This window comes from Desmodus rotundus, chromosome 7, assembly GCF_022682495.2.
Source record: "Desmodus rotundus isolate HL8 chromosome 7, HLdesRot8A.1, whole genome shotgun sequence".
NCBI classification, from domain to species: Eukaryota; Metazoa; Chordata; class Mammalia; order Chiroptera; family Phyllostomidae; genus Desmodus; species Desmodus rotundus.
Window position 1 is genome coordinate 113,331,724 of NC_071393.1, and position 114,062 is coordinate 113,445,785.

Below are 114,062 nucleotides of genomic sequence, written 5' to 3' on the forward strand. Positions count from 1 at the left end.
CACACACACACACACACACACACCCCACCTTGCTGGGCCCTGACACAGGTTCCCTACATGATTGGCTGGTGTGATTGTGGGGGCGTTAATTCTGTGCTTCCCGCAGAGGGCTTTGTGAGGTTCAAAGTCACTACCAGGAAGGGGATGAAGAATGCCTTTTCTGAATAAGTATCTCTGTCTTCAGAATCAACAATCAGAATACGAATTTCAGTAAGTACCTGAACTTAGAAAGAGGGTAGGACAGGGTACTTGAGATCAAGGCATGGAAGCCATGCAGGACGCGGTCACCTTAAACAAGCGCATGTGCTTCATCCTGAAGATTAGCAGGTCTTTTACCTTCATCCGCCCGTGAAACTCCTTCACTGACCTGGGGGAGGGGACACTGGGACTCTAAAATCCTCCGTTTGCTGCAGTAGCAGCAAGGTCCCCATGGGCACAGTGCAGGGTGGGTGGGCCCAGAGGCCTGGAGATCTGGTCCTGACTTCTGGTCATTCTTGGGAACCACTGAGGACCTTCATCTGCTTCCCAGCCCCATCTCCCCACCTCTGAGGGTCCTGCCAGGAAGGATCAAAGAGAACCTCTTAAGAGGGCCGGCTCCTGTTCCAGATAATTGCCAGGTAAACACACAGTGTCTCCATGATGTAATGGGCCTGTGCTGGCAGAGCAGAGGAAATTGCTCACTTTGGGGAGGGGCAGGAGCTCTTCCAGGCCATTAGGGTTCACTGAGGGAGTTGCCTCTGCCGAGGTGAAATGATTCCCCTGTGACTTGAAAAGTGAACTATCCTCTACTTTCATAAAGCACTTCAGTTACCTGGGCTATGGCATTCCTCTTCTCTGTCCACAAAACCTCTGCAGCAGAGTCCCCAGGCTTCTGGCAAAGAGACTGGGAAAACAGCACGTATTCCAGGAAGAATGGGAATTCATATTGAAGGCAGGGTGGGTGGAGAAGAGACGGCTCCATAGCCGCCTGGGGGCCTCCGGGTTATACCAGAGGGCACCCGGGCCCAGGTTCCAGGCCTGGTCATTTCCTGATACCACCCACCAGCTGAGCGGCCTCGAGCAACTCAGTCCCTGACTCAGGCTCTCAGATTTCTCACATATACAACAGGAAGGTTCTTGTGAAAGTCATATACAGCTCTAAAATTCTGTGATTTTAAACAGAAGAGAACCTCTTAATTGCAGGGTGGGGGGGCATTTGTAAGGACTGGGATGGCTCACAATTGGGCTGAATGATCCATCTTTGTTTTAGGCCCAGAAGCCCCTTCAACTGGATGCTATTGCTGGAGGCCAGACTGAGGCCTGGACGGGGATTTTCACACAGGGAGCAAAAAAAAAAAAAAATTAAGGGGGGATGGCAGGGGCTAGTTATTTTCACTTGGAGCTCGGAGGCCCAGAAGAAAAACACACAAATGGGGCGAGGGACACACACACGCTCAGCCCCTGAATTTTAATATCAGAAGATCACTCTCATAAGCTGCATCAACAACTTGGTATCCCAGTTGGTGCCAACTAAGCCCTCCTAGGCCCTCTTGCTTAATTACATGCCTAGAGCACTGTAATTTAAAATCCTGGCAACCGTGTTCTATGCAATTAAAAACAAACTAACAAACAGGCCTTCCTTGAGCCCCTAATATTTTATTAGAGGTGGAACCTGCTGTTCTCCCACTCCCCTGGTAACATGTAATGCTCTTCACCACACAGCCTCAGTCCCCTGTTCCCTAAGGCCTGCTGGTCCCTCTTCAACCTCAGTCAAGAGGCCCAAGGTCAGGCTCCATTCAAACCAATATTTTTGCTCGGCCCCGGCCTGATTTCCAGGTCACTGTGCTTCCATTTTTCCCAGCTGGGGACGCTGAGTGGATTTTTGCATCATCTGAGTCTTTGAAAGCTAAGACTTCAGCATTGAGCCTCAATTAGCCTTCACTCATTAATCAGCTCCACATTTTCTGCCTTTTCAGGTGTATGAGCAGACATTGGGGTCTAGGAGACGCTGTCAGCCAGAATCCCAAGGGACTCACTTCTGTATCTCATCCCAGACAAACATTAGCCCCAATAACATATTCTTATGAGAGCTACGCTGGCAGGCGGTTATGTGAGCAGGCTTAAAGTTTACCCACACCACCCCCTTCTCCCAGCAAATGCTACCCTAGACCAGGGAGCAAAGAGGGCACCATCGGATATGCTTAGGGATGGAATCTCCACATCAAATCCATCAGCAAAACCTGGGTGTTCGAGTTCAGAAAATGGTGACCATTTATCTCCTCTTCACCCCAGTCCCGGCCACCGTCACATCCTGGTGTCGGGCAGACCTCTGCCTCCTTTGACAGCCCTGACTTTCTCTACTACTCCCGGCGGTCCATTCTCCACTCCACAGCCCGAATGATCTTTTCAAAATTCAAAGTCAATCCTGTCACCCATGATGACAATCATTGATTTCTTTCAATCTAGAAGATCCAGTCTCCTTCCTGTGCCCTAAGGACCCCCAGGGCACTTCTGTTCTCTCTGGATGGACTCCTCATCTTTCAGGTCTCAGCTTGAACAGGTGGTTCTCAATCAGGAGCGATTTTGGCCCCCGAGGGACATTCGACAATATCCAGAGACATTGTTGGTTGTCACAGGGGGGAAGGAGGGTGCTACTGGCATCTAGTGGGCAGAGGCCAGGGATGCTGCTGGACATTGGACAATGTGCAGGACAGTCCTCACTACAAAAGAACTGTCTGGCCCAAAATGTCAATAGTGCCACAGGTGACGAATCTTGGCTTAAATTCGTTGTCTCAGAAAGGTCTTCCCTGAGCATCTTCATCGAAAGTTGGTTCCCATGTCCCTCATCCCTCACCTTGCTAACCACAGTCTGTACATGTGTTTTTGTTCTTTTTCACACACTTGCATGTTCCACCAGGTTAGAGACCAAGTATGTCTTGTTCAGCTTTGTTGCTTTAGCGCCTGACACTCAATAGGTGATCAGTAAATATTTGTGGACCATATGATCTCACTCATGTGGGGAATCTAGTGAACAAACTGAACTAACAAGGAAAATGGGGCAGACTCAGAAGGAGAGCAGGATGGCAGCTGGTGGGAGGGGTAGGTTAGGGGGTGGAGGGATTGAGCAAAAATGGAAAAGGACTCATGGACAATAGTGTGGTGATTGCGGGGGGAGGGGGACTAAAAGGTAATGTAAAGAAAATACAATAAAGGTTTTTTAATGAAAAATAAATAAATATTCATGGAAATAAGAAGAGCAGGAGGGAAGGGAAATAGGGAAAGAAAGGGCAGTCAAGGGCAAAGAGCATCCCTGCCTACTCTTTCGAGCCTCTGCTGGTATCGTTCCCACCTTCATCTTCATGTAGAAAATTTGCCCTTCAACTTGGCCAGTTGCACTGGTAGTTTTACTAGAGAATAAGCTCAGTGGACTTTGAAACATTTTTAAAAGTCTATGGCAATGGGGCGGCCTGAAGATGTCTAGATTTCTTCAGTACAGACTGCTTTTTTCAAATAAGCCCCCCTGAGAGTAGGAAGCAGGCCTATTTCAGTCCCCAGTGCAGACCCAGCACCCTGCACAGCACACAGACAGCAGGTTCCAACAATGTGTATGAGTGAGTGAATGAATGAATGAATAAATCTCAGAGGGGGACACACACAAGCCCCCAGCCTCATTACACCCACTTCCCTAGCATCTCCTAAATCCATTCAGAGACCTGGCTGCCTCACCCCCACCTTTTTAGGATCTAGCTCCTTTTACTGCTGACCCTTCAAAAAAGCATTGCCAATAAAAACTTCACTTCTGGAAAAGATTTCTCTCCTTTGTCAGCTATTGCAGAATGCCATTGAAGAAAAAATAAGTTTGGGCTTCCAGTGTTCCCAACGCACATTTCTAGATCCTCACACAAAACGCAGACATGAACACTGTTCTGTCATCCAGTGGCCGGCTCTCTGGAAGGTAGCCTCCTCTCCACCCCCACCCAACAACTTCCACCCCAGCTTTCTCCTCCCCCACTCGGGGCTTCCAGGGGCCTGAGGGAGTGAATGTGAGGTTTCCACAATGCACTCCTTACCGGAATAAATCTGCCTAAATTTCACTCCTAAACCCCAGAGATTAATGTTATCTTATTAGCAACACAAAATGGAAAAGACTGAGCTCTTTCAGTGTAATCTGCTTAGTTGCCGAGGCTGCAGGGAGCTTCTCCAAGGAATGTGCTTGGCTTTTGTTCGAGGAAGAGGGGAAAAAAGTCCAACATTTTATTCGGCATAAATCTGCCTATCTAATTTAGATTGTGAAAACCCAATTGATTAAGCCCTGGGCCTATCATTTTTTTCCTATGGAGTCTACAAATAGCATCGCTGTTAGGAAATCTCATACCATAAAACTCACTACTGCAAATTCTACTTTTATTCTCTCTCTAGATATCACACACCTCCCACATCAGTTCTTTATTCTCCCCAGCGCCATCTGGTGGTGACTCAAGTCCTCTCAAATAGCATCTTCAATATTCTGCCTTTTCTCCTTCACTTCTTCCAACTTCCTTCCTGTCCATCTTACTTTCATGAATATTTATTAATGATCTACTAAGTGACAAGTGCTGAGGCAACAAAGCTGAAGATGACAACAAGAGATACTTGGTCTCTAACCTGGTGGAAGATACAAGTGTGTAAACAAGAAAAACACATTTACAGACTGTGTAAGTATGCATATTGTATCTATTGTACTTATCATATTCAAAAATAAAACTCAGGAATTTAAAAAAATTATTGGTTCATTTAATGATGATAATAATAATCCCATTAAATGTTTAACTAACATTTTAATGAAAAATAACTATATGTTCCAAAACAAAAAGTATATATGAAAAAAGTGTCATTATTTTACATTTTTGTACATCCCTTTAATGTCTGTACTGGTAGAAGATGGTGTAATTCTCATATCTGTGTCTGCACTGAATCCGTTTCAATATCTTGTTCTTGGTTGAGACGTGTGAAGAAAATGTGGCCTCACGCAATTTTGCAGTCGGGAAATGGAGGAGCATTTAATAGCCTTTTCGGATAATCATGGGCTTTCTCCTTACATACTGTACCAAAACTCAACAAGCTACAGCTTCTTAAAGGTTACTTGGAATGTGGAATCTGACATCATAGTCATGAACTTTTTGTACTACGGGACATTAAAATTCACTGGACTATGTGGGACTTTAAATGGATGGGTTTTTTAAAAATAATGTATTTTATTGATTATACTACTACAGTTGTCCCATTTCCCCCCCTTATTCCCCTCCACCCTGCACACCCCCTCCCACCCACATTCCCCTCCCTTTAGTTCATGTCCATGGGTCGTACATATAAGTTCTTTGGCTTCTACATTTCCTATACTATTCTTACCCTCCCCCTGTCTATTTTCTACCTACCATTTATGCTACTTATTCTCTATACCTTTTCCCCCTCTCTCCCAGTCCCACTCCTCCACTGACAACCCTCCGTGTGATCTCCATTTCTGTGATTCTATTCCTCTTCTACTTGTTTGCTTAGTTTGTTTTTGTTTTTTTTAGGTTCGGTTGTTAATAGCTGTGAGTTTGTTGTCATTTTAGTGTTCATATTTTTTATCTTCTTTTTCTTAGGTAACTCCCTTTAACATTTCATATAATAAGGGCTTGGTGATAATGAACTCCTTTAACTTGACCTTATCTGGGAAGCACTTTTATCTGCCCTTTCATTCTAAATGATAGCTTTGCTGGATAGAGCAATCTTGGATGTAGGTCCTTGCTTTTCATGGCTTCAAATAGTTCTTTCCAGCCCCTTCTTGCCTGTAAGGTTTCTTTTGAGAAATCAGCTGACAGTCTTAATGGGAACTCCTTTGTAGGTAACTGTGTCCTTTTCTCTTGCTGCTTTTAAGATTCTTTCCTTATCTTTAATCTTGGCTAATGTAATTATGATATGCCTTGGTGTGTTCCTCCTTGGGTCCAACTTCTTTGGGACTCTCTGAGCTTCCTGGACTTCCTGAAAGTCTATTTTCTTTGCCAGATGGGGAAGTTCTCCTTCATTATTTGTTCAGATAAGTTTTCAATTTCTTGCTCTTCCTCTTCTCCTTCTGGTACCCCTATGATTTGGATGTTGGAACATTTAAAGCTGTCCTGGAGGTTCCTAAGCCTCTCCTCATTTTTTTGAACTCTTGTTTCTTCATTCTGTTCTGTTTGAATGTTTCTTTCTTCCTTCTGGTCCACACCATTGATTTGGGTCCCAGTTTCCTTCCTGCCACTGTTGGTTCCCTGTACATTTTCCTTTATTTCACTCAGCACTTCATTTTTTCATCTAATTTGTGACCATATTCAGCCAATTCTGTGAGCATCCTGATTACCAGTGTTTTGAATTGTGCATCTGATAGGTTGGCTATATCTTCGTCACTTAGTTGTATTTTTTCTGGAGCTTTGATCTGTTCTTTCATTTGGGCCATTTTTTTTTTCTTGGCGCACCTGTTATGTAAAGGGGTGGAGCCTTAGGTGCTCACCAGGATGGGGCAACCCAGGTGGCTGTGCTGTGACACTATATGTAGGGGAGGGTCCAATAGGGAGCAATGGCGTTTGTTCCACTCTCTGCGAGCTTTCAGTCACTCCCTCTGCCACCCACAATCAAATTGGGTCCTTCTGGTACTGATTCCTGAGTGGGTGGGCTTGTGTGCACTCTAGGCCCCTGTGGGTGTCTCCAACAAACTCTCCTGTGAGGCTGGGAGTTTCTCCCGCTGCTGCCTCAACTCCCACAGGTGTTTTCAGTCAGAGGTTTGAGGCTTTATTTTCCATGGGCTGGAGCCCTGGGTTGTGTGGTCTGTTTCGCTCCCTAGTGGTTCCTCCTGGCTTATCTGCGTGCGAATGTGGCACCATCAGCTCCACTAGCCACTGCCTTGCTGGGTCCGCCAGCCTCTGCCTTGCCACGAGTTCTCTCCACCTGGCTGCCCACCTCCACCCCTCCTGTAACAGGGTGCAGCCAAGAGGGGGGCCCCAAACAGGGATTTGTAATGGGGGTCCAGAACTCAAGGTGTCCAGGAAATACTAGAAAAATATATATAGGATGTCCTCACCCCCATAAGCCTGAGCTGGGGGAAGGGACACATGGAGCAGGGACATTCAGAGCTGTTTTGTATAGCAGCAGCTATGCAGCTAGCCTCTGGCATGGTCATTTAACATGTCTATAACCTTTAACTGGTTTCATAGGTATGTTAGATAGCTGTGGCCATGCTTTGAGCCAGGGACATGCGAGTGACTTCCACTCAAGATGTAGCCTGGAAGCAGCTCCCCCTGGTTGCAGCGCCTGCGTGAGAGCTTGGAGAAGACCTGCCCAGACTTACTGTGGCAGCCCAGTAAAACTGGAAGAATAGGGAATGCTGGCAGGTGTAACTGATTGTAGGAGGAGTCAGAAATGGGGCTGCAGAGGAAGATTGGTACGGGAATTTAAACCCAGGTGCAGCAGCCTTAAGAGAGAGGACCACGCGGTTTTGGGGGAGAAGGGAGAGAGGACCACGTGGCTTTGGCAAGTGGGGACCCCGTGGCAGCAACACAGCTGATGGTGCCAGGAGCCTGAATCAAGGACTTCTACTTCTTTTCCTGAGATAGAGTACCCCAGATTGGGCAGAGGGAGAAGGAAGGACTGTGTGAGTTTGTGGGTATTCTGAAGAATTTTAGTATTTTAATGAGGACATTAAGTCATTACTCTAAGTCTGTATAACTTTTAAATAAATAATTTCTTTCCTTTTCACCAGTCTCTGGCATCAAGAGACATCTTTCCTTTGGCAGCGGGCAAAGTGAACCTAGTAGGTGGGGGGGAACCCCCAGAGAGAAAAGGGGGGTACCTTTCTGTAGTAGTATATTGTCCCCCCACCCCCACCCCAGGTCTGCTCTGTAACACTCCTACCAGTCTGGATGAATGTTTCTTCTTTAACTCCCTGGTTGTGGGACTTCATACAGTTCGATTTTCTGTCAGTTCTGGTTGTTTTCTTTGTTTTAAATTGTTGTTGTCCTTCTTTTGGTTGTGTGAGGAGGCACAGTGTGTCTACCTACACCTCCATCTTGGCTGGAAGTCTAAATGGATGGATTTTTGAACGCATGATTTTGTAACTTCATTCGCAGTCATATGGAAAATACTGGTTCACTGAATTATGCAAAATTTCCAAATGTTGTCACATTTCATTCTACAACATCCAAAAAATCATGTTCATTAAGTCCACTACCAATCTTATCAGAAAAAGCCAATCAAAAAAGTATTGAAAAGCTGTTGAGCTCCTGACAGACTCACATTTTCCAAAATCCTAATTTTCCCTTCAAAGCTCCAATTTCATCCTTGGGAACAAATACTGTCAGTTGATTTTTCTCAAAGCAACAGCCTTACTTTATCTACTTTCGAGAAAACATCTGCCAAATACGCAAGCCCGAATCAGCACAGCTTGTTTGACAATCGTCTCGAGTAAAAATGATGAGCCATGAAAAGCAGCAGCTAGTTCGGCGGCAACTCAATTTATCTGCGCCTTTCCTCACAACAACCCTCACGCTAACCTAAGCCGCAGAAGTGCCTTATGCGGGCTTCACATCTCATCACACAGCATGTTACAAACCTGTGCTCGTGGGTCCATGTGTAATGCGAGTGCGTGCTGGTGGTGAGTGCAAGGGGCACTGTCCAGGTTACACTGCCCTGACACGTGCGACAGTGCCAGGAGTTTTACCCACCGTAGCTTTCTTGTCCCCCTGGGGCAGATATCAACACAGTGAACAAGCAAACAACTAGTTAATACTATTGGAAAAATAGAGTTTCAACCTCGCAGACCCCTAGGGGCCTATGGACCACACTTTGAAAACCATCGCCCTACTGGGACAAACCTCCTACTGTGGCTGCAAAAGGAGGGTGGGAGGGACTGTTATATTGTCATTAATATCATTTGCTCAGAGGGGGGAGTCAAAAAGATCTCCATCCCCAGAACCCATCTCCTAAACCCTCACCCCACAGGTTCGTTTCCATTGCCCAGTACCCTCTCCGGACCCGCATGGAAAGTCTCCTGACAGACACATTGCCTCTCTCAGCCCAGCACCCATGAAACAGCAGGTGTGGAACCCAGTTGGAAGCACCCACTCCACCCCCCCACCCCTCCAGGCTAAAACCTATCCTCTCTTTTTCTCTCCCAGTTATCACCTAACCCTAGCACTTCAGATAAAGAAAAGGCTTCAAGAACAAAGCATCCTGTGAGGCCAGGAATGCAAGATAAGCAATCTGGCAGAGGATAAAAATCCCCTTTATATGGGCTGCTTGCAATGCTTGGAATCCTCACAACCATTGACACGCAGTGACTGTTTCCGTCTTGTCTTCTTTCAGGTCTCAACTTTGATGTCTGTTTCTCTCTCTCTCTCTCCAGATTTGTAGATATAGACGGTGCTGCAATGGTGGCAAGTCACCTGCAGGCTATAGATGTAGCTACACAGATACATAGACAAGATCTCTGGTGCCTCAGTTGTCTGTTGCCTTACCTGATTCTCCCCACTAGATGGTAAACTTCAAAAAGGTACTAGGCATTTTCTGTCTTGATCACTCCCAGGTGTTTTTAAATGAGGGAGGTGGGGGAGGAGGGTGGTTTATGCCTTACCACATTTTTATGCATTTTTGTAAGCACCTGCCTCTGGATGGGGTATGTTCTCCATTCGCCACTGGCCCCCACCACACCTTACTGTTATAAGAAGGCATCGCTCATTGACCTGCCTGGCCATGAATAAACTAGAATTTGCCTGGGATATTTATGCATCCCAGACCCGAGCAGGCCCTCCAGAAGTGTTTATCAGAGGGAGGATTCTTTTCTTTTCAGGTTGAGTAAAGCATGACACGATGGGAGTCCGTGCTTCTCTGACCAGCCACTCATCACCAGCCTGTATTTGCAGGAGTCCCTTTGCTCATGGTCAACTGCTCCCGTGCCTTCCCAGGAGGTTCATCTCACTAGGGCACCTGTGGCCTTCCAGAGGGCAGAACCCAAGTCTCTCTGCCTCTCTTCTCTTTCCCTCTTTCTCCTGCCTAATTCTCCTTTGCCTCCTCCTACCCCAATTCAACCAACCACTTAATGTGCCAACCCTTTAACCAGGTTACAATCAGCCTAGACAGCTAGGTAGGTAGCAGAGTGTCTGTTCATAAAAAAAGAAATGTTCTCTCAAGAAGGAGGCCTCTGTTCCCGAAAGATCAAGTCTTACAGGAAACGGGGAAGTAATTGTGCAGTCTTATGAAAAGGAAGGGCAGGGAAATTGTGGCAGGAGCTGGGGAAGGGACCTGACCATGATGGGCCCTCAAGGCCAGGCTAAAGGACGCAGGTCTTTTCCTTCAGACACTGGGCATAACAGGAACATACCTGTGTTCCAGGAAGGGCTGATCTTCTACCCCAACCCTCCTCTTTCCCCTTTATCACAAAGAAGTCACTGGGCCTGCACAAGCGGCCTTCCTGATAGGGCGGCTGCAGCGTGACCAGAGTCTGAGAGGAGGGGCAGGGCAGAGCAGCAGACACCCACCCTTTGCCACCACCCCACTCCTATGTGCCAAAACACGTTCTCCAACCTGAGCTGGTCGGACCAGATTGGGTGGGGACAGAGGGCTCAGAGGATTAGCACAGCAGTCCAGGCCTGAATGGAGCGCATTCCTCAGTGGAGTAAACAGGGTGTGGCGTGCGTAGTCCCAGCCCAGCTCAGAGGAGTGTGTGTGTGTGTTGCCCTCTAGGAGACCTCCTGGGTACTTCCTCTCTTAGAACTCTGTCCCTGCGCCCTCACTAGTTTCTGCTTGCATTCTGCAGGTGACTCACCATTCCAGCAGCATCTATCAGTCGGGAGGAAGAGATGAAGAGGGGGGGAGGGGGAGATTCCACCCCCCTAGGACTGGAAGCGGGACCCAGATCGGGCCCCAATGCTACCTTCTAAGAGCAGGGCTTCAGCAGTCTCTTGCTATATTGCTCAGGGCAGGAGCAGCCTTGAAGTCAGTGGCCTGGGCTTTTGGAACATCTGCAGAGGAACCTGGTATCATTGGGAAGTAACCCCAAACTACTGCACTCACTTTTGTTTTGCCAAAGGCAAAAGTAACATACATTTATTCTTTGTAAAGGCATAAAAATTCCAATAGCAAAAAAATGTTAGATCATCCATAATACTATTCCATAACAATAACAATTACTGACTCTTTCTTTCTTTATGCCTGTCAAGTGTATTTATATATTTTTAATTGATTTTGAAAGGGAGGGAAATAGAGGGGAAGAGGGAGAGAGAGAAATCAATTTGTTGTTCCACTTATTTATGCATTCATTGCTTGACCCCTGTATGTGGCCTGACGGGGAATTGAACCCACAACCTTGGTGCATCAGGATGATGCTCCAACCAACCGAACTACTCGGCCAGGGCAAATGTATATTTTTTAAAAGTTGGAAAGAAATGGAAATGTATTTTCTGCATATAATTAGAATAGCATTGTTTTTGAAGTTTTCGTTATCCTGCCTTTTAACTTATGAACATTTCCCTATTTCCGTAATTATTCTTGAATCATCCAACGTTTTTGGCTACATAACACCATATACAGTTGTATCACAAAATCAGAAATAGGAACCTAGCATGAGGTATCACAAATAGTCACTTCCAAACGAGTGACAGAGTGCTGCTTGCGCTGAGGGCCTGTGCGCCCCTGTCCTACCCTTAGGACTCGGCCCAGGTGGTGTGGCCTCTGGGAAGCCTGTGGATCTGCAGCTCAGGCTACACCAGTCCACGACGCTCGCCAGGCAATGCCATGGCACTGACCACATTATGTTAAACAGATTTCCTTATGTCTCCATCTCTCCCATCACACCGTAGGGTCTCTGAGAACTGGGCTCCATCCGAACCAACTGTGACTCTCCTGGGTCCAGCTGGCACCTGACCCTAGAAGATAACAAATGCCCTGCAAAGAAGCAGAGTGTAAGCAGCCTCCTGTGGCTAGGCATTTAGGCCAGCAATTTTCAACCTTTTTCATCTCGTGGCACACAGAAACTAATAACTAAAATGCTGCGGCACACCAAAAAATATACTTTTTTGCCGATCTGACCAAAAAATAGGCATAATTTTGATTCATCCGTGCTGGATGGCTATAGTTGTGTTGGCTGTTGTCATCTGTTTTTAATTTGACAGTCTAAGGGAAAAGAGGTCAGTGCCCCTGACGGGATTGTCAGGTGCCACGTTTTAGGAATTCTTGCCGCATGCTGTTGTGCCTCTTGCCACTGTACCGTGGCACACTGGTTGAAAATCACTGGTTTAGACAGTTCTAACTTGTAAAGAGCCTTCCTGCTCTCAATTTATCAGATTCTCTGTTGAGTGAGGAAGAGGGTGGAGGAAGCCCCCCAAAATCTTGTTTGGGTCATCTGTATTCACTGGAACCCTCCTGTAAATGACGCTGGGATGCCCTGGAAATGGGTCTTTGTCTGAATCCGACTCATTTAGAGGATGCAAGTGCACATGCTAGAGGCAGACAAATCCCAGCCCCGCTATGTGACAGTGTGGCCTTGGGCATGTCACTCGACTCTCATCCCCATTTTCCTCGATATGAAACGGAGATAATACTGAAATCTACTCTTAAGGATGTTAAGATGTTGTAAATGAGATAATGTGGGTCAGGTCCTGTAGTTTTAATACTGAATGGAGTTTCTGGGCCCATGTTATAAAGTTAATGTCACGTGACCGTACTGCTTCCCCAAAACATGGAACAACTTGTGTACGGTACATGCACACAGCACGGGGCACCTTTCGTCTTTCTCAGTGAGGAGTTTGGTCCCTTTATCACCATTACTCAATCTGCTTCACAAAGGGTATGTGGGCCTGGACAAACCTATCCTGAAATTCAGCAGAATGTCATCTTTCTGTTCACAATCTGAGCATCCAGCAGAGAACCCCACCTCACTGTCACCCCACCCCAGGGTTGCAGAGGACAAGCATGGAGGGAAATGAAAGGTCACGGCATTAGGGCATGAAGGTGTCAACATAGAAGAACAAAAGCCATTGTCCCACATGCACCTAAATGATAAAATAGGGGACTGCAGAGGCACAGAATGGCCCCAAGCCAGGTTCTTCCTGTCTGCTTTTACCCTCATCCCCACCCAACACACAGTCATTCAAAGTAAGGGCACAACACTGTGCTATGATCAGCTTGCTGTAAAGTGGCCCAGAGAGGTGAAGTGTCTTGCCCCAGGTCACACAGCTAACAAGTGCTATTAGGAGTGTGGAGACCACGAGGAATTCGAGACACACAGCCAACAAGCCTGGTCTACAAGGACAAAACTCCACCTGTGTTTGTGCTCTTGCCCCCGTTTGCAACGTCACCAGCAGTGTCCGGGTGGATAATGACAGGGAGCGTGAGACAACACACGTTTGCCAGGGGCTCTGAAGCCAAAACCCGTAACGTGTGCCAAAGTCAGCTGGGTGAAGACTGGATCATCTGGACAGGTGTCATTCAGCACCATGCTTCAGAAGGCCGCTGTGGTCCAGGTGAGGGCGCTAGGAGCTTCACGCAGGCTCCTCACCCCTCTTTCCTGCACCATATCCATCTCTCTCTGGTCACTTTTTCCTACATAAAGAAATTCCCCAGAAACAGCCAGTTCCTTGGACATCTAATTTAATTAAAAAGAAAAGAGGGGAAAGGGCAAGTTTATAAAGCACTGCAGTGGACCCGAAGTCATTGTTATAACGGTTTTATTCAAGTTTGTGTGTGCTCTGGTGGCGAGACCAGGCTGAGATCAGCGTCACACTGTAATACGATAAGAGGTTTAGCCATTGAACCAAGCCTGCTTGGCGTCCCTAGTCAACAGTTTACAGTACCTTGGAAAAAAAAAAAAGCCAAAGAACCTGAAAAATTTCCTTCAGGACTTTTCTATTTTTAAATATCCTTGACAAATTACAATAACTTATATCCCACAGCAGAATGGGAATTCAAGGACACGCGGACAGGACAGTGGAGCAGGGAAGGCCTAGGGATGAAAAGTGGAGCTAATTACAGAGGAGCAAAATGAACACAGGTGTGAACTCGTGAACTTTCTTGTTACCGAGACTCAAAGGCTTGAACAGGGAGGAAAATCCCAAAGACAGCATTTTTTGTGAACTAGATAAAACCCATCTCCAACTCCTTTTCTTTGTCCTCTCCGAGCTACCGATAGTCTTAGACTAAATGTTTGTGTGAGCACGTGTGGACGGGTGATGAGAAAGTTGGCAAGTTCAACTCCCTTCTTTGCGACAACTGGGTACAACGGGCACATGGCTCAACACAGCAAAATGGCAAAAGCCTGACTTCAAGCTCCCAAGGAGCTGCAATAAGGCTTCCAAACTCGAAAGACTGGGAGGGGCGTGGGTGGCAGCTGAGACAGGGAGCAGTACCGAGCCGCTGGGGCTGGACACAGAGGAGGGAGGCCCATGGGCCTTCAGGGGAGCTGGGAGAGGAGCTGCGGAATTGATACGTTAGATCCCTGTGTGGAACGAATCCCTGAACAGTTATGGAAACGGGGGCAGAGGAAGCAGCCAGGAGCAGAGAGGACATCGGCCCAGCGCTGGGAGTTGCAGGTCGTGCCGGGTGAATCCAGTGACAGAGGCAGGTGGGTTAGCCATGGGACACACTGCTTCATGAACAAAGAGCCACCTCTAAGCTGAGGTGGGCCCAGGCCAGGCTGATTTTATCCTGGGGCTTCTAAACAGTAACCTACAATGTGCTCAGAGGAAAATGAGACAAGTTCAGGGCCAAGCAGATCAGTAATGTTGCGTCCTAGCTGTGTGACCTTGGCATGTTTTATCATTATCTGAGCCTGTTTCCACATCCTCGCATGGGGGTCATACATTCCCTCCCAGGGTCATTGTGAGTCAAAATAATAAAAATTAATAGCAATAATAAACCTCTAGGACAGCACCTTCCACACAGAGGAAATGTAGTGGTTTCTTACAGCTTCTCGTTAGTCCACTTGCCCAGGCCCGGGTTTTAAACCCGCGCCTCACTCTGACAGTGATGAAGAGCCACAGCCAGCATGGCCTCTGGGGCTGGAGGTAGAGATAAAGGACAAGTGAAACAAAGATGAGACAACAGTGACGGCAGTGAAAGGGACTGGATGGCTGACAGCACGAAGACTCACAGGGCCGGCACAGTGCTGTGGAACAGCCCCCGCCCACTTCAGTCCTCTCTGAAACCTGAGAGGGAGAATGAGTCCAATTTACTCACATCTCCTGGGGTTCAAAGACGTCCCGAAGCAGCTTAAGATGAGAATCAAAAAGGTCCTCTCTAATCACTTACTTTTCACCCTAAACCACGCACATACCTCTAAGCGGCCTCCAAGTGGTTTCGAGGAGGCTGAAAGGAAGCTAGAGAACTTCAAGGAAAAGTCACCCCAATTACAGGTCCAAAGATGAAACCTGTCCTAAGGTGCTTCACTGTTGTAAGTCGACACATTCCTATTTAAACACAAACACTCCCAGAAAATGACCCCCTCCCTCGGGACTTGTGGGCAAGGGCAATCAGACAAAAACACCTAAAACCCACTTCCCAGTTCTGCCTGAGCACCACCCCAGATTCAGGTGAGGGGCAGGCAGGACCCTGGCTAGGATGAGGTGGGTGAAGGGCTCACCTCGGATAAAAAATTTAAGGGGGCACCAAAAAAAGACTTAGTCATCAAGAGGAATCGTATTTCAATGCAGTGTTTAAAAAAATTAAAATGAATGCAAAAATCCACACTGAACACAGTATTAGAATTTGAAATACAGTCAGGATCTGCCAACGCAGGTATCTGGGTGTGAAGTTCAACAACGTGGGCAACACATTACTTCTGCAGCACGGTCCTGCCCTGCAGTAAGTGCAAACAAGCAGCACCGTAGCGCAGGCCGGCACTCCCCCGGACTCCTGGGGGAACCCATCTGGCCTCTGCAATTGTTTCCAGTGTCCTGTCCTGAGACACCCATCTAGTTGCCAGGCCCCCGCCTGCCAATCAGTCTAGTTAAAACTAGGTTGTGGGTGTTTGCAGGGAGGGTGGGTCAGACCAGTCAGGAGGGAAAAGGCAGGTGTGTTTCTGAGAAAAACAAAGAGAGGTGTGGAAAATTCCTGGTAACCCCCTGGGCCCTTCTCAATTGATTCTCTATTTCTAGCTGCAGTTGTGAGATGAAGACCCAAAGCAAGGCTGCAGCAGGGGTGCAGGGGTGCAGGGAACCGCAGACAGTAAGAATCAGGAAGGACCAGTCCTACCGGCTCTGCATTAAGGAAGGGAGCCCAACCTTTGGAAGAACAAATGCCAGGGCTCCCTCAGAAGCCTAGTGAGGCCAGGGTGCTTCCAGGGACCAAGACTGGAAATGGATGAAGGAGAGGGTGGGGCCTGTCAGTATCTCAACACAACGAATGGAAAATCCTCAGTCAACAGTCTGAGAGGTCTAGGAGATGCTCACCTGGCCTGCACAGCCAACCAGAAGCCCAGGGCGGGGTCAGGTTAATTAGGCACCTAAGCCCTGTTAATTAGCCTTAATCAGCCAGGACTCCAGTTTCTGCCTTCCAACATGCCTGAGGTGGGGAGTGTGCAGGCAGCCAGGCCAGGAAAAAGCCAGGGACTGAGGACCCCCAGAAGCAGCAGTGGGTTTTCCTTTCTGAGGTGGATCTTTATTAATTTGAATTAATCGCCTGATCTAAGGAAACAATGATTTGTCAGAAGGGGGAGGGGTACATTTGGGAATGTGTTCCTACAATAACTGGCTTAACAGGAAGCCGTTCTCAGGCCTGAAGCCAAGGAGAGAGGCCCGTGGTCTAGCAGGCTGAACCAGATGAAATTGCCTTTTTCCTAGTGGTTTTGACCCACAACCCCTTGCCCCACCCCACACATATACATGATTTTTCTCCACAAAGAGAAGTGATCTAGCAAGATGAGGCTTGACCAGGAAGGAGCTCAAGGACCACACATTTTAAAGTTAGAAGGACTTCCTGCTTCCGGTAGGGAAGGCAGCATAATCCTCAGTTCATGGTTGGGCTGAGGTCCACAGACAGGAAGAGACATGGGCAGCTCAGATCAGCACATTCCTGAGTCAAAGGCACAGGCTTAACGAAAGGAAAAGGCCAGGTTCTGCATTCAGAGGGGCCTGTCGCACGGATACTTCACCCCTGAAGCGCACCATTCACAGCCACCCAGTCTTCGGTACCCGCTGCTCTGTGCCTTGTTAAAAGCGAGCTTGAAGAGTTAGGAATGCTCAGGAGGTGTCTCCCTCCTTGTGGGGGGCGAGGGGCGGAGGTTCCAATGTGGGGATTGGAGAGCAGGAGTGTTGACAAGGTCAGGCCTAACTGCCCTTGGGGTGTCTCACCATGCCCCTGAGCAAGCGTGGTCTGAGGGAAAAGGGCTTTTTGAGGATGCCGTACCATGACCCATATCCCCAGGGCCAGGAGACCCCTTCCCAAAGATCCTTCCAGGAACTGGGTGGATTCCTGTCTCTAAAGAAATAAGACTCTGGGAACACTTCCAAGAAATCAGAGACCCCAAACTGCCATTCTGATGCCACTCCAACCACTTGCTGCTCTGTAAGACACGAGTGACAGGGATGATCCGCCTGACAAGTGGGGGGATTTGGAAGGCTGCTCGTAAACATCAGGTGCTACATACATGCGGAACATGCTGGACCAGTCAGTGCCTGACAAAATGATAAGACGTAGAAAATGAGCAAGGGAAAAGCCCCTGGCTAGTCATGCAAAGCCAACTAACTCCCAATCACTCCTTTTCCAGAAGACAAAGGAAGACACAGCAGGCGAGTCCTCTAGAAACAAAGGAGGTGAGAACCACACTGTCAACTTGGGCAGTTCGTCCCAGTCACCCTGCAGGTGAGCCGCATGCCTCTGCGACCTGCTGACACTTACTCTCAGTGCCCTTGTGAGGGAAGCAGCTTTTACAGGAAGGAAATCTGAGACGGGCGAAGAGACAAGCCCGAGGTCAGACAGCAAAAGCAGAACAGGGAGCAGAGCCAACTTGCTCAGGTCTCACAGCCTGGTGCCCGACTCAGCCATCAGTCTAAGCAGCTTTTTAATTTCTCTTCACTTGGATCTTTGTCTTTCAGCATTTCCCCTTCTCTGTCAGCAAGGACATCAAATGTAGAAGGAAAATGCTGTAATTTTGTAGAGGTCAGGAGGAAAGGTTAGCATTATTCTGAGTCATGCGAATGTAAGATACCATCACCATCACCACTACCAGACCCTTGGGATACTGAAGGAAGCAAAGTTAAGAGCATCCACCAAAGCCTCTTAGAAATAACATGAGATATCTGGGACATCTACTCAGCCCTGGAAGGGCCAGATGCCCAAAGTGGTAAACAAAGGACAATCCCGTTCAGCATCAGAAGAAGGCGCCCACAGATCCAGGGAGAAGGGGCAGCGTGCAGGATCTGCTTCCTATCACCACCTTCCACGTAGCAAGCACCTGCCAAGAGCGAGGGAAAGTCTCAGAGGAAAGTAAAGAAGAGGGAAAAGGGAGGCTGCTATTGCTACGGCAGGCGCTTGAGCCCCAGGTTCAAGGCCCGATCCCGACCATGACCACAGACACAAGGGAACCTGAGTAGGCAGAAAGCAACTCAAACCTGTTACTATACAGGATCCTTATCCCAGCCTTGCCCTACAGGGCAGGCAGGGGCTCATCAGAGAGGGACGGTAAATCCTTCATCTTCATGGGAACTCACAGAAGCGTTTTCAGAAAAACTGCCTCTGCCTCTGGCAGGTCCAATTCTTCCCTTAGCAGAGACCCCACCTTCCCGGCTTCCCCTGGATGGAGGAGTAAGAACTGGGTTCAAGCTGTCACTCAATGGCAAGTAGCTGCCATTCAGTTTATGCTACATCAGTTACACTACCACTTCCAAGAAAGATGGCTGCAACCTAACAAAATGGTAAGAAGTAGAAAATGAGCACGGGAAAAGCCCCTGCCTCGTACCACAGAGCACTGCCCACAGCCAGCATGGTTTGGATTAAGCTGTAAGCTGTACCCCACTAGAGGGCCGTTTAGTGGTTTACAGATGTGTTCGTGGCTTAGAGACTGGGGTGATGGAGAGTCCGGGGGAAGGGCACAGAACAGACCACCTGTGTCCCTCTCCCCACCAAGAATGAAGAAGGATCACTTGGTTGGCTGAACTGTTGACAGGACTCACATTTTATCCCTCCTATCAGAGGAGTGGGGAATCGGGGCACAAATGATGTCTTACATGTGGGCTTCACTGAACAAACAGAAGTAGGGGGGTGAGAGGCGACAGCAGACCCTGGGACACAAAGCCAATAGCGACTCTCCACCGAAGACGAGGTGGGTCCTGAACCAAAGAGCCAACTGGGCTCATAAACAAGGGACGATTTGAAAACCAAGGTCACCCCTTACAATCAGCAAGGCACGATGTCCATCACAGTTGCAGAGAGAGAGCAGTGACCGTATTTACCACATGGACCTGCTTCCCTGCTGTCCCCACTCTGGCACTCAGGCAGCGAGAGCAGGTTGGCCTCCAGTGTCTCCAGAGGAGTATTCCATGAGAGAACAGTGGAGCAACATTTAGAGTCTTGAGTGGGGAGGAGCAGCACCTAAGGACTCTACTCCCAATCAAGTAGTTATTCCCCCACAAAGGCAACTGTTCACACTCGACACAGGTCTCAGAGTGGGCAGCATAGTGAAGATACGCATGAGAAAGCTCCAGAAGCAGCTCAACATTCAAGTCAAGGAAATAAATTCCAGAAAAGTCAGGGTTGGCCACTGTTGTCCTTTCTATCCAGCTCGTGGTCCAGAGCCCAGCATTACGGGCCGTGGTCAGGCTCCGGGTTGGGACTTGAAGGTAGCTGTACGTCGGTGGCTCACCAAGCACCTTACAGACATCATCACTTCACTACATCCATTTACGGAAGGTACTACTCACGGCTCCGTTTACTTCAAGGGATTGCAGAATGGACAGCCTGGCTGAGGAATACCCCCACCCAGTTCCAATTCCCAGGGTCCAGGACCCCCACCCCTGACAGAGATGTCTACCAACCAATTACACAATCCGAAGCCCACTATTTCCAGGGACTGGAGGGAAGATCAAGGGGAGGAAAGAACACACGAAGATCAGACAACAGAAGGGACAGGTGGAGGAGCTTCGTCTCTGCCATCCCAAGAAACTTAATCATGGGACGAGCCTATGTTTGTATCAGAACTGGTCTGACCCTGCCTGGACCCCAGGTAGGAGATGGGTGCCGTCAACAGGTGCTGCTGGTTTCTTTCCTTCTTTGAGTTCTTCCAAAATGAACAAGGACAGACACTCTATGTGACCCTCTTGACTGCAGCTCGACTGTATTTTCCCTAACTCCCTCCCCTCCCACCAGTTCTCACTGAGGCAGCTCCCCCTACCACTTGCTGGGAGGCTCAAATAAATAAGCGGGGCAGCTGGGAAGTGCAGGTAGGTCGTACCGGGTCCAGCAAATCCCATGCCCCACACCGGGGCACCTTGCCTTCAGTCCTCCACTGGCATATAAGGGCTTAGGACACAGAAAAGCTCATATCTCACATCAGACAAGATTCTGATTCAAGGGTGTGAGGAAGAACGTGGCAGAGGAACAAAATCAATCACAGAACATCCAATACTGGTGTGTTTGGGAAGACTGGACTCAGGGCTGAGGGACCCTGGGACTAGCTCTGGGCATACCCAGGGGGCTGAGGAGAGGGAGCAGCAGACAGATTTGGCTGAGTGACACTGCAGGGTCACCCTAAAGGCGAGGAAGACTGTGGAGGACAGGGGACGTGCATGCACTCCTCCCTCCCCTACACAGCCAGAGCCAAGAGCCACAGCCCCTCCAGTGGACATGGGCCTGCAGGGCCCGAGACCCTCTGAAGTGGCCCTGCCTCCATCCCCTCCACCTTCAAAGTGCATTTTCAGTGCAAGAAGTAGGACTGGATCCCAGGGGGTCCAACTCTGAGAAAGGGCTGTGCCAGCCAGCTCCCCTATCTCCTTCTGCTCCCCCCAGCCCACCCCTGACGCTTTTCATGCTAAGACCAGAATTCTTGCTGGATCTCGTAAGAGGCAGGCCTGTGTGTGTTCAGTTCAGCTCGACACAGTGGCACAGTGCTGTCCTGACTCTGGCCCTCTGCGTCCAGGTCCAGGAGCGTCCGCTCAGCGGGGGGCAGCGGCCCTGCCTGGAACGGGAGCAAGGCGGGCAGCCCGGGCCGCTCCTCCACAGTGCTGCTGCTGCTGGCCAAGCAGGAGTCCAGGTTGCTGGGGGTCTCTGTGCTGGAGCTGTTAGCCGGGGAGGTGCTGCGGGCATGGCTGGGGGACACAAACCACCAAGGGTCCAGCCGCTGCCGGTTGGCAGAGGGCCGGGGCCGAGGCAGAAACTCCAGGGTCTTGGGTCTCTCCAAGGTCGAGTTCTGCTGTGTGTTCCAGCGCCTCGGGGTCGGGGGAAAGACGACATTGGGGTCAGGGAGACGGGGGAATTCACCGGGGTCTCGGCTGGGGCTAGGGGTTTTCAACATTCCTGGTCAAAAAGACAAAGAGAGAAGCATCGGATGAGGGCAGTTTGTTTCCGGGCCAGGTGTAAGCTTCTCCATCCCCACCCTGCCACAGCCCTACTCACTTGGGATAACATGATCAACAAGTATTCAATGAGTGCCTACTGTGTGCCATGCAGTGTGTTGGGAGGCACTGGAGATATCCCACAATAGTGAACTAGAAGACCATGATCACTATATCTGATAATCATAATGGGACGTATGGGAGTTATGTCTGTAATGAAATCACTTAACGCAGATGTTGGCAAACTACAACTCACAGGCCAGCCACCTGTGTTTATGAATACAGTTTATTGGCACACAGCCACACCCACTGCCTGCTTTCCCACTGCAGCAGCGGCACGGAGCACAGACAGCAGAAACCGTATGACCCGAAATATTTACTGTCTGACAATTTTCCAAAACTCTTCACTGACCCGTCACTTAAGGAAATGTCTGTTCATTCACATCTCATCCCTTTAATAAACATGTGATGGGAACAGAGCTAGGTATCAGAAATTTAAGACAGATGAGTGGTATAGGGGTCTCTATCTTCAAAGAGGCCACATATTTGCGTTTAACAACAACAAAAAAATCTAAAGAGGGGAGGGACGGCTGAATGGTCAAATACGATGATCATTTACAGGCAAATCTTGCTGGAAGGATATTGCCAACCCCTCTCCTACTAGATTAGAGGCGGTTTCCAAGTCAGACCCAGGTCTTCTAGGGAGGAAGGGACAGTGATGGGAAAAAACCTGGGATGGGCTTATGCACACCCAGGGGTCACATGGAGATGGCAGGCCTGTGTACAAGCACAGCAATTTACCGGGACATTCCTCCACTTCCGAAAAGTCAGCCATGAGTAAGGGGTGAGTGATGAAGGGCATGAGGCACGGGCAGAAGCTTGCCTTATGGGTGTGCCCGTGCTAATGCTATAATGACAGGAAAGAGCACAGCTACGTGGCACAAAATGCCCCTCCTAGGTTCAGGGCAGGATTCCTTCCAGTCACTTTGGCCTCCTCTGCTGGGAACAAGCAGAGCTAGACCCCTGCCCTTGCTGTACCCTGACTGGTCCTCTGCGCCCGGGGCCAGAGCACTGCACTGTGTGTTCCGAGACCCAGGGCCTGAATGTCCACAGGAGTCCTGGCTCTGATCCTTCCTAACACCTGCCAGTCGTCTTCTGCTCCTCAGGGAAGACCCCCTGATGCAGAGGACAGAGAGACGGTGGCCACCTCCTCCACCCCAGATCAGTCTGTTTTGATCGGCTGAGTCAGAGGGGCAATGGAGCTCACTCCAACAACTCTCCTCCTGGGGGAGGCACAGACACAGGAAAGAGGACAGAGGAGGAGGGCAGGACCCACCTGCTCCAGGGCTGGGGCTCAACCCGTTGGTAGAAGGGCTCCTGCTGGCTACGAGGGCCGCTGGCTTGAGGGCCCCATCAGAAGGAGTCCGCCGGTGACCACTGGGCTGCGTGGGGGCCGTAAGGGTGACATGGGTGGGAGTCAGGGATTGCTTAGGGTCTCGTTTGAAGCGCTCCACTCGGACATTGACCAAGGGGTTGTGGGTGCAGGGGGTCAGGGGCGGGGCCTCCACTGGGCTGACAGGCATCTCATAGACCACGATCTCGTCGCTGTCGGAACGCAGCAGGGAGCGGGTAGAGTTGCACTCGGAGATGGAGGAGAGAGACAGCAGTGTGAGGGAGGCAGAGGGGTCTCCAAGCAACAGCATGGGCTCTTCCTTCTTGAAGAGCTTCCGGGATGGGGGGCTGGTGCTCCGACGAGGACGGCTGGCCCTCTGAAAAAGACCTTCTCGCCTTTTCTTCTCCTCCCGGGCTGGTGGCTCAGACTCCTCTGGGAGAGGCAGCTGGCACTTGCCAGCTTCCAGCAGGTCAAACCCTAGGCCTGTGGCTGCGAGAACAGCCCCACAGCCAAGCAGAGCCACCTCACAGCGGCGGTGGTGGGTGCCGCCCCGCTTGAGGCTGTTGGTTGGCGTCAGCTGAGGGGTACTAGTAGCTGAGTTGACAGGGGTGGGCTCCTCGTGGGCTCCGTCACTGGAGGGGCCATCCCCATCCTCCCCACGAGGGAATGGGATACAGAGGTAGGACTGGTTGGGTGAATGCTGTAGACGGTTCTCCCCACTCCCTGGGCCTTCGCTGTCCTCATCCTCTGTAAAGATGAGATGAGCAGGTGGGAAATAAGAAGTGAGAATGTAGCAGCAAGAATAAGATTCTGGTCCTTTTCCCCAGATCCAGGCCTCCCGGCTTAGTGTCAGGGTCACTAAGTCCTATTGGTGGGACAAAGGCCTGGGCACTGAACCAACAGGGCTTTACCCCCAACACTCAACTGTGACCACGAGAGATCACTGTGCATGCCAGAGCGTGTTTTCCTACTGCAGAAGGGGGTTGCTGACTTGCTCCTTCTTTCACTGGGGCCCACGACACAAGAAGCACAGTGAGCTTTTCAGAGCACTGGATAGAACAGAAACATCCCGTTTTTTCTGCACCTTGAAATTGCAAGGGACCTTGGACTTGTAGAATGATAGCCTAGACATTTGTCTTAGGACTAGACTCCTGCAAAGGGCTGGAATCCCCTACATGAGTGAAAGCCAACTTACTCCATAGACTGACCTACTATGACCTTGGAAATCTGTAGAGAGAAATAAGAGGACTATCTGAGAGCGAGCCTGGGGAAGACCTTACCCGTTCAGTAATCAGGGGCAACACTACAAAGTTTCCTTCAGAGGAAGACTGTGGCATCTTCTACCACCATCTCTTGTTTTATGGACTCCCCACTAAAATTCCAGGAAACAGACCCAGAAAAGGGAAATGCCTAATTCAAGGCCTCACCCTTCTGCACTGCCCTAAGGAGACTATAACTGGCCCCTTGGGATAGAAAGTCAAGGGCAGGCTCCATGGCAACAGTAGTGATTTGGGAAGATTCAATGAAATGGGTATAGGACAAACTAAACGGGAGTAAGGTGGGGGGCGGAAATCTGAGTAAAAGAGGAGATGACCCCCGTGAAGTAACATGAGGGCCCTAAACAGTCCTAGATGCTTGGCCAACAACTCTCTGAGAGAACGGGGACAGAGTCAAGACAAGGGCAATGCTCACCCATCTCCATAAGGCTGGTGAACCCCGGCAGGGCTGGGCTACTCCTCGGGCCCTTCCCCAGGTTGGGGGCACTGGACGACCACTGTTTGTATCCATCTACCAGGGACTTGAGGCTAAATAAGGGGAAATGAGGAAACTGTTAATACTGGCTTACTTCCCTTACTCCACCCTCAGTTTTAGGAGCCTGTGGAAATGGGTCTACCTTAATTACATCAAAGCCTGAGAGCACTGGGGTATAGGCAACAAACCTTACTGAGCCCACCTGCTTCATTAACAAAAGTGCACATGCTGCAGAGAGAGAGAAGCAGCGGCAGGACCCACCCCCTTCACATGTTACTCCCCCTTCCCATGCTGCTCCGGGCTGTGGAAGGATCTGATGGGTGGGCGGGAAAGAGGACAGAAAGAGTAAGGAGCGCCCAGCACCTGCCGGGGTGGGGGTCGTGCCTGAGCCCACTGTAAGGGAGATACCATCAACACACAGACACCGAATACAGCACACTGGTGACATCAGAAACACTGCAATGCAGAAACTCGAGACACAAGCCAAGCACCATGCAGACGAGCTAGCAGAGGTGCACCAGGTCACTCCACTTATCATTTGTCGATTTCTCCTGCCAAGCTATGGCATGCTTAGGCAACTTCCAAAAACAAAAATCAGCCAACAAAGCCGCGCCCACCCGGTGCACTTTGGGACAGACCTATGTGGGGAGCACGCAAGGCTGCATTTGAGCCCTCGGTTTGCCTGGGGCTGGAGGGGGAAAGGACAGGAGCTCACTTTCAAATCCCTATAATCAGCTCACACTAGCAAGCCGGCAACTCCAGGACACAGACTTGGAACCCACTAACCCCCTTATAAACTGAGGGAATTGGGGGCCCAGAAGTACTGGTCTTTTCCCTTGAGAACAACGAGAGGAAGGACAGGAATCTATGCTATGGCTGCCTTAGAGGTATCAGGATTATAACCAGAGGTGGCTCTCATTTTAGGGCTAAGGAGAGCCATTCACCTAAAGTCCACTCTTCCCGCCGATCTTGAGGGACAGAGAAGGACCAACTTTTTCCTTGACTTCAGATCTCTGTTTCAAGTGCTATCACAAATACCAACGAATTAAAATACATTCCAACTTCGAGTGGTGTAAACCAAAATACACAGCTAGAGAGATAAGCATGCTGCTAAATCCCCAGCCTGGGACTTCTAACTGGTAATTTTATAACGTTGCCTCCAGCTCCGGGCCCAAGGAAATCTAGATTAGCAGTCAGAGCCAGCACTACAGACCAAAGGATAACTGTCTCCCTAAAACTAAGGGCACCAGGAGAACCCCAAGAACAGGAAGGGCCAGAGAGGTGAAGAACAAGGTAAAGTCAGACCAACACAGGAATTTTCCCAAGGTGCACAATGGTACTGCTAAAACAAAAAAAAAAAAAAAAAAAGAAAAGAAAAGAAAAAGGTTAGCACAGCCTGGCAATAACAAGGCTTGATTCTACAGCGTGCGCTGTGAGAACAAGGAAATGGAAGGGGGAGTATTGCCGATACATTTGAAAGGGTGGAAATTCGACTCACCCCAAGTGGAAATGTGGAGATTCTGATGGGGTACTTAAACCATTAGCTTTCTCACGTCTCTGGGGGGATCTTCAATGAATAAAAAGGATCAGCAGTAGCAGCAGTGGGGGCATCCAGCTCAGCCTTTCCCACATAAGACCCCCTCAGGGCTGGCCTCGAACCGCATGACCAGCTGCCCTCCCCTTGCCCAGTCAGCAAAGCTCACACCATGAAGGGACCGTTACCAGATGGCCCTGCTGGAGCTGCTACAGACCAGTCAGGGCCCCCCAGTCCCTGGGCAGCCACAGCATAATTCCAGGGGTCTGTGAACTCACAGATACCCGAGCTCTACAGACAAGTGCATGTTTCCTACAAATATGGACAATTTTTTTTAAAGTATGGAGAGCCAAATTCACTTAACATTACTAAATTCAACATAGCTTTATGTCTTTACATGTTTTATTTAGCCAATAGGGACTACATTTAGAAATATTGTCATATAGAGGCTCTCAAAAATTTCTGACATTAAAGGTCTTTCACTCGAGATTTGGTGGAATATATTTTATTTCTTCAAGAGGAAACTGAGAATCACGTCACATATTTTGAACTGCTTCAAAAGTTTGGAGGGCAAATCTATGTAAGCAGGAAGAAAATTCCAAAGTTCATATTTTATAAAGCAAAATAAACTTAAATTTATTAGCAAGACAAAAAATAATCTTTAAGTGAGGCTGAACCACAGAAACTATTGGGATCCATAGCCAACCTGATAAGTCTCGTCTGTAATCACACTAATGTCAGAAATATCAGGGATTCAGGGTGACGAGTTCCTTCTCAGCCCCGGCCCACCCCTACGGTAGCCTAGGGCTCCTGTAGAACTTAGCACAGCAGAGCAACCTGCCATCCCCAGAGGGCTCAATCACTGAACCCTTCCCCAGCTTAGGTAGTTTGCCCTATATATCTAAATTTCCTGTCCCAAAGTGTCTACTGATTTCCAAAGCCTGGCTTCAAACAGTCAATCCTTTAGGAAGCAAAGAGTTATTCTCACCTTCAGCTCACATCTGACATAGGGAAACAGATTTTGGACAGGAAATCTTAGTGTTCAGAGGAATGCCAAGGCCAATTATAGGTACAAGCCTATAACATTCAACTTAGCAGCTCTTCGGAAAGCCACTAGAAAGCAGCAGGATGCTGCTTATACTCACGCAAGGAAAAGTGAAAAAACATGGTTCTAGATTCTAACACCAAGAGTAAGAAGTATAAACTATTATGTTTGTTCTTCAGGCATGAAACTGAACTGCATTAGAAGCATGGAAGGAGCCTAGCAAATATTTACACATGCTTACTATGAGCCAGCTAATCTTCTCTGGCACTTCACAAAGATGAACTTATTTACTCCTCCAACTCCATGAGATGGGTATGGATATAATCTCCATTTATAAGAAAACATAAAGTCCCACAGCTAGGCATGGGGAGCCAGGATTGGAACCCAGGCAGGCCAGGGTCAGCATCCAAGCTTTTCACTACTGTACTACGAGTGACTGGCCTCTGAAGGTCAGAGACCAGGAGAATTTGAGTCCAAGGCTACAAGGCCACAGAGCGAACACAAGCACATCTAAGACGTTAAGATGTGTTCTGTGCTTCGCCCAGGGCTGCGCTCACACCTGTCAGTGTGGCCATGGGGTGGGGCCTAGAAGTTCCAGTGGCCCTGGAGTTCGAACCGCTTCACCAGGGCTGGATTATTCTGCCTGCCCCGGCTTCAGCAGGAGCTCCCAGTCAAGAGAGTCCCCTAATCCACTCTTCTTTCTCTTTCCTCCAAGCAGATGTTTTAAGGGGGAGAGCCAGATGTAAGTACAATACTCAGGCAGAACACCACACACCTGGGCCGTGCTTAGGGTACTTGCTACTCTGAGGAGGACACCTACAGGGGTCGGTAAACTCACTCGTGGGCTAGGCCCTGCCCACCACCTGTTCTTCTCTTGTATCTCGGTGTCCATGGTCTGAGGCTGCTTCTGCACTACCGCAGTGAAGTTGAGTAGGCCCACAAAGCCTACAGTATTTATTATGTGGCTCTTTATGGATGAAGCCTGCCGACCCCTGTCCTAGGAGGCTCCAGGGGAAAGGAGATTGGCAAACTCAGCTGTAAAGATCAAGAAACTTATAATCTCTCAGAAAGAAGTGAAACACAACAGAGAAAAAGGTATTTCACATCATAGGTTTAAAAGGGTGTCCCGTCTTTAAATGAGAACTTCCCATCATCTGGCTCTTACCCTTCGTCTCCTGAGCCGAGCTCCTTCTGACCGAGTGTGCCTGGCCCCCACGTCCGTCCCTTCTTCTTGGAAGCCCTTTTCTCCTCCTCCTCCCCTTCCTCCTTTGGGATGACTGAGCTCCGGCCCCAGGTTTTGCTGCTTTCACCTGGTGTCACTGTGAATAACAAAGGTTAGATGGGATCTGGAAACAGATAGCACTCTGTCCAGCACCCCATCCCCTACACACCCCCTCCCCAACCTCCCAAACTAGCCTCTACCCAAATACACACACACACACTCACACACACACACACGGAGCTCGTGGGAAGAAGTTAGGCTTCTTTAAAAACTCTGTGCCTAAGTGGAGCCTCCCAGCAAAATAATGGAGTTCTCAGCCACCAACCATTTAGCACTCTCCAAGTACCAAATGTGGAAACATGTCCTAGCTTCTCATAAATCTGATGTAAAGCTGGAGAGCTTGGGCCAGCCAGAGCTCAGAGCTCCAAACAGATCTGATTTAAAGAATTCATTTTGTTGGGTGGAACTGGATTGTGGGGTGGGTGGTAGAGAAAGAAGGTAAGAGTAAGGAAGATGAGGAAGTGCAGAAATTTTGGCAAGAAAAGTGTTGGAAAGGAAGAAAATGAGGGTTTCAAGACTACAGAGAAGGAAGTCAGGAATAGGAGGGCAGGGGGAAGGAACAGGCCTAGAGAAACATAGTACATACAAGGGGAAGAACATTCTTCTGAAACTGGTACTTTAGAGCATGGGCTGAAACCCAAATGCTTCAGGACTTGGCTTATACCATAAGTGAGTGAAGTGAGTCACTTACGAAAAAATACGGAGTTGAAGGAAATGAGGAAAAAATGGAGAATACATGCCACGGGTCCCAGCCAACTCAGGCCACATGCACAAGGGAATCCACTGATTTGGTTTTTCAAGGAAAGCCAGAAACCCAGGATTTTTTGATGAAATCTCTCTACCTTTAAATCAGGGAAACTGACTCATTCATAAACATACACATACATGTGTACATGTTTGTGTATGTATGAGTTCTTTTTAATAACTACCTCTGTAAAAATAAGATTGGTCCAGATCTGACCTATCGTAAAATACTTGGGAAGTTTTCTTAGAAGCTACACTTTGAAAATACCCTTCCCTGGGAAACATGAACAAAAGAAAAACAACGATGCCCCAAATATGGCAGAGCACACGAGGTGTCCAGGCTACAGTACCAAACTGTATCTACATCACACAGCAGTTTCTAAATTGCTTTGTACCCACAATACCTACAGACCCCTTTGCTGGTATCTGACTAGAGTAGGAGGTAGAGGAGGCAGCAGTAAGGCTAATGAAGGGAGACAAGGGGGAGGGCTAAGGTTTGCGTACATATGTGCATGTATATACACATTGTCCAGGAGAGGTGGCAGAAGTTATAGATGGCGCAAGCCTGGACCAGTCGGTGGCTGGACAGAGTAGGGGACAGGTGCCCCTGGTGTGTTCTGGCCCCAACTAATTTGGGAAACAGTCTCACACTGGATGGCTCGAAGGCGAGGGATGATGGTGGGGCTTGCAGGAGGACTGGAGCGACTGTTGATGAGACTCTTCCTTTTATCCATGGTCGGGGAGGCCTGGACTGTGAACTTGTGCTGGAAATCTGATTGGGGAAAGACAAACACATGCATTTACCAAGAATTTTTCCCACAATCAAATTCCTCCGAGAAAACTGACACTTCCTGGCAGGCTGGAGGGACAGGCCCTCGTTTCCTGAGCAATTCCTTGTTCACCCGGGGAAATGGTGTCTTTCAGAATCATCTCTTTCCTCCAAAAGATGGCAGGAGGTAAGATGACCATATAAGGAGAAGGGAAATTCCTTCTCCAAGTGAAAGTCATCAGGCAGTTTTCATAAATGCATACAGGTGTAGCGATTACATATTTAGAGTAGTCTTTTTTTAGATCATGAGCGTAGTTGATTATTCTAGGAAATCTAACTTTAAATCCTCCGCTTCATATAATCTATTAGTGCATGCCCCTCTTCTCAGGGACCAAAGCAGGCAGGCTAATGCTTCTCACTAAGTGCAGGCAGCAGGGTAATAAGAACTGGTGGTTGGTGGGAGCCTAGGAAGTAAGGGACATGGGGCTAACGGGCCAAATTCTGAGGCATTCCAGAGGCAGTTGTGGTGCGGCCCAAGCAATGCACAACTTACAGCTCTGAATGTCTGAGTATCATTCTCCTCACCTATCAGAGAGGTACAATAATTACAGCTGCATGTTGGCACCTAAGTCTCCCCCTAGACCAGGGGTGTCAAACTCATTTTCACCAGGGGCCACATCAGCCTTGACGTTACCTTCAAAGGGCCGAATGTAATTTTAGGACTGTATAAATGTAACTACTGCTTAACTAGGGACAAGGAGCTCGGCATTGCAGCCAGGTAGAAACAAGGTGCCGGGCTGGATAAAATAAGGTGGAGGGCCAGATTTGGCCCGTGGGCCTGGTGCTTGCCACCTGTGCCCTAGACTGGGATCTCCCTGAGGATGGGAACTATCACTTTCCCGGCGCGCAGCAGTATGCTGGCACATGCTGGATGCTCAAGAGGTGCTTAGAGACTCTGTTTCCTGAAAAGAAAAAAAAAAAGTGCAACAAGGACACCACTAAACGGGTCCCACAAACACATTCACTGACTTTCACTAAATGAATTCCCTTGCCTGTACTGAAGCCACTTTTAATTTTTAAAAATTGATTTGAGAGAGAGGAAAGGAGAGTGAGAGAAACATCGATTTGTTGCATCCGCTGACTGATGCACCCTTACTGGTTGATTTTTGTATGTGTCCTGACCAGGGATTGAACCTGTAACCTTGGAGTATGGGGATGATGCTCTAACCAACTGAGCTACCTGGCCAGGGCTGGTTCCTTAACTTCTACTTAGCTTGCTTCCTGGGGCCTTAAGAACTCTAATCTACATACACACTTGAGCACCCATCTCCTTTCATGGGTACACTGTACCCCACAAGATTCTAATTCACAGTTTCATTTTTTTTTGCATTTTCCCAAGAGTGTGCCTACCACAAATGTACTTGTATTCAGCTGATGTGTTTCTGAAAGGGTGTGTAAATCAAATTCTTATACATTAATCCTCCTTAAGATGAGTTATTTTGCAGAGACAAGAATTCTCTGGCTTCACACGCACATAGTCTGGAGTTTGTGCTGCCCCCAATTACATGCTTCCTTCTCTAGGTGTGCCTAGCTAGTGGCCATGCTTCTAGCAGTCTGGCCCATGCTTGCCTGTCAGGTCCCTCACCAGTCTGTCTTCCCTTCATATTCTGCGTTTAGTCTCAAAAATTCCCCTGGAGTGGGGTAGCTTCCACCGGGCCAGTCTTTCCACTGAAATAGAATGGCCCTTCCTAAACTGGCTCCCTGTTGAGTCTCAGGGTCCCTTTTTCCAAGCTCAGCCCCTGACTCCCAGCACCCCGCCAGGCCAGCCCCTGCCCTGCTCCCACCTCCCAGCAGCCCGTGGGCACCCACCGGAAGGGAGGCTGATGCGGTTTCCATCCTTGAGCTTCAGCCGGCTCTTCCGGAACTTGCCCTTGCGTTTCTTCACCCGGGGCTTCTCCTGGCACAGCTGGTGGATGATGATGTTGAGCTCCCGTTCTAGGATGTCGATCTCCCGCTCGGCCAGCTCCTGCTCGCGGCGCCGCAGCAGCTCCTCCTGCGTCTTCTGCTGCAGTGCGGCCCGCGTCAGTTCCTCCTCCCAGGTGCGGAGCTCCTGCGGCGGCAGGACCATCGGTCAGGGCCCAGGGGCGAGGTCCAGCCTGGAGAGGCTCCCACAGTGCCCATACATCAAGCCCCCACACAGACGGCTGCACAATAGTTAGCTGGTAAATGAACCCTTGACCACCTGGTTGGTGGGAAAGGCAGGCTCAGAACAGCCACACTGAGGATACAGCTGGAGTAGTAGCCACAGGCCACGTGGGACTGATAGTTCCCCGTTGCTCCTTGATTATTGATTAAAATCACCTGTGACTTAGGAAGGATGGGTTGGGTAGAAAATATAGTATGTAGTTAAATTTTATAGACTTGGTTCTATTTTAATTTTCTTCATCAAATAAGAAAATTATTTTTAAACCAGAGGTAACAATGTGATCTAGCTTAAAATGTGCCCACTGTAAACAAATCGCCCTCCAGACATCACCTAACATTTAAATAAAAGTGAACAGACTTCCAGCGTGGCTGTTCACTGGGTGAGTGAATCCATGGAGGCATCTGCTGGGAGCTCTCATCTTATCTCACAGGAGAACCATTTGCCCTGGGAAGATCGTGAGGGCGCAGCAGAGAGGAGAGAGAACATTTCCTGACGCCTGTGCCAGGCACTGGCTCTAGAACCATGCCACATCAGGCGGGCAGAACCTCTTCCCTGCCCCCCTTTTCCCTTCTCTGTGAGGTTAGCAACAAACCCAACCTACGAAGAGATGGGACCTATAGAATCAGAAAATAGGAGAGAAAACAGGAAGCAGAGCAAAGCATGGATATAAAATTTTAAAATATGAATCCTAAACTGTTAATAACAGATACTCCAGGCCTAGGACTAAAGTAGGGTGGGGAAAGGAGAAAATTTAAGAAGGTTTGATGTCAGTAACCTGAGAGAATCATGTTTAAAAAGTTTCTTCAATAAAGAAGCCAGAGCAACACTTCTGTGGTCAAAACCTAAAATTCTCAGTGATATGCTCCACTAGAAGAAGTCGTTCTGAATTAAAACAAAAAATACTGTAGATAAGTAACCTAGAGCTATATATATATGTGAACACAGATTGGGGAAGCTGAGCAGCAGGTAGAGAGGAGAAGAGAGAAGTGATGGGAATAAAATATTCTGCAGGTAGGAGCTTTTCACTTGACTTGTCCTCCATTCCCAAAAGAATATCAAAAGAACCACAAAAGAAACAGAAAGAAGAGAAATGAGAAGAAGCTTAGCACCTAGAAAACTGTCTGGTACATGGGAAGTACTTAGTAGTTGCTGAATAACTGTTGAGTCAATGAATGAATGAATGAATGAGAAAGAAGACACTTTTATAAATGCAATCCTTCTTTACGGAACATAGATTCATCATAAGCATCTACAAGATGAGCTTGAACTTTTGAGCTTCTCCTTTGATGAACTAAGCTCCAAAGAGATTAATCGTGCACCTTCCAAATCCTTGGCTTCCCTGTCCCACTACTTTGTTTTCACCATCAGGAAGACAAAAACATATGGAAGATTCAGAAAAGTTATTACTGATTGGTTGATTTTGCTGCTAAATGGGAAAATTGAACAGTTCAAGACAGTATCAGCCTCCCTAAGTCCGTTCTCCTGCATGCTCCCATCTAAGGGATGGTTTGAGTCCAAGCCCTTTCCTTTAAGGGAACTCAAACCCCAGTCCAGAGACCAATCCATGGTCACAGAGCCTAGAAGCAGTAGGTTGAGCCTGAAGAATAACCTGAATCACATAGGAAACCAGGACATGTACAGAGTACTCGCCTATGGCACCATATACCTGGAAGACCCTCACACATGCTAAATCCCCTTCTTGTGGAACACCTATTCAGGGATCAACTTCACAGTATACAATCCCCATCTCCCACATACAATAATGTAAGAGGAATCCCTCCACAGAGAAAGCTCATTATCCTCACTTGCCCAACTATGAGCCTAGTAATGAGAGGCATCGCAGCATGGTGGTTAAGAGCAAGAACTCCGGAACAAGCTGCCTGAATTGTGGCCTCGGGCAATCCAATACGGGCCTCCTCTATGATATGGAGTTAAGAACGCCGACATCACAGGGTTGTATTCCATAAGATAATTATTATCTTATTATGTAAGATTATGTAAGAATTCATATAAATGAGTTATAACAGACCATGGCACATATAACACACTCTATGAATGTTAGCTCTTATGAGAACAGGTTTGCCTTTTCCTAGTAACTCCTTATTGACAAAATCCAACTTTCATTTTTCTTACTGGCTGGTACCCTTATAATTTCATTAATCAAAAGAAATAACCAAGAGTCAGTGATGCTGTAATCTGAAAAAAGGCCAGCCGCTCTGTGGTTCTTCTATTTCGAATAGCTTTGTACTAGGAACAGCCTGTTTTAATCATTCTGCTCACTGGCCGGTACAGGTCTACCCTCTCTCCCCCCGGACCCCTAAGCATGCGCCACAAGCTCACTCCGTTCCCCTGCAGAAGGTTTGTGGACTTGTCAAACAGTAGGAAGTTTAGGACTGCTACACTGAATAAAGACTTCCATCTTTTTAAATCAGCTGCAGAAATGACGTTTAAGTCATTTGTTTAGGGAAACAATGATGACACTGGAAAGAGGATGGTTTTGGAATCGGAAGACCCAGGTTGAAGATCCTATTTCCCTACTTACTAGACAAGTCACTGCCCCTCAGCTCTGAGCTGAAAAGACAACACCTGCCCTACATGCTGGTGGCAGGGGCCATAAGACTCCTGGATAAAACGCATGAAAAGGTCTTATCAGACCTTTCAAGTGAAAGAACTGGGAAGTCACGAAGACATGTGTAATTTTAGTTACTATTATTATCATATTGCTTCCCGAATTCCCATAGTGGGGAGTGAAAAGGGAAAAAGAAGGTAGCCAAGTCTATGTACAGACATCCCTCATGCCCCTGCCTCTGGGGCACAGCCGCTTTCATGAGCTGCACCTGTGTGGACTCTCGCTGTGCCAAGGGCATAGAGAGAGGAGGGGACCTTGAAGGAACGGCCACCAAAGCAAAAAGATGGATCTCTACTTGGCTAAGTTTCTGAACTCCCCAGTTGGTTTGGGCTTTCAGCCCTTTTCATAGAAACATGAAAAATGCCAAACATTTTCAGACCCGTGATATTTTTAGCCCATATGCTATTTCTGATTCTGATACCAAAAGACACTGGCAAGATGTTCTGATAAATGTTCTCAACATTGAAGTATCCCTGTATCAGGTTAACCTCTAGAAGTCCATTGCAAAACGAAGAAACCTTTCTAGAACGCTTTCGTATTTCCAGGTACGAAGGTGTGACACCACGCTGGTACTTGTCCAGAGGTGCTGTCCCTCCAGTTTGGACAATGAAGACGTTGTGCTCAAGGAGACCTTTGATCCATGACTCTCTACTTATCCCTGCCATAGCCCGAAAAGAAAGAAAAATTCTATACCATTTCAGGTCACACCTGAGGCCTGGAGAATTCTTTCCACGCAGAGCCAGGAAGGAAAGAACTGCCCTGTTGGCACAAACCAAGCAGGAAGGTGGTCATGCCAGGATCTGTCCGGAGGCCCCAGTAGAGAAGGTTCACTGATTCAGTGCATGCCTTTATCTTTTTTTCTTACCTTTTCTTTGGCCCTGAGTTGGTCAAACATCTCCTGAATCTCATGTTTCCAGTCATCCTGCAGGCAGTGGAAGGAGTCCTTGGGCATTTCAAAGAAACCAGACTCCTCTATGGTAGTCAGCTGGTCCAGGATACTTGTGAAGGATGGTCGTGAATGGGGGTCGGGATTCCAGCAATCTTCATGGAGCACGTGAGCAGACAAAAAGCATACATGGACAGAGGCAAACTTAAGATTAGGATACTGTGTGATGTCATTTCCCAGGAAACTACCTCTCCTTTTATTCTTCAGGAGACAGAGACTGGGATTTAGGTCCACAAACCGGACCTGGGAGGTAAAGCAAGGTGCTCAACATCACGATCGCCAAGAGTGAATTTGAAAAGAAAACGCAGCACTTCTGCACCCATCCGACAGTTCCTGTGGATTCGGCACAAGAAGAGCAAGTCCAAAATTCCCCTGCGTGCAGTTCCCTCCCACAATTTATCAAGTTACTCATGATTCCAGTCCTCACAATAGGTAACACCTTGGCCCTCAGTTTCCCCAAGCACTGGAGTGGGAGTCGGGAAAAGTGAACTCTTTCTACTCTCAGCTCAGCCCTAACTAATGGAGTTTAGTTACCTATCCTATCCACTTTGCCTCTCTCAACTTAGGATTTCTCACTTGCGAAAGTGTAGGATTTGACTACATGTCTTTTAGAGTTCCTTTCTTCTCAAGTTCTCTTTATTTCTATACGTAAGACACTCAGAGGTCCTGGAGTAAAAGTGCTATTCCTCCTTAATTTGTATTAAGTAGTAATATAGTAAAATACCACAGTGCTTTTCAACCTTTTTCATCTTATGGCACACATAAGCTAATTATTAAAATTCTGTGGCACACCAAAACATTTTTTTTGCCTATCTGACAAAATAAATAGGTATCATTTTGATTCATTCACACTGGACAGCTATTGTTGTGTTGGCTGTTGTCATTGTTTTATGTAACAATTTAAGGGAAAGGAGGTCAGTGCCCCTGACTAAACAGTAGGTATTGCATGCTTTAAGAATTCTTGTGGCGCACTGGTTGAAAGCCACTTTAGTACTGGATAGCAGGCTTTGGTTACCAAGTCGACATCGAAGGTCACTGGGGATGGGCAGAAGGCACACGGTATCTATGACATGAACATGGCAGGGTGCTGACATCATCTCGGAGCAGCTCTTCCAACTCCTTGAGTGACTAATACTTCGTATCTCCTCTTTCAGTGACTGATCTGGCCAGAATCTATCGAGTGCTGATGGGCAGGTGAACTGCCTCCAGCTTTGTTCCGGCCAGGGCTCACTTACCTTCCATGAGTTTGGCAAAAGGTTCTGGGCACGTAGAAGGGATGGGAAGGGCGAGCTTGTTCATGGCCACTCCATAAGCGACTGCTAAGCCATCGATTCCTCGGAAGGGCACCTCACCAGTCAGTAGCTCCCAGAGCAGCACCCCATAGCTAAGGAGAGGAAGAAGACAGGAGCCACATAATCCCCACAGGTGCAACTTCTCTGAACTAGCTCAGGAGGCCTTGCTGAGCATCCCACATTCTCTCCAGCATGTAGGGAGACTAACAAAATAGACATACTAACGTGTTATAAAAGGGAGACCATGGGGCCTACTGGCTGGAAGCAAAACCTCTGGAGTCAGGCACACTATGTTTCAAAGTGCATTCCTCAAATTCCTCACCTGTAAAGGGCCAATAACACTGGCAGCCTCTCAAGACGGTCATGAACTTAAGTGAGCTACTGTAGTGTTTAAATCAGTGCTCAAGGGCCGCAGCTAGTCTGCTGTCGATAGTGTTAATGTAATAAACTGGGAGAAGGGGGAGCCCCTCCAAACACATTTTTTTCTGTTTAAAAAAAATTTCAGCTTTAGTCTCAATATACATTTTTTTAGCTTTACAAAAGCAGAGTGCTGACCACGCCAAACAAACAGGGTTTTTTTTCCTGTGAAAAATCTCTTTACTGCCCACTAGGAATAGATTCCTGCCCCCATCAGTGAATCCTTTATCGGCACCTCTGTCTCATGCAAAGGAGTCAGCTGCACCAGGGTGGCCTGCACCGGGACACAGTGCAGATCATCACCTGTGAGCCTTCAGAGTCCCCTCCTGCCCTTGCAAATCCACGTGCAGCATTTCTTCTCACGGGCCCTGGGAGTCACAGAATGAGGAGCACAAAGCTAATGGAGTAATTACTTACAGATTCACAATCAGAACCAGACAAAATTATGGAGCCTTCAATCCTTCCAGGAATAAGTCAGGACAAGAAAATGTAAGGCCATGAACAGGTGGAACTGTGGCTCTCCTTATATTTTCAACACAAACCTCAGAAATTTGAATACACATAAGTAGTTTGCAACCAACAAAAAAGTCCTATGAATTAAAAAATAAATGAATGCAGTATCTATTTTATCGTGGTAACCTGCATGCGCAGGGTGCTATGCTATTTACAAACATCATCTTGAATCCCTACAACAAACCTGCAAGATGTTTCATCACCACTTTGCAGATGAGAAAAGCAAGTTTCAGATAGGCTTAGCAGCACAGTATGAAGGGTGTACGTAAAGTAAGTCATGGAGGACCCTGGACCCACTTTCAATTCGTTCTCTCCAGAATGCCCTTCTACCATTTCTCCGCCTGGTGATAGTCTTTCACACTAATAGTCTAATAGCCTTTCAAGATTCGATTCAAATGCACCACCATTTATTCATTTAGTTTAAACATCTACTAAATATTTATTAGGCATCGAGCTCAATGCCAGGCACTGGGATACAGGATGGAAGATAGAGATCTAATCCATGAAGAGATTAGTGAGAGGAATAGAAAAAACATAGATTGGAATACAGAGAATGAGTCACAACAGAGGTACTATGAGAGCATTAAGGGGGATCATCCAACCCGGACGAGGACAGGGAAGAGATGGCTAAACCTTGACTGCTGAGTGAAGGAGGAGTCAGTGCTTCAGAGACAGGGATCAGCATGTACAAGGACATGAACTCGCCTTGAAAGAAGCCCAAGTGGCCTGGCAAGGCTCCAAAGAGCAGCAATGTGCCGACCAACGTACTGGACATGGGCATCCCTATAGATGGACCCTCAGTGTAGCCTGGCCAGTCTCCTTGGACAGTGGCTTTACCTCAGTGGCCCCCTCCAAATACTATTGTTTTCTTTATGTATCTTGACAGAGTAAAAGCCTGGTAGACAGTTGCAAGTCTTGTCTTGTCCTGTCTAGACAAGGAGTCAGATTTTGGAGTAAGGCTGATGGAAACAATTGGACACTCTAGGAAGCCTTCCCTAACACCCCCAGGCGCTACTCAGACTTCATTTAGGCTGACATGTGTTATAGTTGTTTGTTCACTAGCCTATGGGCTCCTAGAAGGCAGGGATAGTAGTTTTCAATCTGCATTCCCAGGGCCTTGCCCAGGCCCTGGTACCTAGCAGGCCCTCATACAGTGAGGGAGTTGGTGGATGGGTGTGGCAGTACGTGGTGAGGTGGTCCTGCAGGGTGCACTGGGTGTCCAGAATAAGCCCAAATACCACCACTATTATACTTCCAGCCAAAGCTTTAATGTGACTCACCCAGACAGTGGTCATGCTGGGTAGCTTCTACCAAGTGACCTCTAAGAATTCTCAGCACTGCTGATTAGATTCCTAGGTTAGAGGGACTTTCATAAAAGCCCAAGTCCCAAAGAACCCCTCTCTTCCATCCAGGCAAAGACAGCTGGTGTCTGAAACCTAACCACCTGGAAAGACAGGAGAGCGCTTCCAAGGTCCAAACACGCGTCCTCTCTGTGTCCTCGCACAAAGAGGTTTTCAGTGATGGTTTTCGCGTGGAGCCCCAGGTGACCCAGAGATGCCTCAGGCCACCTGGGAATGGAAGGAGCCAGGCACCCACCCCTCCCAGCTTCAACAAGGGCAGCTCTGCTCATGCCTGGCTTGCTTCTTTGCTCTCCGGCATTCCATTCCACTTGAAGGGCTCTACAGCTAAGTGAAATAAGAGAACTGCTGCTCAAGAAAGACTGAGACAGACTTGAGTGAAATGCCTGCTTTACCACTTACCAGCGGAGTGACCTCGAGAAAGCAAGCTCACGTCTCCAAGCCTCAGTTCCCTCGTCTGTACAACAAAGACAAGCATCTCTACACCTCACGGGGCGTTGCAAAGAATATGTAACAACTTCCCCCGACCCAGAAGTGACCATCTATGGCTCGCAAACACTGTGTCTCCCCTTGGCAAAGACCTGAAATGAGGAAGTGTCTGGTGGGAGTTGGGGAGAGCCCACCGTGTCTAGAGAGAGCCTTGTTGAAGGACACCAGCCTTCTGGGAACTAAACCAGTGAGGGTTTTCCTCTGCCAGTGTTCCCGTTCAATTCTGTAACAGAAGGTAGGCGATACAAATGCAGTCTTGGTATTCCTTTCACAGAACAGAGTCCAAGAAGGAAACTGGAGAAACACACATCAGTTGAGTCTGAGCCCCAAGCAGAAGTGGGCAGAAGCCTGCAGATCTACCCCAGGCTTAGCCTACTTCATTGCTCTCCTGGGACTGAGGAAAGGTCAAGAGGGCCTTTCAAGACCATTTTCAAGCAGCCTGGAAGTACCAGCTAAAACACTGCCACGGAGCCCCTCCCCCACAGAGAACTGCCAGCTCCCACAGCCCCAGCCTCGCCAGTGATTTCCCAATAGTCCTCCTGCCTAACCCCAAGCCCTCAGGGAGTTCACCCAGGAGTCATTAATTAGCCACCTCCCGAGGTACAGTAACCCTTTCCACTGTTTGGTTTGGTCAAAGGTGGGGGAGGGATGTTTCCTTATTTTCAGCTTGAAGAAGAAATGCATCAGAGGCACAGCAACTACATACCTGAACCGGACCAGGACTGTTTTCTTACTAACCTGTGTTACCTCTAAATTAGAAATAACCTGTTTATTAGGGATAACTGTCAACTCAGGGGTCCATGCTCTGAAAGGACAGGTGCCCCTTGAATGGGCTCCTGCACTTGGTAATCAGCCGTGACCCCACATTCGGGAACCACACTGTTTATCTTTGGCAAAGACAACTGAACTTACCGTATGTGAAAGCATTGTAAACGGTAAAGTAACATACAATTCTTCTTGTTGTTAACTAGGCCCTCTTTCAAAATGATGACATATTTACTAGCACATATATGTAATGCATACATTAATATTTTTGGCAATGTTTATTGATATGCTCATGTGATATTATATTTTTAAAAGTATCTTAATAAACAGATCTCATTTTAAAGGATGGGTGGATGAGCATGTGAATAGGAATAAACACACCAAAATATCAATAACAGGTTATCTTTAGAAGTCGGTGATTTTCATTTGTTTATCTCTATTTTCTAATTCTTTTCTATCATGAACACATTTTACCACTGTAATTTAAAAAATTTATAATGATCAAAAAAAGTCTCCATTTCATCCCCCACGTACAGGCAAAGGAGGTCAAACCCGTACAGCCCTCAGCACGGAGCCTGGCCTGCAAGCATTTGCAGGCGGTCAACGCTGTTCCCAGTGTGTGTGCATTGCACAAATAGCAACAGGCACAGGTTTCCTCCCGGCGAAGACGCAAGATCATTTGCAGCCACCTGGATGAGGAGGCTCGAGGAGGGAGGGATAAAAGGTCCATTTAATGGGTTCAATAGATTGTGTCCTAGAAAGAGATACTGCACCATGGAAGCTCAAAAAGCTGGAATGGAACAGGGAGAATTATATTTTTCAAACCACATTCACCAACCAATCTGAGACAGGAAGCTTAAGTCCTGGGAATAATTCTAACCTAGAGACCAACCGGCAGGGCAGACCACGTGACAAATTCTAAGACATCTCATCCAAAGGTCTGCTGATTGAAGTTTACCTCCAAGCTACTCCCTTCAGATAGTAGAATAACATCATCAGATGCCTCTCACCTGAGGCCCCTCAAGCCTGCTTTCAGGATCTGTAGTTTAAGGGCAAGACCTGGAGGTCCATCTTGGAATGAGGACGCTTTGGGTAAAAGTTGAAAGGTCCTGCCTTGTCCCTTCCACAATGCACAAAACACTGAAATGGCCTTGCCCTTCTTCGCCTGCCATCTCTCTCACTGTGAGAAGATCCTGCATTAGGCACTTGGGTTTTCCCTTCCCACTAAGAATGCACCTGGATAACAGAGGCAATTCTGCTCAAATCATTGTAGCAGCGGAAAGCTTTGGAATGTGTGACAGGAAAACTTGAATGAGTTCAGGGTCAGGCTGGGAGAAGAGGCTAGCAGAATACAGAAAGTAGAAAACAATCATGTGGCTGAGAAGTCTTGTCTTCCCATGAAGAAGAAAGGTAAGATGAAGTTGATTGTGCTAAGTGGTTTGTTGAGTGTTCCCTTGAATCCATTCTCTCCTTCTTCCACAGTAAGAGGTTTAGCTGGGTGCCCAGTGTCCAGCTACAGCCTACATTTGTCTGCCTCCCTGAGGGCCAGGGGTGCCCACATAACCCAGAGCAGGCACTGGGGGTGTGCACAGAGGAGAGGTGCCCAACTTCTGGGTCATCTCCAAATTAAAGACAAACTGCTTGCCACGCATAAGCGCTCTTTCCGCTTTTCTGCAGACTATCATGTAGAAGTAACAGTCACTCAGATGTAAACATTCAGACGACAGCAATGCGTGGAGGGCCCCGAAAGAACCTGGGTTCCCAAATGACCTCACAGGGTACAACTGCCCCACCGGCCTGGACTAACTGGACTACTCCTTAAAGGGAATACACTTCCACCTTACTTAAGCCACCATATCTGTAGGCTTTTTGTAACAGCAGCTTAGGTTAGTTAATATATTAACTACTCATATCAGCCTATGGGCAAGCAATGAAAAGTATTAGCCTGAAGCATAAGAAATTGCTGTTTTTGTAGGTCAAAAACAGTGGAGTGTCAGTATATAGAGCAATCTAATGAGATCTGGTCAGAGATTTTCTCTTTTTCTTCAAACTGTTACTTCACCCTGTAATTAATGTGTGTTGAAATAAGACTCAACATACAGAAGCTATAAAACATCATTGAAAGAAATTAGAGGCCTAAATAAATGGACAGATATCCCCTGTTCACTGGTTGAAAGATTTAATATTAAGATAGTAATACTCTCCAACTAGACAGCCACATGCAAGAAAATAAAGTTGGACCCCTATCTCACACCACATACAAAATTACCTCAAAATGGATCAGAGACCTAAATTTAAGAATTAAGATTATAAAACTCTTAGAACAAAACAGGTATAAATCTTCATGACCTTGGCTTAGGCAATGGTTTCTTAGATATGACACCAAAAGCATAAGCAATCAAAGAAAAAATGACTTGGACTTCCTCAAAATTACAAATGTTTGTGTTTCAAAGGATACTATCAAGAAAGTGGAAAAAACCCCACAGAATAGAAGAAAATACTGCAAATCATGTATCTGATAAGGGACTTGTGTCCATAATATATAAAAGTATTTCAAAAGTATTTCAACTTAAAAAGATATGTATCCTCATTTTTTAAGTGGCAAAGGATTTGAACAGACATGTCCAGAGAACATATAAAATGGCCAATAAGTGCATGAAAAGATGTCCCACATCGTTAGTTCTCAGGGAAATGCAAATCAAAACCACAGTGAGGTACGACTTACTATGCACCAGGATGGCTGTAATCAGAAAGACAGACCGTACCTAGTGTGAACAGGATGTGGCAAACTGGAGCTCTCACACATTGTTACCGGAAATGTAGAGTGGTGTGGCCAATGTGAAACACAGTTTGGCGGTTCCTCAGAAAGTTCAACGTAGAAGTACCATGTGACTCAGCAATTTCACTCCTCAGTATATACTCAAGCAAACTGATAACATGTTCACACAGAAGCTTGTACACGAATGTCCACGGCCAAAAAGTGGACACAACCCAAATGTCCATCACCTGATGAACAGCAGATAAACAAATTGTGGTATATCCATAAATAGAATATTATTCACCTATTAAAAGAGTGACGTTATGACACATGCTAAAACACGGATACACCTTGAAAACATGACGCTAGATGAAAGAAACCAGTCAAAAAAGATATGAACCCACATATGATATGAACCCATTTGTATGAAATATCCAAAATAGCCCCACAGAGGCAGAAAGTAAGCTAGCGGTTGCCAGGACGGGTTAGGGAATGACTGCTAACAGGTGTCAGGTTCCCTTTTGGGGCAATAAAAATACTCTGAAAATAGATATTGGTTATAGTAGGTTGAATGGTGGCCCTAGAAAATTCTGTCCATGTCTTAATAGCCAGAGCCCGTATTTGGAACAGTGTCCTCTAGAGTGTCTGGTGGGAGGGTGGCCCTGCGGACACTCATTGTAGACTTCTGGTCCCCAGACTATAAATTTCCATTGTTCTAAGCCACCGGGCTGTAGTAGTTGGTTATAGCAGTCCTAGGAAACTAGTATGGTGATTGGTATAAAACTTTGTAAATTCACTAAAAACCACTGACATACATCCTAAAAGGGTAAACTTTATTGTATATGAATAACAATATCAAGAATGTTATTATTTAAAATACACACAAACACCCAAGTTTACTTTACAACACAACAGGAAACAACAACTTCATAGACTGAAGTACAGTGATAACCTACAGTCCTCTCCTGCATACCAAGGTGATGCCACTGTCTCACAGCCGCGAGGATGCTCGCTCGCTCTGTAGATGCTCCTCCCATCACTGGGGACGAGAATTTTAGTGACTTGTGACCTCTTGGGCTGACATTTACTAGGGGGACATGTCTGGTCTGTGACTCTGCATTTCTGGGGGCATGCTTGAGACCTGTCTTTCCCCATTTCCATATCCATATTCAACAAACAGACTAAAAAGGTTAACCAGCTAACTGGAAGTAATCATTTCCAGCCCACCAAGAAAAAAGAGACAGCACAAAGAATACTTATCGCCCAGGAGCTACTTATCAGCCCGGCAATAGGAACTACTATTGCTATGCAAGCCAGGGTGACCCTGGTGAAGGTCTCCAAGAGTGACTGAGTGCCCTCACCACCCAGCAGTCAGAGATGGGAGTACACTTTCCCCCAAGACTGTGTGCATCTTCCCTGGGGAACCATCACCAACAGAGAGGGTCCTGCACAGACGTGCATTTGCCACAGCACTGGAGGGGATTTCTGTGAGATGAAGACTTTGGAAACTGCCTCCTGGCAACGTGGGAATTCGTGTAGATTGCTCTAAAGGGGTCACTTAGACCTACTTGGGGTTCTTGGGAGTCTATGCAACCTCAATTCTCCAAGTCCTGAGTGTGTGCACAGCCAAAATAGAGCTGGGGAACACTGATCCTGCACCTCTGGACCTTACCTCCACACATCGCTGCCTTTGGAAAACATGGAGGCACGGATGACTTCGGGCGCCATCCAAGCATAGGTCCCTGCCGCACTCATCTTGGTGGTTCGGTGCCATTCCCGAGCCAGGCCAAAATCAGTGATCTTCAGAATCTTGTTGCTCAGGTCTCCATTCTCCACCTTCTGGAGGATCAATACTAGGCAAGGAAAGGGATAACAGAAGAAACCAGAGAGTCTGCATTAATCACAGAGGAACCACAAAGTACAGAGCCCTCCTGCCATCCACGTGTCCTTCCCTGCAGGCTCCATCACGCAGCTACCACGGACTGACTGATGGTAGGAGCCATCACCTCTTAAACACCTGCGATGCATCCATTTTTATGCCAAGTCTTTGACAGGCATTATCTCCAACCCTCACAAGAGCCTTATGGGGTAGGTACAACTGCCATCTCTGTTTTACAGAGGAAACTGAACTACAAGCACCACTCAATAAATTTTCCAAGGCCACCCAACTAATAGGCCAGGACTGAAACTCAGGCAGCCTGACTCCAGAGCCTTCTCTCTTAACATTTAAACCATATGGCCCATTCGCGCCCTAGGAAAGGAGCTGTGTGGTCACTGCTTACCCTCCTTACGAGGGGCTACTTGTGCTCCCTGTCTGCCAGGGCCATGACCACTCTCAGACCACAAGGAATGGAAAAGCATGTTTTCAAGATTTCAGTGTCTGAACAGTTTCCGTGAACTATTCAAGTCACTTTATTTAAGGTCTTAAGAAAACACACTTGGGGACAAAGAGACTTCCCCTTAATCCAGGAACTTAACCTTACCCATCAAGAACTGGCTGACAGGGTCAGAGGGCACACACACATGTGTTCACTCCTACGATGTTCTCTGTGAACATGGCCCAGGAAGAAAGAACTGGCGCAATGAACTGCGCCCTGTCTCCCAAGGTGTAAAGCACCGTGGTCTGGGAGCCATCCTGGCGTTCCTAGGACAGCAGCTGAAGCAGCCACCTCACCCACAAGACGGTTCCAGTGGCCAGTATGGCCTTGTGGGAGCCTATCTCCCCCCAAAGGGCAAAAACACTAAATGACTACAGTGCTGTAAGCCAAGCCAAGGAACTCTGCCTAAGGGAGCAGTTGTCAAACTCCCTGGATCTGTGGAAGGCAAGCCTCTATTTTCACAAGAGGGATGTAAGGCCCGGGACCAATACAATCTCCTGTGGTCCGGATGCTGAGCCATGTGGAATTCAGACTTCTGAACGCAGGATTTCAGGGAAGGAAGGTTCTCTCCGCCACTCAGAAAGGGGGTCAGGGGGGTCGGTTTTAGGGCAAGGGCCTTAGGCAGGTCCCTCAAGTCACACAACTGTACTCTTCCTGCCGTGCCCCCCGCCCCAGCAAACGTCCACTGAATTGTTACCACACTGCAAGGACACTGGCCGAAGATCTCCAAATCCTAAATGCTTCTCAGAAACCATCAGTACAGAGGGATTACAAGCAGCCACAGAGCTAGAGGCACAAAAGGAAAGAGTGCCAGCCACTCCCTAGATCTAATGGACTAAGACTCCTTCCTCCGCACCCTCTCCTCTGACACACCCCTCCTGAGCTTCCATCTCCCGAAAGAGTCCAAGCCTCTGAATGCTTGGGCAGATTTAAAAACACAAAAAAAACAACCTCTCTCCATGTCTGTCATCTGATAAAAATCTTTTCAGACCCTTCTGTGTCTCTCTCCCCATCCCCGTGAACAGAGAAAACAGACAAATGTGCACTCAGGTTGCTGACACTACAAGAAAATGACAGCAAAGAAGCCCACTGTTCCCTCTATAGAGGGGCCACCAGCTGCTGACCATTTCTCTCTGAGCCGACCTTGAACCAAAGGTTCAGAGGGAACCCTCCCCCTTCCACAGTCAAAGCGGTTCAGTCCTGTTACCCCAAATCTCCAGGTGGCAGGGACAGGGTGCAGTGGGGAGGAAGATTAGTTTCAAGGTACTTATGGAACCATCTAAACTTCCTCATACTCTGTGCTGGAAGGGAAGGCAGAGATGTTTAGATTCTATTACAGGAAATGGATTTTTAGCAACTGAATGGCATACTGAAGATTTTTTTTTAACGGCAGAATGATGGAGATGCGGCAAGCATCAGTCTGGAGCAGTGGGTCTGAATTTGAAGGCCTGTAGATAGTGCAGGTCCAGCTCAGTTTCACCTACTCCTCACCACTCCCTGCTGTCTTACACCCAGCTGACCTCAAACATTTATCCCAATAGGGTGGGCCTCTGAAGGCAGCTGAGTTAGAAATCTCTGGCCTACGTGTCCTGCCCTCAGCCAACAGGAGAAGCTGTAATCAGAAGCCAGCTAGTTTTACAGATGACATGATACCATATGATGGGGAATCCTAAAGATTCCACCAAAAATCTACTAGAACTGATAATTTCAGTAAAGTAGCAGATTACAAAATAAATATCCAGACATTAGTTGCATTTTTATACACCAATAATGAACTATCAGAAAACTAAGAAAACAATTCTGTTTATAACTGTACCAAAAAAATACCTAGGAATAAATTTAACCAAGGATGTAAAAGACCTGTATCAGAAAATTGAGATACTGAAGAAAGAAACTGAAGAAGACACAAATAAGAGGAAGTATATACTGTGTTCAGGGACAGGAAGAACTAACATTAAAATGTCCATACTAGCCAAAGCAAGCTATAGATTCAATGTAATTCCTATCAAGAGGCGAATGGTGTATCTCACAGAACTAGAACAAATAGCCCAAAAATTTATATGGAAACACAAAAGACCCCAAATAGCAACAGCAATCTTGAGAAAGAAAAACAAAATTGGAGGAATCACGCTACCTGATATCAAACTACACTACAAGGCCACAGGAATCAAAACAGCATGGTACTGGCATAAAAACAGACACACAGACGAACGAAACAGAACAGAGAGTCCAGAATCAGCCCATGCCTGTATGGTCAAAAAATATCGACAAAGGAGGCAGAAACATATAATGGGGTAAAGACAGTCTAGTCAATAAATGGTGTTAGGAAAATTAGATATGTACCCCCCAAAATGAAACTAGACCACCTTCTTACATCATATATAAGAATAGACTCAAAACAGATTAAAGACTTAACTGTTAGACTTGAAACCTTAAAAATCCTAGAAGAAAACATAGCCAGTAAAATCTCGGACATTTCTTGTAGCAGTATTTTTCTGATGTATCTCCTCAGGCACAGGAAACAAACAAAGAAAGAAACAACCAAAATCAAACTAGTGAAGACTACATCAAACTAAAAAGTGTTTCCCCAGCAAAGGAAACCATCAAAAAAATGAAAAGACAACCCACTGAATGGGAGAATATATTTGCCAATGGTTTATCTGATAAGGGGTTAATTTCCAAAATTTATAAAAACATAAAATTCAACACCAAAACAAACAAACAAACAATCCAATTAAAAAATGGGCAAAGGACTTGAATAGACACTTCTCTAAAGAGGACAAACAGATGGCCAATAAGACATATGAAAAAATGCTCAATGTCACTAGTCATCAGAGAAATGCAAATCAAAACCACAATGAGATATCACCTCACACCAGTCAGAATGGCTGTTATCAATAAATCAAAAAACAACAAATGTCGGTGAGGATATTGAAAAAGGGGACCTTTATGTACTGTTGTTAGTGGGAATGCAGACAGGTGAAGCCACTGTGGAAAACAGTATGGAATGTCCTCAAAAGATTAATACTGGAACTGCCTTATGATCTAGCGATTCCACTTCTGGGGATATATCCAAAGAAACCCGAAACACCAATTTGAAAGAACGCATGTACTGCTGTGTTCACTGCAGCGCTATTTGCAATAGTGAGGACCTGAGAGTAGCCCAAGTGTCCATCAGTAGATGGGATAAAAAAAGAAACCTGTGGTACATTTACACAATGGAACACTACTCCACTGCAAAAAGGAAATCTTACCTTTTGCAACAGCATGGATGGACCTGCAGAGTATTATGTGAAGTGAAATAAGCCAGTCAGAGAAAGATAAATACCATATGATCTCACTTATATGTGGAATCTAATGAACAAAATAAACCAACAAATAAAACAGACTCATCGACAGAGAACAACAGACTGACAGCTGTCCGAGGGGAGGGGATTGGAGGGCCGGGTGAAAAAGGTGAAGAAATTAAGCAAAGAAAAAAAAAAAAAGAAGCCGGCTAGTAATCTTGGGAGATGGTTGCAGCCAATGATTCCCAACAACAGTGCCCCGACATCCTGGTATCAACCAAGCATCTATTATAGTAATAATTATGGCTACGACGTCTGTGAAAGCTTTATGTTTTCTGTGGTTCTTTTAAAAAATTGAGAAGAAATTCACATAGCATAAAAAGTAACCATTTTTAAAGGGAACAGTTCAATGGTATTTCGTACCTTCACAATGTTGTACAACCACCACCTCTACCTGGTTCCAAAATACAGGGTCCAACACAAATAACACCCCTTTTTTATTACAAAATCTTTTATCACAAAATCATAAGCATGTAATTCTGTAACATAACACTATCACACTCAAGCACACCATTTGACATTTTAGGTGAAATGTGCAAATTAAAACTATAAATTATGACACCCATACTATTACCCTACCCACCACACTCAAGCAGGCGCTACTTCCGCCGCACCCTGTATTTTCATCACCCTTACAAGAAAACCCCATACCCATTAAGCAACTGCTCCCCATCTTCCCCTCCTCCAAGCTCCTGGCAACCACCAATCTGCTTACTCTCTCTGTGGATTTACCTATTCTGGATCGTTCACATAAGTGGGATCCTATAGTGAGCGACACGTAGGGCTCCTGCACTGAGCGCCTTTGGAAGCTTCATCCACGTAATGCCTATATCAGTACTCCATTCCTTTTACGGCTGAATAGTACTCCGTTGCGTGGCTCGGCACGGTATGTTCATCGTCTGTCCACTGGGGGACGCTGAGGCTGTTTCCGTCTTTTGATTACTGTGAACATTTTGATTATTGTGAAGAGTGCCCTGAACATGGGGGTGCACATGTGCTTGTCTGAGCACTGGTCTCCAGTACTGTGGGGTGCACACCTAGGAGTGGAGTTACTAGGTTACGTGGTCATTCTATGTTTAACTTTTTGAGGAATCACCAAACTGTTTTCCACAGTAGCTGAACCAATTTACATTCCCAGCAGCCATGCGTAAGGGGTCCGATTTCTCCATATCCTCACCACACCGATTTCCCTTTTTCTTTTCTTTTTTTTAACAGTCATCCTAGTGGATGTGAAATGGTACCCCATCGTGGTTGGGGCTTCCATTTCCCTAATGATTAATGATGTCAAGCATCTCCTCATTAGCTTCTTGGTCATTTGCCTATCTTCTTTGGAGAAATGTCTGTTGTTTGACTTTTTGTTTTGAGTTATAAGAGTTCTTTCTATTCTGGATACCGGACCCTTACCAAATATATGATTTGCAAATACTTTTCCCTTTCTGCAGGCTGTCTTTTCACGTACTTAATACTATCCTTGATGCATAAACATTTTTAATTTAGATGAAGCCCACTTTACCTATGTTTTGTCTTCTGTCGTTCATGCTTTTGATATACTATCAAGGAATTCATTGCCAAATCCAAGTTTGTGAAGATTCACCCCAATGTTTGCTTTTAAGTTGTATAGTTTTGACTACTGCACGTAAGTCATTTACCTACCCTTAGTTAATTTGTGTATATTTTATGAGAGAGGGGTCCAACTTCATTTTTTTTTTTTGCTTATGGATATCCAACTGTCCCCATGCCATTTGTTAGAGAGGAAAGCCTTACCTTTTAAAACAGAATGGAGCCCAATTCTTCCCCAAGAAGCTTCCAGGTGGGAAAGAAAGGTTATATGCACAGCAGCTTACTCATCTGCCCCACTGGAGTGAGCGCTTGTAAGCTTCTACCATTGACAAACAGCTGCGGCAGTGGGGTTATTGTGCTGTACTTCACGGACAATTTAAGAATGCTTTACTAAAATGTAGTAAATTCCATGCAAGTCTATCTACAAACCTCACCTCTCACGCGTGAGGCAGTGGACCAAACACAGAGAACAACTAACAGGCCAGGCCCAAGTCAGTGGGGACCTGGCTAGGGTAAGGGGAACAGAGAGGGAAAGATGCATTTGAACTAAAAACCTAGTGATAAACCAGATGTAGGGACTTGATGGAGAAGGCAGAGGTCTTCCGTCTTTCAGACGAGGGTGACAAGTAGGATGGTGGTGAACCTGATGAGAAGTTGAGGCAAAGCCCGTTTGAAGAAACCAAGTTCAGTCTGGGACATAAGGGTTTTACATTAACAATAAAAAGAGTCAGTACGGAACAGAAAAAAAAATAGCAGACAACTTAAATCTCAGGCTCAACACTCTCCAAGTGAACCTGGACAAGTTTCGTACACCGGGCCCCTCTATTCCTGCTTCTACATAGTGGGGATAAAGAGTAAAGGTAACATCAGATCAATACCTAGCAGGGTGCCCGACACATGAACAGGCGCTCTGGACAATACAGCCATCATCATTACTGTTAAGATTCAGTGTCTTGCACAGAAGTGAAAACCACGGGACTTGGCAGCCCAGGTGTTGAGGTGGGAAGCCTGGCAGTCCCTGACACATAATAACCATGGAATAAACTCTTACCGTATCAATAAATGAAGTGGCTGATTAAATACTAATGATAGCTGCCCATTATGGGGCACTTACTATGCAGCGACATGTTGCTCTTTACATGATGTGTGTACAGAGGCTGACGCAGATCACCTTAGTTCATTATTAAACCGACCCCTATGAAGCAGCCATCATTATGTTTCCCATACAACCCATGCTGAAACAGGCACAGGCAGGTGAGTTACGTTACTGAGGGACGGGAGTGAAATCTGAAGCCAGATCTCAAGGGTGCTGTGCCGTCCAGAGGACAGAAAGAAACCCTAAGCATCTTTAAGGCCTATCTCAATGTCTGCTTGATCCCTAAAACGGTCGTTGATTAACTAGTGTTCACTGCTCTCCCTTTTCCTCAATCATTCCTTCAGCACCCAAAACCAATACCACATAACTTAACATTAAATACTCCTTCTAACCATGCCCACTGCTGCACGTACGTGTCTCTTCATTTCCTCTGGAATGTGACGGAATATGACTCCCAGAGGGCAAAAGCCTTGTTCTCTTTCTTCGGGAGCCCACGCTGTCTCCATTACAGGAACGAAGCAAGGGCTGGGCTCTCTGAGAGAACTGCCCCCTTGCTGGTCACTTATTCCACTGAAAGAGGACCTGTGCATCATTCTCAGACGATCCACACGATCCACTGCCCAATCCTATTTTGCCGGGTGGTGGGGCCATCTTCCCAATGTTACCAATCCCTGGGGAACTAAGGGGAGCCGAGCGTTTAGCAGGGAGGGTAATGACAGTGGAGAACGAGCAATACCTCGGCCAGGGTTCACTAGTGACTAATACGTCCAGCTGGTGCAGGTGGTGGCAGCTGGTGCAGGTGGTGGCGGGGGGTGGGGGGAGGGGGGCGGGAGGATGGAGGTGGTGGTACACAAGGAAAGATAAGCTGGTGACTCTGCCACCAAGGGCCTTCCAAAAGCTACCAAGAGGGACGGGAGTGAAATCTGAAGCCAGATCTCAAGGGTGCTGTGCCGTCCAGAGGACAGAAAGAAACCCTAAGCATCTTTAAGGCCTATCTCAATGTCTGCTTGATCCCTAAAACGGTCGTTGTAAAACAGTGTATCTTTCCAAAAGTGGAAAGATATATGACAAAACTGAACAGCAGGCCGGGACAAAGCATGCACCAATAAGGGCTCAAGTTTTGCTACAATCACTAAGATAATCGCAGTTTTCCAAACCTCAGTAACTCAAGGACATTATTCCCGATTATGTCCACATCAGGGCACCACCTAGATACCATTTACTTAGTATTTTTCTTCAAATTGACTTTTTAATAAATTCAAGAAGAAATTTTATATCACGACAAATGAAAAATAATATTCTTCTAATAATAGGTACAAATAAATAAAATGCAAATAACTTACTAAGTTTCAGTAGATCCTGCTACTGGTCGAAGCTCTGAGCCTAAGGCCTGCTTTCTTGGTTAGAAATAAGAGATTAGAACTGTTAGGAATAAAGGCAAACTAGCAGCAACATGAATCTGAGCCTCTATGAACACAGAGCAGTTGAATGACTTTCAATGGGATTCAATGGCATTTAAGACAGACCACCTAACAGGGCCTCAAGGCCATTCCCTGCTAGGGCATCAGAGGGAGAAATGAGCTGAGCAGGACGGTCACAAAGGCTCCCTGCGTCTGACCTCATCTCAGTTTGCTGGAGGCCAGGCTCTCAAGACTCCCCTGGAAATCCTAATGGCGAATGAGAACCTATCCTTCTGAGATTTCTGGTTCATTATTCCCTTCCATTAGCACAAGGGGCTCTGATTTGCTAAATGCTCACCTGGGCATCAAGGCCTTCATTTGGTTCCAATGACTCAGCATCATCTCTCCCAGATGAAGCAACTGGTCTAACTCTTGTTTTCAGGATTATGTTTTGCTTGGTTTAGTCTTTTTTTTTTAGGTTTATTGTCAAATGTATGTACACATAGAAGAGTATATATAAAACATGTATTATGGCTTAAAGAAAATAAGATGAAAACCCACGTGACCCCATCTGGTCCCTTTCTGTCACATCCCCTGCGCTCCCCCCCCCCCCCCGCCCAGACATCACCCAATCTTGACTTCTGTTATTCATTCTTTTACTTTTCTTTGTATCATTACCTCCTATGTCTACATCCCTAAATAAGACACTGTTTACTTTCAAAAAAGTGACTGAGACAAGAACAAATGCAGCTGTGTGTGCTAGTCTCCTAGGGCCACCATAAGAAATTAACACAAAGTTGGTGGCTTAAAGCAACAGAAAGTTATCCTCTCTCAGTTCTGGAGGCCAGAATTCTAGTCCGAAATCAAGGGGTAGGAAAAGCCACGCTCCCTCCAGAGGCTCCAGGGAAGATCCATCCTTGCCTCTTCTAGCCTCTGGTAGCTGCCAACAATTCTTGGCATTCCTTGTCTTAGGGCAGCGTAACTCCAGTCTCTATTTGGTCCTCTGCCCTCTGTGTGTGTCTGTCTGCGTCTTCACATGACATTTTCATGTCTGTGTGTCTACATCCAAACTACCCTCTTCTTCGAAAGACACCAATCATTGGATTCGGGTCAATCCTCACCCGGCATGACTTCATCTTCATGTGATTACATCTACAAAGACCCTATTTCCAAACAGTGTCCCATTCACAGATTAGGCAATCAACGTATCTTTTCTAGGGAAACACAATTCTACCCATAATACAGCATAACAATAAAAACATTGCCTTTACTAGAGGAAGCCTCCCAGAAAGGAATAAGCTAAACAGAGTGTTTGGTCATGGTTCCAGAGAATTGCCAAGAGCCCTTTCTGGGAAAGTCAATACGCAAGATCATAGATGAATCCTGATGATATTGGTATGTGGCCATAGTGGGGACATCTGGCAGTGGGGACGTGGGGGAAGGTGCAGATACTGGGCATCCATCAGGAATATGGTTGAGGGAGGGAGTGCCTCTAGTTTCCTACTTCTAAATTCACTATGGCCTGCCTCTGGTTCTTGGGGTTAGACAAAGAACACACTCGGTCTCTCTGGTCAGCAGAGCAAGGAGAGGTCAGCAGGGGCTTCATCGGCACATGAGCAAGACAGCCAAGTGCAGCTAAGAATCTGGAGCAGGCTCCCCAGGTAGTTGGTCCTCAGGTTAAACTGATGGAACAAGGGCAGTAGGTGAGTAGGTGAGAACAGCCCGAGTCGCACTGTCCGTCCTGTGTGTCTAGCACTCTCCTGGGATCTCCCTTCACAGTCCTCAGGGACCTCCCCCCACCTCTCTCCTGTGTTAACTCCTGTGCCCTGTACCCCACTTTCTCTTTTGACTGGTTTCTGCTCCTGCTTTGGTGGTATGTTCTCCAGTAGCTCCTTAGAAAGAAGGCATGGAATGAGCATTTTTTTGATTAGACAATTATATATTCCACCCCCATGACTGGAGATGTTCCTTCATAAAATCTGAAGGCATCATGCACTGCATTCCTAATTCCAACACTGCTGTTAAGAACCCCCGGCCATTTTGCTTCCTGCTGCTCGGTATGTGATACCTTTTTCTTTCGGGAAAAGTTTAGTCTCTTCTAAATCCCCAGTGTTCTGAAATCTCAGCGGGTGGGAATTTAGTGACTACTTTCAAATCTGAACGTTCACATCCTTCAGTTACAGGGAATCTTCTTGAATTATTTTACTGTTCATTTCCTCCCCTATATTTCTCCGTTTTCTCTTTCTCTAGAACCTCTCTTCAGATATTGGGCTTTTTAGAATGGTCCTCCAATTTTCCTATCTTTTCTACTTGGTCCATCTTTTTTCCGTTTTGCTCTTCTTTCTGAGGCAACATCGCTTTATCTTCTAACTCTTCTATTGGGGTTGTCATTTCCCTATCATGGTTTTCATTTTAAGACAGCTCCGTTTTCTTTACTGAAGTTTTAAAAGGTTGAGTGGCAAGCACACATTGTAGCTGTGTGACAGCTGCGTTTGTAACACGGGTGCAGCGGCCTCCCTCCCCCCTGAGCGTATTCCTGATGGGTCTTTTTTATTTCTCTGTGCTCTCCCGCTGTTGTCTGTTCCAGCTCCTTTGTCTACGTGTGCTTTGGTCTTTAATGCATTTTTCCTCAAAGTTATAGTAATCCTGGGTTGTCTGTTCATGAGTAAGAACCTAACTGTGCTTAGCTTTTGAAAAGGAAGTCTTTCGGTTCTAAAGGTACATACTGAAATATTTACAAAAAATATACAGGGTCCGGCACAAATAACACCCCTGTTTTATTACAAAATCTTTTATTATGAACTCATAAGCATGTAATTCTGTAGCATTAACCATATCATACTCAAGCACACCCCATATGACATGTTAGGTGAAATGTTCAAATTAAAACTATAAATTATTACACCTGTATTACCCTACCCACCACACTCAAGCAGGTGTTGCTTCTGACCCTGTATATGATACTGCAGATTTCCTTCAAAATAATCAAGGGTGGGGAATGAGCGGGGTGATGGAAGATATAAAATTACCCATGAGCTGGTCGTTGTTAAAACTGTTTGAGTACCTGGGGGTTCATTATGTCATCCCCTCACCTGTGTATATGTTTCCCATAATAGGAAGCTTCCCATAAGGAGGCTTCAAAAGCTTTAGAACCTCTAAACACATGGGAGGAATTTGTCAGGCTTGAGCTTCGCTGTGGCGAGATGCAGGTGAGCCTAGACAGGAATATGTGAAGCCACTTCTCTTCAGCTGGTCAGCTCCCAGGGGGCAGTGCTCTTCCAAACTGCTAGGAGAATAAAGGTCTGGCTGCCGGTGTGCTGGGAATCACGTCAAGAGTGGGCTGAGGCGGTCTCAGAATGCAGGCTTCAGCAAAGAAACAGTGACTTCATCTTCCCATTGTTTAAAATAAAGTACCCATGCTCTCCGTACGCCTAGTGTCCCCCCAGACCAGAAGTGTCCCACCCCTGCCAGAAGGAAAGGCAGCTGGGCGGTTGCCTGGAGTGGAGAAGGAAGCGGTCCATGGACCCAAAAGCATTTCCTACAGCTGCTGCCCAGTCGTTTTTATTTCAGCACTTGCTTCGCCTCGCTTCCTGAGGTACCTGGGGCTGCCAGCTCCTAGACTTTTAAGGAGCCTGTGATATAAACAGATTGATTCTTTGTTTCCTCACTGTCAGCTTAAAATTGTCTTTCCCAAATGTCCTAAGTCAGTCACCACTCATTCACCTGAGTTCCAGCTTCCAAGACTTTATTACTGTGGTCTCTCCTCCTGTTTGCCTTGTAGGTTCCTGTAGTTTTAGCAGGGTTTCAAGAGGGCACAAGCAGATGTGGTACCTGGAGGTATTCAGTCTGCCTTCTTAGCCCGGATGCCTGCCTTTGGTTGGTTTGTTTTCCTGAGTGGGGAGAAGGAAACTGGTGTAGTCTGTATGCAGGTGCCCTGCCAGGGCTTCCCCCTTTCCTTGGCTTGGTTCCTCCATCTTTCCCAACATGCAAAATCTGCTCCTGCTTGCCCCTGCCAAAGCTCAGATCAGCCACCACATCTGTGTCACAGCATCCTCTCCCACCTTAATAAGGACAATTTCTGAGCTTCAGCAAGGACGAAAGAAAAGAGCACCAGATGAAGACCCAGAATGTCTGGTTTGGGCTTCTCACTGTGTGACCATGACCAGGACCCCCTTTCCCCACCTCTGGCATTCACCGTGATTCCCGGAAAGTGGTGTCAGTCTTTCCCGGGCCCAGCCAAGCTCTGCCACCCACCTGAGCTGAAGAACAGCTAAACTGAAGGGCAAAGAGAAGTTAGGCAAGAGGAGTCTGCTCCAGGGAAAAGCTCCATAGACAGAGCCAGGCCTCAGGTGCCTGAGTCAGCACTAGAGACATTGTCTCCAGTGGAAGAAGGAAGGGATCAGGCTCCAGCCCCACAGGCCAGACTCCTGTTGTGCTGACTCAGCAAGAAGCACCTGGAGGAGCCTGACTCATGGGCCACCACAGCAAAGTGAGAACGTCGTGCCAGCATGCAACCCCCAGCCTCTGTTGGCCCCGCTCCTCAGCCCACTCTGTCCCTCCAGGCAAGGCCAAGAGAGGCCAGACTTGCCTGCTGAAGCAAATGATTCACCACCTAGACTCCCGACTCTCTGGCTCAGCAGAGGTGTGGTGCTGCCGGAGACAGCAGGGAGATGCCAGCAGCATCTAAGGCCCCAACTGAGTTCAGCAAGGTCAGCAGAGCTGCACCGCGTCACTGGCACTACCAGCGAAGCTGAGCTTCCCAACAAATGTTCGAGACCCAGCAGCTAGAAGTCACTGTCGGAAAAACTGCAGATGGTAGAGAAAATTGGGTCTTTGGGGACTTAGGATCTGCCCCCTCTTGGTACAGAAAAGGGAACCATTAGGGGTGTGCAAAGCACTTCTGTAAAAGCCAGCAAACTGTCAGCACAGCGCCCCTTTCTATGACCCAGGGCTAGAACAAAGCTGAACTATAATGGCCTCCCTCTCTATACCTGTAGCCTGAAGAGGCATATAGGTGCTCAAGAAATATCTGTCTTGAGTGAATGAATGAATGAATAAAAATCATCCCAAGGGCTTCTGGCTGCATCAGCTAAGGGCTTCTGGTCCCCAAATATTGTATCTGCTGGAGGGCTGGCAATATCAGAATCACCAAAGAAACTGTAGCAGTGACTCCTAACCTTTTAAAATGTGTCCTTTCAGCCTTAAAAAAAAAGTCATTATGATAGTGAATGTACTTTTTAGTGTGTGTCAATTAAGAAGAAAACAGACCTGGTTGGTGTGGCTCAGTGGACTGAATGCTGGCCTGAGAACCAAAAGGTCTCCAGTTCGATTCCCCAGTCAGGGCACGTGCCTGGGTTGCGGGCCAGGTCCCCAGTAGTGGATGAGTGAGAGTCAACCACACATTGATGTTTCTTTCCCTCTCTTTCTCCCTCCCTTCCCCTCTGTATAAAATAAATAAAATCTTAAAAAAAAAGAAGAAAACAATACCCAGAACAAATATTTGTGAGGGCCTTAACGTGTGCTGCACACCGAACTAAGTGATTTGTCCATACTTTTATTTAATTCTCTCGGCAGTTCTGGAAGGCACTTCAAACGTGGAGGCTGGAATTGAGAGAGGCGGTCCACAAGTAGGAAGAGGTGTGCCAGGGCATAAGCCAGGTCGGAATGAAATCACAGTCAGGGACCCAGACCACCACACCAAACTAACCACCCAATGAGAAAAACGCTTTCAAGTGAATTCATACTTTATCAACGCAGCAACACCCACAAACATCTGAAAAACAGAAATATGGATACTTGCACTTTCTACCAACATGTTTAAATTCAAAGACACCTTGCCGTAGTCCCCTCCCCAGGGGTCTACAGCCCATCACTGGGAACCGCTGAGCTCAATGCCTGGAAGCCCATCATGCAGAAAGGAGCAGGATACCCCACCCAGGATAGGATCACCTGTCGGCCCTCATCTCACATCCAAGCAGGTGTCTCAAAGCCTCAGACTCCAGAGGAGTGGATGGGAGAGAATCTTCAAGGGGTTAAAACAGAAGGACAGAGTCAGCAGGGTTGTGAGAAAGGGAAAACAAATTGAAAACACAGCAGAAACGAATTGCTACATTAGCAATCCTGGCAACATATTGTGGAAGGACTAACAGGGATTAATGAGAGGAAAGAGCCTGAAATCTGTGACCCAGCCTTCTAGTCGCCCTTCAGTGGACATTCTCCCCTCCTCCCACGGTAACAGGACCCGCAATTTCAAGATGGGCACCTGGCCACCATAACATCCATGACATCTCCCAGCCTCCTTGTTCTTAGATATAGCCAAGTGACTACGATGTATCCTGTAGCTGCTTTCTGTAATTTGCCTTAAAAAGATACCAGCTCGGGGCCTTTGGCCCTGCTGCTTCTTCCCTTCCTACATTGCGCCTGGAACAGGAGTGTGGTAAGACCATGAGGATAAGAAATGCCTAAAAGTTGGCACAGCTGTGAATGGAGAGTTTGGGGCCCGTAGAACAGAGATGCCATACCAGTCACAGACTGTTCTCACCAGACTTATAATTATCCAGGGGAAGGTGGTAAAGAATAAACTAAGGTCCCAGAGATGGGGATGACGGGGCCAAGAGATAGAGTAATTAACTACGTGTACAGGGAGCAAGGGGGCCAATGAGTCTCTGGGCTTCACATTACTCATTTTCTCTGGCTGGGTACCTGTATGTCACCACTCTTATGGAAAGGCATGGGGGTTCAGTGAGTATAGGGGCTTTCAGAGGTCCCATCCCCCCTGCCTTTGCACCAACACCCACCCACCCACTCTTCCCTTCCAACAGCGACTGGGACTTCCCATCCCCCTCTACCTGCTCCACAGCCACCCAGGAACATGGTTCCTCTGTTTCCATTTGTAACCACCAACGCACGCGTTACCAATTGTCCCGATCTGGACCACATGCAGTTCCATAGTCCGGATGTTCTGAGACTGGACACTACTTGCCAAAGCAGCTCAGTCCTGCATTCATCTGGAATAATGGGCTGAGCTTCACAATGTCAGCCAAGGGCATGCAGTAGAGAGCTCAGGGAATGGCACAACTAAGAATGAGGCCAGAGGGGACAGGACTGATAAAGGAGCCGGTTCTCAGACGGGCACCTGGGCCTCACGCACAGTGTTCAGGCAGGCTAGTCAGTTAACAGGACTGTGCGACTGTGATCTCGGTTAAAACCCAGAGGGTACCCGGGGTTCCGGGCCATTCCCAACTCTGGCCAGCCATCCCATGAATAAATGCCACGGGAGCAAGGGGAAATCAGATGCATTCGCGTGGACCAGCCTTCATAATGTGCCCACATCTGGGCTTGCCACAGGATTCGACGGCATGAGGGGTGGGTTTCCGCTGCCATGTTGGGCTGGAGCATAGCAGGGGACATGATAGGGAAGTACAATATTTACAGACTAATAAGGGCTGGTCTCCAGGAGGCATAGCACAATTCACCAGCCTTTCTCAAGCTATTTTTCAATGACCCTTTTAGGTAGCCCCAGCTTTCCATATGAACTTCACTTCATCTCCTCCTTGGATGCTGTACCCCCTTCCTACCTTCCTCATGCTGCTGCCTTAAAGTTTTCTTGTGGTTAAAACAGAAAAACCAGCGCCGTCTCCCTGGCAAAACCCTTCAGCATGTGTCTGCAGGGCTCCTTGCTCTCTCTAACATCCTAAAATAGGGCTATTTCAAAAGACGTCAACTTGGGTCCCTATAGCTACTGCCAATTAAGCCCAGAGTCCACAGCTGGCACTCTAGCCCTGTGCTCGTCCAGACACAGATGTCACCAGCAGGAAACATAAAGACAGAGGCAAAGCTTCTGTGCAGCCAGTTTCCTCATGAAAGAGCATCTCCTCAAACACCTGTCTGCCCTGAATATTCCCACGGACCAGCTCAGATGGACTGAGCGGGGCTGCCAGATCTGTGTCGTGCCTTGGAAACACGCAGCTACCAACTGGATAAAAATAATCAAAAAAGAGGTGGCACATCACACCTTTCATGATTCTGTCAGTAAAAAGTCGTGCTTCTTTCTTGGCATGTGTTCAAGGGGTGCTGCTGAGGCACAGGCTCTCAGGACCTGTATCCCCAAGCTTGGCCACTGGATTCCCTTGGCAGTCATGGCAGGTGACATTTTCCAAATGGCACGACCTCTCCTGTTTTATATGCTTTTCCCCCATGTAACTGGACACTCCTCCCACTGAGAGGGGGGTCTCTGTCCCCTCTGCTTGAGTCGGAGTGGGCCGCAGACTCACTGACTACTACAGTGCAGTGGGAGTGACACTGCGCGGCTTCTAAGCCAGATCAGAAAAGATGATGCAGCTCTGACCTTATTCACTTGTGCTTGAAGCCTTGAGCCACCACGTGAGAAGGCTGAGAGCCCGGAGTCAGCCACACTCGGGAAGGGGTTAAAGGTGGGCACCCCATCAGCACCCCTAGCTTTCAAGTCTTCCCAACCCAGGTGTCAGACGTGTGTGTGAGCAAGCCTTTCCGACGATTCCTGCCTCCATCTCTGGCTTCACCCTGAGCCTTCGAATCTTCCCAGCTGAGGCCCCGGACCCCGAGGAGCAGGAACCAGCCGTTCCTACTGAGCCCCTTCTGAAGTCCTGACCCAAAGTCTCCATGAGCACAACGGAAGGGTTCTCATCTGGGTAGTTTGTTCCTAGCAGCAGTAGTGGGAACTATTGGTGACACACTTGTCAGTGTGTCCTCATCTCTGCTGCTGCCAAAGCAGCAGATACAGTCACACCTCGGTGCTCGTCTGCTTCAGAACTCATCAAACCCTGCACTCGTCGCATTTTGACAAGAGAAAAAGAATGTTTCAGCCCTCGGCGCTTGCTCAGGACTCCTCGCACTTGCTGGAACTGGTAGGAGTCACAATGCCCCACAAGAGGAAGTGCTTCGCCACTCCTCCTGTTCAGGTTCAGTACTCGTCAGTTTCGGCTCTCATCATGAGTTCCAAGACAAATTAGCGACAAAGCACCAAGATGCCACTACAGTGTTTTTTTTAAAAAAGAAAAGGCTCATTATAGAATTGTACATTTGAAACCTATATAATTTTATTAACCAATGTCAACTCTATTAAATTCAACTAAAATAAATACATAAATACATAAATAAATAAAACAAAAGGCTCCCTTTTATTGAGCATTTACTTTGTGCCAGGCATTGTGCTAAGGGCTACACACACAATTTCATTTAATGCTCATTACAATGCTATAAGTACTAAGGTTATCCCGTTTTACAAAGTGGAAATGGCCTCAGAGGTGGAGGACCTTTCCCAGATCTGCCTGACTCAGGGCCCACGCTCTGCTCTCCAGCCACTTGCAGGCCAGAGCTGTTTCTACATCGAAGACACAGGGAGTTGGGAGCATGGCCTTGCCATTCAGTAGCGCAGTTCTGGGAATTTCCTAAAGAACCCAGGTGACAGGGGCACGGCCTCAACAAACACTTGCTTGGCCTTGTCTGAGCTGATGCAGAACCCCCTCCCTGGAAAGCCACTGCTATGGCCCATTACCTCATGATCAACTCCCCCTGAATGCCACTCCTTCTTTAAGCCCTAACTCCTCCATTAAGGCCTTCCAGAGAATTCTGCCTCCTCTGGACACTATCTCACATACATTGGGCACACCATTCCATACCTCCTCAGTGTCCTGGTTGTTTGGATATGTTACATAGTAGGACTGCTGAGGATGGAAAGAATGTGGTGGAAGTGGCATCTGAGTCACTAAGAGACCTAATCTGCAGCACCTATACAACAGCTCGAGGACCTGGGAGGCTGAGGATCATAACCCATGCACAACACAAACACTCTAGGCTCTGACCTGCACTTTCCGCAGGGCATCACAGAGGAGAAAAATTTGAGGGCGGAGGAGAAGGCAGCTTGACCCACCGCAGGTACCCATCACCATCATCTGGCAAGCAAGGAAGCCCCAACCCCAAAGGCTCAACACAATGGGAGTTGCCATTTTCAACCACAAGTCCTTAATAGTCCTGGAAAGCTAAGAAACACAGATTAAAGTTTCCTGTGAGTCACTCCTCAACTCTTCCATCTAAGAGTAAGGAGGGACCAACATCAAGTACCTCCTCAGGCTAACACTAGCTTTGTCCTGACTCCCTGTCTTTCTGTCTGTGCTATGGGTGCCTTTCCTAGGGACTTCCTGCCACCTCCATAGCCACTGGGGTGAGTAAGACAAGGTTTGTACACGTGCCTTCCCGGCCGACCTCCAAAATTACTCTACAAATCCTATTTCCCATGTGATGGAGTTGAGGATCTTACTAAGTATGGTTGGGCAAACTAAAACCACACAGATCCTCAAGGTGGTACACCTGAGTTTCCAGGGAGAGGCCAGTCTGTCTGTTCCTTTCTTCCCTGCTACCTGGGAAGGCAGGCGTCATGAGCATACCAGAAACTTCTGGGGAAATATTCCAATGCCTTATTTCCTACCCTTGGGAACATCCCTGTGAAGAAAGGTCTGAGAATCTCTCTTTTTTCCTCAACAGAGACACTCTTAATCTTTCTGCAAGGTCGTTATCAGTGACCTTGCCATTCCTAGCCTCTCCTCCAATACACTACATATCAAACCAAGCAGCAGCAAGCTTAGAGGAGCCTAAGATTGGCCAGATTCTTGGTCCATGCCACCTAGAAACATGCATATAAAGCCAGGCTCACAGTTATAGTCACAGCGCAAGATGTAGCCAGTGGGGGGCTTAGAGGGGGGAGGGGGCAGCATCCTAAAGGAAATCAAAATTAGTTGGTCTGCTTCCTCATTTCGTCAGGCATCAGAGGGTTCATAAGGCCCACAGTACCACTTCTTAAAATGCCCTTTTCTCCCACTCATTGCCCTTACACAGAGAGGCTCACAAATTTCCTGCTTAAAATTCCTTTTTATTTATATTTATTTAATTTATATTTTTAATTCCTTTTTAAAAAGCATTTCTGTCAAGCTGGATTGGAGGCTTCTAGTCCTTGACCCCTTCCCTTCCTCCCATCACAAAAGCTCAAAAGTACTTGTAGCAAAAAAGTCAAATCTCTACAGTGAGGTGGGAGAGGGGAACAGTGGGGAAGCTTTACTAATAGTTTGGGGGCTGTTCCACCAACAATCGATCCAAGGCAAAGCATTAAAGAATGAATGGTGAAAAGTCAACTTTCTCTTTGATAATATTCATCTGAAACTGTAAGTAGGCACCACAAAGCATGCCTAGCTCTCCTCCATGGGGAACAGAATCACCACGCTGGTCTAACATGGTTCTTCTGGGTGCAATCCCCAGGGGCCTGCTCACCTCCTTGAGGACAGGGAGCTAACAGCCACGGGATCTGAATAATCACATGGAGCTCTGCCACTAACAGATGTGCCCAAACATTTTTGAATGTTTGCATCACTCTTCTGGTTAAAAAATTTTAAATGCCATTAGGGAGCATCTGTGACTTTAAAATCTATACATACTTCCCTTGTTTAAAAAAAAAAACCCAAAACCACAACACAAACCCAAATGAAAACAAGAGTCCAATAAAGGGGAAACTTCTGTATGGCCCAACTTCTGGACAGCTGTATGTAAGCACCACGGTGGTTCAGGGCCAACGCTAACAGAGCAGAGCTGAGGCTACAGAATGAAAGCTGAGGTCCACGCGGTGATTTTGGAGGGTCTCTGGGGAAGAACGAAATGAGAAACTGGCCCACAGCTCCTGTGCATTTTAGGACCATCAGGTCCAGAGGTGTTCGAGGCCCCTGGCTGGAGCAGTGAACGATATGCTCCCTGCAGTTCCTGTAGGGATGATCTGCTCCACGAAGGCCCCAAGACCAGGTTTAAAGTCGCAGAGTAGCTCATCACCCCCAGACTCCGGTGAGCCACAGGGGCCATCCTACAGGGCAAGCTGCTGGAAGAGAAATCTCCTACCGCAACCTGTTCCCAGGAACAGAGCAGAAAGAACAGCACACAAGCACTCGACAGCCCGGGATTCAAGTCCAGGCTCCACCACTCTCCAGCTATGGGTTCCTGGGCAAGGCACTAAACCTCTCTGAGCCTCAGTTTCCTTTACTGTAAAGTGGGGCTAGCATCACCTCTGCCTGGAATACACTAGATAGATATTGTTCCAAATAAATTCTACAGCACCAAAAACCAAATGTGATTCTTCTTTGTCCCGTCTCTAGAAACATGGTGTGGGGATGGGGGGAATGAAGGTTTGTTTCTTGCTGTCACCATGAATAACAGGCTAAGGAAAAAAAACAGATAATGTCACAATACACAACTAATCTTAAATCACCTGAAAAAAGCTTGTGGGAAAAATTTAAGGTGGTTTCCCACTGCCATCCATGGGACTTGACGGGGCATCTTTCTATGTCACCAGCTGCCACACACTTGGGATAGACGAGCTCATTTTACTATTAATTTAATCCAAATAATTAGAATGGGCAGCTCTCTATGGGGGGAGAAGAGAAATACCAATGGCAGAGAGATTGTCCCTGAGCCATCCCGGGATTCCTATCCCTCAGCACAGGCACCAGGACTTGACTGCTTAAGAAATAAAAATGTTTTTCAATCCTATTTAAAAAATGGGCAGAAGACCAGAATAAACATTTTTCTAAAGAAGATATCCCAAGTGTCAAAAGGTACATGGACAGATGCTCAACATCACTAATCATCAGGCAGACGCAATTAAAACCACAATGCGCAATCACCTCACACCTGTGGGAATGGCTATTGTCAACAAAGTCAAGTGATAACAAGGCTGGTGGGGATGGGGAGAAAAAGCCCTTGCACACGGTTGGTGGGAGTGTAAATGTTGGTGGGTTGGTGGGAGTGTAAATGTTGGTGGGAGTGTAAATCGGTGCAATCACTCTGGAAAACAAAGAGAACTACCACGCAACCCAGCATTCCCACTTCTGGGTACACACCCAAAGGCAATGAAATCCCTGTCTGAAAGCAGTACCTGCCCTCCCATGCACAGTCACTGCAGCATGGTTCGCATAGTTAAGATAAAGACCAATCGCATGTCGTCTGCAGAGGCCTGCGTAAGGAAGGCGCGGTATGTAAACATATGCAGTGCAGTGTTAGTCAGCCAAGGACAGAAATCCCTGCCGTTTGCCACAGCACGGATGAACCCTGAGGGCGTGAGGCAGACAGAGACAAATACTGTACGACATCATGTGTATGTGGAAGCTAAACATGCCAAGCTCACGGAGACAGAGAGTGGAGTGGTGGTGGCCAGGGGCCGCAGGTGGGGGAACAAGGAGACATTGGTCAGAGGGAACAGACTTCCAGCTTTATAGTGAGTAAGTTCTGGGGGCCCAATGTACCGCATGGGGACTATAGTTAACAATACTGTTCCACGTATTTGGAACTTGCTAAGAGAGTAGACCTTACATGTTCTCACCACATAAAAAGGGGAATTACATGAGGTGATGGAGGGGTTGGCCCTATTGTGGTGATCGTTTGCAATACATATATCTGTCACATCATCACTTGGTATACCTTCAATTTATACAATGTTTTGTGTTGATTACAACTCCATACAGCTGGGGGGGGGGGGAAGAACATGCTTTCACGTTTTTTTTTTTTCTTCCTGAAAATTAAACCACCTGGAAGAGCAGTGGACATTCTTATCATTCTACCTAACACAGAAGAAGATGACTGAGCTCCTGTTGGCGAGCAGGAAAGAGGCAGACTTCACTCCCAAGCTTTGACCCCAGGGCCTTTTAAACGAGCCATCCCCATTCCTTGGACGCTGTATAAATCCTCACTCCACCATCATCCACAATACTCTGGATGTGGCTGGAAAGCCTGGCAGAGTCGCAGGCCCCACTGTCAGGGGCTGGGGGTGGCTGGAAGGAAGAGCACTGTCCTGAGACTCAGAACTGCCAATGGCATGGCTTTAGGCAAGTCACTTAGCAATCTCGGGTCACCACTCCAAGGTTTCTTTCAGCTCTAACCTTGTCGATAAACACAAAAGGAAGTTAAGAATGACTGGAAATTGAAGACTCACTATTTCCCCCAACCACAGTGCTTTTCTCCTTCCTCTTGGATTTGGAAGGTTAACAGAATGCAGAAACAAAATCATATAATGTGTCCAGACAGCATGTACATTATGACTAAAATGGCAGATGATGAGGAAAATAGATAAGAATAGGCAAATCATATATAACAATAAAAACAGCCACATTTGCAGTGAAATCTGGGATGATTTTTCTCATTTTCCAATGCTAATTTTTCCTGTTCCATTGCCTCATTACGTACATCAGGTTGCAAAGAGTCACAAGAAATTGCAGGGAAAGGTCTTAGTTACAATATCCATCACTGCCAGGACCCTATAGCTGCACTGGTATGGAGACAGCCTTGACCCCTACCCTTACCCCACCCCCAACCCACTCCCAGAGATGGGAAGAAAGAGCCTTCGCAGGTGGGCAACTCCAGAGACAAACATTAGGCTTCTGATTCTCTGAGCAACTCCAAGGCACACCTTCCTTCAGGGGCCCAACCTTCTGCAAAGTTTACGAAATGGTGAGGTCTGTCCAGAAAAAGTCCAGCCATTGTTAATATACTGACAACGGCTTGTGCGATATTGATGTAACCTGGCAGCCAAGGAGAGCAGACTGGAGTACGCATGTGTGAACAATGACGACTTCACTGTACTAGTCAGTGAGGGCAGTGGATGCCACTGAGTGAGCATGTGTACTGTGTGGCCATTGCATTCAAAATGGCTGAGTGATGAGAACAATAAATCTGTGTCAAATTTTGTGTTAACCTTGAACATTCCTCCACGGAAACTATTTGGATGATTCAGAAGGCTTTTAGGGACGATGCAATGAGTGCAGTGCAAAAAAATGTGCGATACAAAGACTTTGAAGGTGGTCAAAAATCTGTTGAAAGTGACCCGTGTTCTGGAAGGCCTGCGACAAGCAGAACACCTGAGAATGTTGAACATGTACGGGCTGCAATCAACAAAGATCAGTGACTGACAAAGACTAGAAGCTGACCTGGGGATTCCAAAAACTACTCCGTCTGAGATTTTGATGCAGGATCTTGGCACGAAACGTGTCGTGGCAAAATTCACTCTGCAGCTTCTGCTACCAGAGCTGAAGGAACATGGTGCTACAGTTGCTAATGACTTGATTCAAACGGCTACCAATGAACCAGATTTCCTCAACAAGGTCATCACCAGAGATGAATTGTGGGTCTATGGCTGTGATCAGGAAACAAAGACCCAGTCGTCCCAATGGAAGCTGCCTGGTTCTCCACGCCCAAAGAAGGTGCAGCAAAGTTGCAGCAAGATCAAGACCATGTTTACTGTGCTTTTTTATTGGGAAGGTGTTGTCCATCACGAGTATGCCTCTCCAGGCATAACAAATAAGGAGTACCACCTCTATATTCTTCATCAGTTGAAAGATGCAATATGACGAGAAGAGCTGCAGCTATGGGCGACTGGTGTTTGCCAGTTTCATCACGACAATGCGCCCACTCATGCATCAAGTCTTGTGCAGAGTTTTTGGCAAAACATCAAATTACCCAGGTGACTCAGCCCCCTTACAGCCCAGATTTGGTGCCCTGTGATTTCTGGCTTTTCCCAAAACGGGGAAAAGATTTCAGACCTTCAATGAGATTCAGGAAAATACAAGGGGACAGCTGATGGCATTCCAGCAAAGGATTTTGCAGCGTGTTTTGAACAGTGGAAGAGACACCAGGAAAACTGTGTGAGGTCCCAATGTGCCTACTTTGAAGGGGACTGAGGCGTCATTGTCCTATGCACAATGTCTCTTGTATCTGGTATCTTCTTCAGTAAATGTCTCTATTTTTCATAGTGCATGGCTTTCTGAACAGACCTCGTAAAAGCAAGGACTTGACAGAAGCAAACACAGCTCACTCAATACAGGATTTTGAGTTCATCCAAAAAGGAACTAGGCACAGGAAAAGCAAGATGTCATAGCAAACTTGGAATTGGGGCTAGGTATCTGGACTGCCACATGCAAAGTCCTACATCAGGCATGATTCAAGGGAGGGGGAGACAGGCAGCAGGGGAAGATGGGAGAAGAAAACAAACACCACTCCTGCTGTCAAGAATCCTATTGGGATTCCTGTTTTCACAGAAAAAAAACTACCAAAGGAGACCCAAAGAACCTTAACTCCACTGGCTTCTAAGAAGTAAACTTTAGGGTAGGAAGGAGACTGACTTTTCTTTGTATTTCAATTTTGCGCTATTTTTTACCATGGATATGTATTACATTTTGAATTTTAAAAATCCATAGTGCAATTGGAAAGAATATGTATGACTCAAACACTGAAGATGCAGGTACAAGACAGAGTGTACTCAAAAGTACAAGATCACAAATTGTGGATCTAAATACTGAGGGAAGAAACGTAGGCGCCGGACTTACAATAATAATGATCGATACACGGAGTTCTCACCACATGCCAGGCACAGCTAAGAGCTTCACCTAGATTAGTTTATGTAACCCTCACTTCTACCCTGTAAAATGAGATAGATGGGATTATAATTATTCCCCTTTCACATCCGCAGGAGCTAAGGCACAAAGAGTCCATCATTTGCTCAAGGTCCCAGCTAACAAGGACCAGAGCCAGGGCTCAAACCCAGTCTTACCCAGAGCTCACGTGGGCTCATCTCCCACAGGTAGGGGGTTTACATCTAAAGGAGGGGGGTTCTGGCATCGTTTGGAGAATATCTTGAGGGGCCTAGTTAATATATGGGAAAAGGTGCAGCACTGGAAACTGTGACAATTAAAACCGAAAACATTTCTTGAGGACCCTCTACCCACTGGGCACAACCAGATTTGGAACAGCAGTAAGAAGTACAGAGTTGCTATACAGAGATGAAAAGGGGGTAATCGTGCTCCACTTTCCTTCCAGAAGAAGACCCCAAAACTCCAGATCTCTTCCACCCTCCCTGAATATTCCATGCTTAAAAGAGACTGCAACAAGAATGCTAAGTTGATTTGGAAAGGCCAGGATGGTTTGAAAAAAGGCCTTCCCTTTGACCTCAGCAGCAGAGAAGGGAGAGAGAGAGAAATATATGGCCTTTCTCCCGAGGCAAAAGCATTTTAATTATCAGCTGAGAGGCCAGCAGAGCCATAAAATTGGCCAGCTGTCCCATTCAATCAGGCCAGAGGCCATAACGAGAGGAGACAGCATTTCTCAGGGGGCCAAGCACCACAAGTTAAGCTGGGTCCACAAGAGGCCCAGGCACAGTTGGAAGGGACTGGTGGGATCAGTCCCTTTCTGTGGCTTCAGCAAAAATAAATCTGCTTACTTCAGTGGAAGTGGTAAAACTACACCTGGCTGACTGGAGAGATGGCAGTTCAGGGCTGCGTAAAATCCTCATGCAGCTTTAAAAAGGGAAACCCATTACATCCTGCGTACACCTAAAACAACAGGGAGTAGAGAGAGGTTTCTCCTACTCCTTGGAAAGAGAAAAAAAAGTGCACGCAGCCCCACTGCTGACTGCCGTTCCTGTGGGACACACCGTCTTAAAACAGCCCTGCTCTTTTCTGTACTGTCCACATGTGAGAGTCCTAGACATAGGCCCAATGCCTGGGGCTCAAGAAATAGCTTAAATTCTTGCCTCTCTGACTCCCAAGCCAGTGGCCCTTCCATTAGAGCACAGTAGTTCCAAAAATCAAGCTTAAGGGGGAAATGCTTTCTTCTGAAATCAAAACCTTCAAATTCTTGCAGAGAACAAAAAGTGCCCGGGAAGGTAGGAAGGAAAGGGATGTGCAATCCACAGCTTTAACATGTCTCACGTCTATATCTCGCTGTCGCAGCCCAATGGCCTGCAGAGCAAAGTCTCCATACAAGTGTACTGGTAAGAGGAGACAGAGGCACACAATACCTAAATGGTCTGAGATCTGCCTGAAAAAGCCTATGTCCATTCAGAAAAGTGGGTGGGAGGCCAGGAAGCAAGGCCCTAAGACACAAGGATGCCCATCGCTCAGCTCCAAGGACAGAAGAGGTGTGTGACTGTGTCCTGATTGCAGATGCCGGCTGCCCTTGCTTTATTCTGAATCCCTATTATGATTCATGTGACCGGAGCATCTTCTCTCAGCAAGGCCATCTGTCATGCCCTGGGCAGCAAAGGGGGAAGGGAGCACCTGTGGGCTCCTGTCAACTGTGTTCTTACTTGGCGAAGATTCCCCACCAGGAGCTTTGCCCCTATGATGAGAAGCTACAAAGTGGGGGAACCTGGGCACGCAGATTCAGACAGACCATGTGGTTGTCACCTGCTCCCAAAACATACACATTCACACTTAAGTCACATAATGTCAGTCCTGGAAGGGACAGAGACCATCCCATCTAAACCTCTCATTTCACAAACAAGGAACCTGAGGCCTAGAGAAAGCACACGATGGGACCAGGGCCACCCAGCCAGTCAGTGCCAAGGGCAGCCCCTGGGCCGCTGTCCCTTCCACTGCCCAGCCCTCCTACCCAGGTGCTCAATTAAAGACGTTCTCTCTAACAGTGTTGGTTCATGACTTTATCTGGGTCTTGGACTTGTAAAAGCTCTAACCCTTTCCCCGCAAATGAACCAACACACATTTTGTCTAGATTCCAGGGGATTCCAGGTTAACAACCCTTTCATAATAAAAAGAACAATTGTGGTTCTACAAGTAGCTGGTGGGAGTATTGATGGGGAGTCCAAGTAAAGCAATGGGCGACCTGGGGAAGAGGCTACATTTTTCTCTTGTTTCAACCAGACTGCTGACGTTGCCACTTTCTGTCTCAGGTTCCCCATCCATAGTGATCCTGGGCTACCTCAGGGAAACGAGGTAAAGCACCAAGCCAGGAGACAGGCAGGTGCCTGTCTTGTCTCCTCAGCGATCATAAAGCACAAACCTTGTCCCTGAGTGATGGCAGTACCACAGGCCACCTGTGCAAGGTGGAGGTCACTACCTAGCTGTTACCAGGTTTGCTTGGGGAGAGAGCTACGGAAGAGAAGGCAACAATGGCTTGAATCAGCAGAAAGAGAGAGGAGACTCAAGGAGAGGAGACTAAAGAAATACAGAGTGGGCAGAAGTAGGCTTACCACTGTGAGTACATGGAACAGAGAGTTTATTCTTGCATTAATATTGTTTATTAACTATTGTATTATTTTCCACATAAACAATTATAAACCTACTTTTGCCCCATCCTGTACTTAGAAATCAGAGCCCACACCGCTTGCTCTGAGCTGACCTGAGCCTTCACTGAGGCTATTCCCCCAACCTAATGGCTCAATCATAGTCCAGAATTATCTACCAAGATCCTCCATACAACACAATGTTCTGCTCCAACATTGGTTTTATAGGTGCTTAAATGTAGGCCAGAGCCCCAGGCCACTCCAGCCCCACTGAGTTAGCTACAGAGTCAGCAAAGAGGAAGGGAAAGCGGGTGTACTCCCAAGCAATCTTGGGGGAAAGAGAGAAAAACATCCTGCAAAGAGATCAATTTCCCTAATGAAGCCCCTCCAACCGCAGCAAAGGACTGAGGCAGGAGATGCCACAGGGAATGGGGTCCCCAGGGACCAAGCTCTCACTGGGCGTCTGTGTCTGCTGGTGGCCCAGCCTGGAACCTCCTCGCCCCACCTACCCTCAACACTTTGTCTCCTTAACTCCTCTTGTCCCGTTCAGATCCCATCTCAGCAAAGCCCCAGGCAGGTCCCTCTATTAGTCATTCTCATGGCACCTCCATCTTCCCTCCACTGCACTCACCAGACTCAGGGCTGAGTCTGGTTTGGCTCACTGTTACCCGTTAATTGAACACAATCCTCTGGGACAAGCCTGGCGGCTGCTAGCTGACCGTAGGTATAGTCTCCTGCAACGGAAGGAGAAATCCAATTCATTGAGCGCTTGTACGCTCTGTGCCAGGAAAAGGCCTCAAAAACACATCCGTCATCCTCCCTCTGTAAGAGGGAACTTGTAGCAAAGAACCCCAAGATCAAAAATGGAGAGTAACAGAGAGAAAATTCAGAAATACCAGAGCCAGGTGCTGTTGGAAGTGTCTCATTTGGGGATGTGTTCATGGGGCCTAGAAAAAGTTGTTTATGAACCTCTCAAAAAAGATGAAGACTTGTGTTCTCTGGCTGATACTTGACTGCTCCCCAGATCCACCCTGGGAATGTTCTATGGTTTGGTTTTGTTTTTTAAGATTTTATTTATTTATTTTTAGAAGGGAGAAGAGAGGGAGAAAGAGATAGAGAAAAAAATTCATGTGCAAAAGATACATCAATCAGCTGCCTCTCGCATGCCCCCAACTGAGAACCCGGCCTGCAACCCAGGCAATGTGCCCTGACTGGGAATCGAACTGGCGACCTTTTGGTTCACAGGCTGGCGCTCAACCCACTGAGACACACCAGGCAGGGCTATCGTTTATCTTCCTATAGGAAAACTACTATTATGGCTACTCCTCACCATTTTCTAGACAAGGCTGTGCCACATTACTGCTGGCCAGGATGCCTGTGCCTCAGTGGCCTCATCCCCAAGGCAGAAATGTACTCTACCTCAGGAGGAATGTGTGCAAGAACAGGGGCGGAGAGTGGAATCCAGTGGGTCTCGGGTTCCACAAGCCTTGCAGCCAGCAAGCTCGCGGCACGGAGAAATCCTGCGCAGGCCTCGGCAGAGGCTGAGCCAGCGTCCAGTCCAGATGCACACCCGGGTTAGAACATTAGAGCCGGCCAGAGGCCAAAGGCAAGCTGGAGCCTCCTCACACTGCAAGAAAGCAGGTCTTCCTCTTCCTTGCCTTGTGGGCTCTGAGAGAAGGTTTGAGATGGGCACAAAGCACCTGTGAGCAAAGAACTGGGAGGGAGGGGATGCCTCTTAGGTCTCCAGTTACAAGGGGACCTGCCAATCAAACAACTCAACAACACTGGGCTGGGCACTGTGAGGAACATGACAGGGAAGTCACAAGTTGGGAACAAAGGGAATGCCAAGGTTGGAGGAGACGGGCTGACAGTGGATCCAGGCAGTGCACAACAGTGGCCTGTTCCAGCAGCGCCTGGCAGGCTGCAACTGGCTGCAGTAGAGACATCGGCCAGTGAGAGTTACTCAGGGCTAGGATCTGGGAAGCGAGCACAGAAAGAAGAGGGCAAAGCATTGGAGGCTGGTAACAAATGTGCTGTAAAAATGCCACACACGACACCCATAACAGGTCAATGAACTCAGATGTTAGTAAGGATCAAGGACCTGGAGATTACAATGAGGATAAAAAGCAAATTCCATGCAAGTGAGGCATGATGAACCTCCTCCAACAACAGAAGGGGAATTTTTACATTATGAGATCCTGCAAATAGACCAGTTGAAGTGGTACTTCTTTCATTCATTCATTCATTCATTCATTCAAGTGCCTAGGAACTAACGACACAAACTCTATTTAGAGACATAGGGGATGCTCCTGAGGTCAGAGCCAACAAAAACAGAAGGGCAGGGATGCAGTTTGGCAGCCAGCTAGCTGCAGGCCAGCACAGTGTTTTGCTTCTTTTTGCAAGGGCCTGTGTTGGGTGGAGCAGACACTCACTTTACCATCACTCCCACCAAGCCCTACAACTTCGCACCAGCTGCTTCACAAATTTACTGATCCTGATCGGAAGGCATCTGAGCTTCCGACCACTGGACTAGCAGCTCTAGTCCCGTTACCTTAATGTTCTTCTACATACTATCAGGTAATACATGTTCAGCACCAAACAACTACTTAGCATTGACTATAGTGATGGGCTGTCAGGAGGAAGAAGCAGCCAGTTTTGAGCTGAGCACAAAAAAATGGGTAGGGCTTGGATAGGCAGAGAGATGAGGTGAAGGGACCCTGAAAGCATGGTTACTCCCACAGCAGGGGTCAGAGTGATAAGGGCCTAGTGACTGGAAAGTACAGGATGTGTTCCAGGGAAAAGGGAAAACCATCTGGCTTAAGGGGAAAGCACCTTTGAGGAAAAGAGGGAAATAAGACAACAAAAACTTAATAAGACTAAGCTGACGTCCAAAAACCGGAAGGCAGGTGTGGCCGGTCCCAAACCAAATACAGTTCTCGGCTCACCTCTGTTCTTTCCACCATGAAATTAAGGACACGGTGATCATACATTAGTGAAATGTGGATGCTTGGCTCTATGAGCAGAGTAATATCACTTCTAAGTATGTAAAACCGAAGTACTGTAGGGCCACATGAAATAACGCAGTGAAACACCCCAGCTGCCCAAGAGCCAACACGGCATGGTGGTTAGGGACATGAGCGGAGGAGTCAGACTTGGGCTCCAAGTCTGGTCGTAGCACTGGCAGTGACAGCCTACAGAAATGGCTGACCTCTTCTGAGCCTCAGTTTCCTCGTCTGTAAAGACACCCGCAGTCTTTACTCTGTAGGTTTGCTGTAAGAATTAAATGAGAAGGCACATAAAATGCTCAGACAGTGCCTGACCTAGAGAGAGCACTCAATATGCATTAGCTGTTGTCATTAATATTATTATTATTATTATTATTATTATTATATAGGGATTTAACTTTGTTGATACAAAATACTGTATCTAAATAGTGGAATACTGTGCAACCTTCAAATGTAAAAGATTATTTACTTACATAAGAAAGTGGCCACAATACACTGACAAGTGGGAGAGGGGAAAGCATGCTATAAGCAGTGTTTACTAAGATTTCCCGTGCATGCCCTGACCAGTGTGGCTCAGTTGGCTGGGTGTTGTTCCACAAGCCGGCAGGTCTTGGATCGATTCCTGGTTGGATGGAGCACATGCCTAAGTTGTGTGTTTGGTCCCTGGTCAGGGAACATACTAGAGGCAACAGATCGATGTTTCACTCCCTCTTTTTTTCCCTCCCTTCCCCTCACTCTAAAAATAAATAAATAAAATCTTTTAAACAAGCTTTCTGGTGCATGATTTGGGAGTGGAAACAAATATGCATAAATGCAAAAACTGAAAAAACACACTCTTTCACCTCTATGTTTTTTCTGTTCCCTAAGAGGAGGAAATAAGTTATTTAATAATAAAATAAAAGTATAACACTACCTTCACTTTGGGTAAGTCTTTCCATTTTCCAAAGCTTTTTCATATGATCTTATTTTTACACTAATGTAACTTTTAATGGCCACTCTTAAACTGCTCTTCTGCCAAATGCCTGTAAGTCAAAACCCTGAAATCCATCCACCTACCCCCAAAAGGACCATCTTACCTCTAAGAGACCATCTTTCACTAACACTGTTGCTAACAACCAAGCAGCTGGTTTTCCCTAGTCTGATGGAGCAGAGACACATAAATCCATTTTTATAGCCAGCACTTTAACAAGTCATTTCAAGAAGTGATATTTAAGTTTTTTAATGATGCAATGTGGTAAAGCAGTATAAACCATTAGCTAAATCAGTGGTCTGAGCCACACATCCCAGGGCCTGGCTCACCTTGTTTGGCTGTCTGATGCTAAGTACCCAATATAACGGTTCTTCCCAATGCATGCCCCGCACTGGGGTTCCATAGTAAGACTGCCAGCTGCTTCCCCACCAGCCACTCTCACCCTCTTTCTTGGTAACAGACCTGATTATTAGCTGCACCCACTGCACCCAGAACAAAATCCCCATCTCCCAGGCTTCTCTTGTACTAGCCGCAGCTATGTAATCAATTACATTTGGACAAATCAATGCAGGCAGCTGTGTTGTGCTGAACTTCTGGGAGGTTAATGGGAGAGAACTCGGCTATACAGCACCTCTGAGGTCTGCTCGCCTCCTCCTCCAGGCCTGTGACTTAGACCAAAGACTAGCATCTTGGACTGTAAGGTGACCCTTGAGGATACGAGTGACAGACTGGGATGATGGAGTGCAAAATAGGGACCTGGGTCCCTGATGACACAGTGGAGATGCCCCAAACCCTCCAGACCCCTTTTCAGAGACAAATGAATGTGTACCTTGTTTTCGCCAATGTTATTTTGTTTTGTTTTAGGTTATGTACAGTCACACCTAAACACTGCTGATTATCTGATTATATATCACCATAGGATGCCATATGCTATACAGATTTCACTGCCACTCAACAATGTATGACGTTTTTTAAGTAGGTGACCGGGATGATAAAACATTTTAATAAATCGCTTTTTTACTGAACCTTCCTTTCGTAACAGCTAGATGTTTATCACCAACTCCTTTTTTTTCCGACAAAGACAGCCCCCGTGTATACATACTCTTTTCTCTAGAGGTTCAAAACCAGCTAATACATGTAATTCACAGAATTCTACCCTCACATGACATTGACCAAAATCCAAGTCTCTGGAGCCCCTAATAACACCGAGAGAGACAGGACAGTATCCCCAGGTCTGCAGAGCACAACGAAGTTATGACTCTCCAGCTGGAGGCAAAGAAGAGGCATAACACTTTTGAAATGACTTCCGAGTCACGTACACACAGCAAGCACAACGGTGCCATCAAGGCTCACACTGGCTGTGCTGTACACGATCCCAGGCAAGCAGCCACTCACGGACAACTGCCAAGGAGACCCCCGCCCCCCGCGTGGGATTCACAGCCGGCATCGCACCAACACCGACCATGCCGTCCAGTGGCTCTAACATACTGCTGGACACCAATTATCTTGAGGAGGTCCTTTAAAATACTGCTGTATGTGTTAAGTCCAACACCCGCCACAAGACACCCCTGAAGGTTCCCCCTTGGCAATCCTAAAACTCACTTAAGGACGCAGAAAGGATCAGGGCTTTGTTTCCTGGATGACAAAGTGACATCCAGATCTCTTGCCATCTCCTGCTCACAGCAGAGCCCTGACCAGTGAGCTTTTCCTTCAGAAGAGCTTAGGCTTTCAAACACAAATCTCATAAAAGGGAAAACCTTGTATTTATACCTTGAAATTACACCTCAATTTAAAACTTCATGGAGGAAATTATTAAGTTTCACAATTCCATCATCCTAGCCCAAGTCTCTATACGGGCTCAATATGCAAGGTTAAAGCACGTTCCTCAGTTCTCCCGGCATGATAAGGATATAAGACAAAATAAAATAAAGACAATTCAGCTTCTACATCATTTTCATAACAATACATCTTATGCTTACCCCATCATCCAAAGCAATCTCTAGGTAAAAATTACTTTGAAAAGGAGTCACCAAAGTTTTAATTTACCTAATACATTCAAAGTACAGAATTTTGGAGGCCTATATGAGAATAATCATAGGGTGAAGAGAATAATAGTGGAAGGAAAAGAGAAACCAGGTTTTATTTTATGGAACTGAAATCCTTCACATGCATTATACCTAAAATACATACTTCATGTTCCATACTCTTGCAAGAATGAATTACAGGAGAAGAGGGTGCAGGCGGAAGAGGTAAGGGTAATAAAAGCTATTTAAACTAAATTGGAAAGTATATTTGTATGCATAAAAACCATATACGCTCTAAAAACGTCTGAAAGGAATGCCAAATGTAAGTTATACTCCCTGAAGGAAAACCTTATAGGTTATTTTTCTTTCCTTTCTGTTCATCTACACTTTCTGATTTTTGTACAATAAAAACACTTACTACTTAACATCATTTTAAATGTGTTTTCTTAAACAGATTCACATTAGCATCACCAGAAAAGGAAGACTTTAGCCCGGAATAGCCCAGAATAAAACGAAGCCTGAAGGATTTCTGCACTCAAAGCTTAAGGGGTACAGAGAGTGAAGTTCCTGGGCCCACGCAACCCCCACAATCCTAACACCCCCCTCCCCAGACAGGATGCTCACAGTGATATTAAGTATATACCATTTCCCACACAGAGTAGTGAGGAGAGAACACAAATGACCACACAAAAGAAGCCTATTTCCAGTACCTGCTGATTCAGCCAAGGAAAGCGACGGAAGTGTCTACCAACTCACCACTTAATTATGTCTAACACTTGCTTTACAACCCAGTTTATGGATTATGGATGTTTAATAAACAGTTCCTTCTCCGTGCCCTGCTATTAAACTCTAGGTAATTATGACAATTAATTAATACTACCCCTAGGCTATCAGGAGGTCTGTAATAATACCAGCCAGGTCATGCTTTCCAAGCTGACACTGCCACCTGAATCAGCCTCGCAGCTTAAACTACATGCCTCCTCCTCCTTAGCACCTTCTCTGGTGGGTACCTCAGGCTGGGTGTTTGGACAGAAACACAAACAGGTGGCATAGGTGTGCTTTACCTGATGTTCCATGAAAGAGGAAACCCCTTTTGTGATTACAGACGCATTTCCCTGAAGGGGAAAAATAAACCTATGTTGCTGTGTAGTGTTTTAGCACAGTACACTGCCGAACCTGCCTGCTAATGTGAGCTCAGAATTATCCCAACCCCTCAGGTGTCTCATGCTTCTCTTCTTAAACCAATGTTCCCGGCACTCATTCCAGCCCTACATCTCGGCTCAAGGATGGAATGGTTTTAGGCAAGGAGTTTCACTGCCCACTAAGATTCCTTTAGGGACCCACTCCAACTGAAGCCACAGCCTGAGTCTGAATGGGCCCTTAAGCCCTCCAGCCCACTCCCTTCATACTCACTGTTGCTGGACTTAAGGTCGCGGTGGATGATGGGGACAATTGCCTCATCGTGTAAGTAGTTCATGCCTCTGGCAATCTGCACGGCCCAGTTAACCAGGATGTCTGGGGGGATCCTCTTCCCAGATAACACTCTATTCAAAGGTCCTCCACGAGCAAACTCCATGACCAAGCAGAGGTTGGGTTCCTTCAGACACACCCCCCTAAGAGCAATGATGTTGGGGTGCTTCAGCATGGCGAAGAGCTTGGCCTCCTGGCGAACGTTCTCTATGGTCTGGCTGATGTCCTCATCAGGGTCGTGGCGAGCTGCTTTCACGGCGACCTCGTCCCCTATCCAGAAAGCCCGGTAGACTTTCCCAAAGCCCCCGATGCCAATAATCTCTTCCAGGGTTAGCTCCGCAAAATCAATCTCTAACACTGAGAAAGAGAAGGAAAAAAAAAAAAAGCAAATCAAAAAAATTCTGAAAACGCCGTCTAATCACCCATTTACCAGGTTGGGTAAACATGGCAAGTGGTCTGCTCATTTGGCTTTTCTGTCTTCCCACTACAAGGTAAACTCCATAAGGGCAGGAAGTGCGATCAACTTACTCTCTGTGGCATTATCCTCAGTAACTAGCACATAAATCTTGGGCTAGATATGGCGCTATGTGAGCAAAGTGAGACTGTATGTTTTTCTCATGAAAACCCTGTTTTCTGTCTTCTTAGTCTCACTCTCTTTACCCGACTTACTCATGCTCATCTCTCAGGTCTCAGCTTCAACATCGATTTCCTAGAGGAACTTTTCCTAACCCCCAACTAAATGAGAAAACACTTCCACAGCAGTCTCTATTTGGCAACACTCAAGATAGTTACAGTTACTTGTTCGATGCCTGCTGTGCTGCTAGATTGCAAGATCCACAAGGGTGGATTCTGTCTGCCTTATTCGCCACCGTACTCATCAGGCTGAATATTCAGTGGGTGAAGTAAAATGCATGTTGGGGGTGGGGTTGTAAGCCAAACTCAGATCTGAAAGAAAAAATTAAAGTGGACCTCCTAAAACAAATACAGAGAATAGTATGTACTTTGGCAACACACACACACACACACACAACAAAGCAAAAAAAAAAACTTTTCTAAAAAACTAAGAAAACAAAAACATGTTTCTGAACTTCAGGCAAGACCAAAAGAGGAACTGCCCACTGCTTCCTTCCACAGCCAGCCCCAGGATGTTCCATTCTCCACTCGGAAACTGGTGGTGCTCCAAACTATACTCTTGCTTAATTATAGTGTTTCTGTCCTATCGAGGGTTGATACTTATTTGTATTTTGTAATGCAACTGGCAGTCTGTGCAAAGAATACCCTTAGGAAAAGTTAGTTGAACTGTCTTTAGGTATATAAAAAGTATAGCCCATCTTGACTCCAAAAGTTGTAAGTGTTCAAGCTTATCACCCCATCCAGCACTTTTCCTGAAGAATATATGGTATGGCAGCTCCTGCAGACTAGCAACCAGCATCCATTCTAAAATGCTTCTGCCACGCCTTTCAGGACTACAAATGCCAGAAAGCTGAAAACTACACTTCCCAGACTCCCGGACAGCTGGAGTTCTGGATGCAGATTAGGTTCTGCCAATTAGATGCAGAAGATTGAGGCCGAATTGAGATGGAGACCATCTTGCTGCTTCTCCGAGCAAGCATGGCGGTGGGGAAGTAGGGTTTTTCTGCAGCAGGGTTCCAGTCATTAGCTCTGTGGATGTGGAGAGGCAAGTTGCAAGGCCAAGCGGTTGCCTAATCTTGGAACAACCACCGAGTGTTCTTGAAGTCGACAGCTTCAATGGCAACTCCTGATTCTGTACCTTCCCAATTAAGGAAGTAGCAGCTTGCCTGGTGGGCCAGGTCTGCAATGCTCTGGGAGTTTTACCCACCTGATCATCCCTTCTCCCTGCCCTTCCAATAATTCTGTAAACACCTAATTTCCTGAGCTCTAGCACTTTCTGCTAACAGAACCTGAGTGTTTCCAGGTCCTAAAATGAAATCTGGCATTACTAATATTTGCCTTATCGCAACCATATGAATAAGAAAAAAATATGCCTAATGCTAAAGTGATTAGAAACCCTCTTGAAGAAATACACATTACATTAGGAGTCTCTTAGATCATGAAGGGAAGAAACATTCATTTTTTCTAAAACCTTTGATACATCTTATTTCTTTAACTGAATATCTGAATTCTTCTTAAGGGAATGAACTGTTGTATTTTCTCTTGTACCCTGCCTACTTCCCTTTGGTCTGAAGCATAGTTGTGAACACATAGGAGGTATTAAATATTTATTTATATGTATGAGGATTTAAAAGATGGGATTCTGAACTAGGGTGCTGAAAGGACAGCTCCTCTGGTGGCATTTTGCAGAAGATGGAAAAGCTCTGTGAAGGGCAAAGCAATAGTCTTGCTCTGGATAAAACATAAATGCACAGGCTTTTGCTATTTAGTTAAGAAAATATTATGACCAGACTTCAAGAAAAGTGTGGAACACAGCTTACAAGCAGACGGAAAACAGAACAGGGGGGGATGTGGACAAGGGAGGACGGCACTTGCTTTTCCCTTCCCTGCTAAGAAGTCAGTCCCTTGGAATAAGAACTAGACCTTCAGTTGCACCTGAGAGGATGTGGGGCTCTCCTTTCCTTCCCTGCTCCAGTCAAGACCTGGTTCTAAGTAAGAATCAGGTCAAGTTGCATTCATCGGATTTCTCAGTTTCTATGGAAGGGCATTTCCAGGAATATCAGGAACAAAACCTTATTTCTTTCATTTTCGGAGTCAAGATGTTATTCCCTCTCAGTAGTATCCTTGGAAATGTATAGGCATTTTCTGGTGGGTTTTAGCAAGCAAGTGGTACATATCTTACTCATTTAAAAATCTTAAGTACATCTGAAAATGCACCCTTATATTTCGGATGTAAGAAAAAATGTACATTTGTAATAACCTTAACACATGCCCTGCTTGAAAACAGATACGATTCTCCTATAGGAGAAACTTTTAAAAATACGCATATATCTCCCAATATGATAAATTTGGAATGAAATTTTTCATATTTTTCTAAAATAAGGAAGATGAGAGAGCTCATGGGCTATTTAAAAAAAAGATATTTATTTTTAGAGAGAGAGGAAGGGAAGGAGAAGGAGAGAAACATCAATCAGTTGCCTTTTGCTCACCCCCAATCAGGATCCTGGCCCACAACCCAGACATGTGTCCTGACAGGGAATTGAACCGGCGACCTTTCGGTTTGCAGGATGATGCCCAACCACTGAGCCACACAAGCCAGGACATCTCATGGGCTATTTCTATTTGTCAGCTTCATGGAGAGCTGTACTCTAATATCTACATCAGAGGGGATAAAAGCGCGATATAAATGCCAGCTGATTTATAATATCACTATTATATTGTTCTTTGTCATAAGATCTAATCATTTCTTCCTCTTCCGTTTTGAGTGAAGTATGAAACAAAATTTTCACTTTGAAACCAGTATTTAAAACTAAAACAGAACATTATTACTCAATGTTTTCTGTTCACAATCTAATGTCACTATTCATGCCCCAGAGGGGAAGTTCAAAAGGGTAATTGGAGAAAAGCTACCAATGGCTCGTTTTCCATTCCAAATCTTTGGAGAAAGGTCGTCGATCCCTTTTAATTTCTCAGTGACACTAACTGAACTGGAGGACATAGCGCACAGATCGGAAGCACACCTGTCAGCGACTTCCAGCACTCATCTTTATCAAAGCGCTGCCCCGAAAGTATGTATTTACAGCACCAGTCTCCCTCATGTGTGACTTATAACCACCTCCATACCTTATCATTTCTTTATCCCTGGGTAATTAACACAGGCTCCATTTCTCACTAGGCCCTCTGATCGGATTTTGACTGGAACTACATTTTCTGAATTATCAAGAATTCATTCCAGTCAAGATCAGAACTCCTGGTGACGCTAAATAACTTACCAGAACCTTCCAGTGCCATATGTTCATCAAGTCAGTTCTTTCAATAAGCACAAGGTACTTCCTACTTTCTCACCATCTATCTCCATTCTAGATATAGGAATCTACTCTGTGCAAGATAACTTTTGTTCAATAAAGATTAAGTCCTGGGCACCTAAAGGAGAAGGAGTGTCTAATGTAGCACCCTGGACATGTCTGGCTTTCTGTGGCTGGGTTCTTGTGGCCTATGTGGTATTCACTCCTGACTGCTCGGACAGCAGGGAGCAGCAGACAGTAAGGAAACTGGGTTCCTGCTCAGGAGCCCCACACAGCCTTCTGCTCTGACATTAGCTGTTCCTGAAAAACAAAAAGAAATCGCAAACTTTGCTCACAAAACACCTGAAAATCTGACTGATGTTTAAAACTACGCTGTTTTCTAACACACCAAGTCATCCTTCCAATATTTCTTCCAATGTATGACCAAGTTCATCTTCAACACTATTTCAGACATTATGCTGGGACCCTCGGCCTTCATCTTCCCAGTACTAGTGCTGAAAGGACATAACATCTAGAAACAACTTAAAGTGATCTGTTGCCTCCACGTACTATCCAATGTAGAAACAAAGTTTTTAATTGAATGAGAGGGAGAGAGAAATGAATTAAAAATTTGAACATTGACAGTCGAAATGCCAATAAAAAAAAGAGTAGAAAAACAGTAAGAGATTATGAATTTGATATTAAGTGACGGTATTTAAAAAATATTGTAGGACAATAACACAATTGTTCAGGTGAAAATAAGTTACAAGGCCAGAAGGTAACTGTCAGGAATGAAATTTTAAAACTAAAGGTTTGAAGGTGGCCATTGGTGATGGGTTTTTTTAATCAACTAAGATGCAGAATGTACAAAATATGGAATAAAGAATGATAAATATGTATTAACAATACTTTTTTAACAGAAAAGAAATTACGGAAACCCTCAAATACAAAATAGTGCAAACTGTACTGCGAGATTTCTACATCTTTCTGCTAAAACCACCTAGCATCATTGGTTAAGGGACTTTAATAGCAACTTAACTCCTTTGAAAAAACAAAGGAAATTTCATTACAGGGTGTGGAACAGGGGACTCCTGGGAAATCGGTGAAAACCAGGACACTGCAAGAAAGGCCCTGGAAGGGACCTCTGGGCATGGGTCCCCTGGGATTTAGCAAATACCAAATATAGGCAAGGATCTAGGGTGAGAAGAAAAAGGAAAATGTATTGTCTTAACATCCTGAGTGCCAAGGGACTAGGATTTAGCCACCGTATCCTGACCTCCAGATCTCTCATGGGAGAATGACATACTTTTCCCTCTAATCATTTCTCCTCCCATCACCTGCCCCTCCACACAACAGTCACCCTTCTTAGCACATTATTCAGTGAGACTCCTGAAGGTACAACTTCTGAGTTGCCAGATTAGGATCCAAGAAATCCACACGACATTTCAAAGACACTTCAGCCCTGAGTTCACACAGGCTTCCAGGACTTGTGAGCCAACCCAGCCTTGCGGGAGACAACCCCCATCTTCTTCAAAGCAAATGCCTTTAAGAGGCGGGGACAGCCGACAGAAGGGGCCAGAAGGGGCCGGGAGGTCCCAGACTTGGGGACTAAGGTTACGACAGAAACCACCAGCTTGCCTGAAATCCTTCCAGATTTTTTTCTGGTTGAGGGGGTGGGGGAGTGAGAAATGGGGAGATTCTCAGGCTGGAGCTTCAGGGAAGTGGAATCAGCAGTTGCTGCTGAGGTGGTTAGATCAAGGTTAAGAAGCCCAAGCGCTTGAGGTTCCAGGCAAGGCCTGCGGCTTCTCTGTCTTACCCATAGCACCCACCAAAGCCCCTGTGGCCCAAGTGCGCGCCCTCACATACCTACCCCCCAGGTCAACCATTCCCCACCCTCAACCTAACCCTCGAGGGGGGCTCCCATCTCTTCGCGACCACCCCCAGGCCTCGATCATCCCCTCCTCCCCGCCGGGGTCCCGGGCCCCGCCTTCGCCTTACACTGAATGGGCGGGTAGCAACTGGGGTCCTCGCCGCCCGGCTGGCAGCGGCTGGAGAAGGCGCTGCGCGGGGTCACATAGTTGCTGGGGAAGATGCCCACCCGCTGGTTCAGCTGCCCGGTCCACCAGCCTTCGTCGCCGGACACCTGCGAGTCCTTGGACAGCACCTCCACCACGTCGCCCAAGCGCAGGGTCAGTTCGTCCTCGCCCGCTGCCTCGTACTCGAACACGGCGGTCCAGTAGGGCAGCGGCGCGTCGGAGCCCAGCTCCCGGGCGGCCGCCGCCGCTTCCTCCTCCTCTTCCTCCTCCTCCTCGGCCCCCGCTCCATCCTCCCCCGGCGGGGCGGCAGCGGCGGCGCTCGCCAGGCAGCCGAGTAGCGCTCTGGAGGGCTCCATGGAGCGGCCGATCCATAGGGTGCGGGGCTGCCGCCGCCCGCAGGAGCCGCCGCCGCCTATTGTTCATGCGGCTCCGCAGAGCTGGGGGGACCCCCTCCCCCGACGGCGGCCGCAGGTAGGGCCCGGGATGGCTGGGCGGAGAGAGCGGGCTGCCTGGGGCAAGCGCGGCAAGTGCAACGAGCGCGTGTGCTCACCGCAGCATCGGAGCGCGGCGGATCGGAGCCCCCGCCTGCGCGCTCACCCGCTGGGGGCCACCTGCCCACCACCGCGTAGTCTACCTGCTCCCGCTGCCGGTGCCCGCCGCTGCCGCCCGCCAGCGGCCGCTCCCCTCTCCGCGCCGCGCCGCGCCCCGCCCCCAGAGGCGGCCACCCGCCCAGGACCACCTGACGCAGGCCTGGCTCCGCCTCAGCCCTGCGGAACCGAAGGGCGGGGCTTCCCGGCACCGGGACCCGCCCCTGCTCCAACCCGCCTTCCCATTGGCTGCCGCCGACCAGTTCGCAGGTTTCCCCCCCCCACCGTCGTTGTTGGAGCGAGCGTGGTAGCCACCCGGCCCGCCCCTCTCCACTCCCTGCGCCCACGTCGACCGCCTCCTCGTTCCCACCCTCTTTTGCGGGCTCCCTCATTCTGAAATCCCAGGTCACGTAGTTCTCTCTCCCATTGGCCAGCCACAGCTCCAACCATTGGCCAGAGGTACCTGTCTATTACCTGGGAGAGTTCAACACCTCCCGGCTGGAGGAGGCTGCAGCCTCATTGGGTGCGTGAGGAGGGATGGGTGGATCCTAAAAGGTAAAGCCAAGACTTCATTCATTCCAAAAAGGTCGAAGGATCCTCTTCCCTTTGTTTGCGGTGGACGGGTACGGGCTGTTAGGCGTCACCGGTGTTTTTCGTCCTACAGTGTGATTTTGAACGTGAGCAAAAGAACAGGGAGCCGAGATGCACCCCCTGGGAGAGCTTGTTCTTCTCCATCTCCCTCTTACAGTTGGATTCTTCCCTTTTGGATCTGCCTTTGCCCTAGTCCAGTCAGGTGGATCAGCTTCAGTTCCCACCGGACTGAGTTACATCCCTCCACCCCATCTCCATAACCATTCATTTCCTAGTTTGAGGCCCACTGGAATGTTCTTTAGACACTCTTAAAACTACGGTTCTCGCCTTTATGAAGAGGGCACACAGCCCTCCCTTTCCTGGGTGCCCGTGAGAAGAGTTTCCAATACAGTGGTTTTTAGAGTTCGGAAAGAGGAGACACCACCTTACAGGGACTTCAAACTGAGGCCGGGAAAACTATGGCGAATTCGGCCTGGTCTCTCTGAAGAGACAACTATTTTACAATCGTGGGTTTCTTTCACCTGGGTGAACTGCACCTCGGGTCATGGTGACCTACACAGAAATCAGGTTAAGAACAAAAGTAGACAAAAAAGAAGAAGGAGGAGAAGGAGAAGAACCAAAGGAGAAGATACTGCTGTTCAAGGCAATGCTGCAGTTCATGACCAAGGGCTGACCATTTTCTCCATCCTTTTGAGATCCTCTGCTTCTCAAACATTAAGAAAGAATGAGACAGGTGGTCCCTACTATTTCTTCTGCGCTTTAGTCCTATCATAACAATGAAGATTTCCAATGAGAAGGTTTTTCTGGTGTTTCAAAACAACTCAATGCTGCAAGACCTAGCCCGATCTCTACCAAACTGTCTTACCCTTTCCCCTTTCGTGGTAAGAATAGATAAAATTTATTTAGCGAGATGTAGTGCTTCACTGAGTATTTTTTGTTTAATGTTTCAATAGTTTGGGTTAATTCTTGGACAAACTGGAGACAGTGGGGCGACTTGAAAAGACAGCAGAGCTGGCATCTTTGGCTCCCCTGCCAGCAGCTGCAAGATCTTGGGGAAGTACAAACGATGGAGTGCAGGGTGCTCATCCACAAAGGGAGTGGGTGACTGCAAGGTCTGCTGTGTTCTTGTAGGCCTGACATTCTGCAGTTTGCACACGAGTATGGCCGCACTGTATACCCACACATTTGAGGTCTTGAATGCTGTTCTGAAAAAGGACTTCGCAGTAGGTGCCCTAAAACAGTGTTTAGATTCTTCTTGCTCATAGGTTCGGTGAACTGGGAAAGATATGGATGAGCCTTTGAGTGAATTCTCTAGGTTTTGTTTAAGACCAACTGTTCCACCCCCCAGCAGTACAGAAGAGGATAATGGAGATAGCGGTATTTTGTATTTTTAAAAAGACCATAAGGAAAAAGTATTTCTTGATAAAAATTTATTTTGGAGGTAAAAGGAATTTTACAAAATGGTGTAGACATACACAGAGAGAAACAGAAAAAGAACCACTAAGAAGATATAGAGAAAAAATTTCAGTGGTACATCTCTTTCAAGTAGTAGGATTAAGAGTAATTGGGCAATTTTTATTGTCATTTTGTTTTTCTGTAATTTTGTATGTGTTACTATATAGTCTTGTGGCTCTTCATTTCTCCCTCACCCAGAGGAGAATGGAAAAAATTTCTTGGTCCCTCTCAGTAGGGAAAATCTAAGTCCCCTTATAGTTTAAATCTTTAATACCATAGCATGTGTTTAGGACATCACGAGGAGTCATTCATCAAACATTTCAAGAAGTCTTTCAGTAAATACTTGTACAATGGATAAGTGATAGGAATTCAAATGAGGGAAGGTTCTTCAGGCTGTGTTTGTCTAGCAGAGTTTCATGGAAGAGGCAGAACCAAAACCGGTCCTGGAGAGGTACGGGGTGGAGCCAGGAAAGGAGGGAGGATGTGGACACAGCCAGAGGTGAGAAAGCCCATCTGGCTGGAATAAAAGGATGAAAAGGAACTCTGAAAAGATAGGTTGAAACTAGATTGCAGAGGGCCTTCTAATCACTTGATTCACACTAATAATTATTTACTGTATTTTGCTGTCTGTAATGAACACTATCCTGCCCAAATTTTTGAAGGAATAATAAGGATATGCATTATCCATAAGTAATACCTGAAATACCTTGTATCTGTTCTTGTGTTTTGTAATTATTTGTTGCGTAAAATTTCTTGTACCATAATATGTTCAAAAATAAATGCTAAAATACCTTTATAATACAATAAACAGTGTCTAGATATAAATAAATAAATAATTGAATTGAAAAATTAAAACAAAAGATTTTTTCCCTGAAAGTTTGGGCCAAAAATGTGGGTGCTCATTATACTTGGCAAAATATGGGTAATTGGTTGTTCGTAATGATTTGATGTCCAGTTTGTTTACCATAAGGGCAGGGACCAATCTGTCTGGCTCTCTGTAGTTCTCCCAGTACCTAGGGAGTACCTCCCATATAAGTGACTCTCAGTATGTATTTGTGAATGAAAATGGCTGGCTTGAGTACCCAGTTAAGAAGCCTGGGTTTTGTTTAGCAGATAAAGGTTATTACTGAAAGCTTTTGAGCAGGCCTGTGGGGTGATCGAATGTTACTGTCACTGTGCCTAGAATAGATGAGAAATGCATTAGGAGGTGCTTAAGTTGGGCACTGAAGGATGTATACAACTTGATTAGTGGAGAGCAGAAAGTGTGAAGCTGAAAATTAATGCAAATACCAGTCTGAGAAGAGGAGAGAGTACAGAAACAGAGTGATGGGAAATAAAATCGGCTAAATAAAAGAAGGGCAGATTGCAAAGACTTTGAAAACCAGGTAGAATTACCAAGATTTTACCACAATTAAGTTCTTCAGCAGGGTCCTAACCGGTGTGGCTCAGTGGGTTGGGCGTCCTCCTGCAAAGTGAAAGGTCACCAGTTTGATTATTGGCAGGGGTATGTGCCTGGGTCGCGTGCCATGCCCCCAGTTGGGGGCGTGCAAGAGTCAACTGATCAATGTTTCTCTCCCTCTCTTCCCCTCTCTCTGAAAAGAAATAAATAATTTTAAAAAATAAAAAGCAAATAAAAAGTTTTTGAGCAGGGTTGACAAATGTCACCCCCCAAAAAGGACCATTTTCTCTACCTCATTCAAAAGCATAGCATAAGGCATATTATAGCACTTATCCATTCAACAAATATTTACTGAATGGCTTTTTGAAATGTTTGATGAATGACTCATGAGGTCCTAAATACATGCTATAGTATTAAAGATTTAAACCACATGGGAGTTAGACTTTTCCTACGGAGAGCGATCAAGAATTTTATATAGTAGTGGCACAGCTTGGCACCACTGGACCTACATCAGAAGATCCTCATTTACCGTGGTTCTTTTCATTAAAAACCATGTGACTTTGGGCAAGGTATCTGTTTGAACCTCAGTTTCCTCACTTTTAAATAGGTATGAAATAGAAACTGCTTCTTCTAGAGGTTTATAGGATGAAATGAAACAAAAGCTCTTAGCATGCTGCTCAGCATCTACTAACAACTCGACATGTTTACTTCCTTCTTTCCTCTGTCCATCACTTCCAGAAACATCTTTAATTGTACCCTAGAAAACTGCAAAAGCTTCTTCACTAGAACTTGAACTAGGGGTTTTCTCTTTAAAAAGGCAGGGTGATGGGAAAGGAAAAAAAGAGAGAGAAAGAAGGAAGGAAGAAAGGGAGGGAGGACCAAACAACAATTTCAAAAAAGGGAGGGAGGGAGGATGATGGGATTAGGAGTTATTTTTTTGTTCTTTGACCCAGAATATTCAATATTTTCTATCATTAAAATGTGCTGATTTTCTAATCAGAAAGTATATTATTGTTAATGATGATCATGAACATTTTTAATGAGCCCTGACCAGTGTGTCTCAGTTGGGCATCATCCCACAAGGCAAAAGGTCATTGGTTCTATTCCCTGTCAGGACACAGGCCTGGGTTGCGGGCTCAGTCCCCGGTTGAGGGGTGTAGGAAAGGCAACCCAGTCAATGTTTCTCTCCCTCTCTTTCTCCCTCTCTTCCTCTCTCTCTAAAAATAAATAAATAAAATCTTTAAAAAATGTTAATGATATGGAAATGTGCATAATATAATGATTAATGAAAAAGTACTGAAAAAAACCCTTTATACACTATGACCACAAAGTGTGTGATTATGTGTTTGTGTAGTATCAGAATCTTTTTATTTTATTAGCTATTTCTGAGCTGAGTGGAGGAATATGGATAATTTGGATTGCCTTCATCTTCACTTTACTTTTGAACATTTTCCCATATAGCTAAAATAACCATGTGATACTTTTATAATTAGAATAAACATCCACAAATCATTTTTATGTTTTGTGATAATGAAATAAATTTCAAGCAGAAAGCCTTATTGTTTGTCGGGGAGATGGTGGAGGAGGGGATAAAACTAGAACTGCAGGATGACAATAATAATAACATTAATAACAATAATGATAATGGCTACTATGAATTGAGGGCTGACTGGATGTCATGCATTGTTCACAATATTTTCTATTTTTATTTATTGATTTTTTAGAGAAAGAAGTGAAGAGAGAGAGAGAAAAATATCACATTCATTGGTTGATTCTTGTGTATGCCCTGACTGGGGATCGAACCTGCAACCTTGGTGTATCTCAACTGCTCCAACCAACTTAGCTGCCTGGACAGGGCCTGTTCACAATGTTTTCTATTTATCAGAGTCTTAACGGTTCTTCCAAGCAAACAAAAATGTCCTGGAATAGTTCAGGCTTTCCCTATCATTCCTACTTCCTAGATGGAACATTCTTGGTTATGTGCAGACAGATATGTGACTACATACTTTAGAACTAATTTAATGTAGCTGTGGCCTCACTCGCCTAACACTAGCATAAACTTGTCTTATTCTTCAGCTTTTCAAAACTTGGTCTTTTAATCACGTTGGTGACAAAGATTTAGTTGAAACTTCAGCTCTCTCTTTTGCTTTTGAGATTTATGCCTTTATTCGAAAAAAATCAATTTAAAGATTTTTATCAGTTTTTATTTAAACAAACCAGTAATATCTGATGCTCGCATAACTCACAGTTGAAAATATTTCACTAGAGCAGAAGCTATTTAGTTAAGGACTTGGCGGAGCAATTCAATGACAGACAACTACGCCACCCTGTGGTGTTGAGGAGGTATGGCGGCCAGTTTGGGGGTTTTTGTGTTTGTTTTGGTAAGGAAATTTTTTTTTTTTAGTTTTCCACTTTTAGCCCTGAAAGGAACCAGGGTGGTCTCTGGGAGGAGCTCTTTCAATTTTTTGCTGTGGAAACCAAGCCCTGGACAAGTAGAATCACTAGAGCTTGAACCCAGGTCTTAAGATGGGCCCTTTTCAGACCGTTTCTTGCCACCAATGCTTCCAGCTCTTGAAGTTAACTCAAGGATATCTGTCTGTCAGCTGCAGGGAGCCCAAGAACTCTCTAGTGCAAAAAGTCGATTTTACATCCAAGGAAACTGAAGCCGAGAGAGGATACCTGACTTGCTAAGTGTCCACAGTGCATTTCGAGTCCCTTGTTTTTTACTGCATTTACTCATTGACTCACTCACGACTCATCCATGTGTCTGCTGTGTGTCAGGTGCTGTCTGGGGCTCTGATGACACAATAGTAGACAAAATAGACAAACTGGACAAAAGTTCCTTTATCATCTCATTTTCTAGTAGGGGAGACAGACCGATAAGATAAGCAAGTAAAATACATCATGTAATATAATATTCAAGAGATAAGTGCTGAAAAGGAAAAAAGGTGAGGGGAAGGAAATGAATGTTTGAAGTGGTTATATTTCAGAGTGGCCAGAAAAGGCCTCCTTAGCAAGAGGCCTTTTGAAATAAAGGTCTGCAGGAATTGAGGGAAGCAGCCACACAGATATGAGGGAAGAGTATACAGGCAGAGGAAACAATAGTGCAAAGGCCCTGAGGCAGGATAGTGCCTGTGTATTCAAGAAAAGAGCAAGGAGGCCAACCTAGCAGGAATGAGAGTTCCAGTGTAGTAAGAGGTGGGAGAGGTAATGTGGGGGGTGGGGGGACAGATCATGTGGGACTTTCAGGTCAAAGGAGGACTTCGGCTTTCACTCTGAAGGAGATGGGAGCCATGCGCGAGTTTTGAGCCGAGGAGTGGTGCGGTCTGGCTGCCTTCACAACACTGAGGCTGTTAGGTTCACAGTGGGCTGCAGAAAACAAGGGCAAGCACGTGAGATGAGAATGCTCTTCTACAATCCGGGAGAGAGGTAACAGCAGGTTTAAGCCAGGGAGGCAATAGCGGGTATGGCAACAGGTGGTTAGAATTTAAAACATTTTGAGGATAGAGCAACTAGCTTTGCTGATGTATCTGAAGGGGTATGAAGGAAAGAGAGGAGTCAAGGATGACACCCAGGTGTTTGGCCTGAGCCATGGGAAGCGTAGCATTGCCGTTAAAGGAGACTGGGGGACGTCTCAGCAGCTTACTGTTAGACCTGCAAAGTTTGAGATCACTACTCCACACCCAAGTGGAGATGCCAAGTAGGCAGGTGATTATGTAGGTCTGCAGTTCGGCCAAGAACTGTTAAGGAGTAAACGGTCCAGCGAAAACATTAACTCCATAAAGTGTCTAAGGGCATCCATCATAATGATTAGAAGACATGCAGGCCCAAATGGTAAAATAATTTCTGTTTTAGCACTTGACTTTCTAGATTTCTACCCAAAGAAACCTTTTCAAGTGGCTCTGCCCCGCATATGTGAAGGCCATGAAACTATCGCCCACAGACTTGAGACACAAGTCTCTTGACGAGCTTAGCTCTTTAGGACGATGTGTGTGTTCTCTGGGCTAAGGGAGGGAGCCCTGCGCGAGGTCAGCGGGAGCCCAGAGCAGAGCCTGCCCAGTCAGTGGAACGTCAGGGAAACTATTTTGTGCTTCCTGTTTCACTAAAGGGGAAGAAGGACCCAGTTTGGGGACTTCCCTTGGGTCTTATGGATGCTCAGGTCAAGTACAATTTCTTGCAGCTGTGCGATCTGTCTCTATCATTTTATTACCTACTTTTAACACATGCCCCTTCACCCTTCACCCTCTTCCCCATGTAGCTCTGTATGTGATGGAATTGACATTCTTTTGCACCATGTCCTCTGTTGGGAACAAGGGCCAGGGATGGCACAGCTTACTCAGTACCTCGAGTAGGTTAGGAGCTGATCCACATGCCCTCTTTTAGCATGCAAAGACAATGCCATCTAACCTACCAACTGTGTCACCCATTATAATAACAACCAACATTTAACCAGAGTCTTACAGTTCCGAAAACACTCTTATACATGTAGGCACTGGTGCCCTGCTTAAGAGTGTAGACTCCGGAACCAGACCACTTGGGTGTGAACCCCAGTTCTGCTGTGCCTTGTTGTGTGGTCGAGGACAATTTAGCTCTCTATTAAGCCTCATTTTTTTCAACTGCCAAATAGGGATAAGACAATGATACCTCCCTCCTGAAGTGTTTTTCTTTCACAGCTTCAGTGAGGTATAACTGACTGCAAAGAGCCGCACATCTGTAATGGGTACAATGTGACGAGCTCAGACAAACGCAAACACCTGTGATGGAAAGTGGTTTTAAGGGTTAATGAGGTAGAGCAGAGAGGACAGAGCCTGCAACCCGGAGAGGGCAGAAGTGATTACATTACCGCTTTGGTAGTGTAAGTCCTGGAAGGTAGGTATTCTTATGAAGCACGTTTATTAATGAGGAACCAGGCTCAGCGAGGCAAGGTGGTGGGATAACACAGGGAAATGCAGCACCGGCCCTAGCCCCAGCCTTCAGTTCCCAGGTTTTTCCCACTTGGAATCCACTTCCTCCAAGAGTGTTGACTTTGTGTCAAACATACCAAACTTCCTCTCCAGGTCTCCTGGTGTCTGCTGGCTTTGTCTCAGTGAAATGACGCACTGGGATTGCAGGGGAGGAACAGCCTAAATAAGCCATCTTTCTTGGGCACAGCAGGCTGTCAGGCCTGGGCTGAGCACCTCGGGTGCTCTCCCGCTTCATCATCACCGCAACCCTAGGTGGTAGGTACTTGCAATAAGTCCTTTGTGCAAAACCTGGGGCCCAGAGCCATGAAGTTACAGGGGTGGTGTGAGAAGGGGCAGAATCCAAGGTCCGCCCCGATTACGCGCAGAAAGACTTCCATCCGCCAGCAGTTACCTCTGTGCGAAACTCCCGGCACTCTCACTGCGGCCTCTCCCTTTAAGGACTTCAATAGGACTGGGGGAGACACACTGCCCCCCACCCCGAGATCATAATTCCAGCCCGGCCAAGCCGGCAGCTGCCAAAGAGTGACACCTGGGGCGGCCCCGCCCTCGGTTCAACTCCTTCCCTTTCCTCCTAAACTCAGAGGCTGCGCAAGCTGGCAGCTCTCCGAGCCCAGGGCCCACTCCAGAGGCAGTGCAGCCTCCAGCTCAGAGAATTCCCAGTCTAGAGCTTCTCTCCCAGGTGGAGGACGGACTGAGGACGTCTGTTTGGGCCAGAGGAGAGTGCGGAGGAAATCTGAGGTTTGGACTCAAACTTAGACTCACTGCATGGTTTCTGACCTGGAACTCGCACCCCTCAGGGCCGCCCTCCTGCGGCAGGTTGGCAACCGGCCTTGGTTCCTTCCCTGCCTCTTGATGTTTAGATTCCCGGGCGCCACTTTTGGGCCTCCAGCATGTCCTAAGTAGAATTCCTCTTGGAGTTAAATGGGCACAATTTCCCCATTCAGGCATGAGGCCGGACCATGGGAGATTGGTTAGAAAACCTCTGAGGGGCTTGGCCTGAGCTGAGCATCCTGCTGTCTCTCTCTCTTTCTCACTCTCTACCTCCCTCATCCATTCCTTCCTTCCTTCTTTTCAAAAAGAATGGTGCGCGCCCCAGGGGCAGAATTGCAGCATACACTTGAGCAAACACCGAAGATCTCCTTCTCTGACCCCAGGCAGCCTGCACACTAACTCCTACTAGCTGGGTGAGCTGGGTTCATAACAGGTCACTGTACGTGCTTCAGGTGTCTTTGTTATGGGGCATGGATTTGGCTAGGTGACTGTTCTGCCCCTAATTTAAGCCACCGGTTGTAAATATATGTCCTAGTGCCTATTAATAACCCACAGTCGGCACACTTGTCCCCTGTCACTCTAATTACTCCAACAGTGACCCCTCTCTCTGCTGCCCTCCTCTCCACTGCCCTCCTCTCCGCAGCTCCGCAAGCACTGGCAGAGCCATCTGTGGACCTCCTGAGCTGCAGCTGGGCCTGCGCATGCTTTACAGTTCCTCCCCCTGGCTCCCCACCTATATCCCCCACCCCCAATTTGCTGGCTCTTTGCTCCAGGTGGTTACCCTCTTTAGTGGCCATGACATTAATAGGGGTGGGTGAGAAGGGACTGAAAAACAATTCAGTAGCAATTTATTCTGGTAAACCCTCAAACCCTTTATTTACATTGTATGTCTTGGTTCCTTCTGGTCATTGGCTATGAAAATAGTGGTTCTGGTCTCACAGCGTCCGAGGTCTGTGGTTTGGATAAGGAGCCTTTCCACTGGGCAGGATTGCTGCAGATGTTGAACCCACTAACAGACAAGGAGTTTCATCTTCTTGTCTGTGAAGCCTTCAGCCTTCGCAGCCTGTTTGCTTCCTCCCTGTCCCAACTTCTTTTTATAACCTTCCAAAAGAAGACTTGACGCTGGAAGTGTAAATAAACAATACCTCAAGTATTACCCAACAAGGGGATTTGATACCGAAAAGGGACCAAAGAAAAGAAGCATCCTGATAGAAGAGAATAAGAATTCAAGGAAAAGCCGTCCTGCATTCTCTGTGCCCCGTTAACGATGGGACTGTCACCCACAGTTCCCTCATCCACGAAATGGGGATACACTTCCATACCTACCTTGGTGCAGAGGGTGGCTGGTACCAGATCGTTTCTCAAGATCCCTTCAGGCTCTGAAGACACAGAGCTGAATACAGGAATGGGTGCTACCAGCAAGTCACAGAGAAGGAATCTTAAGAGCCTGTGATATCAGAGAGACTTCTTGATTGGTCCCCCAGAATCAGAGGGCCAAGTGTGGCCTAACCAGCGTAAACATGAAGGCTCTGACCATATCTGACAGGAGTAATGGCACCCTCAGGCCCCGTCGTAACTCCATCCCTGTTACAACTCCACCACTTCCTGCAAATAGAGCTGCCTCTGCCCAGTGGGTCCCTCCCCATCCTGTATGACCTCGCTTTCTGGGACGGTTCTGCATTCTGGGAACCCTTTCCTGACGATCTTAAAGGCTTTCTCTGCGGGTCACACAGGACTGACCCATATGTAGAACCCTTACCACTTTATACTGCCATCTGTTCCCCGCCCTTGACCATTGGATCTTTGAAGAAAGGGACTTGGCCTTCTTCATCTATGCCTGGCACAATTTCCTGTTGGTCCCACTTTGAATGGAGAGAGGTAATATTACTTGTATAATGATCTACCATCTATAAAGCTTTCTTCCCCACACTTTCTCATCCAGCCCTCACCCACAGCCCTGGGAGGGTGGATACAAAGAGAAGTGATTTGCCCAGATCATTTGGTAACTGACAGAACTGGAAGATCTAGTCCAGTTTAGAGACCACAGACCCCTGCTTGCAGGTGTCCCTGACTGCCAGCTGCCATGCAGTAAAAGGTTTCTCCAAAAGGCAGTGTCCTCCTCCGACTTCTTCGTCCTTTCTCTCCCATCAAGTTCACATGTCAGGCAGCCAATGTAACTGTGTCCACTCCCAAGGAAATGGAAGTTTTAATAATCTGCCTTCTTGCACATTGTCAACAAAAGGATGTCCAGCCTAAAGGAAGGTCTTGTGAGAGTTTATGTGAGCGAAACTGACAATTGCCAGGAAGCAAAATCTCAACAGATTGAAAAAACGCCCCAGAGAATGGCGGCTTTGCAGCATACTTTATATGTTAGAATCAATGAAGGAGATGTAAGGAGGGTTCTGTGAAATTCCTTGGGGAGGCGGGAGAAAGCAAAGCAGTAGAATTTCTGGGATTGGACAAAAAGTAAAACGGAGAGATGCATACTTCTTTTACATTGGTGGGGCCGGAATAGTTACTAAAGAACTCGCACAGCATCCAGAGATGGTATGCCTGCAACGAGATAACAGTGAGGGTTCTGTGCTCTCCTGCTGGCGGGAGGTTGTGCCCTGGGGGGTCTGGAAAAGGGGATTACTCTGACATTCCAAGGGTATGTTATCACAAATGCAAAAAGACCACAGACAGGCTCAGGTAAGATAAAGATTGACTTTTGTCGAGGAAGTTACTGGCCTGGGACATGACTATCTGCTATGATTGCTTTTAGTTAGGAATTTTTATGTTCAGACCCTTGTATGCGGTTACTTTCAGTCTCTGAGTGTGTGAGGCCACCATGCAGGCCTCCCCCCAGCTTGTCAGGTTCAGTATGTGGTCCCTTTTGTCCACATCGTCTATGTCCTCTGGCAAATACCCTTGGCAAGCTGAGACTGTCCTCCTGGAGGCCACCAGACTTCAGGCTTCTGACATTCTCTGTGTCCTGAAGCAAGCCATTCAATACTCTGGGGGTCAGTTTTCTCATCTGTAAAACAGAAATTCAGTGTTATAAATATCCGTTAGAATGCCACCTCATACAGACCCCAGAGCTAGGTATGTGGGATATGGATGCAAAAATAAATAGGACATAGTCTCTGCTCTCAATACAGGTAAAGTCAAACAGGACAGACAAGAATGAAAAAATAGACCTCACGGCAGAGTAATAAAGTAGATATGGAAGAAAGACTATTAATACCTGATTTGCTTATCTCATAGGCTTGTGCCAAAACCAAATGAGGTCATAAATATCACGTGTTCTTGAAGCACTATGCAAATGCAAGCAAATATTGTTATTTGGCCTCTGTAGGAGACACCATTAGCTGTTGGCTTAAATCTCCCTTCTTCAAGAATTGCTCCTATAGCCAAATCCACATGATAACAGAGGTGCCCCCTTTCCAAGCACCTTTTGGCCATTTTTGGTTGATTGAGCCAAATGCAGACCCCTGGCCCAAGCTGGACCACGCAGAGTCCCTGCTCTGGGTTTGGAAGGGGAATGAGGGAAACTCAGTCCCATCCACCCTGGGCTCTTGTGTAGATGAGATACCAAACCCTGGGGCATGATTCTGACAAGGTGGTCTGAAAATTAAAGGATGACAAGCTGCCATATTTGAATAGAAGAATAGAGCAGAAGTTCAAAGAGGAAGAAAGACAAGAGGCAGAGGTCTTAGCTGAAGTCCGTCCCCACCTGCAGGGAATGACATCCCAGCAAGGACCATATTTTGCTAAAGATAGCATGGGTAAGCTTCAATCACTTGCAGCTAAAAGACTCATAATTAAACAGTTTCTAAATGAATTCAACTCAGGCTAATGTAGAACAGAAGTCCTTTCTTAGCCCATGCAAGAGCAGTGTCATTCATTCATTCAGTCAGTCAGTCAATGAATATTATTGAATGTCAAATATTTACAAGGATCATTAAAAGAAAAAAAGGCTGACTGCACCGTCTATGATACAAACCAGCCACTGGGTGTCAGCCTTCTAGCCAGCCGGCCCTGAAAGTTCCTGAAACCACCCAGTTGTACGGTGGGAGCACTTTGTTAATAAGTGAACTTGCTGTCACCTGCAGTTACCCCTGAGCAGTTCTGGAGCCCTAGACATTATGACATTTATCTGCCCATCACCTCTCCCCCTTCTGGTAGCATAAACTAGACCCCACTCCTACCACACACATACACACTTTGAGGGGGGCTGCCCCACCCCATTCCATTCTCCTCTGATGAGGCTGTTAACCACAGGCCCCTTCCCCTGACCACATGGTGGACATAAAACCTCAGCTGGACAATCAGGATATCTTTCTGGAGAATCTGAATTTTGAGCTGAGATAAAAATATAGAGGGTCATCTCACAGCAGTAGCACGTACAGAAGATCCCCGGGTGCCCTGATGAAGGTACCCTACCCAAGCCTACAGTCGAAGCCTAGATCCTATTTTTAAGACACTTTAATGAATCTATATTTACCATGAGGATTTTTTTTTTCTAGTGTGCACAAGTCATTTGACTGAAGGCTAAAGCTTATTTCAGGAAAGCGAGTCTGTCATTGTTCCAAAGCCCCTGTTAGCTCCTTCCACACCTGTTCTCTCTTCTGCCAAACCACCTATGGCTCATTTTGAAAGAAAAAAAGATCAGGACCCAGATTCCAAAGTAGGACACAAGTGGTGCTTAAAGAAGCAGGCCTGTAATTTTTGTCACAAATTTTCTTGATGGACATTATGTATTCTTTTTAGTCAACACAGATTTCTCATGAAAATGCATTCCTAATCTCATAAAGATTGCCTCCCAAAGTAACACTCCCAGAATCCCAAGTAATGGACCATTAACCCAACGCCTCATTTTACAAACAAGGAAACTAAGGTGCAGAGAAAGGAAATGGCACACTAACACCCAGTAACTCCTTAACAATACTCAATCAGCAATAGCAGCCCTAGGACCAAAACTCAGGCCTTCTTAATACTGGATTAGAGTTCCTTCCACTAGCTCATGCCTCCTGGGTGTGATAATGGTCTTACCACACCTCCAAAGGCCTGGGCTCCTAAAGTTTCATCCGTGTGTTTCTCGCATTCACACAGTGGCTTCCAAAGCTCACTCAAAGTGCTCAGGGACTAGGTCAGGAAGGGTTTCCAGCCTTAGACAAGTAGGCACATACCAGCCCCTCCAATAGCACAATTGCAGGGCTGGTGTGAAGTCCAAATTGCCACTGCAGGCTTCCCTCACTGTCAATTTAAGCTGCCCCTTGGGGAACCGTGGTGCCCCTTCCTGCCTGCTGACCTCAGTTGGGACCATCTCAGGCATCAGAGGTGTAGAATAAGGCTAACCCTAAGACAGAAGTAGTCTGAGTATTAGATCCCTTTCATTCAAGTACAGTCCTTGGCCCCCAAAGCCACCTATGGCTTTGGTATTTCTCCAACCTCTCCCCTCCAGTCAACCACATACCTGGGATTAGACCAAGCCCTGGCCATGAAACTCACCTTATTAGCTTCCTGCCTTCAGGACAATGGACCACCATTGGCTTTATTTTTGCATAACCAAAGAGCCAACTCAGACAAGTATTGCAAAAAAAACATCTTCCCCAACATCCTTTGCTTCACCCAACCCAGTATTCATCAGGTGCCTCTTTTAGAGGTCACCTTCTCTCATCAATGAAATTTTAATTAATTTTTACCTTCCTTAGGTCCTTCTATCCAAGCATTGGGAGTTCAATAGTATCATCATTTAACATATAACGAGCACCCTTTACACGTAGGTCCCTGTGCCAGGAGCAAGAGGTGTAGAAATAAGATACAGGCTTTCCTAAATGAAACAGATAAAAGGTATACGAGGCTGCAACATCTGCCCCAGGGCTCCTGCCCCAAAGATGACAGAAAGGGCATTGGGAGGGGATAGAAGTAGGGGGTGGGGATAGACAAGAAGGAAGAGGCAGCAATCAGTCTGAAGACTACTTGCTAGTAAAACCAGAACAGCCCGACGACATTAAGTCTGTTTAAGGACAGTCTCAAGAGAGAAATCTTATTAGCCAAAACGATCAAAGTAAATCCACTTTCTAAATATGTAGCTAAAGCTTTCACTCCCCCACAACTGCATATTGAAAAATCCTACAAGAATAATTTCTTCAACACACCCTCTGAAATACGGGACGTTGTTTCCATTTCAAAAGCAAAATAATCGAGGAGGAGATGGTAAATGACTGGCCTGCTGTTACGCCACAGGGTGGTGAAAACACTAGACACTGGTTCTGAGGAGCTCACTGGCCTCATGTTTCACACGTGGCTGGCGATGGGGTGAGCATTGCAGACATCTATCACTGCATAATAAGCCACCCCAAAACATAGCCACGTAACAACAATAACCACCTGTTGGTGCGTGATTCTGCAGTTGCGACCGTTCTTCAGATCTCACTGGGGTCACTCATGAGCCTGCAATCTTCTGATGGGTTGACTGGAGCAGTGTCTAACAGCAATGACCTCACTTACAGGGCTGGGGCCTTGATGCTTGCTGTCAGCTTCTCTCCAGCTGATGTCATTCAGGAGTCTAGCAGAGGCTCCTCTGGCTGCAGGAGTGTGCCAAGAGCGCCACCGGGGAGATACAGGTGCTCTTAGCCCTTGGGTCTGGAACTTGCACAATGTCACTTTTGCCACATCCCATTGGTCAGAGCAAGTCGCAAGGCCAGCTCGAATCCAAGAAGTAGGGAAATAGACTCCACCTCCTGATAGCAGGAGGTGCAAAATATTGTGACTGTGCTTCTCACAGTGAGAGGTAGCTCTTTTTTACCAGTCCACACACAAGGGCTATCTATTATTGTCACAGCTAGAATCAGCCAGCATCCACTAGCCCCTGCTGTCTAGGGGGATGGTGGCGAGAAACATCTACATCGGAGCATGGAAGCTTGGAGACTTAGCCCAGTCCCTGGCTGATACCCAGACTCCTGGGATATGTTCCCGAATACATGCTGAAACTACAACTGCAGTCGCAGACTATTAATCATTGCAGTTAAGGAAGACGCATTAGGTGATCGCTGCCTGTGCGTCCATGCACAGGCGCACAGGTCAGACATCATACATTCATGCACAAGTGATTTCTCAGGTGATATGCTGGCATCTGCAGGCTGACATATCATTTCTCCAAAGACAGTTACTATAGAGTAATAAGTAAAACCACATAAATGAATTTAGTAATTTTCTTCAGATTTCAAAATGCGTTTTAAAAGGAAATACTTTTCGCCCCAGCTGGTGTGGCTCAGAGGATTGAGCAGTGGCCTGCGAACCAAAGTATCACCGGTTCAATTCCCAGTTGGGGCACATGCCTGGGTTGCAGGCCAGGTTCCCTAGTGTGGGGTGTGCAAGAGGCAACCAAACATTGATGTTTCTCTCCCTCTCGTTCTCCATTCCTTCCCTTCCGTTAAAAAAATAAATAAATAAAATATTTAAAAAAATACTTCTCTAGCCTTCATTGTTGTTTGTCTTTATAGGCAGACCTCTCAATATTTGACAGAACAACAACAAAAAAATTGGCTCTGACAAGGAGGCCAACAAGTGAGGAAAGAGCCAGAAATGGTTCTGTACAAGATAACTAAGATAAGTCAATGTTGCTAAAATGATTTCAACCTGTCCAGGTGAGGGCTAATTGAATGCAAATTATCTTACAGCTTCACTGAGGCATAACTAACTCAACAAGCTGTGCATATTTACAGAAGATAATATGATGATGAAGCTATTACCTATGAAAGCATCAATACAATCAAAATAATGAATGTATACACCAACCCCGTAAGTTTTCTCATGCCACTTTGTAACCCCTCCCTCCTGACCTTCTCCCCTTTCTCCATCTCCAGACCATTGCTGATCTGCTTTCTTGTTGCTACCAATGACTTTACATTTCTAAGATTTTATATAAGTGGGATCACCTAGTATGTACCTTTTTTTTTTTTGTCTGGTTTCTTCCACTCTCTAGATTGAGTTTTACCCATAGTGTTGAGTACAGCAATAGTTTATTCCTTTTAATTGCTGGGTAGCATACCATTGTACCAATATACCAGAATTATGTTTTCCTATTGATGGACATTGGGGTCATGCTGTGTACTGATATTTTCCCCCATGAAAAGTCATGTGTTAAAGCCCTTACCCCCAATGTGACTAAATTTGGGAACAGAATCTTTAGGAGGTGGTTAAGATAGAGTGGCCCTGACCAGTGTGGCTCAGTTGGTTGGGCATCATCCCACAAAGTGAAAGGTTGCTGGTTTGATTCCTGGTCAGGGCACATGCCTGGGTTGTGGGCCAGGTCCCTGAACTGGGGTACAAATGAGAGGCAACCAATAGATGTCTTTCTCTCACATCAATGTTTCTCTCCCTTTCTCCCTCCCTTCCTCTCTTTCTAAAAATAAATAAATAAAATCTTTAAAAAAAAGATAAAATGAAGTCATAAGGTGGGTCCCTAATCAGAGAGAAGTAATGTCCTTATAAAAGAAACACCAGAGAACTCTTGCACTTACTCAAGCGCCTTCTCTCCGCTCCCACCCCCATGCCCCGCACAGTCAGAGGAGAGGCCCTGGGAAGACGTGGCAGACATCTGCAAGCCAGGAAGAGAACCCTTACCAGAGGCCGAACACTGCCAGAAACTTGATCTCGGACCTCGCCAAAAATTGTGAGAAAATGAGCTTCTGTTGTTTCAGACATGTGGTCTATGGTATTTTGTTATGGCAACCTGAGTAGACTAATACAGATTATTTATACTTTGGGGCTATTGCAAATGAAGCTCCTAGGAACCTTTGTGTACAAGTCTTTGTGTAGACAAAGCTTTTGTTTCTCTTTGGTAAACATCTAGAAGTGGAATGGCCAGGTCATGTGATACGTGCACACATATACATTACCTTTATTTTTTTTTTAACATCAAACAGGTAACGTGCCGATGTCGTAACAAGGTTTGAGGGAGACACATCTCACACAAGAGCATAAACACCCAATTATCATGCTTAGGAACTACAAAAGGATCTGTACATTACGTTTTTGAAAAAATTGTTGTCCAAGTACAGTTGTCTCCATGTCCATTACCTTTTTAAGAAACTGTCAACACTGTCTTCCAAAGTGGCTGTAACATGTTTCATCCCCTCCAGCCGTGAATAGGTCTTCCAATTGCTTTACATTCTTGCCAATACTTAGCACAATCTTTTTAATTTTAAATAATTTAATTTTAAAAAATTAAAAAATGTAAATGGCAATTTAGTTCACCATTCTGGTAAATGAGCCCTAGTATCTCATTGTGGATTTAGTTTGCATCTCCCTAAGGGCCAATGCTGTCGGTCCTTTTTTCATGTACTTATTTGCCATCCCTCTATCTTCTTCAGGGAAGGATGTACTCAAATCTTTTGCTCTTTTTTTAATTGTCTGTGAGATAACAATGTAAATTTGAATAAGCATAAGCATAAACAATTAGACCCAAAATCTAATGGCTGTCCAGGTTGGGCAGGCCTGTGAAGGGGGACTTGACATCTAGGACGAGTATGTGGATGCTGAAAACTTGGAAAAGGGTGATGAGGGCTGAAAGGAGAGTGGTAGGGCTAAAGATAAATTCTGCCAGCCTCACAATTTTGTCTAAGTTTGGCCCTCAGTCCCTCTTAACAGTTTTCTCACCATTAACACCTAATTCCAGCCCCCAGATTTTTTGAGAGTCTCAATTTCATGACATGTTCTATGAGGGTTTCTTGTTTCAGAAATGCACCATATGTCTTCTTCTTGCCTGAAGAAGATTGCCAAGAGCCCTGGCTGGTGTGGCTCAGTGGACTGAGTGCTGGCCTGTGAACCAAAGGGTCACCAGTTTGATTTCCAGTCAGGGCACATGCCTGGGTTTTGGGCCAAGTCCCCAGTTGGGGACGTGCAAGAGATGACCAATCAATGTTTCTCTCCCTCTCTTTCTCCCTCCCTTCTCCTCTCTCTAAAAATAAACAAATAAAATCCTTAAAAAAAGAAAAAGAGCTTTGCCAAGAGTATAGACAAAGCAGAGCCATGCACGAGAAGTACCTAGGTAACAACATTTGGTCCCGAGTCTAGTCTGGAGGCAGAGTTGAGAACCAAATGGCATCTGAAACACCTTCCGCTAAAATGAAGACTTTGGGAAGGAGAATTAAGAAAAAGGACTGAGGGAAGATAGTAATGAGGACATTTAGTAACAGTGGGTGCTGTGACCAAGGACACTGTGTTCAGCCATAGATAACTCCATGCTGGAAAGAGATAAGTGGGGGAGAATTCGGGAGAGAGCAGAATAAATGAGTAAGACACAGAGAAGCTGATTTATGAAGCTGACTTAATAGAGTTCACTGAAGCTAGTTCATTTAACAAAATGTAACTGGAGCTAATTTTCCATCGGAGACTGAAAGGCAATGGAAATGCAGATAGTAGAGATTAGGAAAATAGCCAATGTCAGAGTCGGCTTGTCTAATAAACCCGTTAAGTAAAATGAAAATAACTTCTGCATTTGGCAGACCAGTTCTTGATCTAGACGTGTCCTGTGTCCTGACAAGCAGCTCGTTGACATTCTCCCGTCGTCTTCCACCTTCCTCCTCATTCTCTCCCTCTTTCTTTTTGTCTGATGAATCTCATAACTATACACAAAACCCTTAGGGAGCTCTTATTTCTTTACCTTTTAGGGGAATCTTCCTGGTTGGCTCCTGTCCCTGGGTCCACCCATCCAGATCTGTGTTCCTTTGGCTCTACCCAGTTGTCCAAGGCTGAGGTCTGTCCTCGTCCCTTATCTCCTAATCCCAACTCCTTTTTGAATTGGGACTTCCCTCAAGACAGGAGCTCAGGAAGAGGTAATAAATGATCCTTATTTCCACCATCCTAACACAGTCACCCATAGCATTTTGGAGAACTTCCTTGTAACCATTATTCTTCTGCATTGGAACCGCTCAGGTAAAATTACATCATCTCAGTGTATAGTATTATATAGGAGAAAATAGTTTCCATATCATTAACTACCACTAGTGATATAGCTAACACTCAAAATTCCAACAACGTGATCATAGGCTTCCTGAATTAAGAACCCAGTCTGGGAGATTTTAGATTTATTGAAATTATGGTATGCTTAGGTAGGAAATCTTTCGAGCAAATGAGGCAACAGTTTTTGCAAGCATCCTCAATGGCACAAAAGGCCATTGGTAAGAAAGAGCATAGATCTATATTTTAACCCTCTTTGAATCCTATGAATTAAAATTTTTTAAATTAAAATGTATTCGTGTCAACATAATCATTAACAAAATTGGCCTTTTCCCATTTAATACCTTCTCTCCCACAACTAAAAGATCTGCTAGCAGGTCATTATTTTGCAGAGAGAGCCTGGTACCAATTCCATGTGGATCTAACAACTTTAGTAAACAGAAACTTTACAAAAGGATGGAGTAATCTCATCATCAAATGCCTTGTTAAGTGTCTTTTTACATGTGGTATTACACAGCTGCTATACAGTGACCTTTTCTTAATAGTTTATAATAACTAGTAATTATCATTTGTTGAGTGCCTAGCAGGTACCATGCTATTTTAAATGTGTTAATCTCACATCAAATCTGTTAGGTAGTGATATATGATAAAGAATTTGACTGCACTTTATCCCTGATTCCTGGGAGGGAGACTCTAACTCCTTGGGATTTCTTGAGTGCTAGTGTTTTTGTTACTCACCGTAGGCCTTAGGAGTACACCTGAGTTTCTGCTAGGGAGGGGCTGTTTGAACCAGAAAGACCAACTGTGCAGTTAGAGAGCTGGGGCTTTGAACCTTGTGCTATCAGCCTGACCTCCTGGAAAGGGGAGGGAGCTCTGGAGACTGAGTTCAATCCTGTGGCAAATGATTCAACCAGCCATGCCAAAGTCTTCTTTGAAGTGTTCAAAGTCTAGTAGCATATGTACTGGACAACAGGGAAATCATCTCTATCCTTTTGAGCCTGTTGTAATTTATCCAAATCAGACGAGCTGTAACAGTGGGTGGAGGGATGATCTGGGAATTTTGAGCTCTACCCCTGGCTCTGACTGGCTCTTTAACTGTATAAGCCATGTTACTTTTTTTAAAAAATTGATTTGAGAGAGAGAAAGAAACATCTATTTTGTTGTTCCACCCACTGATGCATTCATCAGTTGATTCTTGTATGTGCCCTGACTGGGGATCGAACCTGCAACCTTGGTGTATGGAGACAATGCTCTAACCAACTGAGCTACCCAGTCAGGACAGCCATGTTACTTTTTAAGACTCAGTTTCTTCATTGAAGAAATTAAAGGATGATATCAGATTTCATCAACTAAACTGTTAGTTTCCTGCTGTAACAATGCATCACACACTGGGTGACTTAAATAACAGAATTTTTTTCTCACAGTTCTGGAGACCGGAAATCTGAAATCAAGGTTTTGGCAGGGTTGGGGCTGTGAGAGGGAATCTTCCTGGTCTCTCTTCTAGTTTCTGGTAGCCTCAGGCATTCCTTGGCTTGTAGATGGCAGTCTTCTCCCTACATCTTCACACTGTGTTTCCTTTATGCATGTCTGTTTCTATGTCCAAATTTGCCCTTTTTATAAGGGCACAGTCTTATTGGATTCGTGCCCACCCTTGATGACCTCATCTTAACTTGATCATCTGAAAAGACTATTTTCAAATAAGGTCACATTCATAGCCACTGGGGGTTAACACTTTAGTATCTTTTTAGGGGGACACAAGTCAATCGCTAGCACTAACTTTGTAAAAAAGAAGGGGGAATGTGTGTGCACCTAAAAGTAAACTGAAATATCTAGCAGGAGAAGCTGGAATGAATGTTGGGTAGGTGACTCCAGCTGCCCACCTAGCCTGATCTTGGTCTAATTGCAGAGTGTTCTACTGGCCCCTTCCACAGAGATCACAGGCAGGAATAGTAACCAGGGAGGAAAACAGAGTTTCAGAAGCTTCTTCAAGTAGTACCAATAATACATATATATAAGTGAAAAGGCATAGATGGATTTATTTGTTTGTCTATAGGGCCAGCAATACTCAAGCACATAAATCAAGATTTTTCACCCTTGGAGAGAAGCCAAAATGAGTCTCCTACATAAATATCATTTGAAAACCTTCCCCTGGACCGTTTTCACTCATTCATTTATCAACTAGAGCCACCTGCTTCTATAAATTCAGTCTTTACTTTGCCTGCTGGGTGAAAATGGAAATCTCATTGACTTACTCAGTCCTCAGGCTCTTAGAAATAAATGGTGAACCATTCATGAGCCATACCTCTAGGCCAGAGCCCACAGAATGGTTTGTGCCCAGAGAAAGGTCAGTTATTTTTTACCTTTGCCTTCTTTGCTCCTTTCATATGTGATTTTTCCATGCTTCTCCCTGACACACACTCTCTGTGAAGAGGTGCGAAATCTCTGCAACAATGAGAAAATTCCTCCCCAGATGACTTAGGACAGATTGGAGCCAAACCATTTCCTTCAGGCCCTGAGCACATTGTTTCCCTTCGGTGACTTCTGCAATCCAGAAACAGCTGCAAATGCCAGTAAAACCACGTTAGGATCCAATCCCTGAAGCCATCCTTACCCTTTTGTTTTTCTCTCTGGAGGGAGGAAAAGAAAAGTCCTTGAAAAGCTGCCACGGCACATTATTTCCAAGCATCTGTTGATGGAGGTAGGAGCCAGGCAGCCCCCCCTTTTTAAAAGTGTTTTTTTAGAGAGAGGAAGAGGGGGAGAGAGAGAAACATCAATTTGTTGTTGCACTTATTTATGTATTTATTGGTTGATTCTTTTTTTAATTTAATCTTTATTGTATTTTTTCCTTCCCCCCCATTACCATTTACTCCCCTTATACTCCTCTCCCCCCAGCAATTACCACACTGTTGTTTGATTCTTGTATGTGCCCTGACCAGGGATCAAACCTGCAACCTTGGTATATTGGGATAACGCTCTAACCAACTGAGCACCTGGCCAAGGCCCCAAGCAGCCCTTTTTCCCTAGAGGAAAGGAGAGAGCAAAGATGGAAAAAAGGAACATACAAAAAATGATGGAGAAAAATCTGAGTGAGTGAAATAAAATTCCACACTGGGAAAACATTAACCAAAACATTGCTTATGCAAAGCATTTGGAATGCGCTCTTCAGAAGGCTTAAGCCCACCTTGCTTTTTCACTTTGGGTGGGCCAGGAAGCCAGTCTATTTTAACATTTAATTTGGATGGTTTTTCTGGAAGCGAACCTAATAAGTGGACATCAGGATATATAAAAATAATACTGTGAACTGAAAGTGCTTAAAGAAGATATTATTTCATAAAATAATTTACAGTCACACACTTAAATTACCTGTACTATGCAGGTAATTAGCAACCTGTACAGTACACTTAAATGGTGTGCCAATGTATAGAATTATCTTTCATTTGCCTTTTTCTATTCGTTCTCTCCCCCTTTTCACTCCTTGCTGTGCCTGGACCAATGATCTTTATGGATGAAATCAGTGCTTGGCCTCTTAGCTACTAGGCAGCAGCACCAGGAGGAGACTGAAGAGAAGCAAGAGTGAGGTTGAGATATTTGTTGCTGTGGTTCCCACCCTGATGGGTGACCACGCCTTGGCTGCTTCTCTCTATTGAAGGTCACAGCTCCTAGGAGAGGGGAGTGTCCCTTCCTCTTTAAGCAGCTGTGCACTGCTGCTTCCCCTTGCCCCTGCACGCATGGGGGCTGGGTGAGAGAATCCCACTGTTGCTCCCTCCAGGGTACTGCATTTTCCTTTCCAATTCCCTGAACCTCACCCACACCTTTATAAATAGATTAATCCCTTAAACCCTCCTTGATTGTACAGTTTGAGTGTGCTCTCTGTTTCCAGGAGGTGCCCTGACTATTACAAGGTATAATTTTTCTCTTCGGCTAGACTGTCTCTTGGGTGCAGTCTTATAGGATGCCTTGTATCTCCTTCAAAACTTCTAGCATGGTCCTATGCATAGAGTAAACTTGGTCATTAATGCTGTGGATCATCTCAAGAAAGTCCTTCGTTTACTTTTGGTCCCTCTTTCCAAGGTCATATAACAGGATGCAGAGTGGGGTCCCTTGAAAATAGGAGAAAATTCCCCAACCAAAAGTTGGGGGGAGGGGGGAAGTGGATGATATGGCATTTAAGATACTTTGCATAACAATGGCAAATTAATAGCTGTGCCTTTCTTGAATGGAGAGGGCTACCACCCAGGGTGGAAGGTGTGTGTGACTTTATGAGTATATAGTGATTTGTGACACAGCCAGGGGAGGTGGATGCCCACCCCTGATGTCTGTGCGTCATGGGGAAGTCTGGTCCTGACTAAAGATGGTAGCCAAAAGACGGTAAAAGATATGAGGGAACTGGCAAAAGTGACACATCACAGGAGGGGCCAGATATGAGGTCACATAGGAAATTCTGGGATGAGCACTTAAAATAAGGGTGGGCTGAGAGAGAAGGATGAAGCCATGTGGGCTGAGAGAGAGGAAGCAGCCACACGGTCTGAAGGGGTGTAGGACGGGGTCCAGTCAACCATGAGGTCTGGTGTGTAAAGGGTGCCACGCAGTTTGGAGTAAGAGCATGCCATGAGGTCTGGAGTAAGAAAGAGGAGGCCCACTGGGAAGGGGCCTGGAGAAGACAGTGGCACAGCTGATGGAGCTGCGTGGGGACCTGCCCAGCCACCTGGGTTCGTGAGAGATGCTTGCAGCCAAACTGTGACTGGGAATGCTGAGCTGCAGACTTCTGCTTTTCTGAAAGATGGTACCTCTCACTGGCATATTCTGAAACTGCCCTGGTTTGGCAAAGGGAAGTGGGACTATGTGTTTTGGGGTATTTCAAAGGGAGTGGGACTTAACAGCAGAAATCCACCATTATTCTAAATCTGTTTAACCTTTAAGTAAACAACTCCTTTCCTTTTTCACCAGACTCTTGCATTGGGAGTCAATCTTCTTGGTGGCGGACAACTGAACCCCACAGCTATTCCAGAACAGCATGGGCGGGGTTCTGTAACAGTCATACTAGCAGACCCATTTAGTGAATCATACATGATTCTACCTGCTCACACAAAGCCTGCCTATCATTGCCCAATACCTGCATTTAATGGGATTTTGTTGCTTATGGTAAGCAGTGTGGTGTAATGGAAACAGTAGGGGCTTGGGAGCTGTACTCACCAAGGTCCAACACCCAGTACTGCTACTTACTAGTTGGGTAACATGGGAAAAGCTACTTAAAGTCCCAAGAACCACAATCATCGTCTATAAATGTGAGATGCAGAATCACCACATCTCTGCCTCCTCCCCCTTGCTGCTTCTCCATCTTCACCACTGCAACCATGTAGAGTTCTTTGTCCCGGTTTGAACATGATGTCTGGTGGTAGGGCAAAGCTGAGCTCCTAAGGAAGAGGGCACCGAAAAGGAAGGAAGGAGGAATGATAGAAGGTTTAGATAGATTGGCAACATAGATCAGGCTTATGATCAATATTAAATTTGTTTGGGGGAGATGTGGAAGAGACTGTGATACCTAAAGAAGCTAAGGGAAAATATACGAAGAGGTGTAAACCACAAACAGGAAATTACTTGATTGGCTATAGCTTAAGGAGTTGTTTTATTCAGGAAAGCCTAGTTGGTTATTTGTGATTAGTTGTTCCAATGCTGCTGGTCTGCAGTGATGGTGCCGTATCAGTCCTGTCCCTTGAAGCAAAGAATTGATTCAATGTAGAAAATAGGACATTCAGAGAGAACATGTTCCAAAGAGAAACATAAGAAGTGGCCATGATTCCTTCCACCTCTTAAATGGGTTGATTTGTAACTCATAAGTTCCCCCAAAATGGAATTTTTAATTTTCCAACCCTACCAATGAAGTGAACACCATAATGCAGACCTCTTCAAACAAGCGGATTTCCTTTTCCTACTTTTTCTGATCGACAGTACCACCATGACCTTTGTGGGGGGAGGGAAGAGGTCTCCAAGCACCACTGCAAGGCTGATTTGGCATAGACTGAAAGACAGACAACCCAAGAGAAAAGGACAGAAATATTTGTATCTTGTCCTGGGCTCAGGGAGTCTCCAGCATTGGGTACAGCTAAGCGTGCTCTTTCAGACAGTGGGCCGAGCCTGGGGGCGTGCCTGGCTGTTGTGAAGAATCACAGCAGGGTCCCAGGAGTTCCCAAACCTTCTTCAAAGGGTTGCTCTGAGGCAGTTCAATGAGATGATATACATAAAGCACTTAGTATCCAGTACGCAGTGGGCACTCCACACATGCTCTTTATTATTTTTTGTAGAGATTTAGAGCCTGTAGACAATTTAGATACAAGCCTTTTTTTTTTTTAATTTGGAAAATCATTACTGTTGACATTCTCCTAGTTGGTCATGCCAACTATTGCAATGCCTCCAAAGAGTAATTTTTTTACCTCCTTTCCTCCTCTCTCCAGGATAAACAGTAAAGAGCACTCGATGACGCAGAGGATCAAAGAGCACAATGGAGTGACATACACACATATTTCAGTTGCTTGAAGTCAACCACACGTTCAACAAAACGAAATGATACAGATGAATATACACATATATGTGTAATTTCCCCCCCGACAATATGGCCCTTCAATTCAAGCCAACTTCTTCATCTGGTGCTCCACCAAGGAAACAGCCACGGCCATCTGTTCCAACTCTGGGGAAAAACTGGCTGTGCTGAACTTACTGAGGGATGGCACAGAACGCATGAAACCATGGAATCTGTACTGTATGAGGGATTTAAGAGTGTCTTAGGGAAATTATCTTTCTATGTATGACTTCTGCTCTTCGTGTTGACTTCAGAACCCAAACTCCAAGCACGGTGCACCGCCACCGCCACACAATACTGCGTGTCATTTCAAGTGGCCAGACCCGAAGCACATAGGAAGAGTGACCCCTAACAATACCCAGCTTGACTCCAACATTAATCTGGAAACAGCTTACGCAGCCTCATTGCTGTGAAGACATCTGCATTACCATATTGCCTCCAAAAAATCCCTTCTGTCAAGACTGACATTATTTATTTTATTTTAGTTTGAAGTTACAGTTGACATTCACAATTTTTTTTTTGTATTAGTTTCAGGCGTACAGCATGGTGGTTAGACAATCATGTAGTTTACAAAGTGACCCCCCCCACACACATTTCAAGTGCCCACCCAACATCATGCACAGTTACTACAATAGCATTGACTATATTCTCTATGCTATACTTTACATCCTGGTGGCTATTTTGTAACTACCAATTTATACTTCTTGTACTTGCCTTCACCTTTTTCACCTAGTCCCCCAATCTAATACGGGCATTATTGGCATTTTTAATTAGTTATTTTAAAAATACTTACTGAGTACCTACTACCTGCTAGGAAATTACTTGATTGGCTGTAGCTTAAGCAGTTGCTTTATTTGGGAAAGCCTAGTTGGCTATTTGTGATTAGTTGTTCTTAAGTTTCATTGTCTTGGATTGGAGTGCACTGTCTCTGCCTTAGGTTTTGGTTTGCTTACATGGGCTAGCAAGGCATTAGAGCCACCTCCTGTTTAATTACTCGAACACCTGCAACATGCAGGAAACACTGTCCTGTAGTCATGGACCAGGATGGAGGATATGAGAGACTCTACGTGTGAGGCGGTTCTG

The 114,062-nt window shown here is 46.3% G+C and overlaps 1 protein-coding gene and 1 non-coding gene across 3 annotated transcripts; both read right to left on the reverse strand.

Annotated features, from left to right (window-relative positions):
- Positions 1 to 13,677: 13,677 nt before the first annotated feature.
- Positions 13,678 to 86,382, reverse strand: MAP3K9 (mitogen-activated protein kinase kinase kinase 9). Of its 2 annotated transcripts, XM_024568376.4 has the most exons (12): positions 85,648 to 86,382; positions 79,676 to 80,089; positions 45,074 to 45,254; positions 37,045 to 37,193; positions 35,729 to 35,904; positions 31,898 to 32,138; positions 29,909 to 30,031; positions 28,399 to 28,552; positions 26,153 to 26,221; positions 24,595 to 24,707; positions 22,846 to 23,649; positions 13,678 to 21,471 (listed from the first exon to the last, which is right to left on the reverse strand). In XM_024568376.4, the coding sequence occupies exons 1-12, from the start codon at positions 86,039 to 86,041 to the stop codon at positions 20,987 to 20,989; spliced, it is 3,303 nt and encodes a 1,100-aa protein (XP_024424144.2). In that variant the 5' UTR covers positions 86,042 to 86,382; the 3' UTR covers positions 13,678 to 20,986. The 2 variants fall into 2 exon arrangements, with proteins under 2 accessions (XP_024424144.2, XP_024424145.2); XM_024568377.4 differs by lacking the exon at positions 26,153 to 26,221.
- A 17,975-nt stretch (positions 86,383 to 104,357) lies between these two features.
- LOC112312124 (small nucleolar RNA U13) lies at positions 104,358 to 104,461 on the reverse strand. Its single transcript, XR_002975566.1, has one exon. It is a non-coding gene; the product is annotated as a small nucleolar RNA U13 (small nucleolar RNA).
- Between the last annotated feature and the right edge of the window lie 9,601 nt (positions 104,462 to 114,062).

Bases quoted from the DNA above. Each gene is read 5' to 3' on its own strand.
- MAP3K9 (XM_024568376.4), bottom strand. From the start codon at position 86,041: ATGGAGCCCTCCAGAGCGCTACTCGGCTGCCTGGCGAGCGCCGCCGCT. The intron at 26,222-28,398 runs GTAAGAGCCAGA...TATTCATTGAAG, and splicing joins CTCGGCTCAGGAGACGAAGG to ATCCCCCCAGAGACGTGAGA. The intron at 24,708-26,152 runs GTGAGTCGAATT...CCCCTTATTTAG, and splicing joins TCTCCACATTTCCACTTGGG to CCTCAAGTCCCTGGTAGATG.